Genomic DNA, 125,867 nt, shown 5'->3' with positions numbered 1-125,867 from the left:
CCCCTCCGTTATCAGCCTTGGAAGGCTTTGGGGCTCAGAAGAGATCCTCAAGCTCTTGTCCCCTTTGGGTAGAGCCGACAGCCTGGAAATCAGGGGATTCCCCTAAGTTCTCGGGGGCTTGCCCGCCCTTCTCCTTCCCCTCCCATCTCCTCGGGCCTCGAACCTCCAGGCTACAATGGGCTTCTCTGTGCTGCTTGGGGAAGGCGGGGGCGTGGGGGGAATTATGGAGCTGTAAAGGCTTGAGATGGGGGGTGGATAATGTGGCTTTGGGGGCAGGGTCCCGGGATCAGGATTTTTCTGTAGAATCGTGCAGAAGGGTGGATATTTTCGGCATTCTCTCTTAGCTGGCCCTTCCTCACCGCATTGCCTATCCCTCTTGGACTAGAGGAAGGAAGGCACCAACTCCGGGTTAGACACCCACGATTCGGTACTGGATGCCAGACCCGTCCTTCTTGTGCGGTGTTGGTAGTGACCCAGAGCTAGGGCTCGTGGCAATGGGGACCAGTATCTGACGCAGTAGACAAAGGGGGCTAGGCTAGTTTAAAAAGTTGTAGCCTCATCCACTCTACTTCACTACCAAACCCCAAGCATTCTCCATGGCCTCTAGATGAGAAATAATTGCCCTGGGGGTCTCCCAGGAGTACTGGCCTAGTCAGGCACAGCAGGGTGGTGTCCTGCCTCTTTAAGGCACAGGGGAGCCAAGGCAGAACTATGAGCTTTTCCAAAGGGTAGGCATTGGAGAGGAGAAAGGAAGGCCAAATAGTCCCCAGAGAGGGGTGTGCAGGTATGCCCACTGCAGTTGTGGGGGTGGGGTGTGGGGGGGACATAATTAGAAAACGCCCCGTCTTGAATGCAGTTCCTGAGGCTGGGAGGCTTGAGGGAAAAAAGCAAGGTCGTTGCCAAGGTGACAGGCTCTTCTCTCACCTCCTCAGGACGCTAAACTCCACCCCTTCTTTGCTGTCTTGTTCTGGAAAAGGAAGAGAAAAAATGGTTAATTCTCCCTGATGGTGAGAAGAAACCTCTGCTCCATAGTGTCTAAAAACAATCTAGGGTAGCAGACCCCTGGGACCATCTTCTCAGCAAAGGAGAACCACAGAGACAGAGCTCTTTCCAGTCAAAGGTTGTGAACCCTCCAGTCATCTAAGCTCTCCAGCTTCTTTGTAATTAGTGCCAGGGAGCTAAGAGAGTAAGATTTTGCTACCCCCTGGTGTCCACTGGGTAAATACTGCCCTGTGGCTGGTTGTAGGGTCCAGCACTTGGGAAACTTTCTCAGAGGATGTTTTATGAACCTTATCAATCACTTGTCTCAAACCCAGGGCACCCATGTCAGTATTGAGTGTGAACCTTCCCTTACTGGGTCTTACATCTCTTGTACTCAAGCAAATTGGGGAACTCTTGGTAAAGTCCAAGATTCCCACAACTAAGCAGTGAAATATATATTTTAAAAAGGATTGGATCACCCCACCCATGGGAAAAAGGAAGCATTTGAGAGCTTCTGAGTTGGTGGGATGAGGGAGTTTGGATGCAGAGTCTGGGATGCAGTTACCTATTCTTTTCAGGAATTTTAAAATCTGTGCTAAATTGCAAAGTTTTTTTTTTTTTTAAGCGAGTGATATATATATATATATATATATATATATATATATATATATGCTTAAAGTGGTTAAATACCACTTTGTCCAGAGAATGAACCTCTTACATGAAAGAATGTATGTGTGTGTACATGTGCATTTGTATACAATAATCCATTGTGTGTGCTTTTGGTAGGGATATGAAGGAGTAAGATTTATTTATTTTTTTATTTATTTATGGTGCTGAGGATTGAACCCAGTGCCTCACATGTGCTAGGCAAGTACTCTACTACAGAGCCACAACCCCAGTCCAGGAGTAAGTTTTATTTATTTATTTATTTATTTATTTATTGTTGGCCCGGGTACTGGGGATTGAACTCAGGGGCAGGCACTCTATCACTGAGCCACATCTCCAGCCCTATTTTGTATTTTATTTACAGACAGGGTCTCAATGAGTTGCTGAGTCTGGCTTTGAACTTGCAATCCTCCTGTCTCAGCCTCCCAAGCCGCTGGAATTAGAGGTCTGTGCCTTAGCTCCAGGCTCAGAAGTAAGGTTTAAATGGAGAAATTCGAGGCTGTGAAGAGACCAAGCTTAGAGGCCCTCTCCTGCATTCACAAATATTTCTCATCATATTTCACCAATTTCAGATTCTGTGGGACTTATCAACTCCTATTTTATGATGAAATCCTGGCTTATTTAAGTTAAATAACTTGCTCTAAATTACATAGTAAATGAAGAAGCAAGAACTTGAACCCAGGCAGTCTGACTCCAGAGCCTTCCCTCTCAACCACTAAGTGATAAACTTCACCTAAGCTGTCAAAGCTCATAAAAAGAGAGTTTGAACACTTATATCATCTTTTTTACCAATGAAACATCACATTTAAAAAATGTTAAACTTGTTTTTGTAATAGCCAGTGTTGAAAGAGTTTCTAAAAGTGTTCAATATGTTCTTGTGGGTCAGAGAAGAAAACCCATTTTTTCTTAGACTTGTTGTAGAATATGTAATAGTTAAAATAATTTCCAAAAAGTTTCCAGTATGGTTTTTAATGGAGAAGTAGTGGTATTCTAAAGTGGGGGAAAGCAGAAAAAAAAATCTGTATCTGTAAAGTTTATTGCCTGGTTAATGTGAACCAAGAGCTCTAATTGCCCTCTATATATAGTTGGGGCTTTAGACTGCTCACTATTTATCTACCTAGAGAGTAGCAGTGACTAGGGCTCTGCTTTAGTCCATACCTCAAGTTAAGGGGGAATTAAGGAAAGACCACTAGGGACATTTTAGGGATAGACTTGAGAGAACATGTTAATTGTGCCTTCCAAAGAAACAGGGGGTCAAATCTTAGTTATTTTCGCATAAGAAATCTGGAGAATATATAAATTTTATTTTTGGTTTAATTATTCATTGGTTTTGTTTTATTAGATTGGTAATTTTCCTTTAAAAAATTACAATTTAGCTGGATACGTTGGTGCACACCTGTAATCCTAATGACTGGGAAGGCTAAGGCAGGAGGATTGCAAATTTGAGGCCAGCCTCAGTAACTTAGGGAGAGTTTGTCTCAGAAACAAAAACCAAAACAAACAAAAAATTTACAATTTGTCTTCTCTGAAATAGGTATCTTCAAAACCCAAACTGTTAACATCTTGCCTCTGCCAATGTCTTAGTTTCCGTGCTAGTCTACCAGCTCCATTTCTGAAAAGCCAGTTTCTGCACCACAGTCACAGTAAAATTTCAAAAATGTAACTTGGGGGTGGGGGTGCAACTAACTGATAGAGCAAGGGCAAGGCTCTAGGTTTGATCAAGACACACACACACACACACACCACACACATATATACACACACACCCCGTAAATTAAAATATCCCCAAATGAGACCATCTTGTCAACCTTTTCTTCTAAGAGCTTCCCATTTGCATCATGACTCCTTTTCTGTGCCTCATTTATTTTTTTAAAAACATATCTTTATTTGTGTTTATTTTATTTATGATTATGTGGTGCTGCGGACTGAACCTAGGGCCTCATGCACAAGGGGCAAGCATTCTACCACTGAGCCACAACTCCAGCCCCCTCAGCCTCATTTCTTTCCACTCTTCTTATGTGGTAAGCTACCAGTGACCTTTAAACACACCTTGCTTACTCCTAATTCTGCACCTTTTTGTTCTCTTTTCTTTATACATGGAGCCTTTTTCCACAATTCATCCTCTGAGCCTGAACTAAAATGTTGCTGTCTCACAGCAACTCTGTTTTTATTTCTTCATCTCTGATTATGTATTTATTTGTTTTTCTGTCTCCCATGACAAACTACCTGTAAGCTAAAAAGAAACTTTTAATGAAGTCATGTCTCTTTTGTCACTGCTCTTCTCTAGCTAGGGTCTGACCAGGTCTTCAAAGGTATTATCAAAGGTAAAAACTGTAAGAGGAACAAAAAACCCCACAGAAACAGAAATGATGGTGGGAGAGAGAAGAGGGGGAAACCTGGCCTGAGTGGGAGGTAGAGAGAAGAAATCAGCTGCTTAACTTTGTCCACTGGAGGATATTTGCAAATGAATACACAGGATAGAATTAAAAACAAAGGGACCCCCGCCCCCCAGTAGCTGGAGTTGTGGCTCAGTGGTAGAGCACTCCCCTAGAATGGGTGAGGCACTGGGTTTGATCCTCAGCACCACCTAAAGATAAAGGTATTGTGTCCATCTACAACTAAAAACAACAACAACAACAAAACACACACGCAAAAACAAACAAAAAAACAAATGGGAACATCTGGATCAGATGCAAGTTCATTGTGCTATGAGAGTCTGGAAAATGCATGGCTTGGAAAATTCATTTTTATGGACTTGATTTAGGTACAAACTCAGAATCTCTTCTACAGTTTAACTCATTTGACTGAGGTTTTGTTTTTTGTTTTGCAGTGCCCAGGATTGAACCTAGATTTCTCACATGCTAGGCAGATGTGCTACCAATGAGCTACAACCCTAGCTCATAGCCCATTTTTATGTAATGTTTTCTTCATGTAGCTTTGCCTGTACACTTTTCTGTGCATCAAGGTAATTTTTATATACATTTTCTTCAATGAAAGCTTTGAGTAGTTATCCACTATTTGCTTAGTAGCTGTCAGTTTTAGGGCATTTGTATTATATTAAACTTTTCTTTGCTTTACAAAGAAAAGGTACAAACAAATCTGTGCAAATATACTCCACACTTTGCGTTATTCCCATTTGGTATATTTCACAAAGTGAAATTACTGAGTCAAACAGCAGGAGCCATTTTATAGTTCTTGTTATTGCCAGATGAGGCAATATTTGGAGGACAGAAGTCGTGAAATGCTCTTAAAATATTTAAAAGGTTAGTTGTGAAGAGGAGTTCAACCTATTCTGAGAGTCTCAGAGTGGTGGGGCATTAGTGAATTGTTGCAGTTATATAGAGTAGATTAGGTTTTATGTAAGGGAATTTTAATATTTAGAGCAGCCTGAAAATGGGACAGTTTTTCTCTATAGGTCACAAATCTCCACTTGCTGTAAAGTTTTAAGCAAAATGAATTTTTTTTTTAGTTGTCAGTGATCCTTTATTTTATTTATTGATATGTGGTGCTGAGGATTGAACCCAGTGCCTCATACATGCTAGGCAAGCGCTCTACCACTGAGCCACAACACCAGCCCTGCAAAATGAATTTTTGAAAAATATTGTATAAGCTTTCCAGATTTGTGATCTGTGAATTTTCCCATCTGTATATCTGCATTCATTTGCTCCCCAAATAAATTATGTTAAATGGACATTTGTTAAGAGGTAACATGTGCCAATTACATTAGCAGTAGCCTTGAGCCCTCATTGGCAGACTCTAGAGTCCCAGTCTCCTGGGGCAGGCAGTGTGGAAACTAGGACTGCATGAATCACCCTGGCCTCCCTAATCTTCAGAACTGCCAAGCAGATGGGTCAAAGTTTGTCTCCAGTTCCTTGACATCTTCATTGTCTACTTCCAGGTCTCTGCCTATATTGTACCTACTCAATGAGTCCTATATTACAAGACTATGTATGCTGTGTATACCATGCCTCCAAATTGTTCCCGAGCCAACCTGAGCACCTAAGTGACTGATTTCAAGGACAAGTCCTTGTAACAAATTATACTATTTTCTTTTCTTTTTGCCTGGGGATATTTGCACTTCAAATGAGGAATTTGGAACCCCAAAGAATCAGCAATTGGTAGAATATAGTGCTCCTAATTTTACTAACATAAATGCATGAATATTTAAATTACCATGAATGCATGTATATTTACACACACACGCGCACACACACACACATGCGCGCGCGCACACACACTTTCATGGATGCACTCTTGTTTATTGAAGGAGCTGTTGCTTAACAATTTTTTAAGCCACTTCACTTAGTAAAATGTAGTCGCAAATCTCCATGTTTGGCTAAGGAAGAAAAGTCCTTATTGAGGATGGAGACTCAATCAGTCTCTGAGTTTTAATTTTTCTTGGAGTATAATTTGGTGAATTCTTTTGACACTACTACACAGTCTCAGGGATGCATTGCTTCCCTTTCTTGGTTTTTCCAGAATGCAGTGTAAAAATCTCCCCAATTCAGAAGAATACCTACGGGGAGGCAGCACTGGGCAGAGGGAGAAGAGTGCCAAGGACAGATATAGGTCTGGGTTCAGTTCCAAGGGCACCACTATGAGCTCATGAGCCTGAGCCTTGGCTCCTCTACCACAGCAACTTCTTTCCCTTCTATAATCACCAATGAAACCAACAAGCATGGGAACACCAGAAAATACATCCTAAAGCCAACTGTGAAGTAAAGTGTAGAAAATGGACTCAAGGTTGGGGTTGTGGTTCAGTGGTGAAGTGCTTGCCTAGCACGTGTAAGGCACTGGGTTTGATCCTCAGCACCACATAAAAATAAATGAAATAAAGGTATTGTTTCCATCTACAACTAAAAAAATATTTTATTAAAAAATTATTAAAAAATGGACTCAACATGAGTTTTTTAAATGTCCCTTTTGGATGCCAGGGATGTACCTCAGTGATAGAGTACTTGCCTAACTCATGTGAGGCCCTGGGTTCAATCCCCAGTACCACACACACACACACACAAAAAAAAAAAAAATTTAAAAAAATATACACACACACACAGGTGTATGATATGTACACATATATATGTCCCTTTTGTGCTGAGTATTGAGAACCCCTGGCCTTTTTTTTTCCTTCCAGTGCTAGAGACCCAATCCAGGGCCATATGCTATGCAAATATTCTATCACTGAACTATATCCTTAGTCTTAGTTATTTGGCTTTTAAAAATTTATGTCCCTGGGCTGGGGTTGTGGCTCAGTGGTAGAGCATTTGCCTAGCATGTATGAGGCACTGGGTTTGATTTTCAGCACCACATAAAAATAAATCAATAAAAGAAACGTTCATCAACATCTAAAAAAATACTTAAAAAAATATGTCCCTGGCTGGGCATGCTGGCATTTGCCTGTAATCCCAGTGACTGGAAGATCACAGGTTCAAAGCCAGCATCAGCAACTTAGCAAGGCCCTAAGCACTTTAGTGATATTTTCTCAAAATAAAAAATAAAAAGGGCTGGGGATATGGCTCATTGGTTAAGTGCCCTTGAGTTAAATCCTCAGTATCAAAAAAGGGGAAAAAGAAAAATTATTTTCTTTATATTAAAGCTTTATATTAAAGTCCAGTTTTTAATCTTTTATATGTAACTTAAAAAGAAATAAATTATAATGATCACTTTAAAGAATTTAATGACTATTTGGGCCCCTTTAAAAATGTAGTTAATGGGCTGGGGATGTGGCTCAAGCGGTAATGGGTTCGCCTGGCATGCACGGGGCGCTGGGTTCAATCCTCAGCACCACATAAAAATAAAGATGTTGTGTCCACCGAAAACTGAAAAATAAATATTAAAAAATTCTCTCTCGGGGCTGGGGATGTGGCTCAAGCGGTAGCGCGCTCGCCTGGCATGCGTGCGGCCCGGGTTCGATCCTCAGCACCACATACAAACAAAGATGTTGTGTCTGCCGAAAACTAAAAAAGAAATATTAAAAAATTTAAAAAAAAAATCTCTCTCTCTCTCTCTCTCTCCTCTTTCTCTATCTTTAAAAAAAAATGTAGTTAATGCTGGGCTGGGATTGTAGCTCAGTGGTAGAGTGCTTGCCTTGCATGTGGGAGGCACTGGGTTCAATCCTCAGCACCACATAAAAATAAGCAAATGAAATAAAGTCATGCTGTTTACAGATTTTTAAAAAATGTAGTTAATGATTAAATACAAATTAAAATAGTTAAAATATATTTTATAAATTTAATATATTTCATGTCCTTATTAAGTAATTCAGTCATCTGAGCCAACCAGCAAAACATTCTTGAATACCTAAAACTTATAAATCTAATGATTTATAAATAGGGTGAATCAATTTTCTTGTGTTCTAACACCAATTTTTATTATTATTATCATTAGTATTAGTAGTTATAGTAGTAAGCAGTAGTATTGGGGAATGAACCCAATGGCTCTCTACCATTGAGCTACATCCCAACACTTTTTATTTATTTTTTTATTTTGAGACAGGTTTTTTTTTTTTTTTTTTTTTGAGACAGGTTCTTACCAAGTTACCTCAGGCTCCTAAGTAGCTGGGATTACAGGAGTGTGCCACCATGCCTGGCATTCCAACACTAGGGTTTTTTTTTTTTTGTGGCGGGGAGGTACCGGGATTGAACTCAAGAGCACTTGACCACTGAGCTACATTCCCCAGTCTTTTTTTTTTTTTTTAATATTTTATCTAGAGAGGATCTCACTGAATTGCTTAGCATCTTGCCCTTGCTGAGGCTGGCTTTGAACTCCTGTCTCAGCCTCCCAAGCTGCTGGGATTACAGGCATGCACCACTGTGCCCGGCCCAAAACTAGTTTTAAAGGAAAGTTTTATTTCAAATCATGCACATTTTAAATTAGAATTACAAGTCCATCTTGTTAGGGTAATAGACTAAATTCTCTCTGTCTCTCTGTCTCTCTCTAGTACTGGGAATCAAACCCAGGGACTCCTGTATGTGAGACTAGCATTCTACCACTGAGCTACATCCTCAACCCCTAAATTCTGTTAAACATTACAAATACCCACAATACCGAATATGTACAAATTCCTTAAACATGTTAATGCGATGTGTTTCATTCTTGTAAATATTTCTGTCTTTAATTCTAAATCTTCTGGAATTAAAACATACTTACCTATAAGAAAATAATGGTTGAGTCAAATGGCTGGGAGCCTCTTCCTAAGCAATGTTTCAGAAGCCTGTCACAGTCAGTAGAGTTTTGTCCCCAGATTTTGGGATAGCTCTTCTCAGGCCCCCAGCTGCCCCACTGAGCCCAGTTTCATGTATGCTGTGTCATTACTCTCCAAATGGGCCCGTTTTATAGCCCATGGTTCCTAGACTCAAATTACATTCCACCTAATTCTTTAGCCTACACACGGAAGTCAGAAACTCCTACCCGGGTTGCTACACCACTTGTTGGATATAATTAGTCTAGTTAAGGATTCATTCTATTCTGGAAGCTTCCCAGCTTCTGGGGCCACAACTCTTATAGATATTGAATGGTTGAATTTTTCCTGTGTTGCCTAACTGTGGTTCTAGACCTAATGTTAGCCAGAGATATACAACAGAAAGATTAACACTAAATAGAGAATTAACTTAAGGTCAAGAAAAATGAAAGCCTGGGGCAGTGGGAGAAAATGGTTACAGAAACCATTTTTGATTCTTTCTTCTCTTCTGTTTTACTTTTGAGAGTATTTCATGTGTATTTTTATTATTGCCTCTTCAACAAGATAATGAATCTGCCATCACAGTAACCTAGGTGTGTTTGCCTAGGTCCTTCCAAACTACAGCCCACTTGAAGACCATAATATGTAGGAACCCAATGCTATTTGGTAGAAAAGAGAGGAGAAAAGAAAAACTCAAGCTGCACTTGATGGTGCACATCTGAAATCCCAGTGATTTGGGAGGTTGAGGCAGGAAGATTGCAGATTTGAGGATAGTCTCAGCAATTTAGTAAGACCCTTCCTTAAAATAAAACAAGAACAACAACAAAAAAGCCTGTTGTGGTGGCACCCGCCTATAATCCCAGCAGCTCCTGAGGCTGAAGCAGAAGGATCACAAGTTCAAAGCCAACCTCAGCAAATTGAGGCACTAAGCAACTCAGTGAGACCCTGTATCTAAATAAAGTACAAAATAGGGTTGGGGACACAGCTCAGCTCAGTGGTCGAGTGCTCCCAAGTTCAATCCCTGGTACTCCACCCACCAAAAAACAAACATAAAAAGGTCTGGGGATGTGGCTCAGTGGTTAAGTGCCTCTGGGTTCTATCCCCAGTATCAAAAGAGAAAGCCCAAGAATTTTTGTGCTCTCTTGAGGCAGTACTGGGATAAATGGGTAATTATTTAGGAAACAAACAAACAAACAAAAAATGATGTGTCTTAGATTATAACCTTAAATGATTGAATATGATGATTCCACTAAGTAAGCCCAAGAGACAGCAGGAGGAGGATGCATTTAGTAGCCAGGTGATCACAAACTTTGTTCTGTTCTGTGTATAGATGCCTGCAGGACATTGAGGCCAGAAACAACAGGCACAGGGACATACATGCCTAGACCATGGGAGATCTGGGCTGGAGAAATGCCTTTAACAGTAGGTAAATGGCAGTTGAAGGCATGGACAAAATCAGTTCATTGAGCGCCATGTGAGAAGAAAACAGAGCTAAGAATAGGACCCTGAGAAACACTATCATTTAAGGTGCAGATGCAGGAAAGGGAGCTGCCTACAACCCTGGGAAGATGCCAGAGTGGTGGGAGAGTATTGCTTCTCTCTCACTTCCAGTGTGTCTTCTTCCCTAGTTCCAAGCACAGGAGTGATCAACATTAAGTGGTGGTGATGGGCAGAGCATGGTGTGGACGGGCTGTGCCTGCTGTGAGAGAAGCTGCAGTTGCGGGTGGGATGGTGTTGGTATTGGTAATGAGCTCGAATCCTAGAAAGCTTGGAAGGAGGCTGGGAGTTGGAATTTCTGAATTCTATGCTTTCTCTGCTACTTCATGTTTCAACAAACATCCTTTCCTTATTCTGAATCATAGCCTGTGTAGGAAAATCTCTACAAATATGGGAAGGGAGATGTGAAGAAAAAACAGAAATGGTAGAGGAAAGGAGAGGAGGTGCCTTGCTATTGAGTGTGTGTGCATGTGTATGTGTGTGTTGTTCATACTCATACATGTGTGTGAACATGTGTCCCTGTGTTCCCATATATGTATGAAAGTGTATTATATACGTCTTGTGTTGGTTTGTATGCATGTCAATGTGTATAATCTGTATGTTTTTCTCTGATTATCTATTAAGTACAGAAATTGAGAAGAAACAAACTTTTACAACAAGTTGACAGAGTAATTTTATGTTAATTGAATCTAGTAATAAAAATTTGAGGATTTTATTTTCTTTATCTATATGTTCTATTCATTTCCTAGAATTCATTTGATTGTATTTTATAAGAGTATTGGTCTAGGCAGATTACATATAAAACTGCTCCTTTACTATAGCTAGTAGACAAGCACTGATTAAGACTTTTGGTAAGTCTTGATTCTGAAATTCCCAAGGAAGGGAAATTCACTTTAGAAGGCTGAGGCTTCTGATCTGGGTTATATTAGTGAAGCATGAACTCAGGTATTGACCACAAACAAGGGTTCAGGCTTCAGCATCCTGGGCATAGCCTATTCTTTCTTTCCTTCCTCCCCTTTGCAAGAGATGGGACCTCTAAACAGCTTTAAAGGAAATGGATGACAATATCAAGGCCTCCCTGACTGTGTTTGATCAGGATGCTACCCTTCCTCCTACCTGGGGCAGATGAAGCTGATGTCCACAGAGATTAAGAAGGGCCTGGTGGCACACACCTGTAATCCCAGCAACTCGGGATACTGAGGTAGGAGGATCAAAGCCAGCAATTTAGGGAGGCACTTAGTAACTCAGTGAGACCCTGTCTCTGAGTAAAATATAAAAATGGGCTGAGGATGTAGTTCAGTGGTTAAGTGTCCTGGGTTCAATCCCTGGTACCAAAATAAATAGATAGATAGATAGATAGATAGATAGATAGACAATGGGCCTCTGAACAAGAGCTACATATCTTTCTTCTTCCCTCCAGACAGTAACATGAACTCAATCAGGAAAAGCATAGTCTTTTATTTCAGCAAAATCAGACACATTTCTTTGTCTGACACAGGGAACCCAGCACTGATTCTGCTGACCAATTCCTTAGATAATTGCCCCTGTCTGGGATTCCTCCAGGCTGTCCAACCAACCACAGCCCTTCCAAGGTCCTTAACTTATCTTGTACTTGTAATTTTAGATTCTTTTTCTTTAAGAAGAAGGTCTCCAAAATTACATAAGCCATTACTCCACAGAGCCTGGATCCAACCACGCTGAGATCCCCAGTGCTTGACTCTGGAAGAGCCACATAGTACCAAACACTGAGAAAGAAAAATAAGCAGCGGTGAAGGATAAAGAGAAGGACCCCTCTGTTCCTCCTTTGGAACATCCATAAAACCCTCTAAGGAATCAAGAGAATATGAGTTTGGGTCGGTAGGAGGGAAGTGGTATTTGCAAAGACAGTAAGGATTAGTAAAGAACTCAAGGGAGGAAAAGCTTAGCAATGAAAAGTGTTTGCAGAGCTTGGGAAGAGGATCCCAGACCTTAGACAATTTTATCCAAGTGCACCGGAACCAACTGAAATTTCTCAGAGTCCCCTTTCTGGGGAGGGTTACAGGCTATTATGTAAGGTGCATTCAGATGCTTCTCTTTGTACCTACAGTTCGGATACTTCCCTGAGGTGAGTGTACACATGGTGAGGGACACAGGTCCTGGGCTCTGGTGGCAGTTTTTATGGTTGTTCTTGCAGGTTATTTTGGGGGTCTGGCAGGTGGTGGCCACACTGGAGAAGGACTCATGCAGGAAGGTGTTGAGGTTCTTGCAGTGTTCTGTGAACTTGTTGACGTGACCCATGGCTGAGTTACATGCTTGCGGCTTGGGCTGCACGTGCTGAGTTTCAAACCACTGAGATGAGGTCATGTTCTTGGGCTTGGCATTGACTGGGGTCTCAAGCACCCACAGTCCCAGCAGCAGGAGCAGCATCAGTGGGTAGAATCCTGGTCTGGCTGGTGCCATTTCTCCTAAGGGGGAAGTGGAACAGAGGGGAGGGGTAGATGGGTGAGTAGGTAACCATGCGAGTCCTGCTAGTCCTTCCAAGAATTTCATACCCTAAGTCAGTTACTGCAGGGTTCCTGCAGCCCAAGATATTTGAGGAGACCATCTGCACTTTACTTTTTGATCCCAGCGGCTAATGTACTTTTTATGCCTTCAATAAATACTTTTATTGTCTACCCCTCGCAATAGTTGTATAAAGTGAATATAATTACCCTCTCTATATGCATGAGCAAACTGAGACTCCTAAAAAGTTAAGGAAATTCCCCATCACCACACTACTAGAGAATGTCAAATACAACATTTCAATCAAGCTTCCACTGCTTCTATTCTTTCCATACTCCCCTGTTTCCTTTTTGACTCTCTGAGAAGTAGTCATGAAGGGAAACCAGTCTTTGAGGAAAAACAGGCCAAAGATCTCCCAGTCTGGCTTAGGTGTCCCGGAAAAGGTGGATTAGGATTGTGGAGTTAGACTCGTTCCTCTCCACTCTGCAGTTCTGTTTCTCACTGAAGTTGCAGAAAAATGGTCACACTGAGTCAGGGAATCACTGCACCAGCTGGTAAAGCTGTACAGTGAGTGGGTTCTTTCCATGTCTGACATTTTGCCCTGCTGGGCAATGCCTTGGAATGATAGAGGGTCAGAACTGGAAGAGATCTTTGAGATCACCTCAATTGACGGCCTCATTTTAGAGAGAGAATGAGCTCAAGTTCCTGAAAGGGCAAGTGCCCTTCCCAAGGCCATTGAATGAGTGGCAGCACAGGGACTGGGAGCTTCCTGACTTTCAACCCTTCCCTTTGGTCCAGCGCCAGCTGCCTAGGGAAGGGGAAGGAGCTTCCCAGAGAAGCAGAGCATAGCGTGTCTCTGTTTGTGGTTTTAGGTGGTGTGTGAACATTACCTTAAATAACTTTCTCTTAACCTTTCTGATAACATTTGGGAGAAAGTTTCCTCTTAGAGCAAGAAGGAAACATTCTGTTATACTCACTAGGATTTGTTTTTCCTCCCTTTCAAGAGACAACAGGCCTCAGGCTGAGTCTTCAGCTGAAAATAATATTAGAAGAAGAGAGTTTTTTTAAAAAAAACAGATGACATTCATTATGTTTATTTTTATTTCTGTTTATTAAATAACACAAGTACTTTGTGAAAGATGGTCCTGCACAGTTTCATTTTCAAAGAATTATTTGAAATAAATGAATAAATATGTATCTGGTAAATTACAGTAATGAAGTAAGTAGATATTGCAAAAATTGTCAAGGAAAAAAGCAAATAACATCAGCTGGCAAGACTTGATCTGTGTTGGTGTCTTGAATTCCATCCAGCATCCCAACCACTGGCATTTGTGGGACTCCTCTGCCTTCGAGAAAATATGTTCTTCTCCATTTCTGAATGTGAAACTTCTGAGGGGTTGGTCTCTTTGTCCCAAGGTGGAGCCTGGTTCACCAACAGAACTCCCCCTTCCCATGGTAAGAATCTTTTCATGCAGTTCTTCCCACAAAGCAAACAAAATACTGATTTTTGGACCCAAGAAAAAATTACCCAGCAGGCACTTGGCTTGAGCACCACTGTGAATTTTTTTTTTTCCTCTTTATTTCTTTTTTTCCCCAGAATGTCATTTCTCTCTTGCAGGCCCTCATTTGAGCCTTTCCCATTGGGATGAAAAGATTATCAAGTGATTATTCATTAACAATTATAATCCAAGCCACCAGGCTTTGGAGTGATTGGGTGGGGATGGCAGCAGAAGCCGAGGGCTGGCCTAAACATTTCCTGCTGACCAAATGACTGGCCACAGACTCTGCAAGCTCCAAATCCAATTAAGTTGCAAACATGTGCTGGCCCTGCAGCTGACCAGCTTCACTCAGGCAGCCTGGGGAAGGGGTTCCTTTGATTGTGTATTTGATCCTAGTCATTCATCATGAGCCTTCTCAACTGCCACAGTCTTAGGGCTGTTTTATCCATTAAGCACTAGAGGCTTTGTGTTTAGGGACTGGGAGATTTCCAGGGACCTACAGTCTTTGAGACTGGGAAAAAATGTACTGGCTCCGATACAGGAAAAGGCAAATATAAAATCAAATATTTACTTAACTATTACAAAAGTAACAAAGTCAAATTTATTTATTTTGAAGTTTGGCATGCATGAAAAGTACATTACATTGGAAAATGATCTTATTTAGATTTTTCTCATTTTGGAGGAATTCCCAAACACTATGAATGAAGAAGGGCACAGCATTGATCACAAATTACTTGTAGTCATATAATTTCAATGTAAAACATATTTTATATACATTCCTGCAAAAGGATCTTAAATGAGAGTCTGGATTTTTACATATTCAATGTGGTGTGGTAAAATGTTGAAATCTGATAAATCCGTGATAAATCCGATGGTACACAGTGTAATGTTGACTACTGACAGCAACCAGGAAAATATACACCCCATTATAAGGTTTGAGTCAGTACAGGGATTTACAACAGCAATAGGAGGAAAGGGATACTACAGACTGCTGTTTAGTGAACATCTAATATGTTCTAGGTGCTTTGTTAAAAATAACAGCTATTGGTGGGGTGCAGTGGCACATGCCTGTAATCCCAGTGGCTCAGGAGGCTGAGACAAGAGGATTGCAAGTTCAGTGCCAGCCTCAGAAACTAAGTGAGGCCCTAAGCAACTCCACAAGACACTGGCTCTACATAAAATACAAAAAAAGGGCTGGGAATGTGGTTCAGTAACTAAGTGCCCCTGGGTTCAATCCCTGGTATATATATATATATATATATATATATATATATATATATATATATATATCCATCATCTTAAAAGATGTTTCATGGGTCAAGGCATTGTGCTTTATGTACAGCACATTATTATCGGTCCCATGGTATTATCCCCATTTTACAGAAAAAGAAACCAAGGCTCAGGAAGGTTAAGGTCACATGTTTAAATGGCAGGGCCAGAATTAAAGATTAGGGGGGTTGGGGTTGTAGCTTAGTGGTAGAGCACTCGCCTAGCACGTGTGAGGCACTGGATTCGATCCTCAGCACCACATAAAAATAAATAAAAGTAAAGATATTGTGTCCACCTACAACTAAAAAAAAAAAAAAAAAAAAAAAAGATTAGGCCTATCTGGCTCCACACTACTTTCCTGATTATTGATAATTGTCTTGTGAGTTTACAGTCACCTTGTTAGTTTCTGGTCTGGCAGATGAGCCAGAGTGGCTCTGAGTGACTGGTGCTGTGTCCACAAGGTCATAAGTAGATTGAACATCACCACTGTTGTGTACTGTGTTCTTGACAAAGAGTTAAGCAGAGCGTGTCTATCGATCTATTTGTTGATAGAAACAACATCTCCTCATTTATCTTGTAGCACCCACATGAGACAGAAATATTTACATTTATTTATTTTCTAACTGAGGAGACAATGTCTCTGTCTTTGAGTAACAAGCAAAGCAACGGAGTAGTGAGTGACAGAACCAGTTCACTCCGATTCCCCAATTCACACTCTATGCAGGCAGGGCCGCAAAAGGGTTAAATGCACTTAAGAACCAATTCTTACTGATTTTGTTTTTATATGGGTGTTTCTGGCCAGCCCCAGAGTGTAACTTAAATTCCTCCCTTGAGATGACTCAAGATGCAAATGTGAAATAGTGAAGTGGTAAGAATACTGAATCAGACATTAAAAACACTAAGTTCTAGTCAATTGCATGAGGTTGGGTCAGGCACGTTGCTGACTTTACATCCACCCAGCTTCGTGGGATACCCAAGCTCGGAGGCACTTCAGAGGTCTGTCTGTTACTGATTGGAGGTATATTCTGGTGTGCACCACCAGGGAAGCTCATAAGCATATTCTTTATAATGTTTCTCCAAATGGATTTGAGCCTGAATACCTCCACTGACATGGATCTTTACTACCTGTCATGCAGCCAGTTCTACTGTCTCAGAATTCACCTCCTCTAGTATTGCTGAGGGCAGTGTGGGGTATATGTTTTTCAAACCTCTGCTTAGGACCAGAATTAGCACTAGGTCCCGCATTGCCCCAGTAGAGGGCAATGATGGGATATATTTATAAAGATTATGTGTGAGAAAACTCTGTATGATAAATTGAAAGCTATATTGCTCCGATAGGATCTTATGATAGGGTGTGAGAAAAACCCTTGGGTTTTTTTTGACACTTTCAGTTGACTTTCCCTTCTTCATCCCTGTATCAATTAGGTAGCTAACTTACTGAATATCCAGCATGCTCAAAGCCTTGGGGCACATGAGGCCAATCTTATTGCTTCTCTTCTTTCCCTTTCTACCTCCTATCTGGATGACTGTCATCATCTCCTATGTGTCCCACTTTCTCCTGGGTCTAATTGAGCATATATAATATTGTTGGATGAGTCTTGGTAAAACACTCCTTTCCCTATATCTTTTCCCTCTTAAAGAAAATCCTCAGTGGTTCCCTTTCATACAGGGCAAAATTCAACCTCCTCCGCCTGGCATCAAAACCTTCTTCTACTCAGCCTATGTCCAGTCCACCCATCCCTTACCAGTACTCTCCTACTTCTCTAACAAAATACCAGTACTCTAACAAAATAGTATTCTAATGAGACTGGACTTCCTTTTATCTCCACGATAACTTGTCTTCAACTTGCTTTCTGTTTTTCCCTCTCCCTTGAGACCTGGCCTTTGGCTGGCTCACAGGGACACACAGGAATCAGGTGCTGGCCTCAGTCTCTATGCTGGTCCTCCGTCTCCTTGTCATTTGTAACACAAAGATTTTCAGTTGAATAATTTATTAAATGCCCCCTGGCTCCAAAACTCTATGGAACAAGGAAAAACAAAGTGTTAGCAGCCAGGCTGGCACATGCCTATAATCCCAGAGGCCCAGAAGGCTGAGGCAGGAGGATCTCAAGTTAAAAAACCAGTCTGGTCAACCTAGAAATGAAATAAAAAATAATAATAATAACCAATGGGCTGGGGATGTAGCTCAGTGGTAGAGCGAGCACCCGTGGGTTCAATGCCCAGTACAAAAAGGTGGGGGTCCCTAGAGTTGTGGCTCAGTGTTAGAGCATTTGCCCAGCACAGGTGAGGCATTGAATCAGATCCTCAGCATCACATAATAAATTAAATAAAGTTATTATTTAAAAAATTTAAAAAAAAGTCTTAGCAGCTACACTAGAATACAAGGAGAGGCCTAATAGAAGACTCTGAGGTAGCTTGAAAGAAGAGGAATGGAGATTAAGCAACTTCCTCCCCAAAGACCTTTTTTTTTTTTTTCAGGAAACCCCAGGAGGGATAGGCAAGGATATCAGAAAACTATCTGGGTACTGAAGTGAAGCAGACCAGCACCAATGCTGCTGCTAAAACGCAATCTTTGAACGACTAGAGCCACCCTAGTAGGGTTCTTCAGGCTTTACCCTCTAAAAAGCCTCGGGGGAGGGAGACACTGACCTCAGGAAGGAGGGTTCTAAAGGGGACTCCTCTGCTATTGCTGAGGGCCGTGGGGGGTATATGTTTTTCAAACCTCTGCTTAGGACCAGAATTAGCACTAGGTCCCGCGTTGCCCCAGTAGAGGGCAATGATGGGATATATTTATAAAGATTATGTGTGAGAAAACTCTTATGATAAATTGAAAGCTAAAGGTCCTGATGAGAGGGTGGGAGAAGCACCTTGCTCTTGCTGCTCTCTGGAGGCGCCAAGACTGAGACAAGCTGGGCTACAGAAGGCTGGAAATAAGATCCACACAGAGCCAAGCTGAACGAAGGGATCAAGGTGAACTTCGGAGGCCAATGTCCTGTTTCTCTGGACACAGCATAGGAGATCTTTTAGCCAAATTTATGCCAAACAATTTACACATTCATGCTGGACTGCTTGGGGTCGGGACAGGTGACTGCAAGAAGCATCTACTTCTATCAATGGTCCTGGCATTTAACTGGCCAGTTGCTCCCATCATTGTTTTCTGGCTAATTCATGAATGCAATGCTAATTCATAAGTGAGAACGAGTTGATATGTTTTAGTCAGCTTTTTCACCTCTATGACCAAAAGACCTGACAAGAACAATTTTAGAGGAGGAAAAGTTTATTTGGGGGTTCATGGTTTCAAAGATCCACAGATGGCTGACTCTTTTCCTTGGGACCTGAGGCGAGGCAGAACCTCATGGTGAAGAGTGTGGCAGAAGAAAGCAGCTGGGGACATGGCCACCAAGAAGCAGAGAGAGAGCTCTGCTCAGCAAGGACAAAATATATACCTCAGAGGCACGCCCCTAGGGACCCATCTCCTCCAGCTACACCTTCTCTGCCCATAGTTACCACTCAGTTAATCCCTATCAGGGAATTAATGCACTGATTAGGTTGAACTTCTTATAACCCAATCATTTCACCTCTAAACTTTCTTGCATTGTCTCACACATGAGCTTTGGAGAGACACCTAATATTGAAACCATAACAACTATATTTACATTCCCAATTACTTTGTGAGCATGTCTAGCAATATATTTGGGGAAAAGAAGACAGAATAGATAACGGTAATACAAACAGCATAGAAATCTGTGAAACTGTAGAGGCAAGCTTGGGTTGGAAAAGCCAAAAGAGAAACCAGAAGCATGTGAAGACTTGAGGTCAGTGTCCTGTCCCTGAGCAGCTCTGGAGAATAACAGGCTGATTTGTCTCTGTTTCTCTGGTCTGTTTGCCTGGGATCTGAGATCTTGGCAAAGAGGCAATAATCAGTGCAGGCAAGTTAGGTGAGTCTCAGATTGAGGCAGAAGCTTTGTCTGAAGCTTCCAGAAGTTATAACAAATTCCTTTAAGAGGGATTCTCTTCTAAGAGGGGGCTCCTGGCTCTAAAGATTCATGGGAATACCTTGGACCCTGGTTTATAAGCTCAGAGTCTTAGAGTTAACATCTCATGGAATCCAGTTGCCACACTCCTGGGAGCCCCACTCTCTTCCCAATGACTGTCCCTGTCCTGCTAGATCTATTTTTGTTACTTTGCAATGCTTTGGGTTTTTCTCAGGTACCCATCCCCACCATGATCTTGCCTCGATGTGTTGACTGTCTTCCTTTGTTCCACATTCCTGGATTTGTCCTCATGAGGGAGAGGACATAGTCTTCAACCTGACCAGAGCTGAAACATGTGGCTACCCTCACATTCCTGCTGCAGCCTTTAATTTACAAGCCTGCACACAACCTTCAGACCTCCCGGGGATGACCATGATGTCAATGATAAAAACATTCAGAGCTAATATTTCCTAAGGGCTTTCTTTGTCCCAGTCACTATTCCAAATTCTCTACGCCTATATCTCATTTTTTGGCATGCAAGGAACTTTCCTAATACACCATTCCCATGACTTAGCCTATCTTGTGTGTGGGTGTATGTGTGTGTGTGTATGTGTGTGTGTGTGTGTGTGTGTGTGTGTGTGTGTGTATGTGTGAATTTAACCCAGAGCCTGTGCATACTAGGCAAGTGCTCTACCACCGAGCTACATTCCCAGCCCTTTAAAAAAAATGCTTATTTTGAGGCAGGGTCTAACTAAGATGCTGAGGCTGGCCTCCAACTGGTGAATCTACTGCTTCAGCCTCCTGAGCAGCTGGGATTATAGCTGTGTACCTCTATGCCTGATGTGCCTGGCCTCACCTTATTTTTAAAGAGAAATATTGGTCAGAGATACAAACCCACAAAGATCATATGAAGGACCTCATTAAGGCCAGTGTACTCCTATCCCAGGCTCTAGAACACAGATAAACACAAAGTCACAAGATAAACGCCTTCTATATTTAATTAAACTATTTTTTTGAGGGCGGCAGTATGGAAAGTGACTTAAAATATTATATTCATAGAAAATAAAACTGTGTGCTTGGGAATATCAAAAATTCAAAGAAATTATATATTTTTTACAACTTTAAATATATTTATGTTGAAATAATTTCAAATTAAAAGTTTCAGAAATAGCACACAGAACTCCCCTACATGCATCATCTCAATTCCCCAATTGTTGACATTTATGAGCCATTTGAGAATGAGTTACCGACTCGATACCCATGACTCCTTAATACTTAAGGGACTATTCCTTAATTACAAACACCGTTGTCTACATAATCACAGTGCAGCTATGAAAACTAGGAAAGTAACATAAATCCATCATGATAACAAGTGAAAGTTTAAGACAACATCTATGATATCCGTGCATAAGCTTATTTTATAAATATTATTTAAGTGAAAGAAAGACTTCAAGGAAAGCTCATGCTTTGGGGGCATGACTTTGAATATTTTATTGAATTTTCCTTTGCCATTGCTAGCACTACAGGGGAAAGTCTGGGAACCATCGCTCTAATTTACCACGGAAACTGAATGCTGGATATGCCAACCTTGAGGATAGAGAATGGGGACCCTTACCTCAGATAAAATGCCTCAGGATGCGTCAGGCCCACCTTGAGCACTACCAGATGGGTTTTTCCTGTCCTTGAGCAGCAGACGGAGGTGAAGGCTATGACTCTTGCTGTATGTCCTTATTTAAAGCTCAAATAGCCAGGGTCATGCTTGACTAGTTTATCATTGTTAATGGTTTGGATATGAGATGTCTCGTGAAAAGCTCACAGGATAATGAAGAAATTTTTAGAGGGAAAGTGATTAGGTTATGAGCTGTAACCTAATCGACGTATAATCTGAATAGATTACTGGGTGGTAACTAAAGGCAGGTGGGGCATGACTGGAGGAAGTAGGTCTTGGGGATTATATTTTGTACCTGGCTCCACACTCCTCTCCCACTGCTGCCAGGCTGCCAAGAAGTGAGCAGCTTTCTTTCCTCCAGCATGCCCTTTCATCATTATGTTCTATCTCACCTCCAGCCCAGAGCAATGGATCTGGTCAATCATGGACTGGACCTCCAAAATAAACTTTTCCTCCTCTGAGCTGCTCTTGTCTGATATTTTGGTTACAGTGATGAAAACTGACCAACACTGTCCTCAAGTCCTTGAGTGCTGTTTTCTTTGCCTTCTGACTGATACAATAGGAGTATTCAGGTGAAGGGTGGAAGTGCAAATATGTCAGGATCATGGGCACTCAACACTCTTTTGGATGAGCAGGGTTTTTCCCTCAAATCTGGGAGTCTGCCCATTTGCAGATTGATTTGCTGTCTATGTATGGTGAATTTGACCTTGGAAAATGATCTATTTGGGATCATTAATTAGAGTTCCAGTTTGGAAACATCACTAGACTAATTTTTAAAATCTAAATTCTTGCCTAAACTAGTCATGCAATCTTGGGCACATGTTTAAGTTAACTGTGTCTTATTTTTCTCATTTTCTAAATGAGAAAGGCAGAATTAGATAATTTCTGAGTCACTAGACATCTTGCAACATTGTAATTTTATGACTATCTACTAAAAGAGTCTCAAGCCATGTAGATGTGATATTCCATTTTGTGACAAATGCCATGGCCCAAGCAAGAATTTGTACTAATTCATGCTAGGTTCAGTTCATGTTTTAAATGTGTAGGTTCAATTAAGTTTTCATGTAAAAGCTATAGAAAGTAATGACCATGATGTTTTCCTAAAGTTATTTATTGATTGGAAAGCAGTGGAGGATCATGAGCCATGAACATTGGTGGAGAGTTTTAGTAATAAAAGATGAACTAGAAAATGGAGCTGAATCAGAGGGAGAGAAAAATATAAATGGTCTTTCATGATGGAGGTGAGCGGATACTAAAGTCACTTAAGGCTTAAATATCTCAGGAGAGGAAGTTGTAAATGTCATCAGAGCCTGCTCTCCATCAATTGCTGTGATAATTGAACCCTTTGGATAGGAGTGGTCACAGATGGTACCATCAAAAATTAGTGGCCCTCAGTCTCCTGACTTCTTTTCATATCTTTGGATTCTTGGATTTATGGAGGGCAGAGCTAAGAAAAATTTCTCTTAAGTAAAGTTGTCTTAACAGAAATTCTATTTTTTTTTTTTTTTTAATGCTGGGGATTGAACCCAAGGCCTTGTGCATGTGAGGCAAGCACTCTACCAATTCAGTTATATCCCCAGGCCTTAACAGAAAAAAAATTTTTTAAGAGAGAGAGAGAATTTTTTAATATTTATTTTTTAGTTTTCGGTGGACACAACATCTTTATTTGTATGTGGTGCTGAGGATCGAACCCAGGCTGCATGCATGCCAGGCGAGCGCGCTACCGCTTAAGCCACATCCCCAGCCCAACAGAAATTCTTGATAGACATTTTTCACCTTTCCCATTGAATGCACCCTCTACCTCTGAAAATGATCTTACCTAGAAAAATTAACGCATATTGTCTTTTTGTATCTGATCTTGAAACTTACTTTTTTTTTTTTTTTTGAATAGGAGATTTTTGGGCAAGTGGATGATGAAGAGGTATTTGGCTTACTTTGTTTCAATCCTTTGTTCTGTCCTAGAAGTTGGGCCTACTCCTCTCATCACAGGTTTGACCTCTCCACATTTGACACCATGGTAATAAATACATTATTAAAAAAGTGCTAATGCTTCTCCAACTTTCCCTACAAGCCAGCCACTAAGTGCTTTATATGCCTCATTGCATTTAATCCATATAATACTCTTAGAAAGGTGGTATCTATGGATGAGGAAACTCCCATCTCCCTAAGTTAAGAGGCATTTCTGTCTTAGTGTATATATTTTTTAATTATGGTGATATCTTTTGTTACCTCTCCTTTGTAAACTGTGGGCTTTCTAGCCATGTGGGCTTTCTCATGCTTCTGTGGTTTCATGGATGCTACAAGATTACTGGCTTTGGAGTCTCCCAGAGGTAAACACCTAAGCAAAAGTTGTAATTGCTCTTCTTTCTGCCTCTTTTTTTTATTAAAAAATATATTTAGTTGTAGATGCATATGATACCTTTATTTTATTTATTTATTTTCATGTGGTGCTGAGGATGGAACCCAGTGCCTCACATATGCTAGGCCAGGGCTTTACCACTGAGCCACAAGCCCAGCCCTCTTTTTGCTTCTTGATGGTGGAATGGGGGAAGGAGGAGGACTTTAAAATGAGAATCTGAAGTCTTTGAGCACTTTGAAACCCAGTCATCCAGGAGCTCAGAAGAAATGTGGTGAAATGGGTCATGTTCTCCCAAAGAGAAACCCCTGGGTGTTGCTACTGTGTGCGCTTTTTGCTACCATAGCTCAAGTGTTCTCTCCTGGAGCCACTGACAACATAAAAAGGGCCAAAGAAATCAATGTGAAGAGAAGAGTCCCAATTTCAAGGGCATTTCCTCTTTCGACACCCTGCCCTTTCAGTCAGAAGCCTTCTCTTTACATTCATCCTGTTAGTTCTCTTCATAGTGTCAATGGCTCTTTTACTGCAGTATGTGGAGACTTTTGGGAATTAAGGAGCTGTAGAAGTCTCCTACCTAATCTGTCTCAGATAGTTAGTTGCTTTCCTAGGAAAGCCAGCTCACTTCTGCTCTACTTCTAGGGTTATGTTCTTTACTGGACTTCATTTATGCTCCTTGGATCCAGATTGAAGCAATTTTCTTTAAAATTATCTAGTCAAGGGTGGGTCTCAGTCCCCTGGATCCCCTGTCTTCCACCCACCTCCAGGATCCCACCCCTGAAACAGAAATCTTTCATAACTCATCAGTCTACTTTTTCATTTCTTTAACTTTCCCCTCCATTCTTTAACTTTCAAGTAAGAATGCTTCGAGGTTCAGCCAACCTGGGTTTTTGGCCCAAATTATTTTTATCTTGAACTTCACTAGCCAAATGTCTGTTTCAACATTATACCTGGCATAGCTAAACTTGACTTTGATCAAGATCATTTGAGGGAATGGGTAACTGTGAAATACAATGAGCTAAAACAGCAGTTTTGAGAACAAGGCAGGACATTTGGATTCACTGTTAACATCAAAGTGTCACTTTCAACTATTGGTGAAATATTGGTGAGATATTGCAGTGAAATTCCCCTTATGAACTTTTAAAAGTTTTAAAAATCTGTCATCAACTGGAAGTATAAATACATATTTATTATTATAAGAAAAAATATTTTGGCAGGGGTTGTGGCTTAGCAGTAGAGCGCTTATCTAGCACATGCGAGGCCCTGGGTTTGATCCTCAGCAACACATAAAAACAAATAAACAAAATAAAGGTATTGTGTACAACTAAAAAACTAATATTAAAAAAAGAAAAGAAAAATTATTTTAATAATTAATGGCTGTAAAAGCCTATAATAATATTATATATAAAATAATTCTTAAAATTTTCACATAATCAAAAAAGACAAAATTAGTTCACAGGTAATATAAATAATAGAGGAAAGTATGTTAGCTATATAACCTGAGGAAGAACTTTATGTACTTCTTGAGCCCAAAATATTTATAACAATTTAATAAATGATACAAGTGCTATTTAATTTAATGAAGAGCACATGGAAGAATAATAGAAATTATCTTGTAATTCTATCTATGATTTAATTATATGATAATATTTTATTTTATATTTTTAGTCCCTGGGATTGAACCCAGGGGAGCTTAACAACAGAGTCATATCCACAGCCCTTTTTATGTTTTATTTTGAGACAGAGTATTGCTAAGTTGCTTGGGAACTTGCTAAATTGCTGAGGCTGGCCTTGAACTTTTGATCTTCTTGCCTCAGACACCTGAGTCTCTAGGATTATAGGTGTGAGCACCCCATTGATAACCTTTTTAGAATACAATGGTGTATTAGCATTTATCATGTAAATAAATCAACCTTAAGAATCCTTAATAACTATGTATTTTGGAAGATTTTAATTCACTTTCATAAAGTAAGGCACACAGATCTTAAGTGTACAGTTCAATGAGTTTTCACACTGTAATCTCCATCTTTTCAGAAGACACCCCCATACCACTTCCCAGTTAGTACTTCCCCAAGGCTGTAATTATTCCAGCCTCTGTCACCACAGATTACCTTAGAACTTTTGTTTTTTGCATGTGTGCACACTTGTGTGCACCCATGTGTGTTCCTGGAGATCAAACCCAGGACCTTGTGCATGCTAGGTAAGTGCTCTACAGCTGAGGTATACTACAGCCCCACTTAGAATTCTTTTAAAGTGTTTAATAGTATTTAGGTAGTGAGTCAAGAAAGAAGTCCAATTGAATGTCTTTTTTTAGAGAGAGAGAGAGAAATTTTTAATATTTATTGTTTAGTTTTTGGTGGACACAACATCTTTATTTTATTTTTATGTGGTGCTGAGGATCGAACCCAGTGACTGGAGCATGCCAGGTGAGCGAGCTACTGCTTGAGCCACATCCCCAGCCCCAGTTGAATGTCTTTTCATTCTGTTAGGATGCACTGAAAGCATAATTTTAGCAAGTTCAAAATTTTGTAAGGAGGATGTCTATATACAAAACTATAATATCCATAAGAACAAGCATCAGTAAAGAATATAAAAAGAGATGTGAAAAAAGAATAAAACGAAGAGAAAAAATCAGGTGCCCACAAATATCTTGTCTTTTTATGCATTTTAGTTGCAAATTATCTATTTAGAATGATAAATGTATAGTATGGTGACTACAAGACTACAAAATAAGGATTTAAGATGAAACTTCAGATTTGTGTGAGTATTCCAGAAGCCCATTCTATGATGGCAATGCTCTGTTTCCAGGAAATATAGACTTTCACACTCAGTTGTGTGGCATTTGGCCACAATGTGCAGTTAGTGCTCCTCTACTTTCCAGCCTGTGAAGGCTAACTCCTCAACTTACTGGCCTCACATTCTGTCTGAATTGTTCAGTGTTCTGTTCCCCAAGGCTGTAATTATTCCAGCCTCTTTCTCTCTTTTTGGTACTAGGGCTTGAACCCAGGGGCACTTAACCAGTGAGCCACATCCCGAGCCCTTTTTAATATTTTTATTTAGAGACAGGGTCTCACTGAGTTGGTTAGGGTCTTGCCAAGTTGCTGAGGCTGGCTTTGAACTTGCTATCCTCCTGCCTCAGCCTTCCCAGCCACTGGGATTATTGGTATACACCACCTCGCCCAGCCTCTCCTTTCTTTTGATTATCCTCCTTCTACCTTCTCCCTGGTCTCTAGCAGGACCCTGCTTCAGGGCTCATCCTCTAACCCATGCATGGGCTTTACTTTAGTAGAATAAAGTCCTTGAGAAACTTGCATGGGGTATTTGCCCTGGTCTGCTATTTGTCAAAGCTGGATATTGCTACTATCACCACTATGACTCGTTGCCATTACCCATTTAAGAGTTTCTTAAATATCACTTCTAAATCTTCCTGCAATCCTGTTTGGTAGGTAAAACTATTTCCATTTTGCTTTGTGGACAGACCTGCAGAAATGTTCAGTAATTTGCTCAAGGTCACATAGCCAGGAACAACTGGGACAGGATTTACACCCACTTCTTTCAGGACACAAAGTTTTTTCGGGTTCTGGTTAGGAGTGATGGAGCAGGGCTGGGGAGGGATGAGTAGAACCCTCTACAGGGCTGGGAAGGTCTAGCAGTGTGATTGGGTCTGAAACAGGGTGGGCAGGGGACACAGTGCAGTTTGTTTGGGACTGTGATGAAGGAAGAGAGAAGGGGCTGGTGATGGTCAGGGATGCGGGCAATGCAGAAGGGGCTTTTAGGACTGAGCCAATATAAAGCCAGAGCATCTGTAGCTCTGTTCACTAGAAGCAGCAATGGTGGCTGCAGCCAAGGGGGACAAGGAGGCGGCATTTCCACATCTCAGCCCCTCAGTCTTGGGCAGGCTGCCAGCCCGGAGAGCCAGGGAAGCACTGAGGCAGGGAGATCATTATCACGAGGAAGGAAGCTCTGGCAGCTCCACCAGGCTGTTTGTGACAAGCAGGCTCTGGGCCACGGAAGTCCCTTAAGGTCAAGGGAAATGTGATCCCAGAACAGAGGGATGAAGCTGGGACACTCCCCTTACCCTATGCCTTCAGGCCAAAGGGATCTACCCAGAACCAGGCCCAGAGCCCAGGTCAGAATAGCAGTGGGCTTGAGAAGGGGGAGGGGCAGTTAGAGAGGGAGAGAGAGAATGAATCAAGATCCCCGGGCACCTTATAAAAAGATCTCTTGGCTGGAGAGGTAATGACCTTGATTGCAGCCAACACAGGGTAACTGGCTCTGTAGGACTCTCAGTACTCCTTTCGGCATGGGTGAACTCTAACCTACTTCTCCTCTTGTATCTGTTTTGGTCTGCTTTTATACCCAACTGGTTTAGTAGCACTGTGTTGAGATTTAGGGCATCAATTTTCAATTCCAGGTGCTGCTTCTAACCAATCAGACAAGCTCTTTAATTGATTAAGCCTTCTGAAATCTCAATTTCCTCGTCCATAAAGGAGGCAAGCAATCCCTGTCAGGATTCCTGTGGATATATTGTGAAAAGTGTGACGTGTTATATAAATATCATGTGGCATTTCTTTGTCTTCCTCTTTCCTTCTGACCCCCTCTCCCCATACAGGTGACCCCTACATCAGAGCTGGGAAGACTTCTGGTTTAGGAATGGAAACAGAGCTGTCTATAAATTCTATTCACCCCTTCTCCATTTATTTCCTCTCTTATCATGCTATCATGACAAGATGGGATGAGGGAGAGATGTTTAAAGGTATAGACCAGGGAACCTATGAACCTGAGTTTGCTCAGCCCCTCTCTTGGGGATAAGTTTCTGGGAAAACAGCAATTAAAAGATGAAAGACCATCTTCTCGGAGCTCAGCCCACCAACGTATCAGCCTCAGCTCCCTGTCAGCTTCTCCAAAGAGCCTGAACCAGGAAGAGCCCTCAGAGATGAAAGGAAGAGAACACTCTGGGTGGAGAAGGAGCCAAGGAGGATCGGTGCAGAGGCCTGGAGAAGGAATTAAGACCCAACCAAAGAGTCAGAAAGTCTGGAAACCTGAAGGACTTCATCCAAGTGCACTGGAACCAACTGAAATTTCTCAGAGTCCCCTTTCTGGGGAGGGTCACAGGCTACTATGTAAGGTGCATTCAGATGCTTCTCTTTGTACCTACAGTTCGGATACTTCCCTGAGGTGAGTGTACACATGGTGAGGGACACAGGTCCTGAGCTCTGGTGGCAGTTTTTATGGTTGTTCTTGCAGGTTATGTTGGCGGTCTGGCAGGTGGTGGCCACACTGGAGAAGGATTCATGCAGGAAGGTGTTGAGGTTTTTGCAGTGTTTTGTGAACTTGTTGACATGACCCATGGCTGAGTTGCATGCTTGCGGCTTGGGCTGCACGTGCTGAGTTTCAAACCACTGAGATGAGGTCATGTTCTTGGGCTTGGCACTGACTGGGGCCTCAGGTACCCACAGTCCCAGCAGCAGGAGCAGCAGCAGGGGGTAGAATCCTGGTCTGGCTGGTGTCATCTCTCCTGAGAGGACCTGTCAGGATGGAAGGCTGGGTTTGCTAGGAAGAGACAGCAGAGGTATTCAGAAGTATGCAGTTGAGAATACTGCCTTCCTTTATCTGCTTATTCTAGCTAGTCTCTCTACCATACCATGTCTCTCTTTTTCTTTATTTCTTTTTTTTTTGGTACCAGAGATTGAACCCAGGGATCCCTAACCACTGAACCACATCCCCAGTCCTTTTAATTTTTGAGACAGAGTCTCACTAAGTTGCTTAAGGCTTCACTAAATTGCTGAGGCTGGCTTTGAACTTGTGATTCTTTCTGCCTCAGGCTCCCAAGCCACTGAATTACAGGTGTGCACCACCAGACCCTGCTTACCATACTGTGTCTCCTTTCCTCACTCTGTCTCATCTCTTCTTCTCCCTCTGTGTGCCCACAGCTACTGTGACCCTGTCCCCTAAATCTATGGCCTCATTCCCCTTGTATCCCTACCTTCCAGCATTCTGTCCCTATTGCCTCTTTCTTTGTTCTGCCTTCTCTTCTTCAGGCCTCATCCTCCCTGTGTCCTCATGTTTCTGTGTCTGTGTCTCATCCCCTCCATATCTCCAACTCCAAATCCTCATGTCCCCATTGTTTTTCTATCTCATGCCTCCATCTTTAACATCACTGTCCCTCACTCTACTTCCCCCACCCCCGTGTATCCTCATCTCCCCTAACCTGAGTCCCTCCTTTGTCCATCTGCTCATTCTTCATCTGGTCAGAACCATCCTTCCTTCTCCATCCTTTCTTGTCACAGTATCTTGCTGCAGGTCTCACCTCCCTATTTAGTCCTTGCGTTGTGACTCCTGTTCAGGGGGCTGAGGCTGTATCCAACTCTTCTGGGCTGTCAGACCTCTGAGTGCCTCTGCTCACTGCTAACTCCTTAAGAGCCGATCTGAGCTATGCTGCTTCTGCTTGGGGGTGAACTGGAGAGCTTTCCTGGGGTGAGATCAGGAAATGAATCAGGTTCATGCCTCTCCACTTACATATCCTAAATAAGTGGATGCCTATAGAGCTGCTGAACCTGCCTAAACGTGTTCAGCAATGAGGAAGCTTGAATCCACAAATTCAAAGAGTATACAGTAATTGGACCCAGGCCACATGGTTTTAATGACTGTTTAATAAAGCACCTGATCAAGGTGTCAACCCAAATGAATTTCAGGGAGAGCTGTCATCTCTTCCTACATACACCACTGGTTCATGATTCAGGGGAGATTCAATCAGTGGTGTTAAGGATTGTTTTTGCTCTGACCCGAGGAACAGGTAGAATAGCTTAGAAGGTCAGTTTGTATGGTTTCGTGTCAGGCAGGTGTACGGCTTATCTTTTGGAGATGCTGGAGGAGACAAGGGAAGTGGATGACTCATCCCAGTCACAATGCTCAGCACCACCCCTGGAACTCAGCTGTGCTAAGATGATTCATTTCTCTGGGCCTCTCCAATTCCAGGTGCTGACCAAGGGCACCTGACTTTATGGGAGAAGGTGCCCAACACCTCTCATTCTTTCTCTTTCCCTCCCTATTTCATTGAAAGTTGCAAAACTTAATCATTACCCAAGTGATTACATTTGAAATGCTGCCCTGCCCCAGCCCTTTCTTCATGGAGTAATTCCTATTCCTCGTGATGGTTACAGCCTGGGTAGAGGCTGCTCCAGGGACTCCCATGACAGTATGACACTTCGACAGTCAGTCAGAAAAGCATCATCATCTGTGGAGGGGAAGGCCTGGGAAACCAAGATGAATAGTATTTTTGTTTTCAGAATTCACCTGTAAATAGGAGGTAATCTCAGCCAGGTGTGGTGGGACACGCCTGTAATCCCAGTGGCTCAGAAGGCTGAGGCAAGAGGATCGAAGGTTCAAAGCCACCAGTGAGACCTGTCTCAAAATTTAAAAAAAAAATATAAAAGGGTTTGGGATGTGGCTCAGTGACAGTGGCTAAGTACCCCTGGGTTCAGTCCCTCGTACAAAAAAAAAAAAAAAGGTAATTTCAGGTTCAGCTTTATTTGTATTGTCAACAGATATTAACTTCTATGTGGCAAGGTACTTGGGATACTTCTGTGAACAAAAAAAGATTAAAGTCCCTGCCTTTCTGGAGCTTACATTCCATTGAGGAAAGACATTAAAAAAATAAATATAGGTTGGGCGTGACGGCACACACTTGTAATCCCAGCGACTGGGGTGGTGAGATAGGAGGATTGCAAGTTCAAAGCCAGCTTCAGCAATGGTGAAGTGCTAAGCAACTCAGTGAGACCTTGTCTCTAAATAAAATAAAAATATGGCTGGGTATGTGGCTCAGTGATCCAATGCCCTGAGTTCAATCCTCAGTACCATAAATAAATAAATAAATAAAGCCAGGCATGGTGGCATATACCTGTAATTCCAGTGGCTGGGAAGGCCAAGGAAGGAGGATCACAAGTTCAAACCAGCCTCAGCAACTTAGCAAGACCCTAAGCAACTTAATGAGACCTTTTCTCTAAATTAAAAAAATAAAAATATAGGGACTGGAATTGTGGCTCAGTGGTAACATGCTTGCCTAGAATGCGTGAGGCACTGGGTTCGATTATCAGCATCACATACAAATAAATAAAATAAAGGTCCATTAACAACTTAAAAATATTTTTTTTAAATTAAATAAATAAAATATAAACAGGGCTGGGGGTGCTGGGGTTGTAAGTCAGGAGTGGAGCACGTGCTTCGTACTTGTGAGGCACTGGGTTCGATCCTCGGTGCCACATTAAAATAAATAAATAAATAAAGGTATTGTGTCCATTTAAAACTAAAGATATTTTTTAAAAAGGGGAGGCTGAGGATATGGTGCAGTGGTTAAAGTGCCCCTGGGTTCAATCTCCAGTATCAAAATAAGTAAATAAATAACTATACTTTGCTCAAAGTGATAATTACTAAGAAAAAAATATAGAACAGGATAGGGGTTGGTGGGCAGTGATTTTTGAGTAGGGTCATGGAAGTAGGTGACTCTGGGACAGAGACTTGAAGATGAAGAGTCAGTCACCCTCTGCTGGAGGAAAACTGTTCCAGAGAGAGACAGAGGGAGGGAGGGAGAGAGAAAGGAGTCCAATACCAGTGTTAAAGCACACAAGTGTCCCCCGGAGGGGTGGGGGCTGGAGGAATGGCAAGGTGACTAGTGTGGCCAGAGAAAGTGAATGAGGGGTTAAGAGAGGTGCCAGAGGCGGACTGTAGGAAGCCTTAGAGAACACTGGAAGGGCTGGGACTTCCACTCCGAGTACAATGTGGAGCCCCACAGGGTTGTAAGCAGAGGCAGGGAGGGCCTGTTTAAAGCACCACGTGGCTGCTGTGCAGATTATAACAGCAGAGAGGTTGCATGGGTGAGGACGAAGGATCTCTGGAAGAAAAAAATAGTGTTGGAGAGGTGAAATGCCACTAGGTGGCAAAAGAGAATCAAGAACAAGTTTACACAGGCCTTGGGCTCTTCGGGTTTGCCCTCAGCTAGGCCTTAGCTTCTTTGTAAAGGTGCTTGAATCTTTGCAGGCTGAACTTCTGGGTAGAGTATTAGCCCCTGCTGCTGTGGAAACACACATGCTTGGGGATAAAATCCATGTTTTAAAGCAGACTTTGGGCCAAATGCATATTAGCTCTGGCCAGTCCAGCCCTTGAAGTGGAGGCTGGGGTGGGAGGAGGGGGTAGAAGACTTCAAGCTAATTTGAATTCCTAGCCCAGTCTCCTTTCCACTTCCCATTCTCCTAAAGTGAGATGTTTCCAAACCACGATTTGAACTGCCCTCTGCTCTTATGTTTTCCTGTCATTATAATTATCCTAGCTTGCTCTTCAACTCCATTATGCTGGTCTCTCCAGAAGGCTGCTTTAGTGCTGTGTGCAGATGAAGTAAACAAGGTCCCACTGTCTCAGGTCAAAGGGAAACGGGAGTAAAGGTTTAAGTTTGCACATGAAAATCGAAGTAGAAGAGTTGAACCTACCATCTGTACAATTCGGGCTGAAACCTTTGCTTTGCTTCAGTTATTTGGTCAGAAAGAGAATTTTTGTTTGTTTACCTAAACTACCCAGCTTGCAAGATCTGCTTCACTTTGCACTTGGTGGAATAATTTTGCTGTTTTACCTTCACTGTATCCATGGGAGAAAGAAAAATATGAAGGAACAGATAGATATAAGACCAGCACTGGTCAGGGAGTCTTGCAGAGGGAGAAGGGACACTTAGAAGAAAAAAATGGTGGGAGAGAAGATGATGGGAAGAAAGTCCTTCATGAGAGCAACCTCTACTCCAGCTTCCTTCTCCCTCTGTTATCATGGTCACTGCTGTTGGCCTAACCTGTCCCTAGGCTTCTGTATATGTAAGTTGGGATGGGTGTTGTGAAAATCCTAATAGTGCCAGGTGGACCTCTGCCTGTGTCCCCCACAGGACAACAGCTGCTGTTTCCTCTGGCCTGCCCGGGGAAGGAGCCAGGAGGAGGGGAGAGAGGGCTGGGCCTGGACGGGTGCCCACCCTTCAGAGCCAGGCCTCTCTCTCTTCCGGAGTTCCACACAGCCTCTGGATACCAATAGAAAGCCCATGAGGGAGTTTCCCTCCACACAGGAGCAGATCCAAGTTCTGTTATCCTAATTTTGTTGATGCTTGGATAAATAAGGGTAATGGGATCATTTTCATATTTGGGGAAAGTGAAACATACAGCAAGTTGAGGTCAGATGCGGGACTCTGTTCGGGTCTTTGAATTCCCATGACCTTTCCTGGAACAGCTGTGGGTTTGAGGAGGCAGCATGACAGGAGGTTGCAATCCTTGGCTCCCAGACCTAGGCCTTTAGACAAGCCAGGGGGAAGGAGAGAGGGACCTGGTCTGGGAGTGAGCTGCTTCACCAGTTGGCTCAGTCTCATGAGTCCCGCCCCCCACTCCCCATTTATGTACAGAATAAAGTATAAATTCCTTAGCCTGAAACTCAGGCCTGCCATGATCTGGAAAACCTGTCTTACTTTTTCTCTGACTTTTCTCACACTTAGTGTGAGAAAATCAGACTGGTTTTCTCTCTTTTCTCAAACACAATTTCTCTCTCTCTCTCCCTCCTTCTCTCTCTCCCTCCTCCCTGCACCACTCTCCTCCTCCCTCCTGTCTCTCTCATTCTCATTCTCCCTCTGCCCCCACACATCCATGCAGGGAGGACTCTGGGTTCAATTTTCAAAGTTTGAGACAGGGTTTTGCTAAGTTGCCCAAGTTGGCCTCAAACCTGCAATCCTTCCGCCTCAGCCTCTGGAGTTTCTGGGATTGCCGGCATGTTCCACCACAGCTGGCTTTAAACATGCTTTTCATATCTTCTTTATCTCCACTTAACTCCTAACTACCTTGTGAGACCTGTCCCAAGGCCCTAGGATGATCACCCTCCTCTCCAGTAAAACTTTTTCTGACCTTCCCCAATTCAGGGAGATCTTTTTTATCTCTACATCCCTATAGCTCTTACTGTCTTCAAGAAGTATTATTTTCTGCTTTGAATCTTTGGTTATTTCTTCATATGTATTTATTATTTTCCTCCAACTTAGATCGTTGATTCTCAAAAGACTAGAACCACCTGTTATACCTCTTTTGCTCTTCCACAGGATGTACTGGAATGCCCTGCCTGAAAGTGACCCTAACTGATTCAACTTCTAGGTTAGAAGGCATCTACTTTTCCAGAATGATACCAGTCCTGGGTGGGATCACCACCAGGCCCCAGAGTTGGTGCATAGATTGGTGAACTGATAATGCAGTTCCTGAATTTCAGCCTCTGGAATTGAACAAAAAGGTTGAGATGGCTGAAGCAACCTTTTAGGTTCAAGGACTTTGAGCAACTTGAGTTGGACAGGGTGAAAGTAATGCCATTGAAATCATGGTGAGCCTCATCAGGGTGAAATCTCAGGGATCTCCTCAATCGCAGGGAAACACCCCCTAGCCTGTTGTTCTACAAAGGTTTACCATTGAAGAGGGGAGAAGAGGGTGTAGATGACTACATCAGAGGGTCATCTTTACCGGAAAAATAACTCAAGGTTATATTGTTTCAAGGGTGAACTGTCAGTACTTTTTGTGTGTGTGTGTTTGTGGCACTTAACCACTGAGCCACATCCCCAGCCCTTTTTTATGGTTTATGCAGAGACAGAGTCTCACTGAAATGCTTAGGGCCTTACTAAGTTGCTGAGGTTGGCTTTGAATTTGAGATCCGCCTACACAGCCTCTCAAGCCACTGGGATTATAGTTGTGTATCACAGCACCTGGCTGACCATCAGTACTTTTACTGATAGAAGAATTAGCACTGTTACAATCAAAATGGTTTAATAAAAGTAATTGTAAATTCCAGATGTTTACCAGTTTTAAAAAAATTTTTATTTTTTATTGCTGAGGATTGAACCAAGGGGGTGCTCCACCACTGAGCTACACCCCCAGTCCTTTTTATTTTTTATTTTGAGACAGTTGAGATTCTTCTGGGTTGGGGATATAGTTCAGTTGGTGGAGTGCTTGCCTCACTTGCACAAGGCCCTAGGTTCGATCCCCAGCACCACAAACAGCAACAACAACAAACTTGAGATTCTCCTGCCTTAGTCTTCTGAGTTGCTGGGATTATAGGAAGGTACCACTGTGTTTGGCTTAATCAACTCTTTTAAATATACAAGGTACAATTAAGTCTGCTCTTGTTAGGAAATTTGATTATGCCATTAACTAGATAAGAGCTTCTCAATCTCAGCATCATTTACATCTTGGTCTGGACAATTCTTTGTTGTGGCAGCTTTCCTGTGCAATGTGGGGTGTTTAGCAATATCCCTGGCCTCATTCCAGTAGCAACTCCCAGTTAGGACAAACAAAAGTATCTCCAGACTACCAAATTGCCCTGGTTGGGAACCAGTGAATTAGAATGTGATCTTGAACAGTCACATAATTAAGTTCTACTGTCTAGAACTTAGTTTCTTCATCTTTACGGTAATTATATGTAAAATCCAGTGTAATGGAGTAACAATCCCCAAAATCCCAGGCTTAGGGAACATAAAACCAGGAGAAGGATGTCAGAAAGGGTGAAGTAATAGTGTGGATTCATACTTCCAGGATAGAAGTTAATTTATTATACTGGGGATTGAACCCAGGGGCACTTGACCATTGAGCTATATTCTCAGGACTTTAATTTTGAGACAGGGTCTCACTAAACTCAGATGAGGATCTTGCTAAATTGCTGAGGCTGACCTCAAACTTGTGATCCTCCTGCCTCAACCTCCCAGTTCTCTTGAAATTACAGGCATGCACCATGTCATCCAGCTTAGGATAGAATTTTAGAGACCAGAACACCAGAAACCACAGTTGGGAATCGGAAGGCCCTTTGCTCTGTTCTCCAGCCAGGATTCCTCTGGCCCTGCGCACATGCTTTTGTAACATGTGTTTTTATGTGTGCCTTTCCCACTGAATTATAGATAAGTCCACAATATTTGTCAAAGTGCTTTCAGGCATCTGATTATTTAAAAAAATTGTCTCAAAGTAATTATCAAAAATTTCATGGTGATGAGTTCTAAGACACGACTTGGAAGGGGTTCTATGTGGGCAGATCAGGGGTTGGGAATGGTGGGAGTGCTTGTTTATGGAATAAACAAGACTTTGCAAATGTGGAAAGTGACTTCGTGTGTAAACTTTGGAGACCTGTATTCTGGTTTTCCATTTATGTATTGTTTAATGATTTAAAAGCCCTTTCATGTTTGCTGATTTTATTCTTGCAGCCTTCTGAGGTGAAAAAGGTATCCCACCTCCCAGCAGAGGAAACAAACTCTGTGGGTGGGTCATCAAGCATGAAGTCCTGAACTGAACCCGCTGCTCAGTTCTGCAGTTCTGCAGTCCTGTGTGCACAGGTAAGTGGAGGTGTGGGGAGGAGTAAGAGTGGTAATGGTGGGTGGGGAATGAAGGGAGAGAAGTCTAAGAGGCATAAAAAGCCCTGTCTTTTCTCAGGGAAGCTGCAGCCATGAGGGACTAGGGAAGAGGTAGCATGATTCAAGGTTGAGATCACAGCCTTTCTGGTCGGCTTCTTCAAAGCCAGGCTCAGGAACCACAGTTCATTGGCTCCCATTCAGTGTTGTCTTGAGTGGCCTGAAGGATCCAGATGAGCCACCTGTTCTGGTGGGCTTTATCCTCACTTTCTTGGATGTCACAATAAGGGAGGTCTTCCAAGCACAGACTTCTGGCTGGGGATGTAGTTCAGTGGTAGAGCATTTAACTAGCCTTGGTTCAATCCACAGTACTGCCAAAATAAATTAAGAAGAATCAGGGCATTTCCTTCATCACCAAGCAGAGACTTCTGAAATGAGACCTCAGGGCTGAGTATTGGTATGACCTAGCTCTCAAAGAGGGGGAGCAGGGGCAACATTCAGGGTTGAGAAGCACAAGCAAGGCCTGGGAGGTAGGAGGGAGCTGTTGCAGTGTGTCAGACTAAAGAGGAGACTAGATTTTTACTCTGACAGTTGTATGAAAAATACATTTGAATTGAGCCTCTTTTGTGTGGTATCCAGGAGAGGAAAAAATAGGAATGGGGGAGAAGGGCAAATATGGGGGGAGGTTAAGATTGTGAGGGCTGCATAACTGATGGATTTGCGCTCACACTGAGTATTCACCAGATGTCAGACACTGACCTGAAAGCTCTTGATGTACATTTTAATGAATATGAATGCTGCCATGAAGTATAACATGGTATCCTCAAGACCTGGAAGTGCATGGTGGTTGAGTAAGTCTGTAATCTGCAGAGCCAGAATTCAGTTCCTGGTCTGTTTTACTCAAAAGCCTTGATCTTAGCCATCACACAGTCCTGACCCCCCAGTAGGAAGGTTAGGGAGACAGATAAGCCTGGGATCACTCTCAGGTTTCTTGCACAGGTAATTGGGGAAACTGAGGCAAACACAGAAGTGAGTTGTGAGAAGGTTGAACTTATTTTGAACTCGAGTTTGTGCAATAGGAAGGGTAAGTCTGGGGAGCCGTGGATAAGGGGCATTAGAGAGAACAGCAACTTCTTTCTTTGGTCTCCCTTTGTCCCCCCCCCCACCCCCAGGCTGCAGAGTGGGCCTCAGAGTACTCAGTGTTCAGCCTTCTGACTCCCTCTCCTGCTGGTGAAAGTGAAAAGGTTTTCACTTTTATTTCTAAGAGAAATCTCAGAATGTTGACAACACCCTGCATAGACACAAGGCTGAGGGGCCTGTGGAAATCAAGGTCGAGGGCTGGCAGGCTCCGGGAAGCTTGCTTTTTGATGAAGGGGCAGATATTTGGTAAAAAGAGAAATAGGAAACCTGGCCCTTTCTCTAGCACAACAAACCACCCAAAGATCAACCGAGAGTGAGAATCTGATCAGACCAGGCTCAGTGGGTCCACAACCTTTTAAGTCCAGGTTATACTGTTAGAAACAATCTGTCAAGTTTTGGGTTTTAGAGTCATCGTGCATAGATTTCCAGGAGTGCTCTGACGGGGCCTGAATCACACATTAGGGGCATTGGTTGATGACAGGGACTGTGGGGAGTCCTTGAGGTAGTCCTTGATTCTCAGCCTGGCATTTTGGTGGGAGGTCCCTGTGCACATGGCCTTGGGGGCTCCTGTGAGCGGGACCAGGGAGTGCTGGACTCTCCGTTCTCTGAGGGTCAGGAATAAGAAGCACTTTATTTCTCAGAAACATGATGGTGCTTTCCTTTTCACCTTGCTGAGAGAGCAGGGCTGATGAGCCTGAGCAAACATCAAAGCAAGCCCAGGAACTTCAAAACTTCTGGCAAGGAGGCTGGAACTAAGTGTTCTGAGGACACCAATGAAGAGACGATCAGAGAGCAATGTTTCTTTCCTCCCACCCATCCAACCCCCTCAGCACAGGGGGTCCCCAAATTCAGGGCCCACTCATTCTTTCCAGGCTGGTCTTTACCCAGAGACTTTTTATTAGCCTCATCTTACCTCTAGCTTGTTCTTGGCCTCAGGCAAGAAGCATCCCTGCCCCGCCCAGCTGTCTTCAGTTCCTGTTCTTCCTCCAGAACTGTTAGACTCATCAGCCCAGTTTGTTCCTCTTAGTGCTCTGCATTTTTTTAGCAAAGGGTGTTGGGCCAGGGACCACTGGGAGCATTTCTCACTCACAAGCTGCTGAAGCTCATTCTACAAGTGTTGCAGCTCACAGACTGGTGAGACTGAGACCTGGTGGTGGACCAAGGGAGGGATGGTGGAGATGGCAGATTACCTGGGTGGACTTGGGCAAATGCCTCCCCTCTCTGGGTCATGAGGACTTGGGCTGAACGGCCACCTTTAAAAGAGCAGGGAAGGCATATGGGGAAGGTTGGGTAGTACTGGAGGCTCTGGGAAGGGGCATACAGACACGGTAGGCCCACCCTACTTCCAACCACCTTAACTCTGCCAGCAGGAGGAATGGCACCAGCTGTGGCCCAGCTTCTCTTCCTCCAGCTTGTTCTAGGGCCCACTCTGGTCATGGCTGTCCAGCTGGAGATTGCTGTCCAGAACTTCCGCACCTTAAACATGGACTATCCCAAGGCGAAATTCCCGGATGATTTCAAGGGCTACTGTAATGGTTTTATGTCCTACGTGCGGGGCAGAAAGGAACAATGGTATTGCCCTGAGACACATTACGTGTTGCACACCCCCTGGAAAACCATCTGGAAGTCCTGCAAGAATAGTGAGAGCTTCTGTGAGAACTACAATGAGTACTGCACACTCACCACGAAGCCCTTCCCCATCACAATCTGCAGAGTGAACAAGAGACAGCCGCCCACCAGCTGCCGCTACTCAAGCACTGAAACCAACCGACAGCTCTACCTGCTCTGCTCCAGCAAGTATGAAGGCCAACCGATAGGTATCCTTGGCCTCTACAAGAGAACTTAAAATTGACAATTTCTTCCCTTCCAAACCTACCTGGTGGGTATCTCTAGCTATAGAAACCTCCCTGAGACCTTTAGACCCACTTTAGCCTCATTTCCCTACAATCCTCCTCAGTCTCTGTTCTGCACCTCTCGGAAATCCTTGATATTTCCCTTTATATAACCTGCCCTTTCCTTTCTCCTCCTCATGAGTCCAGAGCTATCTCTCCCAGCACTCCCACTGCTGTCAACCTGCCTTTCTTCTCATCTAGGGCCACTGGGATTTCAAGTTATCTTCTCTCATCCATTCCTTTATTTTCAGTAGCTCCCAACATTGTCCAAACTCCAGGGTCTGCTGCTAATAAAGCATGAGGTGGATGAGGTGGGCCTGGTTCTGGCCATGTAAAGTTTTAAAACCACATTCTGAGTTAAGATAGAACCATTGGGGAAAACTGGGTGTAGGGTACATAAGACCTCATTATACCAATTTTTGCAACTTCTTGTGGATCTGTAATCATTTCAAAATAAAAAGTTAAAAACGCATCTGAATCAGTCCTGATTTAATTCTTTTTTTCTTGCTCTCCAAGTCCTAGTGACCACCCATCTCTGGCCAAATTGCCCAGCTACCCTTAGAAATCAAAAGATGTAGTTCAGTAGCAGAGCATATTTGCTCAGTATGTGCAAGGTCCTGGGTTTGATCCCTAGAACCTCCCAGCCCCTAATACACACAGAGGTCTTCCGTTCCATGGGTACCATGATGGAGTTGGGGTGGGTAAAATTCACTTCTAACCCGGGTGTTGAAAATGGGTTCTCCTCTCCCCCAGCTCTGGAACAAATTTGTAATAGGAGTCAGGCTGCCTTACCTGGTTTCTATTTCTCTCCCAACAAAACCTGGATTGCATTATATGTGGAAGGTTAGAGGGATAAGAAAGGATCAAATAATTAGCTGGCACAGGGGCTTAATAGGCTGAGGCAGGAGGATCCTGAGTTCAAAGCCAGCCTCAGCAACATAGCAAGGCCCTAAGCAGCGAGACCCTGTCTCTAAAATATAAAATATAAAAAGGGCTGGGGATGAAGCTAGGCTCAGTGGTTAAGCACCTCTGAGTTCAATCCCCGGTACCAAAAAAACAAAAAGGGGGGGGGGCTCCTATAATTGTCAGCTAGGTCACATTATGTCAAATAAGAAAATGCTATTCCCCTTGGGAGATAGAAGGGATGGATACTAGTGATATGTGAACACATAAATACTTATGCTTCCACATCTCGATCATCTCTTATCTCCAAGTGTATTCCTTGTCCTGTTGTTAGAAATTGAGGGGAGTGGGCTGGGGATCTGGCTCAAGCGGTAGCGCGCTCGCCTGGCATGCGTGCAGCCCGGGTTCGATCCTCAGCACCACATACCAACAAAGATGTTGTGTCCGCCGAGAACTAAAAAATAAATATTAAAAATTCTCTCTCTCTCTCTCCTCTCTCTCTCTCTCTTAAAAAAAAAAAAAAGAAATTGAGGGGAGTGCTAACTTACAGCTGATAGTCATGAAACTAGACAGGGTAAAAGGACATACGGCTATACCCTGACTCCTTGGGCTCTCTCTATTCCCCCTCTCCACCAGTGCAACAATTAGTCCCTCACCCTCATTAGACTGAGCTTATTTGCTGCTGCACACACAGATGTTTATTGCTTCTCAAGCTCCCTGGTGTTAAAGATGAAGGGTCAGGGCAGGCTAAGATGAGGCTCTTCTCTACTTCTTCTTATCATAGGTGCCAGCACCCTTGTAGCCACTCACATAGCCAGTGTTGTCAGTTACCTCTTCCCGTCCTGCAATCCCCTTGCCCTTGCCACTGTCATCAAAGCGCTCCTTGTGGGTACCGGTGTACTTGCTGGTGTCTGTCAGACGATCTACTCCACCCACTGTTGTTGCCTTCTGCAAGCCAGAGGAGGGGTTTGAGCCCTCTTCCTTCCCCTGCACTGTCACAGCCCTTCCCCAAAGATGGCTTTAGATCCTCAGAACAAGAGCGCACAGCTCTTGCTATGCCTCTGGCACAGTACTGCTTCCTCATGGACCAGAAGCAGCTGTGGGCAGGACCTCTGAGGCAGGAGGAATCTGGTGTAAGAGTGCGTGTGGTCTGTGAGGAGGGGGGGTGGATGCTTCTGTTTCCAGTGGAGTTTTTCTGACCAGACTGCTGCCAAAGAACTTCAGCCTCTGACCCAATGGACAGAGTAGAAATAGCTTTTCATATAGAGGGTACAATTAAGTAAAATGGTAGGTGACAGGTAAGAGGTCTCTCTTTCTCTGATTTTTTTTTTTTTTTTTTTTTTGGTACTAGGGATTGAACCCAGGAGCACTTTACAACTGAACTATATCCCACAGTCCTTTTTATTTTTTGAGATAGGGTCTCCTTAAATTTCTGAAGGTCTTGCTAAATTCCTGAGGCTGGCCTTGAATTTGTAATCTTGCCTGAACCTCCCTAGCGACTGGGATTACAGGCATACTCCACCAAACCTGGCAAGGGATCTCAGATTAAATCTTAAATAAGAAAAGGAGGAGGACTGAGGATCAAGTTCCAAACCCTCTATGTTAACGTCCCCCCAAAGCCCTAGATGCCTGGTTCAGATCCTGGAGACTTGGGAATGATTCTAAATTCTACTATTAAAATAGCTATATTGCAGCTAGGGGTGTGGCTCAGCTCCAACCCCCAATTGCCATGCACCTTGGGCAAGTTATTTCCCTTCTCTGGGTCACCTCTGGAATGACTACATGGTCTGTAAAGTCTATGCCAGTACCAACAGTGCACCACAGACTTAATGCTCTGTTTCCTATAGTTGCACTGGATTCAGGACATTAATGAATGGGAGGGGAGACTGTAGCAGTAGGGATTTAGGGAAGTAGAATAAAGGGCTAGGGATGAAGAACATCACTCACAGTAACTCCAGTGGTGGCAGGGTCCTTGCCTTCCATGAGTTTAAAAACAGCCTGCAGGGCTTCATCTGGGTTCTTCCCCTTGAACCGCTTCTGGCCCAGCTCCTTCATTGCCTCTTGAAACTCTGAAAATGTGATGGTTCGGGCATTCTTGGCCCTGGTGAGTCAGACAGAAATCCAGGGACTTTGAATATGAACTCATTACCTTTCCCTTACTCAGACTTGGCCTCTTTTGTCCTATCTATCACCAAATGTCTTGAAAGCAGGTCCCCTCCCCAACCTCACAGGCTGCTTGGTAAGCCCAGTACAAATGCTGGGCTACACCAACACCTCATGGCCAACTGCCTTGCTCTGGCTACTCCCCAACCCCCACCTTTGTCTTCTTACTTCACTTTACTGAACACGATGTCCACATCAGTGGAGGTGACTGCCTTGCCGTCCATGATGCCACAGTCTTTGCACAGTTTAGAGAAATTTTTGTTGTTCATTTCAGTGCCACTGCTTGATGATTCTCCAAAGACAGCAAATCGCTGGAACGTTTTCTCTGCTTCTGATGCCATGAGCAGCTGAAGGTGGGGGAGGGCAGTAGGGGGAACCTTGGGGGTAAGGGAAGAGGGGAAGGGAGGACTGAAGAATAATGAGGATGGGGGTTAATATACACCAGACACAGGAATAATTCCCCTCTTTCCTTCTCTTCTCTTTTCATCCCCTCTCCATTCCATCTGCTACAGCAACAGCAGGAGTCTATCCTTCTCAGCACTTGGGATACTCCACACGGAACACTCCCCCTTTCCCACCACTTCTGGGTACCTGAAAGTGCCTGGATGGTACACTGACCCTTCCTACCCTTTTAAGCAAGTGTGTGCAGATGTGTGGGAGTCAAAGGGCTAGGGAGACTGTGGCAACCAGGAGACAGGAAGGGGCGTGGAGGAAAGCTTCTATGATCTCAGTGGTTATGTGACATCACTGCTGGTTCCAGCTGTACCCCTGTCTTAGGAGAAGGGTTTTGGTCTTTTTACCTTGTACGCTGAATTGAGCAAATTGCCAACCTTCTGGCTTGCTCAGATTTTCATCATTTCAGCCTAGTTCTGGGTCCTGATCAAAGTGCCTGGTGCTCTGCCCCACTATAAAGAGCTGAGGAGAGCCCAGAGGAGGTGTCTTAGCTTGTTCTCACAGTTATAACAAAATATAATCTAGTTGTCACATAAATAACAGAAATTTATTTCTGGAGGCCAGAAAGTCTAAGATCAAGGCATCAGCAGATTTAGTGTCTGGTGAGGGCTGCTTTCTTGTTCATAGATGATACCTTCTTACTGTGTCCTCACACCATGGGGTAAAGGAGAAAACAGCTCCCTTGTTTATTAGGACTCTGCCCTTATGAAATTTAATCATGATACCGGAAGGTCCCACCTCCTAATTTATCACTTTAGGAGTTAGGATTTTAAAATATGAATTTTGAGGGTTCATAAACATTCAGACAATAGTGATAAATGAAAACAGGTTGACTTCAGTCCACTCTGTGCTTCTGTCTAGTCTGTGTAGTAACAAGCATGGAGAATCCCACCAGCTTTGGCCGATCAACCTCAATTTCGAAGGGCTCCGGGTGTTGGACCCAACAGGGAAAGAGTGGGGGTCTTGGTGTGTAATAGACAAGAATATGTCTCTAATCTACTTAAAAGAGTGGAAAACTACTCTCTAGTACCTATTCTCCAAAATGTTGATCATATATATATATATATATATATATATATATATACACATACACTTTTTCCTAAACTTCTTCGTGTTTACACCATCTGCTGACCACTGGATCAAATTTCTAGTGAGGGTGTGACCAGACTTCACACTTCTTCGAATTCCATGTATGCGGTAACTGCATATAGCAGATGCTTAAAAACGGTTGCTTAGTTGAATGTATAGTTGAATATATAGAATGTACTGTCTTTGTTAGGACAATTACCCCCAGATCTGTCTCTGAGCAGTCCAAATAGGAAAGAATCCTCTGAAAGCTCTTCCTTCTGCCTGCAGCAGGCTGAATGGGACCCCCTAGGCATGGGAAGCAAATAGATCTCAGTGGAAATTTCCCATCTCCTGCCTGGCCCAAGCCCCTGCCTAGGCCCCTTATCAGGTTCCCCCTGAGTCATCCTGACCCAGAGACGAATTTAGATGCTGGAACCTTCAGGTCTCTCCCTCCCCCACTCCAAGTAAGCTGACTTTAGATAAATCAAAGAAAATTGCAGGCAAAATTCTTGCTCTAAGTTCTCTTTCTACTGGAGTTCCATCATTGCAGCTGAGATCTTTATCTTCTGTCCTATGCCTCTGAAGCTATGACCCTAATTTCAGCAGACTCTTCCGTGTCTAGGGTAGTGTTAAACAGCATCCAGAGACTTGAGGGGGCTAGGCAGGGAGCCATGGTGCCAAGCTTTTGTGCCAGTTTCTACAGAAAAAGTTATGAAGGGAATGGGAGAAAGAAACAGGAAAACTAGGGTCTTCAAATCCGGGAACATAGGAGCCCCCTGGATATGGGGGTTTTGAAGCCTGGGTTTGAGCCCAACCAGTTCTCTTACTCTGGGTCCCCTCCTCCCTCTTGGCATCTCCTTCTTTCCAATAGACCTGCCAAGTGGGGATGAAAGGGGCATTGATGTTCCTTGGATGGGAGGGGGTTGCCAGTGGTGAGGGAAGTGGTGGGAGGGTGGTTCCCAAGCAGGAGGGGGAAAGCAGTTTGGGGGTCTGGGAGGGCAGTCTATGCTGGTGTTGCAGTTGGCAGCTCGGGTTCCATTGGCCATTGTTTCCAACTGGCTTGGTGCCCAGACCCCGAAATGGCAGCTCAGGAACCGGGCTGAAGGGGGATGGGGTGGGGATGATCCTAGGAAGGAGGGTAGATAGAAGAGGGGGCAGGTGGGGAGAAATTGAATCTGGTTTCCTTTTGTATAAGACAACTTTGAATTTCCTTGGCCACATCAACTATCCCATTCCAGGCGGCATTCCTCTGAGGGGCACAGGGAGGGTCCATCTATGGTGTGTGTATATGTGTGGAAGTATAGAGTGACAAACCCACCCAAGCACGGAGAGTCACAGCAGTCCCTCAGACACCATCTTGTAGGGATTGCGTTCAGCCAGTCTGAGCCGGTCTCGCCCTCCTTTCCTGGGCCGGACTGGGAGTGGTTAGCCACAGGGTCTCTTGGGTCCCAGCCCGGGACACTGCGTCCTCCCCAAGCCCCCACTCCACCCCCGCAGGGTTAACTCCACCTCCGCCCCTGTTTACCCAGGAGTCAGAGCCCTTGGGGGTCCCCGGCCCCTCCTTCAGCAACGCCCCCCCTCGTTGGGGCCTTGACCCGGGAGTCCCTGTTGGCCATCCTCTCTCCCCTCCAGCGAACACCCTCTATTTATAGCGGCCCCCAGCATTCCCCGCCCCCGCTCCTTGTTGTCCAACTTCTCACAGCGCAGCCGGAGAGCAGGCGTCGGACGCAGCAAAGAAAGGAGGTACTAGGACCCTGGGCACCCGGGAGTCGAAATTCCTGCGTCCTCGACGCCCCCAACCCTGCTCGGAGCTGGCACGTCGACCCCTCCCAGCCCGCGAGACCCCATCCTCTTCAGCGGCCGGCTTCGCCCTCCTCCTCTTTCCTTAACCTAGCTCTCTGTTTCCAGGGGGGCGGCAGTTGAAAATTTGGGGTGCCATACCTTGTAGGTCTCCCTCCACCCAACCCATAACTGAGTCTAGGGGCGAAGGGGGCTAGAGTACCACAGGCAGATACAGGCCACGGATAGAGGCGGTGTCGAGGGCGGGCGTAGGGATCCCTTGCAGGGTTACGGGGTCCCCACGCACGCCCCACACCGCTCCTGGCGGGGGATGTTGTGTGGAGCTCAAGTGGAGCCTGGAAGCATCCCCCAGTTTGCTTTCCTTGCACTCCCTTCTGCCCCAGCACAGCCCCTCCCTGAGCCGAGGACAGTCTGGAGCGGGGTAAAGGGGGGGTGTGTTTACTGGGGGTCTGGGGCGGATCTGCTGGGAGCTGTCGGCCCGTGGGCGGGCCGGGGCGGGCCGGGGGCGGGTCTGCGGGGAGTCCGAGCCGGGGCGGGCCCGAGTCAAAGGCAAGTGAAGGTGGAAGCAACCGCGGCGGCAGCAGGTAGGGGGAGGGGCAGGCGAGGGGCCGCCGGGCCTGGAAGGCGCCCGCCGGGCCGGTGGGCGGTTTGATCCCGATTTATTGAAGCTGGCGGCTCCGGGAAAGGGGCCCCGCAAGGAGGGGGCTGCTGCGCACAAAGGCGGAGGCTTTTGCGAGCCGACGGGCGTGTTTGGGTGTGCGAGAGATTGTGTCCACGGTGCACGACGCTTGGCGCCTGCAGCCCAAAGGTGTCGATCCTCACGCGGACTGGCAGCGTAGGGACAGGCTCTGGGTGCTGGGCCCGGCCAGTGCCGTAAATCCTACTCATCCCTTCCCAGCTGGCGCTTGCCCTGGCTCGCCGTCGGGGGAGGCTGGGAGATTATGGGACCGCCTTCCCCACCCTCCCCTTTCTCCACTCACAGGATTTACAGAGGACCGGGTGAAGGCTGGAGACTTTTTTGTTTTTAAATGGTGGAGAGAAACCCTCATCTTAAACGACAGCTGTCAAAAATTTTGGGGGTCCCCTACTCCCCCCTTTTAGTTTTCAGGAGGAGATCTGAGTAGTAACCCAGTGGGCCAAGGTCAACTGGTAGTGGCAGAGCCAGGGTTAGAATCCAGAGGTTTTGACAGATATGCTTTTTCCTCCTCCACATCAGCACTTCCTTCTCGCCAGCCCCCACCCCAGCCTGGGCAGAAGCCAGCTCCGTGTTGTCCTGCAGGTCCCTCCAACCTATATTGATTGAAGCCTAGAGAGGACGCGTTCTCTGGACTCGGGTAGAGATTGGGGAGGGTTAGTGACCCTGGGAGTCTGGGTCTTGGCTGATGCTTCCTGTCCCTAAAAGACCCAGGGTCTGTTTCCCATGTCATTCACCTCGTGTAACTGTGTTTTCTCAGACCCCAGAGTCAGGAGGAGTGAGAACCCTGACCCCTAATCCCACTGAATCCAGCCAATAGGAGCCCAGTAAGTGACCCCACCCACAAGCTGTAAACTCGTTCTTCTGCAGGTCTGCCCTGGTGCTCTGCCCCTCCTGGCCCCTGCTAATGTTGAATGTAATCCGGAGGGAGTCTTGAGTCTTGGGACAAAGGGAGGCATTGGTAGGGTTGGATACTCAGGTCCTTGTGCTGTAGTGTCCCTTTTCTCAATTGTTCATTGCTCTGACTACTTTTAGTCCCCTTTCCTTTGAGTTGCTGACCTTGGGCTTTAGTTGAAGGTTATAGTCCACCATGAACTCTCATCACCCTACTCCTTTGTATGTTTAGAGTACCCAGTCACTGAGCCACGAGTTTCACCCTCTACCTAACTGGGAGTGTGGGTGTCCCCTAAATATAGCCTGGGAAACCAGAGCCACAACTGCTGCTCTACTCTGGTATTTCCCTACAGGATAGGGGAGGGGTAGGGTCTGGAGGTGCCTATATTAAGGGGCAGCAGTGAGGTTGGCAGTCTGAAGAGGAGTGGTGTCCTGATTCCTGTTCTGCACCCCCTTCTCCCAGGTGGTCTGGAAATGGAGCTGAGGCAGGAAAGGTCCTATGGGTATCCTGGAGTAGTCTTCAACTCCTGGGTCCCTCTATACTTTGTATTGTCCAGTGCTGACAGGGGAAGCCCAGTGTTTGAGGAGGGGTAAGGTTGAGGAGGCAACCACTCTGTCTTGTTTCCTCACCCTGCCAGGCCACCATGGCAGAGCTTCAGGAGGTGCAGATCACAGAGGAGAAGCCGCTGTTACCAGGACAGACCCCTGAGGCGGCCAAGGTTACTGGAGACCCTCTGGCTTCCCTGCCCAAATCCTAGCCCCCTAAGCATTCCCTTTGCCTCCTGGCTTCCAAGCCTGTGGCTCTCATTCTAATGCGCACTCCTGCTTCTCCACCTCCACCCATCTCTCATCCCTTATGCTGCAGCTGGGACTCAGGTCCTTGTCTTATCACTGCACTAACCTTCATCCTCTCCTGTCTTTTTTGTCAATCTCTTTCTTTGGTCTTTGTTGGTCTCTCTACCTATGTGTGTCACTCCATCTGACTCTTCATGTTTGTGTTTATCTGTGTGTATCTGTCTGTATGTGTGTCTCTCCAGGAGGCTGAGTTAGCTGCCCGAATCCTCCTGGACCAGGGACAGGTAACAGCATGAGGGCAGTCCCAGGGTGGGAGGAGGGGCTGTCCTCTCCTCCAGGATCTAGAAAGGGCCCTTACCTGGTTTTCTCCTGTTTCCACTTAAGTTCCCTTCCCCAGCTCTCCTCTTTCCTTCCTTCTTCTTCCCTTCTCAGAGTTCCCTGATGCTCTCCAATCATTCTTTTCCATCCTCAAACCCATCTCCACCATCATGTTGCCCTAAATTCCTGCTGATCCTATTTTTAATTTTGTTTTCTTCTCTCTGCCACCCCCATCTTCCTGATTTTGTGTAGCTCCTTCTCTGGCCCCTGTTCCTCTTAGCCTAACTCCTCCCTGATGGTGCCCTGTTTTCCTACAGACTCACTCTGTGGAGACACCTTATGGCTCTGTCACTTTTACTGTCTATGGCACCCCTAAACCCAAACGCCCAGCGATATTCACGTACCATGATGTGGGACTCAACTGTAAGGACCTTTATTTTCTCCTGTTCCTCCTTTCTGGGAAGAGGCTGAGGGAAGGGTACAATTGTAGAGGGAAGAGAGAGTGTGGGCAGGCAGGGAGCCCAGGGGCTTGTCAAGGAGACGTTCTCTCCTAGCCTGATTGTGGCATCAAAGCAAGAGGGTGGGTGGGTTCTGATGTGGGGACACTTTGCCTGTCTGATTCTCTTGTTGGGGTGATGTGGGTTCTCTTTAGATAAATCTTGCTTCCAGCCGCTGTTTCAATTTGGGGATATGCAGGAAATCATTCAAAACTTCGTGCGGGTTCATGTGGATGCCCCTGGAATGGAAGAGGGGGCTCCTGTGTTCCCTTTGGGGTGAGAATTAACTCCTTACCCCTTTACCAGACTGTAAGGTATAGGGCAGGTGTGGGGAAGAATGGACCAGGGAGGAGGAAGGGAAGGCAGGGGTGATTCTGGCAGAGGATAAGGAGGGCACCTGAGATGGGAAGTGTGGGCACAGATTAGTATCTTAACATTCCTCTCTTCCCCAGATACCAGTACCCGTCTCTGGACCAGCTTGCAGACATGATCCCATGCATCCTGCAGTACTTAAAGTGAGAGGCCTGGGGACCCCTCTAAACCAGAGTTCTCTTTCCAGTACAAGGAGGCCCTTAGCAGTACTGTGCCCACCATAGTTCCTGGGCTAAGTTTTAATATCTGGTGTCAGTATATTCTTTCTCCCTCATACCCTACCTTAATTGTTGAGAGGAGTGTGGTGGGTTTGGAAAATTGACTACAGTTCACGGAATAGCCTTAGAGAATGGAGGAAAGTGGGGGTGGTCTGTACTTAGCCCTGCCTCTGGTTGTGGCAGGGCTTCTTAGATCTGGAAGCTAGAGAGGAAGAGGTAGGGGTGACCTAATCACTGAGGAACCAGATAGACCTGTCTCTTCCCCTCCCACTCTTCCCTCCTCCACACACACACCTGGTGAACTGCGGGTTCTCTGGGAGCCATGTGTGTGAGTGAGTGGGAGAAGGAAGAAAAGGCCACACAGGCTTCCTTCTTTGACATGCACAGGGAGATGCTGACTCCTGGGTTCTGTTCTTAGATTTTCCTGGGCACTATGGCTCTTGGCAACTCCAAGAACCTCCTTGCCTCTGTTTCCCCTATTCTGTTGTTCACTACAGTTGTGTCTGTTTTCACCTCTTGCTAAGTTCCATTCTAGAAAGCAGAACAAGTTGAACTAGCTCCTAAGAATATACAAAGAGCTATGCATATAGGAAAAGAGTGGTTGGAAGATTGGTAGATAGGTGTTTTGTCTCAAGATACTAGCTCTCTCAGAGGATGCTGGGGCTAGTCTTCAGAGATCTGCACTGGCTTCCAGTGCCAACCTTGTCACCAGCTTTTAGCTCCTTAGTACCTTCCTTTACATCATCCAAAGGAAGGTCCCTTGCTGTCCTCCTTTGTGCCTCTTAACTCAGAAAGGAGGGTGAAGAGTTTGAGGAGACTACTGGACTCTGACAGGTTTTAGACACCAGAGCCCATGAGACATACATTTCCTTTTTATAGTTTCTCTACAATAATTGGAGTTGGTGTTGGAGCTGGAGCCTACATCCTGTCGAGATACGCTGTAAGAAGTAAAAAATTTCTAGGTGGGGAGAAGGAGGGTCCTTACCGATTAGAAGAATATTGCTTATTAATATGTGTTCAGAGGAGGAAGTGGGGACAAGGGTGGGCAGTCAGGCCCACCTGAGGGAACCTTAGGATGGGTGGAGTTCAGTGGGAAAGGGATTAAGGCCATGCCCCGTTTCTGATTTCTTTCCTTCTACTGCCCCTCAGCTTAACCACCAGGACACGGTTGAAGGTCTTGTTCTCATCAACATTGATCCCAATGCCAAGGGTTGGATGGATTGGGCAGCCCACAAGGTTTGGAGGACTTCTGTTTGGATATCCAGGGTGGGGCTCCCCTTGTCTGGGCGTTGCTCTATGGAGCAACCATATGGACTCAAGCTTCACATAGAGGGTGATAGGAAGGGAAGTGAAGCTGTGTCACTTTGCCTGGTCTCTTTTCCCCATAAGGTCCTGAACTTGTTCCCCTGCCCTTTCCTCATAGTTAACGGGCCTCACCTCTTCCATTCCGGAGATGATCCTTGGGCATCTTTTCAGCCCGGTAGGTTGGTTGTGGAAGATGGAGGAAGTAGGGGGGACCAGCAGGGACTTGAATGCCTAGGATGACCTCCTTAAGCTAGTACATGATCTGGGGAAAGAAGAAGGCTTGCCTCTTATGCAGTGGTTGCTTGCTTCTCTTTTCAACCCTAAGTTATCTCCTGTCTGTCCTTCAGGAAGAGTTGTCTGGAAATTCAGAGTTGATACAAAAGTATAGAAATATCATTACACATGCACCCAACCTGGAGAACATTGAACTCTACTGGAACAGCTACAACAAGTGAGTGGGCTATGTGGGTGCATGTGAGAGAAATTAATAGTGGGAACTGGGGGGCATGGGAGGTACAGAGGAGACAGGGGAGTCTGAGAAGTATGTAGTGTGGGAGGAGGGCAGGGTTTGGTGTGCAGCTTGGGCAGCTCAGGACAGACCCAGAAGGAAGAATTGTGAGGCACTGTCCCCTTTCTCTTGTTTACCTCCCATGGATTTTTGGATTCTCAGAGATGATGATCTCTTGTTCTTGTGCCCTTCTTCCCTCTTTGCTGCCCTCTGATCAGGGATATAGGGCATAGTTTTGCTTGGGATCTGCTGGCTTTCTTCTCCTTTGGTTTCTACCTTAAATTATCAATATTTGATCATAAAGAAGGAAAATGGCTTTCTTACAGAGGGAGAGCTTATATCTGGATGGATCGCATTGCCTGTCTAAAATTTCTATTCTTTGAACCCCTCTCTAGCCGCCGAGATCTGAACTTTGAGCGTGGAGGTGAAATCACCCTCAAGTAAGACTTAAGAAATAAGGCTTTGCCTCTCTCCCTGGATCTTCCCTAGGTGTTTGTATTCCTTACAAGGAGAGTTTTTGTCAGGGAATTTCTCTGTCATCTCTTGTCCCATTATATTTGGTAAAGTCTTCCCTCTTTGAATCTTCTTGGTGGGGTTAGCAGAGGGAAAGAGGCTGGTTTCTCTTTGGAGTCAGACATTTTTCCTGCTGCTTTGCTAGGAAGAGGTGGGAGAGGGAGTGTCAGGGGCTTACTGACTTCTCCCCAACTATGCCTGTAGATGCCCTGTGATGTTGGTGGTAGGAGACCAAGCACCCCATGAAGATGCAGTGGTCAGTAGAAAATCTGGGGGTAGTGAGGGAGAGTTGGGGTCTGAGGGTGGTGATGAGAGGGGCAAACTACTCAATTTGGGACAGGGAGGTCAACTTTGGGGCAAATTAAGAATTTGATTCTTTGCTGGGGGGTGGAGGCACATACCTGTAATCCCAGTGACTCAGGAGCTGAGGCAGGAGGATCATAAGCTCGAGGCCAGCCTCAGCATCTTAGCAAGTCCTTGGCAACTTAAGACCTTGCCTCAAAATAAACTCAGTGGTAAAGTGCTCCTGGATTCAATCCCCAGTTTAAAAAAAAAAAAAAAAAGAAAGAAAGAAAGAAAGAAAGAAAGAAAGAAAGAAAGAAAGAAAATGTACGTTAGTAAAAAAAAAAATTTGATTTCTTTAATTCTTGGTAAGGAGGCACTGGGTAGGGGGCTGATAGAGAAAAGAACTGGGATTAGGGTCCTTGAGAGGGGAGGGGCCCCAGAGAGAGTGATCTCATTCATTCAGCCTTTTATTTACTCCAGGTGGAATGTAACTCAAAACTGGACCCCACCCAGACCTCGTTCCTCAAGGTAATTCTACTCCAAGCTCAGCCTGACTTCTGGCCCTCTGTCTGGAGCCATATAGCCTCTCTAAATTCAGCGTCTAAATCTATTTGATTCTTCTGCATGGGAGCAAGTAGGGTGAATGAAGACTAAAACAAAGGGACTGGAGTCAGGAAGCTAGGAAAGAGAGACCCTTTTCTACCTCTCTGTGTGGATCATTTGATTTATATGTATATCATTTTTTCTTGGTGGCTGTTTCCTGAGCAGATGGCGGACTCTGGAGGTCAGCCCCAGCTGACTCAGGTGAGTACCCTGCTGTCCATGAGATGGGGAAGAGGGCTAGGACATTAGTGGTTCTCACCCCACCATGGCCTTGGGCTCCTGCTGGGCCTCTAAGCTCACTGTCTGTCTCTCTCATCTTACTTCCACAGCCAGGCAAGCTGACTGAGGCCTTCAAGTACTTCCTGCAAGGCATGGGCTACAGTGAGTGTGGGGAGAGAAGCTATCATGAGGACAAGGGAGGGATGGGCACTGAGAGGGTGGAACCATGTTAATAAATTCCTGGACACTCCACCATCTGCCATCAGACTCGTTGACTCTCTGGCCCCAATTTGAACTCTGGTCTCCACATCAGCACCCCACACTGAGTTGCCAGTCTCCCTTCCCCACTACTTTCTGATTCCTTCTTATCCTTCTGTCTTCACAGTGGCCTCATCCTGCATGACTCGCCTCTCCCGGTCTCGCACAGCCTCTCTGACCAGTGCAGCATCCATTGATGGCAACCGGTCCCGCTCCCGTACCCTGTCCCAGAGCAGTGAATCTGGAACTCTTTCTTCAGGTCCCCCAGGGCATACCATGGAGGTCTCCTGTTGAATGACCCTTGTTGCCCTGGTGTGGGACCCAGCCCTCACCTCCCACAGTACTAACCTGGGAGGTGCATGAGGGCACTGGGCTAGCGTAAGCAAGGGAAATGGGCAGATCACTGTTGGGGAGATGACCTTGATCTTTGATTGCTACCCTAACCTTGACCTTTAACCTGTGATTCCCCTAGCTCCTGAGAGAGGTGCCTAATATCTCTTAGGGACCCAGACTCCTAAATTATCCCCTCTCCCATTTTGGTGTTATGGAGGAGAAGGCATGTATCCTCTCTCCTTGACCTAGTTGTCTGTAGATGAGGGATAAGAGGCTGTTGTGGTTGACATGGTGCCTGGATCAGTCTCCCTACTTATCCCATATTTGCAAGGGCAGGGGATTTGGGGCTGGGGCTCCATTCACCAAAGCTGATATGGCTTCTTATTAACTCCTCAGGGCCCTAAAGGGAATGGGCCTCAATGAATGTGTGTCAGAGGAGGCTAGCTGGTGGGTTAGTGGTCCTCAGAATGTGATAAAATGTCCAGCATATAAAGAGGAAGTTGGAATGGGAGATGGTGGCAATGAATGATATGATGGAAAGTCTGAAGCTGGGGGCAATGGGAAGGGGCCTGGGGCCATTTGGCTGCACTAACTTTGGTAGCTGTCAGTGTGTGTCTAGAGTGGGATGGGGGAGGAAGCCAAGCTTGAGCCAGGATGCTTGGGGCTTGGCAGAGGGGTGGGAAGGGCTATGCTGGGGCTCTGACCACACTGTGTTATTCGTGGAAGGTGGCCTCCTGTCTCCCACAACTTCTGCTGTGACAATAAACTGTAGAGAAATCTGAGCATCATTATTATTCTTGGTCTGACTACATCCGCCATCCTGCCTCTTTTCCTATCCTCTTCTTGCCCAACTCTTAAAATTCTCTTCTTAAAGTAACAAATCATGGGGGAGGGCTTATGTAACAAAAATACTTCACAAAATATGACTATATGGGAACTGGACCCAGTTACTGTAGAATGGTATTGTTTTTCCTATAATATTAAGTTTGTGAGAGAGGAATTACTTAGATCTCAGAAGACTGCCTTGTTAGTTGTGGATTATTACTAAAGGCAATAGAATTTCAGAGATGCCACCAAAATCATGATCTTTGAGAAAAAAAGCAAGCTGACTGTCTGAGAATGCCTTGCAATACACCTTCCTGCAGGATCCTTGTAGAGGTCACCCAGAGTCCATTACAGATGGTTCAATATAATCAGTAGAACAGGATTAATGAAGTTACTATAGGGCTTGGGCTGTTCATAGTTCATCCAATTCTGAAGACTTTCGGAATTGGGTCACAAGGGGATTCATTCCTCTTGGAAATTCCTCTACCTTTCTTTGAATACAAGGGATCTGGGAGCTAGTTAGACTACATTTGTGATTCTCTAAGAAGCTTTTTAACAAATGTGAATAACAACCATCAGGAATTTAAACATTTACTGCTATTGAAGGCTGATTCTTGAGCTCTTGAAGCACAAGTAAAACTGAGAAGGCACTTTATAGCATTTTTGGCTGGAGTATGTGGATGGAATATTACAAGATCATATGAGTTTGCTTTATAGAAACCCCATGGGCAATTATATACTTTCATCATTTGATTGATGCAACTTGGTTTAGTGATAACACACTGATAGGGACATGATATGTCCTTGATTTTTTTCTTTCAGTGCTGGTTTTGAACACAAGAGTCTTGCACATGTTAGGCAAATGCTCTACCTCTGAGCTAAACTCCCAGCCCTGAGTCCTTTTTGTTTGGTACCAGGGTTTGAGGCCAGGGGTGCCTGACCACTGAGCCACATCCCCAGCCCTTTTGGTATTTTATTTAGACACCACAGGTTCATACTGAGTTGCTTAGGGCCTCACTAGGCTGGCTTTGAACTTGTGATCCTCCTGCTTCAGCCTCCCAAACTGTTGGGATTACAGGTGTGCACCACTGTGCCTGGCGTTGAGTCCATTTTAAATATAGTAGGCCAGGGTTAGAAGTTGGGCAAGTTATGGAAATAACTATTGTTTGGACCATTTGAGCCCGGGGCAGGCAGCTAAGAGTGCTAAAATGCTACACTGAAGAAAAACAGCAGGGTTGGAATCATTAGGGTCAACTAACTCCTAGGCAAAACATGGAAAAGGCAAAGAACTGCAGCAGCATTGGCCTCTACTAGTAATTGGTGCTATTGGGCATCATAGAAGGAAAGCCAGATCTTTTCTGAATATTCATCTGCACAAGTAACAGTGTTAGCCGGATAATCTTCAGAAATGGGAGTATATTACGTTTATGTGTAGATATGTATGTGTGAAATGTATATATACTGTAGGTGTGTGTATGAAATGGGTGGTCACTGTTTATATCACTCTACTAGATGTCTCTGCACAAGAAATCTAAGAAGTAGAAGGAAAAATGTTTGCCAGCAGATACAAAGAGGGGGATTTGCTGTCCTTGACTGACCTCCCTGCTTTGTTGGTCCTAGACTTCTAGTCTAGCTCATGGAGACACAGTGCCCCCCTGTGTTTGGCATGGTTGTTTTTTTATTTTTTTATTTTGGCACTTAACCACTGAGCAACATATCCAACCCTTTTTATTTTTTATTTTGAGACAGGGTCTTACTAAGTTGCTTAGGGCATTGTGAAGTTGTTAAGGCTGGCTTTGAACTTGCGATCCTCCTGCCTCAGTTTCCAGAGTTGCTGGGATTACAGGCATGCACCACCATGCCTGGCTGGCATGGTTCTTAGTAATTTTTCCCAGTTGTCAAGTCCCTTCCTCAGTTGTCTTGTCCTACATCTCCACTGTTTCTTATAGTTCTGCCCAGTAGCTATATCAGGAGGTCCTGATACCAAATTCTGCTGCTTGTGTCTGTTCTCAAGATCAGGGCTGAGAGGTTGGGATTGTGATTCAGTGGCAGAGTACTTGTCTTGCAAGTATGAGGCACTGGGTTTGATCCTCAGCAACATATGAAAATAAATAAATAAGAAAAAGATATTGTGACAACTAAAAAAAATAAAGATCAGAGCTGAGAGGCTTGGTAGGTGTGTGTATGTGTATATATGTACACAGTTGCTTCTGTAACTTGATAGAAGCTGAACCACAAACACCCTATTTTCCCCTGTGCTTCAGGCTTAGAACTCCTGTTTATGTCTTTTTAATTCAAGGAATCTGAGTACTTCCTAGACTTTACAACTCAAGAGAGCTAAGAGAACATTCAATGGGAATGAGAATAAAACTAGAAGAATATAGTGAAAAGAGATTTATGGTCTTAGCCTGAAAATTCTGGATATCATAAAGAGAATCTCCAGGGTAAGTTTCTGAAGGTACAGCCATGAACTATATAATAATGGTTTGATAAAAAATGGACCATTTGAGCCCAGTGCAGTGGTGCATGCCTGTAATTCCAGCATCTTGGGAGGCTGAGACAGGAGGATCATAAATTCAAAGCCAGACTTAGAAACTTAGGCTCTAAGCAACTTAGCAAGACCCTGTCTCAAAATAAAGTATAAAAAATGGCTGGGGATGTGGCTCAGTGGTTAGGTTTCCCTGGATTCAATCTCTGGGACAACACCCCCCGGCCCCCCCCCCCAAAAAAAGGGAGCATATGTACTACAATGGTTCCAGAAGATTATATTGCCTAGTGACACTATATGGCTTTCTAAATTTGTGTAAGTATGCTCTATGATGTTCACACAATGACAAAATCACCTCATGAAACGTTTCCCAGAACCTGTCCCTGTCATTAAGCAATATAGGACTGTGCACTCAAAACAGTGAAGGGATAGATGTTGAACACTGGAGAGTACTCTAATGGTTAGGGAAAACATTGACTGGGAGACACCATTTTTCTAGAGAGATTTTAGGACTAACTGGAAAATGAGTGTCAGTTCTCACTGGAGGCCATGGGTGTGGCGAGAGTAAATGGTGTCCAGAGCCATGTAATTATTTGTACTCTCTTTCTTTACTAACCGCAGAATTTTCCCCATATTGAATAATTATATAGTAAAAATATAATGCATTCTGTATTTGACATCCAACACATCTAAAGACAGTAACTCAGAATACAATTAAAATTGTGAAAATTAATCTGTGACTGGCATGTTATAAGCATCCCCATAGACTAGTGCGTAGGGTGTAATCCCTCTTGTACCCCTCTTGCTTCACCTTTACTAGTGACAATGGGCTCCCTGCTCAGGTCCATGGGGGAAGGTGAAAGTGTCTGGATGGTTGCCACACTCACACACAGCAACCCACTCAAGTTTTGGCAGCTGTTCTTTATACTCCATCGGGCCAGAGCCAGGAGCAAGGGACTACTTCTTCCAGTGAGGGGGAGCAAGACACTCCAAAATTATCCTTCAGTGAGGGGGCCAAGTGGCACAAATTGTCTCATGAGAATTAGCTTGGAGCTGCTTTTTGTTTTTGAACGTATCTTGTCACTGTATATTGATTTCTGACTGACTTTCCACTCTGCTCCATCATATCCCCTAAACTTTGTTTTCTGTTGGAATCTATTCTGATCTCTCCTTTTTCATGAATTGTCACCTCATCATGGCAATATCCAAACCAAACCCTCAGTTTGAAGCAAAGAAAAGGTAGGGAGTTCCAAATGGATCCTTCAGAGAATAATGAACTGGTGACAGAATGGAAAGCTGAATGGAAGGGTAGTTGGATGCATCATTTTACTATTTTCTTCCTAAGTGTCTAAAAAATACACATGTGGGACTAGAGAATGAGGAGTGGGGAAGGGTGACACAGAGGAGGTGTGAACATTGTCCCACATAAATTCTCTCCTGATTATTCCAGCTAGCTTCCCTCATCCCTTTTTGCAGTCTGCATATTGTCCCTCATATATAAAAGATATTACATGTATTAAATATATATTTAAACATACACATCATATATGTTTTAACATACACACGTGTGTATATTGGTACTGGAGATTGAACCCAGGAGTGATATGCCACTGAGCAGTATAACCCCAGCCCTTTTATTTGACTTTGAGATAGGGTCTTGCAAAGTTGCCAGCATGAGCCTCTAACTTGTGTGCCTCCTGCCTCAGCCTCCTGAGTTGCTGGGATTACAGGCATGCGCTCAAGCACCTGGCCCCTCCTATTTTTATTTTTCAACTTCTATTATTATTCTGGTTATCTTCTGTTACAACCTGTCTCTTAACGGCTGAGTGAATCAAAGATTACTCCTGCGTCTGGCTTCTAGTCACCATAGCCCAGCTGTCTCAGCTATCCCCAGGTTCTTATGCCTGTTCTTATTTCAGCTTTCTTTATTTGGTCTCCTTCATCTTTGGCTCCCTGATAGCCCTCTTTGTATTCTTGCTGGAAATGCATGTCTTTTGAAAATGATCAAAAGATTGTTTTCTTTTCCTGGTACTCTCTATATGGAATCATACTCCAGCTTTTTTCCAGCTCCTGATACAATATAGTTTATACTAATGATGGCTCTGGTCCCGATTGAGGAGAATTTTGGGCAAAGGAAATAGATCTGAAGAGAAGAAAAAGTATTGAGGCTGGATGCAGAGGAAGCTAAAGGAGAATCCAAGGATCTTGGGATGGAAGATGGCAAAAAGGGTGTGACTCCCTTGTGCTTGAAATATCCTAAACTCTGTCTCATTTACATCAAACGCTGACAGCATCAGTGACCAGAAGCATGGAGAAGAGTCCTAACAGTTTAATGTCTGTAGGCATGCGAATACTCTTTCTTGGAAATAGCTTCCATAAAATCTTATCCCTTTCAATTCATCCCTGCTGAAGTCCATTCAAGACCACTTAATTGAACACAACAGAAAATCTTCCGTTTGAACCTCTGCATCTCTGTATTATGCTCTGTGCCCTATGAGGTTGACTTGTTTGCAAGGCACTATGGATGGTTTGGGTTTGCACAGTAAGATCCTGACACAGATCAAAGAATAGAAGGCTGGTGAGATTATTTCCTTGGCCTCTCCTGTTGGGTCCTATCAAGGTCACAGCTCTTACTGAGTTTTAGTTTCCTCTTTAGTTTCTGGTAACTCCTCCTTTTTCTTCAGCCTAGGTAATAGCATTGTCAATACCCAGCTACAGGGTATTACCACATCATTTCTCGCTTTGTTCAAATCCTGCCCACCCCTTACTCAATACTCCCTTTGTTAAACTTGAATAAACAATTATTCAGTGTGCAACTATCTGCTTTCTTCTAGAATCCTAACATATAGGATGGGAGGTTAGGTAAGGTAAAGTAGAAGAAGAGAATGTACATATTGAGTTTTTCTTGTTTTGTGGTGCTGGGGATTGAACCCAGGGCTTTGTGGTGCTGGGGATTGAACCCAGGGCTTTGTGCATGCAAGGCAAGCACTCTACCAACTGAGCTATAACCCCAGTCTGAGATTTTCTTAGAATTATAGAAACAAAGCTTTGAAGCCCAGAGAGCTAAGTGATTAAACTATTCAACTTTTCTGAATGTCAGTTTTCCTAGACTTCCTACAGAGATAATATCTACCTGTCAGGTTTGTGAAAGTGAAATAATGTATGTGAAGACAATAGCGCAGGGCCTGGCATGCAGCAGGTGTTCAATGTAGAAACTATATCATTATTATTATGCACTAGTCACTGTTCTAAATATATTACATGTTCTTGAATTTAATACTGAAGAGAAGACATAACAGAATGATGCTTCAGGGAATTTTTTTCCTGTATTAGACATATCTATGTATCATCTTTCTTCCACTCTCTTTATATATCTATCAGTCCATTCACCCATCTATCATTTATTATGCTTTGTTTTGTTCTGGGGATTGAACCCCGGGGCCCTCTACCACTGAGCCACATCCCCTTCCTGCTTTTTTTAAAACATATTTTTAGTTCTAGATGGACACAATACCTTTATTTTCTCTATTTAGTTTTTTTATTTTATGTGATGCTGGGGATTATACCCAGCGCCTCACACATGCTAGGCAAACATTCTACCCTTGAGCTACAACCACAGTCTCCCTGTTCTTTTTATTTTGAGAAAGGGTCTTGCTGAATTGCTGAGACTGGCTTCCAATTTGTGATCGTCCTGCCTCAGTCTCCTAAATTGCTGGGGCTACAGGCATGTGCCACCAGGCCTGGCAATTATGTATCTATTTTTGCCTGGAGCTTGTCTTATCAGTGATGCCTGGGTGTATAAACTAGGGTCAAAATAATTGTATTTCTTACTTTGAGGGGAGCAGAAGATGAAAAGGATGCAAAGAGTGAGTCCGTGTCATGTTAAGGCTATTTGAACTTCCACACTGAAAATCAGAGAAATGGCAAATTGGTGAGGGTGAGTTAGTTCCCAAAGTCATAGCAAGTGTCTACTGGGGTAGAGAGGTCCTCCTAGGTAGGTCCATTACAGATCTCTCAGGCCCATAAAGCAATAAAGACCATGAAGGTAAAACCAGCAACTCTTCTCTTTCCTCATTTCTCCAGTAAGCCTCCTCCTTATCATTGGTAAGAGGCTGGGCAACAGTCATCCTTCTCAGTATCAGGTAACCTGCTTTTATTTGTGTCCTTAGCAGTTGTTAAGGAAAGCAACACATTGTAGGTATTACTCAAACTGAAGGACAAATGATAGGGCAGGTAGAAGGAAAGCCACTAAGTCATGCAGGAGCCAATTAATCATTGTAGGTATTTTTATCTGGTGTCTTTTTACCTCTCCAAACACACTGCTTTTTAATCCCTCAGCTTGAAGCAGCCAGAAGGGAATAGGCTCAAAGAACACCACTAGTGTTCCTGAAGCCTTACAGGGCTGTGTGAAAAATAGGGACTTGGAGGAAACAAGCTCCATTTAGCCTGATGATCTCATGAGTCTGCTGGGCACATAGTGGCTGATAGTAGGTACTGGGAGTGGGGTGAGGTAGGTAGTGTAGAAAAATAATCAATCCCCCTGGCTTCTATTTTTAAACCTCTTTCCTTCTAAATGCTGGGAGTGCTGGCTCATTTTCTGGACTCCTGTGGGTAAGGTGGGAGGGGACAGTTGGAATCTCAGCAATGCTACCCTGTGTGGGGTCATGGCTTGCAACTTACAGAATGGCTAGAGGCTCTGATTCCAGAAGAAAACACTGCATCTAACACAAATCCCTCCCATTCCCCATTCTACCACTACCTGTTCCAGGCAGCTTCTAGGCAATTGGGAGAAATGAAATACAATATGGCTGAAGGGGAAGGGTCAAATAAGACATTTTATTGCACACAGTAGCATAAGTGTGACAAGAATCAAAATTGGAGTAATGATCTTTGTACCAATTCTCCAATCAACAAGCACTCAACTTAAAGAATAAAATTGTAATGACAGGGGAAAAACAAACAAACAAACATAGGCACTCAACCTAAACCTCCTTTTCTCAGTTCTGAGTGCGAAATGGGATCTTATGTAGGTAAAAGCTGAGGTCCAGCGCATACGAATGCATAGTGAATATAATTTAGTCTCAGTAAAAAAAAGTCCGAGGGTCAGTCATAGCAAGTATCTACTGGGGGTAGAGAGGTCCTTCTAGGTAGGTCCATTAGAGATCTCTCAGGCCCATAAAGCAATAAAGGCCATGAAGGCAAAACCAACAGCTACACAGCTCCACTTGGTCAAAGGGGCCTCAGGACCAGCTAGCTCCCGGGGCAGAATTTCCAGGAAGGTAACATATAGGAATGTGCCAGCTGCCACACCCTCTAATACAGCCTGGGCTAAGCCTTGTCCCCCTTCAGGATCCCCTCCAGCCACAGTCAGCCCTAGGGCTAGTCCCAAAGGGGACATGAGAGCTAATAATAATATGGAGAACAGGGCCCATCGTGATCCAGTGCCTATCTTCACCAGACGCAGTCCTATGCCAAAAACTACAAGCCCCTTATGAGCCAAGACAGCAAGACAGAGCTGTATGGTAGCTGCAATTGTTGGCTGTAGTCCCACAGCTAGACCTTCAAACACGGAATGAAAGGAGAGTGAAAGCAAGAGGACAAGGGCTCGAAGGGGACCCCGTGAGGGTGAGGGCAGAGGTTCATGGCTGTGGAATCCAAAGATGTGAGTCCCACCCCATTCCTCTTTCTGAACTGTTGATCCTTCAGCAGCCCCAGGACAGCACTGCAATGCCAGCGACTCCAAAAGGAAGACAGAGAAAAAACCCAGGGAGATGATGAGCTCTCCATAGGGATACTCCACCTAGGGACATAAAGAGGGCTGTGAGACAGGAAGGGAAGGGAAGGGAAGGGAAGACACTTCATTGGATGGACATGGATTCAGAGATTGAAGAGAATGGGAAAATTCTATAATGTAAAATAAGGGTATGGAGATGAAGTCATGGGTTGACATGCAACAGTGAGAATATCAGAGGGGCTCAGGGACACAATAGCAAGAGAGTTAGAAATATGGGAAGATAATATGAAGTATGTTGGAGGGTCCTGGAAAGGCAGTAAATAGTAAAGCAAGAGGAGCTTTTCCTGGTGTTCTGTAAGCACAAGAAGACTGTGGTGGTTCCTCCTTTCCTCTACACTGAGCTGGGGAGAAGGGATTCCTGGTATTCCTCATATATTCTTCTCTAAAGGGTCTGGGTGTAAAGGACTCTCTGGGTCTCCTCAGTCTCCAGATAGGGGCTGGTGGGAGATTACTTACAAGAGCTGAATCAGTAGCATCAGAGGAATTTCCCTTAATTTCTGTCCTGTTCTAGGGGGAAAGAAACAGAAATTAGATGGGAGACAGAGCAGTTCAGTGTCCTGTCCTGTCCCTTCAGCAATATCTCTTTCCTTAAAGCCCAGTCTGAGGGACTCTCATCATGCCCCACATTGAGCTATCTTCCCTGCTGTCCCACTCATGCCTGTGGCTCCATCACTCTCCCTGCTTTCTTCTCTTGGTGCTAGTTGTCATTCTTGCCTTGCAGCTCTGCAGTTTGGCATTCAGCTGCTCACCTGCACCTCAAACTTCTGGATTTCGGATTCAATTCCCTCCAGGGCTTCGGCAGTCATATGCATCAACCCCGCTCCCAGGAAGACACCAGCTGAAATGCAGCCCAGGAGGCTGAGGACCCGGCGGTGACAACCTAATAACCAAGAAGTGACAATGCAGTTGGCAATGAGGGGGTAAACAAAGATGACTAAGGAGCAACAGGCAGCACCCAAAGACCTGAGCTTGGGCATGGTGAAACAATCAAGAGCAAGGAATAGGACAGGGTTGAGGTGAGAGGTAAAGGGATGAAGATGGGGTGGGGTTATACCTGTAGCTTCAGTAATCTGGAACCACTTGAAGCAGATGGGAATAAGGCCACAGGTCAGAGTGATAGCCAACAGGGCGAACAGGCAGCCAATTTTTACTCCCAGGAGTGACTCCATCTCTGGGGTGCAGGATAAGCAGAGGCCTCCGAATGGCAAATGGAGCAAGAGTGGTATCTTAGTGGTCAAAGTTGGAGAGTGACCACTTGCTAGAGTTTCAGGAGCCTGTTGCTTTCTTTCCGTTCTGGGTTGACTCTGCTTACGCAGCTCTGCCTAGCTAGCTAGGGCCCTGCCCCAGATACCTGCCCTCCCACTATGTGGAGGCCCCTCCCCTGGCTCATGCTTTCCTGAGCTTCAAAACCAGAAACTCCGGACTCCCTGCCTGCATAGCTCAGTGCTGTCTTCTCCTCCTCTTCAATGCCATGACTAATCCAAGAACTCTGGATAGCCTTAGTTCATCCCTTGGGTTGCTCTAACCCCAAACAGGGCAATCTATGGTACTTACTTCCTAGCTATTTTGTGTTGGGGACATTCAGCTCCTGCCTAACTCAGTATATTTGATCTAAGCCTTCCATACCCTCTGCACCTCAACTCAAATTTTCTAAGTTGCTAGGTTGATATCTGAACCAGAACCCTTTCAGAGGGGATTTGGGGCCACAGGGGCAAAGAGGTGGGGCTGAGGGGTAGTGCTGTTATGCATTCTGTGGGAACTGGTAGGAGAGGGGACTCCCCTTTCCTGTAACTCCAGAAAAATAGCTTCAGGCATGGAAATGTCTAGTGGGGAGTGGACATTTCTAGTTTTACAACACTGATACTGCCCTGACTTCTGACTGTGCCTGTTTCTGTAACTAAGTCTGCATAACAAAATTAACTTATTTTTCTCACTAAGAAAGTAAACCACTTATCCTCCCTAAAGTTAAGAAAAACAGAACCAAACAAACAAAAAAACTAGGCAGAGCACATTTTTGCTTTCCTCTGGTCAAGGTGACCCATGTCCCTGTTGCCATTTCTATAAGCACTTTTATTATTTTTTTCAGAGGGCAATTTACAAGTTTGATTTGCAGACCCCTTGATAGATCAATGATCAGATGTCTACTACAGTATCAAGTCTGAAAAACCTGTCTTTTAATCAGTTTCCTCCACTGGACTCCTGCTTATATAATTATGCTTCCTGGGGTAGGGAGATTTGAGGTATATCCCTGCCTTTTTGGTTAGTCCTTCTATTAAATTTTCTCTATTCCAAGCATTAGTGTTCAGTGATTGGTTGGCTTCTGTGCATAGGGCACACAAATCTTATTTTGGGTTTGGTAATGTTTCTTTATATGAACTGTGGGAGAGGGACTTTCAAGTTTTAAGGTGAATAAAGTTGTTCTAGCTACAAAAACCCTAAGGCCTAGGACAAAACAGAAATGAATCAAACAAGGATGATGCCTGGGTACACAGGGGTGGAAATGCAAGACTTAGTACTGACAGGGATCAATCTTGAGGATAATGTGTGGGGCAAACTCTGGGATAGTTGATGGACCCTGGGAAAGATGGAAGGGAAAGAGATATATTAAAAAATGAAGTTAGGTAGCTGTTGATTCCCCTATTCAGGTGGCCCACATAACCATCCTGAGACCTGTTGAGCCAGTTCTCAAGAGAGCTGAGGGTGGTTTTCCCCACTATTTCAGATAATCTTCCTGGGAATTCCTGGTTTTCAGCAGAAGCAGCAATATTCTTACAGGGGATGGTGAGCTTAAGATTTGTGTGCTAAGCTTGGCATGGAAAAATCTCAGGATTCTCTTCACTACAGGATAGGTCAGGACAATAGACCCCTATTCTTTTAAGAATCACAAAACCCACTACCATTCTTTAAAATTTATTATTATTAAAACTTCAAACAAATGCAGAAACGCAGGCGTACTGGCATTCTCTTACTGGATACCAGGTAGCTTCAGCCTTGGCAGGTATGATGGAAGAAAGTAATTGTTACATATCCTTGTCAACTCTTATGGAATTCTCAGGGGGATCTTGAGCAGGGGAGAGAGGAAATTCAGATGGAGTGATCACAGGTAAAAGATCTCCCCAGGAGCTGACACGGGCACAACGATACAAATCCCTATTGAATAAAAAGAGATGTCAATGTACGCTGCAGGTTTTGCCACATTTTACTAATTTTGGTCACATCTTTTATACCTGCCATGCCGGCGGGCTGTGATGACAGCATGCTGCATATGCCCATCTGAACAGCACAGGTGACAATGCACATGGCGAGGCCGTTTAAGGACAGGTTGAGTAATTCGTGGCCAACGATTAACCTCCTCTGGAGACCCCCGGGCAAGAATCACCATGGAGAACTTTTCCTCCTTTGGCTTCTTGTTCTAAGATAAGAATATATAGACTGTTTGGAGGAAAAAGATAAGAGGAAAAACTTTTAGTCCTCCCTCCCCCTACATTCCTGAAGTCCCTATAATGCAGGCTCTAATATCTCCAGGCTATTCTATGGATTCTCAAACTTCCCACCTCTGACTCTTTTTTCTGTTTTCCCAGGCTATCTTCTCCCTGTTGCAATATTCTCAGAGTACATACCCAGCTGAAGGGGATTGGATGGTAAGCCTGAGAGAAGCTACAGGCCAGGGGCTGAGAGGCTGTCAATTGAGGACAAGGAAGTTCATGGGGACACTGTGATCATAAAGACATAAGACAAAAAAGAAAAAAGAGCTATTAATTGTAAAATTTAAGAATGATAAAGTCGAGACAGGTCAGGTGTTGGAAGCTGCATATGAATTATGGGTTTGTTTGAGCCATCACAAGGCAGGGGTGGCTTTTCTGAGAACTCCTGGTGTGAATCCATTGGCTGCAGATTATTCAGATTAAAGCTGACACCCTACCTTAGCTCATAGCCCCAAACAAATTGTTGTTCCCATCTTTATCCTGTTTTCCCAAGAAGCCTGCCACACTGAAACCGTTTGCTTTATTTCCCCTTAAACAATTTGGGCCTTTTTTCTTGTTCCCAGTTCTAGTTCCTATCAGGGCTGGAAGACCCACCAGACACCCAGCTTTTAAAACTATTTTCTATCTGCTGTCTTCTGTTCCTTATTGATTACTTTCAGACTTTCCATTTTCCCAGTTGGTTCACAACTTCAAGCAGGCATCCACTCTGCTAGGGTTGCCAACAAGGGAGAATGCAGCACAAGAGAAGGGGGTAGAGAGAATCAAGGGAATCAGTTGGCAGAAAATGGATAGAGCCAGGCACAGTGGTGCATGCCTATAATCCCATAGACTTTGGAGGTTGAGGAAAAGGGATCACAAGTTCAACACCGACTTCGGCAATTTAGTGAGGCCCTAAGCAACTTAGCCAAACCCTGTCTCAAAATGAAAAATAAAAAGGGCTGGGGATGTGGGTTGGTGGTTAAGTGTCCCTGGGTTCAATTCCTGGTACCAAAAAAAAAAGAAAGTGGATATGGACACAAAATAATGGGGACAGTGGCTTGGCTTGGCTTTAGCCTCTTATTCTTCTTGGTTACTCTAAGTTCATTTCTATGCTCTGCAACAGGTAGAAGTAATATACTCACGGGGGCAAAGACAAAGCCAGGCCGAGGATCTGAAGGTAACTTCTCTTTTCCCTGAAATCAAAGAAATAAAGCTAGGATTGCAGGGCCTATTTTCATGTTTCAATTTCTACACTTGGTGAACTGAGGACTCTTCAACATTCAATTCTAATCACGCCAACTAAGTTCTTGAGTTAAGCTGGCTATATCACTAATGTGCCAAAGAACTCTCTCTCTGCAGCAGTAGAAAGGCATGAACTTGGCACATATTATGGTGCTCTCCCTTGTCAGCAACCTCCACTCTTCAAAAAAATCTTACTTCAGGACAATTAAATTTATGATTACACAGAGGCTCATACTCTCCCACATAGAGACAAGGTTCTTGACTCAGCAATGCTCTAGATTAGGGTGGGGAAATTTTATTTAAAGGGCCAGAGTAGGCAAAATCTATCTCTGTCCCAACTACTCAACTCTGCAATTTGTAGTGTGAGCAGCCACAGATAATACAGACATGAATATGTATGGGCCATAAAAAATAGGCCTTCATCTGCCAACCACTGTCCTATATCATGATGATTTTTTATGTCTAATTTCCTGAGAGTTACCCTTATCAACAGGCGACAGAGTCTCTCTCTTTGTTTTAAAGGTTTCCATTGGCTTTTTTTTTTTTTAATATCTTTATTTTTATGTGGTGCCGAGGATCGAACCCAGTGCCTCGAATGTGCAAGGCGAGTGCTCTCACTCTGAGCCACAATCCCAGCCCCCAACAGAGTCTCTTTAGTTTTCAAGGAAGTAACAATAATTGGTGACAGCTGGGAACGCGTTAAAGGAAGGGCAAAGAACTTTACCTTAAGGACCAGGTCCCTGGCATCCATAAGAAGGCGGTGCCCAGCTTTTGTTCCATTCTCCAACAATACCTGTTCACCAAATGAGAAAATAAGCAGAAGCCCTGAATCACATGAAAGCATAAATAAATATCAATAGCACTCAAGAGGGCGTAAGGGTCTAAAAGGAACGGGGCATTATACAAAAGATGGGGATGAGACCCTAAAAGAGGGACACATAAATCTATAAAGGGAAGAAATGTTCAAGAATAAAGACAATGAGAGAAGGAAGGCATGAAATCAGGAGAAAGAGGATTTCAACTTACCAGAAAATGGCTTGTCTTACGCCACAAAGTTTGAACCACCTCAGTTCGGTCAGCTTTGCTAGGCAGTTCACTTAGGGCAAAGGCTGATACGACCACGTCAAATTGCACCTGAGGACCAAGACAAGGAACACGACAGACCTGACATTTCCCAATTCTAAGAATACAAGAAGTTCTAGCCCCTATATTTCTTCTACTCCTTCTTTTGTATTCTAATATTCAATTCTGGATGGCAAGACTGAGGCCACAATTTTCTATCTGCCACATTCCATATTTAGAATACCCTAAACACTGCTACTTGCCTTGGGTGACACAGGTAGAAACTGTCTGAAAAAGACACCTGGAACATAAGGCTCTCCTGTTTGTGAACCACCTGTGAAAAAAACAGGAGATGTGGAACTAAGAATGTATATGAATTTACAGCCACAGGTATAAACTGAAGAGATATCCAGAAGAAACACAGCCCCGAGGATAAAGAAAAACACTGAGACTGAGATGCAATATGCTAAGTAAATATTAAAAAGGGTAGGGAAATCATGAGCTCCTTTCACCTGCTAACTTTACCACCCAACCACAATCCTGCAAAGTTCTCTGATACCTTCTGCTTGACTATAATATTGGAAAGAGACCAGATTCATATTAACTCTTAGCCCTCCTCTCTACTTCCCAGTAAAATACTCTTTCTACTAGTCCTTTGCTTCCTTAACTGCCCTGCCCCAACTGTGGAAAAGTCCTACCTTAAAGCTTATTCTCACCTTTCAGTAGCTTTTCTGCCAAATCCAACATGGCAGCTGAACTGTCCACACACATATACTCTCGAAGGCTCTGGCCCCAAGTACTGTGAGCAGCCCTGAGATGGTAAAACAAAACTCAACAATTTTCATGACAAAGAGTCATCCCCTCAAGAGATCCATCTACTTCCAATCCCACCCTTGGGTAAACAGGGTTATGTTAAAGTAGTTAGAAAAACTGTAAGTTATTTTCTTATTTAATGTATAAATCCCGAAAAGAAGGGCAGATTCAAGGGGAGGGAGCAGAGAAGTGCTGGAAGTGATACTGGGTCAAATAATACTGTTATATTATGTGTGTAAAAATATGTAATAAATCCCACCATTATGTATAGCTATAAAGCACCATAAGAAAAGAAAATGGGAGAGTAAAGGGCAAATTTAAATATTTATTTGTTGGCAAAAAATAAAAAATTTTTTGACTAATATGTAAAACCTATTTCCTATACTAATACCTTTCCTTTTAAAACCTCCTAAATATTGTCTTTTTTCACTTCACATTTAAGTTCTATCCCCAATCTATATACCTTCTTCTGCTTGACCTACTCTGAGGGAAGAAACATTCTAGTTTTGCAAATTTCCTGTTCTCTCTTTGGTTTCCCAGTCTCTTAATAATGAAGCATACAAATATGGCTATCATACATAAAACTGACAAAGACAGGGCTAAAGAAAGTTACTTACCAGGTGACAGAACCAGTACCAGAACCAAAGTCCATCAAGGTTTGTGGCTTGAACTCTGGAATTCGAATCCTGATCTGAAGGAATATATAAGCCCACAGAAGAGTAGTAGAGACTCAAAAGAGTTTTAGAAAATACACATTAAGAGACTATGACAGAGATGTGAGTGTGTTTTAAATTCAATATAAAAATTTTAGAGAATAGCAAGCTCCTAAAACAATGATGCTAAATTTTTCTTGGGTCACAGAATTCTTCCAGAGGATAAATAAGACCTCTTTTAAAAAATGTATATATAAGTCGGGCATGGTGACACATGCCTGTAATCATAGTGGCTTGGGAGGCTGAGGCAGGAGTATTGCAAGTTCAAAGCCAGCCTCAGCAAAAGTAAAGTGATAAGCAACTCAGTGAGACCCTCTCTCTAATAAATATATTTTTAAAAAGGGCTGGGGATGTGGCTCAGTGGTCGAGTGCCATAGTTCAATTCCTGGTCCCTCCCCCGTAACAAAAGCATATATAATGTCCCAAGAATCTCTACTCTACAAGACTACTTTATGAATGTGGGAGCTGATAGTAAAAGGGTTCAGTTTGGAAGTTGAGGGACTTTCACCTCATGGAACGCCCTGGAGACTGCTGCAAAGCCACCATCCAGTCTTGCTGCCATATACACCAGACTCAGTTCCTCATTGTAGCTGTCACAAAAATCAGAGTCAGGGCTGGGGACATAGCTCAGTTGGTAGAGTGCTTGTCTCTCATGCACAAATCCCTGGGTTCAATCCCCAATACCACAAAAAACAAAACAAAACAAAAACCAGAGTCACACTTACTGGGAAATGACCTCAATTCTCTGGTTACCTATTACATTTTAAGGAAATAAAATCTCTGGAATGGGCCCTTCAAGTTCAGTCCTTTTACTTCCAAATATAGAAAGGTCCAGGTAGCTTTCTCAAACACCAATTGACTGTATAAATGCAGTCCTCCACCTCTTTTCAAGTTCATTTCTTTCTTTTGCACTCTTTTTGGCCCTTCCTTACCTCAGTTCTTGCCAGTGGTAAGTAGTTTTGCGTAGGACATGTAGCACTGCTTCACGAAGTTTCTCCTCTGTCTGAGGTAAGTCTGCGGTGAGAACAAGGACTGGAAGTGAGGACCTAGGGAGAATAGGGATCAGATCCAATATTTGAATAAAATGCCCACTCAATCCTCCTTTATTCCCAACCTGACAAAAGCTTTCAAAGCTCACGAGAGAAGTTAACACCTAGAGAGAAACTCCAGGTAACAGTAACAATAAAGACTACCACCATCAGTGTGTATTAGATAGTATTCTGCCTCTAACAGCAGTTTATTCAACTGAACCAATCCTATCCAACAAGTTTTATTTTACATTAAAGAAAAGTGTATTAAAAACTTAAAGAGGGGCTGGGATTGTAGCTCAGTGATAGAGCGCCTGCCTAGCACATGTGAGGTACTGGGTTTGATCCGTAGCACCACATAAAAATAAATAGAGTAAGCTAGGTGTGGTGGCACATGCCTGTAGTCCCAGACTCTTGGGAGGCTGAAAGAGGAGGATTACGAGTTCAAAGCCAGCCTCAGCAATGGTGAGGTGCTGAGCAGCTCAGTGAGACCCTGTCTCTAAATAAAATAATATAAAATAGGGTTGGGGATGTGGCTCAGTGGTTGAGTACCTCTGAGATCAATCCCTGGTACCTACCCCTGAAAAAGGTAAAGGCATTTGTCTCTCTACAACTAAAACAAACAAAAAAGGATAGGATAAGGATGATATTTTGTGGATTTCCTCATTTTCTGAAAACTTAAGATTGTGATATCTCCAATGTTCCTGTAGGGAGGAAAAGTGCTTGAAAAAATCTAAGTCTCATGACTGTTGTCAGTTTATGATTTAGCAAGTATCTATTGAATGCCTACTCTAAACCAGGTACAAGATTAAAAAAAAAAAGGCAGGTCTGTAATACCAAAAAAGCTCACAATCATGAAAATAACTTGAATTATACTTATTCTTCTTATTCCTGAAGGTTTCAGTATTGAACAAGGAGCCATACAGGGACTTTATTTCAACTGAATAAAAAAAGTTGAAGATCCTAATCCACTGCATGACAAAACCCCAAATCCCAAAGATCTGGATTTTTTAACTTTTATCCAAACTCCCCGGGTAAACACTGGACTAATCTACCTTCTAGTAAGGCATCATCATAAAGAATGGGTTGCCAAAAAGAAAGCATGTAAGCCAGGGGCAGTGGCATACTCCTGTAATCTCAGCGACTCAGGAGACTGAGGCAGGAGGATCATCAAGCCTGAGGCCAGTTTTAGCAGTTCAGGACAACACTCAGCAATTTGGCGAGAAACAAAAAATAAAAGGGCTGGGGATGTAGCTTAGCAGTAAAGCGCCCCTGGATAAAGGAAAAATCGAAACAAACTTCAGCGTCTTTTTGAAAAGCTGTGAAATTATTCCTTGCTCTTCATTTTTCCACTGACATTTCAATCTGGCTTAATTATTAATCGTTAATTATTCTTAAACCCTACCTTGGTTTTCCGAGAATTTTTTCTCAAGATGTATTGCCCGTCTTTGCAACTCCTCTGGCTCTACAGGCAAATGTCGGCTCCAGAGATAACTGGTCAGTGCATGCACCTCCTTCTCTACATTGGACATTGAGCTCTCTATGGGCCAAATATGAAAAGCGGAATCACACACGTGCAGACCTAGTGGCTTTTCTCTTCAGGCTTTCATTCACGCAGATACTCACCAGCCAGTAGTACCCGGGCGGCGTTAGTCAGCGCCTGCGGCAGCCGCACAGACGGAAGCTGTAGGATGCCGGGGTGCTTACGATGGGGCTTTTTCCCCAGAAAATCGGACTTGTTATCTATCTGGGTCACACCGGGCACGAGGACGGCGAGCGTCTGCAGGCAGGGAAAGAAAAGCTGATTGTCAGAAATGATATTGGCAAGCGCTTACACGCTTACTAAAAGGAAGGGACTGCCGAGAGCTTTCCTTCTCCAACCGGAGCTGTCTCTGGAAACCCAGTCTCTCCAAGAACAAAAGAAGTAGGTACTTACTCGGAACTGAAAAATTACTCCACGGCTGCGGCGCCATCTGCCTACTGTCAATAGGAACCTCAGTGTGGTTAAGGTAGCCATGGCTCTGGAGGAAAACCGGAAACGGAACTGTAGGTACCGGTGACCCTCACGCCCAACGTCGCGGTGAGCAAGCTCCGCGGACTTCGCGCGAGACAGTATCAACCAATGAGAAGGGCGACTACTTACTAGTAGCCAATGAGAAGTCTATATGTAAATCTCCTCCAGGAGGAACCCTACGTAGGCGGGACCTGGGCTGCAGTTCAGACATAATCAGCTGGAGGACCGGAAATCAAGGGGGCGGAGAGGGGGCAGGCCTTAGACTGCTGAAGACTGTTTCTGGGTGTATTTCTTGTTTTCCTGCCTGGAGACTTCTGCGTTTGAGTTGTTTCCTGGTGTGGAAAGGGGAAAATGCGAAATAAAAAGACATAATGAGAAAAATCAGACTTAGGCCGCCAAGGATGATCAAAATTAATAATTATTAGATAATTAATAGTTGAGCTGGGTGCGGCAGGGCACGCATGTGATGCCCGCTACTTGAGAGGTGGAGTCAGGAGGATCACAAGTTCGAGGCCAGCCTTAGCAACTTAGTGAGACCCTGTCTCAAAATAAAAATAAAAAGTCCTCGTGATGTAGGTCAGTGGTAAAGTACCCCTACCATACCCAGGATCCAATACCCAGTATCCACCCCTCAACCGCCCCCCCCCAAAAGTTAACAGTTGAATAAATATGAAGTCTAGTTAGTAAGCTGCCCCCCCCACATTTGTTAGGTTTTGTTCGAATTAAACTGATCCTTTTACTAAGCTAACATTGAGAATATCCATGTGACAAGACACCGTGCCAAGAACTTTCATATTTCTACCTCATTTAGTTTCCCAAATCGTATAAAGCACGATTGAAGAAATTCAGACTGCAAATGGTTAAATGGGCTTAAGATGACAGAACTTGTTAGGTGAACGCTAGGTTTAAACCTAGGCTGGGGGCCGGATTGTAGCTCAGTGCACTTCCCTAGCATGTGATAAATCCTGGGTTACATTTGCTGCACCAAACGCAAAAACCCTGTGGAGGGTAAGTGTGAGCCTTACTTTTAAACTACAGTGTAATTGCAAGAAACCAAATATGATAATTATCAGATAAAATATAGGAAACTATATCAGCTGGAGAGTTAAATGTCCTGTTTGTATTGGAGTAATTTAAAATTGATTCTAATAAAGCAAACTTCTTTATAATTTGAATCTTGCGAAGGAGACTTGAGGAGGTATGTATGACAGCTGTGTAGATGTGTTCCTCACTACTCTCCTTTTCAGGTTCACCTTCCCTTTGGTTCATATTTTCCCCTTTCATTTTGACTTACACTGCCACACTTAAGTTTCATCTTTTGTGGTACTCTGCTTTTATTATTTAAATTGTTGACTTAAATGTTGACCCAATAAAATATCCCTGTCACTTATAGGTCAGCTGTAATATAATATTATGTAGCAAAATATAGGGGTAAAGTGTTGGCCTCTGAAGTCTGGTATTCTGTGGTTGAATTCTAGAGCAGCCTTATAAAATAGTTGCTGCCTCACAGAGTTGTTGCATTGAAGAGTAAATAAATCTGGCTCAAAATTCATGCTCAATAAGTTTATGCCACTATCATTGTCACATGTGTTTTTGGAATTTGCAGGGACATAATTGAATTTTAATTTTTGTTTTGACCTCATGTCATTTTCAAAAAAAAGATAAGCAAGTGGGGGGATAGTTTGGGGCCAAGTAAGACTGAGCACTGGAGAATGAGAAGTAAGGAACAGGAGTACCTGGTGGAGTCTGTGAACATCCTTCCTGTTTTTCTGGAGAAATTACCAATATACATGTGGCTTCCTTATTCTGATAATGGCCTAGTTGGACTTATTTCTTTTCTTCTATAATGTAACATCTCAAAACTGACTTAAAGTTACATGTCTTTGTTCTTAACCCAAAGGATTATTCTCCAAAACAAAACAAAAACTTCCATAATACCCTTTTCATGTATCAAAGATATGTAAAGGTATCTAAAACTGAATGCAATTCTTGAAATGTTAAGAATGCTTAACCAGTATTTGTTGACATTGATAAAGTGACAAATCTTTATTTCCATGATTGGAAAAGCTCAGCAGGATAGATTAGGCTGAAGATCTAGGTTTAATAAATTTGACCAGGACTCAATTCCCCCAAAAGCATTGTTGAGTCCATTTTATACATAGTCTATGAATTCTGCCATATTACATGGGTCATACCTTGACCTGGGTGGTATTTCCAACTAGTGGCCCTGCACTTTAGCAAACAGATGTAAATGTGGAGAGACAAGGCAATGTTAAAGAGAAATATCCCCAATGCCCAGAGTAAGTAAAAGAAAATAAAAAAGACCTATGAGGAAGGTTTGGATTACTTGTTTGAAGATGGGTAAATGACCAACTGGTCTTTTCCATTAAATTTGTGAAAAAGGAAAATAATTAATAATTTGATTATATTTAGAGAAACTTTCAATAGTGAAAGTGTGAAGAAACGAAAACAAGGTTCTTAGGAAACAAAAGAAATTCTGCCTCCAAAGATCCCCACAAGTATTGACCTGTAGTGAGAGAGAGGCAACTTTGTGAGGAAGCAGAAATCAAAGGTAGTGGATCTCTGGAGAGTTCTGTCAGCTCCACAGTCTCAAGAGTATTTATGAGTTCTAACATCCTAAAGAGATCCCCTGACTCCATCCAGACTTAATCCTAGTCAAGATAGTAGAAGTGGCCGTTGTCCTGATATGATAAATATCCACTGCTTTTTCTTTCATATTGTTCTAAACAGGAAATCTCTTGTATCTTCCCAGAATCAATTAGACCCATGAAAATCTTGAAGCCAGCCACACCTTCTTTTTTGCTGTTGTAACTCATATCCAAGCCAATGACAAATCATATTGGTTTTAAAAGTATGCCAGCAGAATCTATCCAGAAAGTAATTGTTTCTCACTACCTTTAGTGTTATCACTCTGATCCAAGCAACCACAATCTTTTATAGTGAGCCTCTTAACTAGTCTATTTCTGTCTTTGCCCCTGGCATCCAGTTTTCCACAGAGCAGTTGTATGGTTTTTTTTTTTTTTAATATTGGGAATTGAACTGAGGGGCATTCGACTACTGAGCCACATCCCCAGCCCCATTTTGTATTTTATTTAGAGACAGGGTCTCACTGAGTTGCTTAGCACCTCGCTTTTTGCTGAGGCTGTTTTTGAACTTCGGATCCTCTTGTCTCAGATTCCCAAGATGCTGGGATTACAGGCATGCACCACTGTGCTTGGTTCAGTGATCCTTTTAACCTTTAAATAGTGATCTAAAACCTTTAAATAGTGATATGAAGATATCACTCTGGGTAAAATCTAGAATCTTCAGAGTGATCTCCAAAGCCCTACATGATCTGGCCCTTTTGACTTTTTCTACGATCTCTTTTCCCTGGGTCCTCACAGCTACAAGGTCAATGATTTTGCTCTTCCTTAAACATTGCAAACTTGCTCCCACTTTAGGCCTTTGTATCTGCTATTTGGAATGTTTTCCCCTCTGCTATCTTCATGGCAAACTTCTAATTTTCTTCAAGCATCTGCTCAAGTCACTCAGTTATTTTTATACATATATAATAATATGTTTTTATATTATATATTCTTTATTTTATTCATTGTTCTATCTTCAGGACTTACAAGTGCCTGACATGTCGTAGTCATGTAAATATTTCTTAAATGAGAGAATGAGCAAGTATAGAAAAGGTACCTAAAGCACTTTTAACACTAGATTAAAGTCTTCTGTTCTATCTTCCCAAGTGCTTGGTACTTTCTGTTTTAGAATGTGGATATAAACCACATTATATAAACTCAGATATATAAGAAATATTATTTATTTTTTTTCTATAAATTAATCTGTATCCTTTATGAAAAGCTGGGTCTCAGTTATTTTTGCTGCCCCAATCCCTTGCCAAGATTCTAGGGTCTAGGAATGAGAAAGCAGTTCCATTCATCTGAGGCCTGATAACCTTGATGGCCACAGAGATGCCTACTGTTCTCCCATGCTGCTCTTGGGACATGGGGATTATTTGCAAGCCAGGACAACAGGAAAACCATTGTCTTGCAGGTGACTATTGCTTTCCATCCTGAAATTAACTTTAAGGAAAGGAAACAGAGCCTGCACCATCACTGATGAAGGGAAATAAAAAGAGAGAAAAAAATAATGGCTCAAAAAATTATCTTGCTATTTATACATTCAGCTTGAAATTACTTGTTAAATGTTCTTTCTTTCTTTCTGGTACTGGAGATCGAACCCAAGAGAGCCTTATCCCAGTCCTTTTTATTTATTTATTTATTTATTATTCTAATTTCTAATATGACAGCAGAATGCATTACAATTCATATTACACATATAGAGTACAATTTTTCATATCTCTGGTTATATACAAAGTATATTCACACCATTCATGTCTTCATACATGTACTTAGAGTAATGATATCCATCTCATTCCATCTTTTTTACTCCATACCCACTCTCTTCCCCTCCCACCCCTTTGCCCTATCTAGAGTTTGTCTAATCTTCCCATACTCCCTCTCCCAACCCCACTATGGATCAGCCTCCTTATATCAGAGAAAACATTCGGCATTTGCTTTTTTGGGATTGGCTAACTTCACTTAGCATTATATTCTCCAACTCCATCTATTTACCTGCAATGCCATGATTTTATTCTCTCTTATTGCTGAGTAATATTCCATTGTGTATATATACTACAGTTTCTTTTTTATTTTTTTTAAACCACAGTTTCTTTATCCATCCATCTACTGAAGGGAATCTAGGTTGGTTTCACAGTTTAGCTATTGTAAATTGTGCTGCTATAAATATTGATGTGGCCGAATCACTGTATATTGCTGTTTTTAAGTCCTTTGGGTATACACCAAGGAGTGGGATAGCTGGGTCAAATGGTGGTTCCATTCCCAGCTTTCCAAGGAATCTCCATACTGCTTTCCATATTGGCTGCACCAATTTCCACCAGCAATGTGTGAGTGTGCCTTTTTTCTCACATCCTCGCCAACAATCATTGTTGTTTGTGTTCTTTTTAAAAAAAAAATATTTATTTTTTAGTTGTAGTTGGACACAATACCTTTATTTCACTTATTTATTTTTATGTGGTACTGGGGATTGAACCCAGGGTCTTGCATGTGTGAGGTGAGCACTCTACCGCTGAGTCATAACCCCAGCCCTATTTTATTTATTTTTATGTGGTGCTGAGGATGGAACCAAGGGCCTTACACATGCTAGGTAAATGCTCTACCACTGAACCACAACCCCAGGCCCGTTTGTGTTCTTAATAGCTGCCATTCTGACTGGAGTGAGATGAAATATTAGAGTAGTTTTAATTTGCATTTTTGTATTTGCTAGAGGTGTTGAACATTTTTTCATGTATTGATTGTACATCATCTTCTGAGAAGTGTCTCTTCAGGTCCTTGGCACATTTATTGATTGGGTTATTTGTTTTTTTTTTGGTGTTTAGCTTTTTGAGTACTTTATATACCCTAGAGATTATTGCTCTATCTGATGTGCAAGCAGTAAAAATCTGCTCCCAAGATGTAGGTTCTCTGTTCACCTTACTAATTGTTTCTTTTGCTGAGAAGAAGCTTTTTAGTTTGAATCCATCCCATTTATTGATTCTTGATTTTAATTCTTATGCTATAGGAGTCTCATTAAGGAAGTTGGGGCCTAATACAACATGATGGAGATTTGGGCCTACTTTTTCCTCAAATAGGTGCAGGGCCTCTGGTTTAATTCCTAGGTCCTTGATCCATTTTCAGTTGAGTTTGGTGCATAGTGAGAGATAGGGGTTTAATATTATTTTGTTGCATATGGATTTCCAGTTTTCCCAGTACCATTTGTTGAAGACTATCTTTTCTCCATTGTAGGTTTTTGGCCCCTTTGTCTAATGTAAGATAACTGTAATTATGTGGATTAGTCTCTGTGTCCTTTATTCTGTACCACTGGTCTACTAGTCTATTTTGGTGCCAATATCATGCTGTTTTTGTTACTATTGCTCTGTAGAATAGTTTAAGGTCTGGCATAGTGATGCCACCTGCTTCAATCTTCTTGTTGAGGATTGCTTTAGCTATTTTGTGTTTCTTATTTTTCCAGATGAATTTCATGACTGCTTTTTCTATTTTTATGAGGAATGTCATTGGATTTTTGATTGGAATTGCATTAAATCTGTATAGTGCTTTTGGTAGTATGGTAGTATTTTGAGAATATTAATTCTGCTTACCCAAGAACAAGGGAGATCTTTCCATCTTCTAAGGTCTTCTTCTTCTTCTTCTTCTTCTTCTTTTTTTATAGTGTTCTATAGGGTTCTTTCACCCTTTCGTTAAGTTGATTCTCAAGTATTTTTTGTTATTTTGAGGCTATTGTAAATGGGGTAGTTTTCCTCATTTTGCATTCAGATGATTTGTCACTGATATACAGAAATTCCTTTGATTTGTGGGTGTTGATTTTGTATCCTGCTGCTTTTCTTAATTCCTTTACTAGTTCTAGAAGTTTTCTGGTGGAATTTTTTGGGTCTTTTAGGTATAGAATCATATCATTGGCAAATAGTGCTACTTTGAATTCTTCTTTTCCTATCCATATCCCTTTAATTTCTTTCATCTGTCTAATTGCTTTATTTATTTATTTGTAGTTGTAGATAGACATAATGTTTTTATTTTATTTATTTATTTTGTGGTGCTAAGGCTTGAACCCAGTGCCTCACACATGCTAGGCAAGCACTCTGCCACTGAGCTACAGCCCCAGCTTCTCCTTTTTTATTTTTTGAGACAGTGTCTTGCTAAGATGCTGAAGGGAGTGTATAACTATGCATGGCTTTTCATTCCCTTTTGGCTGTAGACCCCTGGAGATCAGGAGCCATTTCCCTATTGATTTGTGTGGGTAGATTTGCCTCTACTATTTGCTGGGTTCAGGGAAATAGTATAAATGGAAGCCTTTATGCCCCATATATGAATATTGAACAGTTACAAACCAAGCTAATAATTTGTTAAATTTGTTCCATGCTAATATCTTGACAGATATATCTTCAAAATGACAAAATAAAAGATGTTCTGAGTTATTTTTTATGTGATTAAAAGTTGGCAAAGTTTCAAAGATGACTGAATTTGTTATTATGTATGTCAATTACCTGCTGGCAGACTGTCATTATTTGAAAAAACCCATAATTTATAAATTATGCGTTTTTCAGAAAATGTATTTCCTTGCCTTTATTTAATGAAAGTCATTGTGTTGTTACAATCTAGATGTTCACATAATTATGCCCTCGTTGACAGTAAAGAATGTTAAATTAGGCAACCTTTCTTGAATCATTAGAGTTACTAGAAAATAAATACTTTGTACCAATAATATATCATAATATGAAATCTGTTGCAGTCATACTATCTGAGAAAACTCTAACAAGTCAGTTTTTTTTTCTTTTATCTAAATGCTTGTGCTGCCCAAATCCTTCTAGTACTTGGAATCAGTGTCTGTTTCTTTCACTGATAGAGGCACAGCCTGCAACTGTCATGTCACTTGAATGCAGTCATCTTTGGAAGACCTAGGGTGAAAAATATGGAGAAATGTTTCCTTTGGACTAGAGCCATGTTATTCATAAAAGCAGAAGTTTAGGATTATGGGTTACACTGAATCTCAAGTGACAAAAACACCTTTGTGTGTGTGTGTGTGTGTGGTATTTTTTTTTTTTTTTGTACCAGGAATTGAACACAGGGGCCCTCATCCCCAGTCCTTTTTATTTTTTATTTTAAAACAGGGTCTCACTAAGTTACTTAGGGCCTCGCTCAGTTGCTGAGGCTAGCTTTGAACTTGCAATCCTCCTGCCTGAGGCACCCAAGTATCTGGGATTACAGGCATGGCCACCACACCTGGTGCACCTTTGTGCTCTTAAGTGAAGGTATTATTTTATATGATTGTCTTAGTTGTATGTAGGGCCTTCTTAAATGTGAAGGCCAGAGAAGGAGCCCCATTTATCTGGTTATAGGGTAGTTCTGGCTGTATCTTCAGCATTTAGGCAAGAAATCTTATAGGTTTCTTCTATTTCCTTTCTTTCTTTTCTTATTTTGCAGAATTAGAGATTGAATCCAGGAACTCAATCATGATAGGCAAGTGCTCTACCACTGAGCCACATCCCCAGTCTCTAATTATAGTAGATTTATAATAAATTGTCTGATGAAATATTTTGAGTACATGAGATGTATGCCTGGAAGAGATGTGCTTCTGGCTCTCTGGATGCCAGAGGTTGGTGAATTATAAGAAAACAGGAGTCTCAAAGCAAAAATCCAACAAAGATATATATCTGGAGTATGCAAAAAAGATTTTTTAACAGTCATTTATTAGAGTACAAATGTTCCAATAAAAAAGTGAGAAAAAAGAAAAAAAAGCAAGAGTATTTCTGGGCACAGTGGTACATGCCTTTAATCCCAGCACTTGGGAAGCTGAGGCAGGAGGATCACAAGTTCAAAACCAGCCTCAGCAACTTAGCGAGGCCCTAAGCAACTCAGCAACACCCTGTCACTAAATAAAATATTAAAATATGGCTAGGGATATGGCTCAGTGGTTAAGCACCCCTGGGTTCAATCCCTGGTACCAAAAGAAAAGAAAAAAATCTCTTTGGAGTCCTAAAGTTCAGTGCAGAAGTTAGCAGTGGTTGGTTATGAAAAAAACTATTTTAGAAATGTTCTCTGAACAGGGATTGGGGATATAGTTCAGTAGTAAAGTGCTTTCTTAGCATGTGTGAAGCCCTGGGTTTAATCCTCAGCAACACACACACACACACACATACACACACACACACACACACACACTGAAATCTTTAATGTGGAGAGTTTTAACTGCCTAGGTTCTGTAGTGAATTTAAGTTGTAACCTGCTTTTTCATGAACGCTGATATGGATTTACATAGATTAGGAACAAATCCTCTTCCAACTACAAGTTTGTTTCTGTGGATCCTTGCTTAGGGGAGAAAGAAATTTGGTGCAGCCTAAATAGATTGTCAGAGAATGATTAGTGCAATATAAAGAAAAATTCACAGAAAAGAATTGCAGTTAGTGAAATGAACATTTGGGAAACTATTCAACTTCACTAACAAGGAAATACATGTTAAAACATTAGGTACAATTTCTCCTAATAAAATAGTAAGGTTGCAAAGAAATTCATATTCTCTGCACAGCAGATGGCATTGTAAGTAAGTACAAACATTTTGGAGGAAAGTTTGTATTATACCAACGATGAAAGGAATGTTCATGTGCTTTGATCCATCAATTCCAATTTTGTTATTCTGTAAACATCTATAGCATCCCTTCCATATGATAGACAACATTTCAGGGAGAGACAACCAGGACTGATGTTGTACCTTGTGTCCTTTAGGAACTATCAATTTCCTAAAGGACTATCAAGGGGAAATGTACCTACTCAGATAATTATGAATAAGATGATCAGGGAAGATGGAGGCCTAATTGCAGTTATGGGGAGTGTGAAGGAAAGAACAGGGAAGGTTTCCTGCAAGAGGTGATACCAAACTGAATCTAGAAGGATAAACAATAAATAATTTCCCTAGAAGACTAAGTAGGGAAAGATGCTCCAAGAAAAGCGAGAGCAAGGACTGGAGGTGGCTTTCCATGATTCAACATGTCTAGAGGAGAGCCTTGAAGGAATTTCAGGAAATTACTTAACTACTCTCCAGAGTGGCTTCAGAGAAAGTTTTCATAATATTGGGTAGCTTTCCCTTGACTTTAGTTTTAATTTTCTTCATAGAGACGTATATTCATTCCCTCACTCTCTGGGGATAGGCATAGGCATATCTGTCACCTTGGCCACAAAATTCTCCATGGCAATGACTGACAAGCTTGAGTTATGCTCCCTGGGTCCCTTTAACACCACATAGAATCTCAGTGCTCTTTAAGCCCTTCAAGCAGAAGCAGAGACGGCTTCTTGGGCAGCAACAACAGCACAAAACAGGTGGTGCCTGCATGATTCCCCTTGCTTTTCTATGGCATCTCCACCAGCAAGGGCACCTAGTTGAGGTGGGAGGACCTTTTAGAAAAGCCAGAGAAGTCAGCAGACATGACTGATAGTTTGGGAATTATACAGATCTTCTTTTTATTATTATTATTATTTTTTGTGGTGATGGAGTGAACCCAGGGCCTTGTGCATGGGAGGCAAGAACTCTACCAACTGAGATATATATCCCCAGCTTGTATATAATTCATTTTTATATCCCATTTTCTTTGAAAATGGAGCAAGTGAAATAGGGTCACAATTGTCTTACTGGTCTCAGACATTCAGGTAAGAATAGCATGTGAAAAAACACTTTCTGGTAGTGAAAAGCCAGATAGATGCTAAGCAGGGATCTGGGAGACTCTGGAGAGCTCCACAATAGAAGGCTTGCCATCATTCATTTAGCTGTAAAAGGCTAAATAAATGAGATGTCTGATTTAGGGACTGGGCAGCCTTCTTCACTAGGACATCTCTGTTTCATTCAGAAAAGATTTACTTAGCTTGAACTATGATGGGCTATGCATGATAAGTGCCTATGAATTTTTAAAATAATTTTTTTTCAGATTGAGAATGATTCCTGTGTATGGGCCTGTGTCAGATCAGGGTGAGGTCTTAAGCACAGAAGAAGCTCTGAATCCTGGAGGAAGGATGGCGGACAGGGATGGGTGGACAGGCTAAGAATTGATTAACAGGAAAACAAAGATTGGCCTGGCCTAGGAGGATGAGTGGTTGCAGGGCCTAAGGGTGGTAAGATTTTGGGGGAGTCATTCCTGAGTGTGGACCACACCCAAAGACCTTGAGACAAATCTCTGGCTCTGGGAATAGAGGGAGTGGATGGGCTTGGGGGTTAGGATTTTTCTTTCTTTCTTGGTAGGGATAGAACCCAGGGCCTTGTGCATGCTAGGCAAGCACTCTGCTACTGAATTGCACCCCCAAGCCTTAGGTGTTTTCTCTGCAGAAGCTGGGAGGGCATTAAGAGATTCAGGGAGTGCCCACATAATCAGCACAGATTCTTCTCTGAGATCTCAGCTCCTGTTCTTCTTCCCCTGACCCAAGGGAACTTCAGGCTCTCTTCCTCTTCTTCTAGCTGAACTTTGTGGTGCCCTTCCTCACTTATAAACTGTGATTATTATTTTTCCCAGTGCTATAGTTTGTATGTGATCTGTCCCCCTCAAACTCATGTTGGAGTTTAATCCTAATTGTGAAGTACTAAGAAAGTGGAAACTTAAGGTGTTTAGAGGTGGGGCCTTTGGGAAGTAAATAGGATTAGATAAGTTCATCAGGCAGAGTCCTTATGATTGAATTCTGGTGGCTTCATAAAAAGAGTAAGAGAGTCCATAATGCATGCACACTTCCTGTATCTTACAGTGGGATTCTCTGTGCCACCCTGGAACTCTGCCAGCAAGAAGGCCATCACCAGATGTGGGCCAGAAATCTTTGACCTCCAGAATTATCAGATAAAATAAACTTCTTTTCTTTAAAACTTACCCAGATTGTGGTATTGCGTTATCAGCCACAGAACATAGACTAATAGACCCAGGCCCTTTGATTTCTGGGCTTTAGGTGAGAAAGCCCCAGGAAGGCTTGGAGAGGCAGGGCTTGGGGAGAGAAGAAGCCAGATGGAACTCTCTTATTGCTCAGGCTGGGTTGCATTTGGTCAAAGGATTTATGCTTTCTATTTATGTTCCTCCTTTATGACTGCTCTTCTGGATAAAAGGCAACAATATCACCCCTTTCCCATTTGACCTGTGGGGGAAAAATAGGCCTGGGGAGCAGATACAGGTAGCACAGGAGCCAGGCTACCTTCCGTTTGCTTCTTCTCCCCTGCCAGGCCACATGTGAGTCTAATTCCCCCAACGACTTCTGGGTTTCTGCTGTGCCATCTCCCTACATATTACACAAGGTCCTATGTAAGTGTCAGGATGGCAAGTATCAACTTTTCTTCCTGAAAGAAAATGTTACTCAACCTATCCGTCCTGACCCTGTACAGATGGACACTATAAGAATACATATTGCGGGCTGGGGATGTGGCTCAAGCGGTAGCGTGCTTGCCTGGCATGCGTGCGGCCCGGGTTCGATCCTCAGCACCACATACCAACAAAAGATGTTGTGTCCGCCGAGAACTAAACAATAAATATTAAAAATTCTCTCTCTCTCTCTCTCTTTCTCTCTCCTCTCACTCTATCTTTAAAAAAAAAAAAAAAAAAAAAAAAAGAATACATATTGGGGGGCCTGGGGTTGTGGCTCAGTGGTAGAGCGCTCACCTGGCCTGCATGAAGCACTGGGTTCGATCCTCAGCACCACATAAAAATAAAAAAATTAATATATTGTGTCCACCTAAAACTAAAAAATAAATATTAAAAAAAAGAATACATATTGGGAGGAGAGAGGTTCAACACCACTGCAACTGCGTAATCCCTGACTAATTCTGTGAGATTCTCACCCAGGGTTGAGTGGAGGAGGGCACATGCATGAAATCAAGATTGTGAATGTGATGATTCTCACTGGAGGTAAAGTAGTAATGGTGATTCTCTTTTGTTTATGGGGAGAACAGGAAGGCGGAAATGGGCAAAGGACTGAGTGAAGTAGTTACAAATAAAGAGGAGTGAGTGTGAGAGGAAGAGGAGGCTGTGGATTTCTTAGTTTGCAGAATGAAGCAGGTATGGTAGAGGACTTCATTTTTATGGGCACTTTGAAGGGCTCACCATCCTTTTAAGCTGCTTCTCAATGATTAGCTGTCAGACTCTGACAACTCTTTCCCTTGTGGTTCTACATAACAAGGCTGAGAGTTTTATCTTATCGAAACAGACATTGTACTTCATAAGTATATACAAATTTATGTGTCAGTAAAAAGAATTTGAAGTTGGATGTGGTGGTGCATGCCTATAATCCCAGCAGTTTGGGAGGCTGAGGCAGGAGGATCACGAGTTCAAAGCCAGCCTAGCGAGGCCCTAAGCAACTCAGTGAGACCCTGTCTTTAAATAAAATACAAAAAGGGCTGGGGATGTGGTTCAGTAGTTAAGTGCCCCTGAGTTCAATCCCAGATCCCCCCCCCCAAAAAAAAATGAGCTTGAACAGTGGAGCAACAGGATTTAAATACATATCTCTAGATACGTTTCAAAACACAAGGTATTTTAACTTAGGGTCTCTTTCCTCTGAACTACAAGCTCAGCCTGATTTTTTTTTTTTTTTAAATTTTGAGGTAGAGCCTTGTTACATTGCTGAGGCTGACCTCAAACTTGTAGTCCTCCTGCCTCAGGCTGCTAAGTTGCTAGGATTGTCAAATGCAACATTTCAACTGTCCTCAAAACAGGATTCTTAACCCTTACATCCCCACCCCAAACTCATTCTACTTATTGCCCTGGGATGTTCATAGTCTTCTTGAGACGACAGATAGATCTAAGGGGCATCTGCTTTGTTCCCTGAGTCCTGACCACCACAGTGGAGTGGAGATGAAGAAGGAAGAGGGAGAAGTGAGACAATATCTCTTTACCAGTAAAGAAAAAATGAGGGCTCCCGTCTGCACCTCTGATGTCAAAGCTGTGCTATACCATTTTGACAGTTTCCGGCTGCATTTCACTAGTTCTTTAAAGGGACAAATTGTCCCTTTGTCCATTTACAGAAAACCAAGGACCTTTTATTTTAACAGGCTGAGAAAAGGGTAGTGTGAAAAAGTCTGTGTTTGAATGTTTGATTATACACACATATATAAAATCATATAAATATAAAATCCTTAATGGAAGTGTTTACATTGAAAAGGGTAGGTGATATTATATAAATATTATGAATATACATATATATTTTGTTCTTTATGTATGGTTCTTGGCTCAAAAATTACTTTCCAAGGCAAGCCATAGAAAATAGAATTTCTCTTTTCCAAGGTAGGTCATTGAAACTCAAATCTTCACTCACCTTCTTGTCTTAGAACTGGCCATAAAAAATTTCTCTGACCTATCTTGTCTGATGGTAGATAAGAGCTTCCATTTCAGAAGAGATCCCTCCACATTCCTGGGAGGCGGCAGGAATGCTACATAGGAAAACCAAGAAGAAACGGAACAGAGAGTCCTTGTTAGATTCCCCCACCAGGCTATTAGCATTAGATCATACCCTTTTTGCCTAATCACATCTCCATACAGTTGTCCATGCTTCAATCATGCCTATGCAATGAAGTCTCCATAAAAACTCACTGAAAAGGACAGGGTTCAGAGAGCTTCTGGATAGCTCATGTTCATGTGGCTGTTCCTGGAGGGTGGTATGTGGAGAGGGTGTGGAAACTACATACTCCTTCCCGTCACTCCGCCATGCCTTACCCTTGCATCTCTTCTTCTGTATCCTTTATAATAAATGAGTAAATATGTTTCTCTGAATTCTGTGAGTCATTTGAACAAATTCAGTGAACCTGAGCAGGTGTTAAATTTATAGGCAGAAGCACAGGTAAAACAATTTGGTGCTTGTAAGTCGCATCAGAAATGAATGGGGGCAGTCAGGGATAGTTGGGGACTTCACTTTCAACCTGTGGAATCTGATGCTATTTGCAGATAGATAGTGTCAGGATTCAGTTGAATTAGAATTCATTCAATTTTATTTTCAATTCTAATGCCATGGTGTTTACTGCAGAACTTGTTGCTCACTTGTTGCTGGGGAGAAATCACTACATATTTTGGGATTACAGAAGTAATCTTCAGTGTTCCTAGGACCTGATATATTGAAGCTTTCGTTCTTGTGTGGGGTGGTGGGGGCTGCAGATTGGCAGTATCAAATCTTCCAGATGCACGTGTCAATGGTTCCAGGGAATCCTAAGAGGATAATATTTTTCAGAATTTGTTAGTCATTGCTTATCCATAGCTTTATTTTCTGTTTCAATTACCCATGGGTAATATTTGGTCTAAAAATATTAAGTGGAAAATTTCAGAAATTAGCAATTTATGGAGTTTAAATTGCACAGCATATTTAGTAGTGTGATAAAATCTTGCACCATCTCAGTTGGTCTTTCCTGGTCCCACTGGGACATAGATTGTCCCTTTGTCTAATTATCCACACTATATATACACTACTTTCCTGTTAGTCACTTTGTAGTCTTCTTTATTATCAGATGGACTACTGTGTCATTGTGGTACTTGAATTAAAGTAAGCTTTATTTTATTTTACTTAATAATGGTCCCAAAAGGCAATTGTTGTGACATTGGCCATTTGCATATGTCAAAGAGAAGTAAAAAAGTACCTCCTTTAAGTAACATGATGGAAGTTATTGGCTTAATAAGGAAAGAAAACAATTTATGTTGATGTTGCTAAGACCTATGGTAAGAACAAATTTGTCTGTAAATTGTTAAGAAAGAAAAAGAAATTCTTGCTAGTTTTGCCATTGCACCTTGAAGTGAAAAAGTTAGAGCTAGAATGTGTGATAAGTGCTCAGCTCAGATTGAAAAGTCAGTAGATGCTGGGTTTGGTGTTACATCCCTATATTCCTAGCAACTTGGGAGGCTGAGGCAGAAGAATTCCAAGTTTAAGGCCACCGTTGGCAATTTAGGGTGATACCTTGTCTCAAAATAAGAAATAAAAAGAACACGGAATGTAGCTCAGTGGTGGAGTCCCCCAGGTTTAATCCCCTCTACAAAAACCAAACAAACAAAAATAGAAAGAATGGAAGAGAGAGAGAGAGAGAGAGAGAGAGAGAGAGAGAGAGAGAGAGAGAGAAGATAAAAGGATCAAATCATAAGGTTTGATACTATCCATAGTTTCAGGCATGCTCTGAGAGTCTGGGAATGTATACCCTAAAGGAAATGAGAAGTGACTATAATGACATGACCTACAGAAGAATCCCTTGGTAGTTTTTTCTTGCAATAAGAGTCTAATAACAGTGTGGTATGTAAAATTCAGCCTTATTCTCTCAAAGTCCTGGCTTTTTAATACTGGAGAGTATAAAAAACATACCTGTTTATATGTATTGGATAAACTTATATACCAGTAAGGACAACTGGTTTTATTTCTAGTCATATACGGAAAGATTTTCAGCAAGTGACTTCTAGAGGATTAGCACTTTACTTAAATTGATTCACTTAACCTTCACAAAACTCCACAATGTAAATATCATTATCCTTATTTTAAAGATGAGTAAACAGAAACCCAGATGGCACATAATAGTGGTAGAATCAGGAGCATCTCCTTCAAGCTGGAGGGTTCCCATTTATTCAGGGCTGCCTCTTTGAGAGATCTGACATTGTATGTTTAGGGTAAAAATCTATCCTTACTTCTGTTTCTTCCTCTCTAAACTAGGTATAGTTATTCAGGATGACCTCACAGTATCACCAAGTTTTTGTTCTAGGTAATAATGTTGTTTCCACAAGAAAACATGGATTATAGAATGTTCGAGATGGAAAGGAGTCTCCACTCTGATGGTTTTTATCCTTCCCATGTCCCAGGACCCCTGTCATTATCCCTGCCTGTAAAACACATATTTTAGAACACAGTAAATGAACTAGTGAAAGGAAAGTGAGGAACCGGGAAACAGGCTACAGAGAAGTGAAAGACAGAGACAAGGCAGAGATACACACTAGAGTTTATTTGTCAGAGCTGACAAAGGCACATCTCTCCATAGACAGAGGAAAAACAGGCTTGGGGCTCGGATTTTTATGCAGCAGGCTCAGGGATTAGAGCCAGGTGGGTCCTAATGCAGGCAGTTAAGGTTGGGGTTGGTATGAGGGAGTGGTGAGCCTTTCTCAGAGAGAAATGCTCCAGAAAGTGAAATTTTTCTTAAAATGGCGGCTGTCACTTAAGATGGTCATCCAGATGCTAAGCAAGGACCTTAAAACTAGTATGTAATCTTTTTTCTAACAAGAGCAGCTACCATTTTTCCTTAAAGTTAAGTAAGTGTCAACTTTTAGAAGTCTGATTCTAACATTTAGAAAGATCGCTTTTACTTCAAAACAAAGTATAGTTAACCTTTGAAAAACATTTTCTATTTACTCTTGGCCTTCGCCTGTTCCATGCTCTTTTTTGAGGTAAAGCGTGCTGTTAGAGGAGGTGTGTGGGTCTGTAAAACAACCAATTAGGGTGGGATGGGAACTCTGTGACTTGTCAGCACAGACACTTGAGAAACTGATGTGACTCCATTTTTGAGAAACCAGCCTCTACCTCAGAGCAAAGCCTGTCCAAGGAAGGGGGCATGGCCCTTGTCCTTGTTAAAACCCACAGAACACTCCTAGACACATACCCACCCTGCTGAGTTGTTTGTCTGTAAATAACAGAGATCTGTGGCGCCAGGTGTGCCTGACTCAGTTAGACTAGGTGAGGACCCATAGCAACCCCTAGCAACCACCAATCAGCATAAGACAGGGAAAATACCTGGAAGGCCATATGACCTCCCAGTAGTTTATGGTGGTTGATAACATGTTGGGAAACCATGTGGTTCAGCACATACACCCCTCGTGGCTTAAACCAATCAGTTCAAACGAATCCCCCTCTTGTACTAACCAATCACCCCTACTCAACTTGTTCCCGCCAGTGAATGTGCTAATCATGTTTTAAAGTTGTTTTATGATTTTCCCGCAGTGTGTGATGATTTGCTAAGAGATGCTATGATGTATGTAAAGTCCCTGCCTTTCCCAAAGAGTGTATAAAACTGCTGCAAACCCTGGGCTCGGGACCTCTCAGCATCAGTAGTTGCTGTGTGTGCGGAGGACTGAGCTAGCTTGCAATAAACACCTCTTTGCTGCTTACATCGAACTTGGTCTCTGGTGGTCTTTTGGGGGTCCCGAACTCGAGCATAACACACTCAGACAAGATACCATACCTCTTGAAGGTACCAGGGACTCCTGGGTGCAGTCAATAACAGAGACAGAGAATCAAAATCATGGTAGCTAGTCATTCTGGATCTTGAGCACACGGGAGCTTTTGTGTCATCTCTGTGATCATTGGCATGATGGTATTTATAAGTCAGCATAGCTTCGATGCTTAAAGAAAAAATTAAAATAACTAATACAAAAATAAATATTTAAGCCAGGCACAATGGTGCACAAATATAATCTTAGTGGTTCAGAAGGCTGAGGCAGGAGGATTAAAGTTCAAAGTTAGCCTAAGCAACTTAGTGAGGCCCTAGGTAACTTAGGGAGACCCTGTCTCAAAATAAAAATTAATAAAGGGCTGGGGATGTGATTTAGTGGTTATGTGCCTCTGGGTTCAATCCCTGGTACCAAAAAACAAAACCAAACCAAACCACAAAAATAACAATACTTGGCTGGCCAATAAACAACAGAAATTCATTTCTCCTAGTTGTGGAGGCTGAGGCCCAAGATTGGGTTGCTGGCATGGCCAGGCTCTGGTGAGGCCTCTTGAGAGTTGCAAAGGACCAACTTCTGACTGCATCTGAACATGAGAGCAATAAAGGGCTCCTTTATAAGGGCAATAATGCCATTCACAAGAGCTTTATACTCATGATTAATGGCCTCCTAAAGGTCCCTGTTCCTAATACCATTACATTAGCGTTTAGGATTTCAGCATAAGAATTTTAAGGGACACAAGCATTCAGTCCAATAAAAGATGTTGAGGGGGTTCAAGACATGTATTGCCACTCACTCAAGACATCCTCTTCAGTGCTAAAGACAAGGGCTAAGGATATAGTTCAGTGGTAAGGCACTTGCAGAGCTAATACAAGGCTTAGTTCAATCCCCAGCACCAAAACCCAAAACCTAACCAACCAACAAACAAAACCAAAAACAAACCCAGACAAAAACAGAAAACAAACAAAGGAACAAAACAAAGGAGAGAGAGAGAGAGAGAGAGAGAGAGAGAGAGAGAGAGAGAGAGAGAACAAAATATTTCCTGTCCTAGAGATACCTGAGGCATGAAACTATTACATTTATGCTCAGTGATGAACTGACCTCTCTAGGCTATTATCAAGTCCATTAACATAGATGGCATCCAAAGTTCTCACGTCTCAATTCACCCCTTATTCTTTTGTGTCAATCTTTTATCATGCCCAAATTGCAAAGATAGTTTTGAAGATTAGAATGTTTTACATGTAGAGACTTATTAAGGCCCCATGAATATAAACTTATTTTATTTCATGTATATCCCTCTGCCCAGGGATCATTTTGTCCAAACCCTATATCTTATAGATGAAGAAAGGAATCTGCCAAGATTCTGTAGTCAGCAAGTCAAAGATCTGGACTAAATCCCATAGCTTCTTGTCCTCGGAATTCTATTCATGTAGCTGAAATCATGTGATGGCATCAGATCCACTATCCAAATTATGGCACACATGTGCTTTGTGTAGTGATTCCTTATAGGCCATTTGTCCAAGGAAATCACCAGATCTGATGTACTTTCATCAGGGCTCACTGTATGAAGGCCTATGGGTATAGGGGCCAGGTGTGCAGGCGTGTGGGGTTCACACTATGTTTGTGCTCCAGGATGGGAGAAAGTAAGAAAGGACTCAAGTTTTACCTCAACTGGGAGTGCATAAATTACCTCTTTGAATATGCGTTTTCTGGGCTATTTTTTAGTGTCCTTGCCACAGTAGGAGCCACCTTGACTTCACCTCTGTATTCTTAGCACCTTGCTGTCTGCTCAAGCTGTGGTAAGTGCTGAATGTTGGTGGCACTGTCCCTGTCTGATTCAGGCCAGTGAGATTCAGTGCACACTCCTCTCCATTTGGGTTCCTGGGAGGACAGATGATCCTGAAGTATCTCTTTTTTCTTTTTGGTCTTATGTTTCTTACTGCTCTCATCTTTCTTTTTTCTATTTTAGCTTTTCTTTTCCTCCCCCCTTCTTTCATACCTTTTTATTTTCTTCACAACAATGTGCCCCCAGACCAGTTTGCCTTCTAATGCAAAATTTATAATTTCGTAATAACTGATTTTAAAAGGCAAACTGGTCTGGGGGTCTGTAGGAGTGGTTAGTTGCACAAGACTCTGGGATCAATCCTCAGCATGCGTGCACACACACACACACACACACACACACACACACAGGCAAACCAAGAAGCTAATCAGACAGAATCAACTGGACATTTGTTTTCTCCTTACTCCCTGGGATTCATTTTTTTTCTTGGGTGGGAAAGAGGGAGATCCCAGATGAGGCCTCAGGCTCTCAGTCTAAGGGTATTTGAGGCTCAATCAGGAAGAAATTCTGAGGCTCAACCAGGAAGAAACCCACGGGGTTGAATGTGATCCTTTAGTGCCACAGGCTTACTTGTTTTGTGATTTGACTGATACACTCATACACAAAGCCAGCTCTGCTGCTGCTGCTATTGAAACCACTACAGTCAAAAAGCATTCTGCTGCAGGACAGAGATTTGCCAATGGGATCAGGTGTCCTTTGCCAAAAATCTGTGTTGAAGAGAGCAAGCTGGTTCTGGAGAAATTACAGACTTTTAAAAAACTCTGGCTGGGGTAGTTTCAGGCAGAGCTTCCCACAGATACAAGACAGGGAACAGAGCAGTGCTGGCCTTGGCTTGGAATGACATCCTTAGAATATGAGTCCTACTCACATAGGAGCTTCACTGGAGGTGCAGTGTGGACACTATTGTGTGGACAGGTCTTAAAAAAAAAAGAGCCAAGGATTGGACACCCACTGGGGAGTCTCCCATCTCTCTCCTGAGGGATTGAGACTCTGACATGGGGACCAGAAAGGCTTTGGCAGTGAGAAGATTTAGAAGTCATCCTACTCTCACTTTATGACTCTGAGAAAAATCTTAAAATTATTCCATTACAGTGGTCTGAGCCAGGACCTTCCATTGTCTAACAATTATTTCAGCAGTTTCTAGTCTAGACTCAGGAAAGGAATCCCAAAAATAAACTTGGATTCATCATCAGCTTCTCTAAGCTATCTAGAAATGCCATTTCTAATGTACTGCCCTGAAACAGGGACTGACTCAAGAGAGAACTTTCTGGTAGGATCTGTCAGTGTTTTTGAGAAGCACTGGAAATGGTAGCACATTCATCTAGCTCAGAAGGCCGTCTAGGAAATGAAGAAGTATGAGAGGAAAGAGTGGTATATAATGGGAAAAGATATATATTAGTGATGTGGAAATTGTTTTTCATTCCTGAGTTAGTGGAATTCTTTGCCAGTTGTATTATATAGGCCAAGCTCTGTGTTAAGGGCTAAAAGCCAGGAGAGGAGGGAAAAAAATGTGTTATGGGAGGTGATATATATTTTCCTTGTAAAAGTCTGGTTCCACATTTACATTTTGAACTCAGTGGGGATTCCTCTATCCAGGCTTTGTGGGCGTCAGACATCAATAAAAGCTCCTAAAACTCTGCAGGCCAAGCCTATCTTCCCTTTCCCCTTTCTCCTTTTTAATCGGGCTTCAGTACACCAAAGGATTGTTATGCCAGATTTGTGGGACCCCAATAGACCTCCAGGAGCTGAATCCGATGCAATCACACAAGAGTCTTTATTGCAAGCTCAAGCCTGGACTCACAATCGGTTCCGAGGCAGTGGTCCCAGGGAGTGAGTCCCCGTCCTTTGTTCAGTGAGATTTTATAGGTTTTGGGGAGATACTCTATGCGTCACAACATCACACAGCAAATCATTCCATACTGCGGGAAAATCAAACAACAACTCTTAACATTGATTAGCATATTCAATGGCGGGAACAAGTTGGGTAGGGTGATTGGCTAGTACAAGAAGGGGGTTGGTTTGAACTAATTGGTTTAGGCCACGCGAGGGGTGTAGGGGTGTGCGTGCTAAACTACATGGTTTCCCAACGTGTTATCAGCCACCATAAACTACTTGGGGATCATCTGGCATTCCAGGTATTTTCCCTGTCTTATGCTGATTGGAGGTTGCTAGGGGGGTTGCCATGGGTCCTCACCTAGCCTAACTGTGTCAGGGACATCTGGCGCTGCAGACCTCTCCTGTTATTTACAGACAAACAACTCAGCAGGGTGGGTAGTACTTAGGAGTGCTCTGTGGGTTTTTCCAAGGACAAGGATCACAACTCCTTCCTTAGGACAGGCTTTCAGGTAGAAGCTGCTGTTATTTATTTATTTTTTAAAAATGGAGTCACATTAGTTTCTCAGGATCTTGTGACATAAAGTGAGATTTATGTTATCTTTCCAAAGATTTTCACATTGAAAATTTGAATTCCGATTTGCCTTAAAATAGCAAAACCTGAAGCCACTTGAGTCACCATTTACTCCATGTAAGATCAACCAGAGCTGAGTAGCAGCCTCCTCTTCTTAAGCTGCTTCTTTTTTCTTTTTCTTTCTTTCTTTTTTTTTTTTCCAGCACCAGGGATTGAACCCAGGGGCACTTAAGCATTGAGCCACATCCCCAGCATCTTTCATTTCTAAGTTGCATTAGGGTTTCACTAAGTTGCTGAGGCTGGCTTTGAACCTGTGATCCTCTTGCCTCAGTCTCCCGAGATAACAGGCATGGGATAACAGGCATGAGCCACCATACCTGGCAAGCCACTTCTTCTTAAGGAGCACCTGTCTCTTTAAAGAAAAGCTCCAGGGTCTTCAATGACTTCACTTCTGCCTCCTGGTGGCCATCCTGTCTGTGCACTCATAGTGATACCTACCTTGTTCCTGGAGACATTTCTGTTTATGACCATCAGATTGTTATGGTGTCCTAAGAAATGACTCAGGTCATGCCTGCCCAATCCTTGACCATTCTTTCAATTGTGTTCAGAGTATAACCCCAAACCAATTTTCTGGTTGTTTCTTGTTTTCCCTCTGCACATACTTAACTGCCTCCATTATCTCCAAATTAAATCCAAATGACCTAGTCTACAAAAAAAGATCTTGAGTTGAGGACCTGTTTATTTGAAAAAGGAATCAGTACAAATATGTTAAGGGAGGTACACTGGATTCTCAGTGTGATTTTGTCTTTAGTATCAAAAGACTGCTCAATGTAGGCTTGTTCTATTATTTTATTGACTTGAGTAGCCTATTTCATGTCAAAGCAGCACTGAATTATTGGCTAATATCATTATGCCGTTATTTGTAATTAAGGGATGTTGTCAGATAATAGTCCCTGGAGGTCTTCTGCATTGAGATAAAAAGAAGCGTTGAGGACATTGACCATAGAGTTGCTCAAAGCCACCTCAATTTCCAGCACTTGACATTTCTTCAATGCCTTTGCAATATCTGCCCTCGCAATATCTGTTCTTAAGCTGATATAGAAATACCCTCCATCAATACCTTCTGTGTACAGCTTCCCCTAACACAGTGGCTATCTGTGGGGTGACACACACACTATTGTTATATCAAGTGTAGGATTCATGTACAACATAGTGCAGGCTAACTTAATTCCAATGAATGGAGGAAACTATGCTCTGCTTAAAAGAGATTCGGTGTACTGACCCCTCCTTGGGCTCCACAAGGTGGTTCCAGGCCTGCCTTCTGTTTTTATGAGGCCTCCTACATCTCTCTCCTAAGGCTTTTGAATGACAGCATATCCAGGTTTCAGGAGTGAGATAGATAAGTTCAGAAGTTTTCATACTCTCTTTACTGATAACAACTCTAGATAGTTTGGCAAAGGATGCTCTGATGGAATTATAGAGGGGTGTGTCAGAAAAGGATGGGAACAAAGGAGTTTTACTCCTCAAATTGGAAGATTGGTTCTATGTGAAATGAACCTTTCACAAATTCAGCATAAGGAAGGTGTTTATTAAGACCTCAGGGTTCATGGGAAATGGATTCATCATTTCTGATCTCTGCATCTCAGTAATTATAGGAGCTGTATAACCATGATAAGGAGTTTAGATTATGGATGGTTTAGTCCTGATGACACTGTTCATTTGCTCATCCTCTCTAAGCCCCTGTCTTCTCATCTGTATATTGCTAATAATAATACATACATACTTAATAAGGTTAAGGAGATTTAATTAAGTAATGTATGTAAAATATTTCGCATAAAGAATTCCACAAAGTAAAATGTGCTCATAATCAGAAATAGCAGCTGTACTCAGCAAGGTACTGGTGAACTGACACTCAGTGTTCCAGAACATGCTTTTTGTTTCCATTAATCCCACAGGTGAGAATGGAAGTCCAGGAACATTATGAACCAGAGTTCAGAGCCTGCTTACAGGGTTGGATAGAGGTCATGAGGCTGTACAGTAAAGGTCAGCTCAGGGACTCAGAACAGTAAGTACAGAAACTACATTAACACCAGGGGGTGGCTCTGAGGGCAAAGAACCAGCCAATGAAGAGCAGCATGAGCGGAGGCTGAAGCGGATGTTAGGACCTTTGTACCACTCCAGGAAGGGCAGGGCAGAGCAAGTGACTGAAGAGCTCACTATGCGCAGCTAATCAGTTTCATGGCACAGAGGACAACCTTGGGGTGCCAAGGCCCGGGAATAGCAACAGAGGAGCTTGGACATGATTCACACACCTGGGCCATGGCCATCAGGAAGAGTCCAATGTGATCTGGCATAGCTAAGCCAAGACAGGTTTAGTGTTCCAGGATAGAACTGGAGTAAAATCAGGATGTGGATGTAAAAGAGCAACTTTATGGATTATAGAGAAGTCTGAATACAGGGATGCAGGCCAGTCCTTATGGGGCAGGAGATGGGTGGTTTTCCTGACAAAAAATATTGTTTTCATATGTTTTATCATCTTACGGACTACTTGAGTGGATGTGGCAGACAAGGGAAGAGTTGTTGTAAGTTTTCTTCCATTCTTTCAAAAATGTTTCAGGGACATAAGCCATCATGACCAGGTTAGGCACTCCTCTGGATTCTCTGAACTTACACCTAGGTTGTGATGCCATGGATAAATGCACCAAGAATGTCAAAATCTCCCTGTGGAAAATGGTGAGGAAAATGAAATCAGCCAGCACACCAAGTACACTTACTTTGTGGCAAAATCAAGATGGAGAGGTGAGGGTTGGTTCCTGCAGGAGAACAGCAGTCGTGGCACCTGGACCCACGGCACTCCATGGCCATGGTCGAGTTCACTAACAGAAGGCTGCAGGGATCCAAAGGCTGGTAGAAGCTCTTCCATTCCAGACGTCCCAAGCCTGTGACAAATTATTTAGTTTATGTAACAATAACAGCAACAACAATGACAAAATTCCCTTTGACCTGGTAAAATTGAGCATGTAAGAGTTAGCCTTTGCTTTCTTCTGATAGTGAATAATTACATGGAGCTCACGGGCTAATTGGTGTGGTCAGGTGGAAGTACATTTTGGAAGGAGGCAGATTTTGGAAGGAGGAGGGTGTGAGAAATTTTACACATCAAAGCTGTGTAACTGGGTATCTGAAAAGATGAGGGAAAGAATTCCTGAGTCCAGGACATCTCGGGGAAGGCCAGGATGTGTGGGTGTGGCTAATATGCAATTGGAGCTACTCCTGTTTGATCACATGGGAAATGTAATTTTACACACATTTTTCTCATACTTCTGGACCATTTTCTTTTAGTGATATTTTTGGCAGCTATAATGACCAGTACTGGCATTTAATGAGTAGGCCTCAAGTATGCAGGGCATAGAGAAACGTGCAGCAAAATCCTAAAAGGGGAAGGGTTACTGCCTCACATAAACAGCTTATAACTGTCTTCTTGGATATTGAAGTGGGAAGGAAAACAGCTTATAAACTTCTGTGCCTCCATCATAACTCCTTTTATTTTTTTTGGTGGGGTACTGGGGATTGAACTCATGGGCTCTTGACCACTGAGTCACATCCCCAGCCCTATTTTGTATTTTATTTAGAGACAGGGTCTCACTGAGTTGCTTAGCGCCTTGCTTTTGCCAAGGCTGGCTTTGAACTGGAGAACCTCCTGCCTCAGCTGCTGGGATTCCAGGTATGTGCCACTGCACCTAGAAATTCCTTTTAATTTTGTATGGTTTTAAAATTTGAATTTGCTGGAAATGTAACTACCATATAAATTGAAGAACTGTACTTCTAGGTCTTTGCAAGCTCTCTCATAGATTGGGGGAGAGCAGGCTAGGGGGTTTATCTCTTTCCTTTTCACAAGGTCCTCCTAAAGTTGACTTGAGATGGGTCATTGATTGGTCATTATTTCTTGGGAACCCTTGCTAAATCTGAGACTGAGAGAATCACGTTTTAGCATTCCACTTTACTCATGGAATCAGAGCAAAGAGAAACAAATGTTTATAAGAATTACTTCTTTTGATAACTCCATGAAAAACATGAGGAACTGTCTCAGTAAGCAATTAGGAACATTTCTACCATGATGAGAAAATAGCCTGCCTATTTTCTAACCCTTTTAAAAAACAGAATTGGATAAATATAACCAAATCTTTGACCTTAGTCTTCATTTTCTTTTTACTATCTTTAAGTCCTTTATTCTTTTGTAAAAGCATTTTTTTAAAAAAAGTAGAACCTTTCTTTTCTTGGTAGTGGGGATTAAAGTGTGCTCAACCACTAAGCTATATCCCCAGTTTCCCTGCTTTTCTTTAAATATAATTTTTAGTTGTAGGTGAACACGATATCCCCTTTTTATTTCATGTGGTGCTGAGGATCAAACCCAGTGCCTCACATGTGTTAAGCAAGTGCTCCACCACTGAGCCATAGCCCCCCCCCCCCCCCCCGACCTTTTTATTTTGAGACATTGTTTCACTAAATTTCGGAGGCTGGCCTCAAACTTACCATTTCCCTGCCTCAGTCTCCTACATTTCCAGGATTATAGGTGTGTACCACTGTACCCAGCTCCAGGTAGAACTTTTCATGTTGAAGTCTGAGATAAGCTGAAGAAGAAGAAAATGTATAGAATTGGTGGGAAGTGAGATGACTGATGCTAAGGATTCACAGGTACACATTTAAAGTGTTCATTGCCATGGATTTTTTTTTTTGTACCAGGGATTAAAATGGGGGCTCTTCTACAGAATGGGAGAAAAACTTTACCACATGCAGCTCAGGTAGAGCACTAATCTGCAAGATATATAAAGATTTAAAAAAACATAGCAACAAACAAACAAAAACAACAACAACAAAACCAACCCAATCAATAAATGGGCTAAGGAACAGAACAGACACTTCACAGAAGTAAATATACAATTCATCAACAAATATATGAAAAATTGTTCAACATCTCTAGCAATTAGAGAAATGTAAACCAAAACTACTCTAAGATTTTATCCCTTCACTCAGAATGGCAGTTATCAAGAATACAAACAACAACAAGTGTTAGCGAGAATGTGGGGAAAAAGGCACACTCATACATTGCTGGTGGGACTGCAAATTGGTGAAAACATTCTGAAAAGCAGTAAGGAGATTCCTTAGAAAACTTGGAATGGAACCACTATTTGACCCAGCTATCCAGCTCCTCAGTCTATACTCAAGGTACTTAAAATCAGCATACTACAGTGACATAGCCACATCAATGTTTATAGTAGCTCAATTCACAATAGCTAAACTGTGGAGCCAACCTAGATGCCCTTGAACAGATAAATGGATAAAGAAAATGTGGTATATATACACAGTGGACTATTACTCAGGCTTAAAGAAGAATGAAATTATGGCATTTGCTGGTACATGGATAAAGTTGGAGAATATCATGCTAAGTGAAATAAGTCAATCCTGAAAAACCAGTCCACATGTTTTCTCTGATATGTGGATGCAGATCCATAATGGGGTTGAGGTGGGGCAAGGGAAGAATGGAGGAACTTTGGATTGGGCAGAGGGGAGGAAGGGGAGGGGAGGGAGTATGGGGGTGGGAAGGATGGTGCAATGTGATGGTAATTATTACCTTATGTATATTTATGATTGCACGAGTGGTATGACTCTGCATTGTGTACAACCAGAGAAATAAAAAGTTGTGCTCCATTTGTGTACAATGAGTCAAAATGCATTCTGTTGTCATGTATCACTAATTGGAACAACAACAAAAAGAAATGAGGGGCTCTTAAGCATTGAACCGCATCCCCAGCCCTTTTTATATTTTATTTTGAGATAGGGTCTTGCTAATCGCTTAGGTCCTCCCTAAGTTTTGATGCTGGCTTTGAACTTTCTACTGCTTCAGCCTCCTGAGCCTCTGGGATTACAGGTGTGTGCCACTGTGCCCAGCTCATGAATTTATTTTAATGTGCACAAATAAATACTGTACTCTGTATTTTCTTCTGCTTTCAACAAAACTGTGTGAAAAAGTGAGTTGATAAAAGGGAAATATTAACTAGTAGTTCAGATGGAAGGGAGCTGTGGAGCAGGATGCCTGATGTCTAGAAAATTTGAGATAACAGTCAAGCTTAAATGGGCCTTAAATGCATTTCTCAATTTGAGTAATTTCACTGTTTCCCAACGATAGTAATGATTGGAGCTGGATGGATGCCCAAGAAGGAGGAGATGGTGAAGTGAATTCCTCAGTGAGCGTTTTTGATGAGATGGAGATTCACAAAAGTGTCTTTCCACCAGCAGAGGGCAGGAGCAGCTATGAAATCTTGTGTGGGAGAGAATGAAGTACTGAGGGTCTGGGGAAGGAAGGACTGGTGCATCAGGGTTAGGTGAGATGCTGGTGCCTTACTCTCCATGTCTTCATTCTCTCCTCTAGCACAGAAAACACAGCTCAGATGAGTACCCTTCCTAATCACCTCCTTGGACAACCTCTAGGTCAAGAACTTTTGTGACAGAAACAGGGATGAAAAGCATCATGAAATAGTCCTGGTGCCATCTGCAATCGATCATGTTGAGGCAGTGTGTTGATCTCTGGACACTTATCTTCTGTCTCTTCCCTTACCTGACAGGGCTTTTGTTCTCACTCTCCTCCACAACTACACTGTGGTATCAGTTGATGTTGTAGAACCCAAGGGTCAGCTGTTTTTCCTCTCCTCTCTCTACCATACTCCCTTGGTGTGCACTGATTCTAAAACAACTCCCTGATTTTACACTCTGCTCAGATCTCTCTCTTTTGACTAGTACATCCAACTGTCTACTTGACATCTTCACTTGAAGGTCTAATAGACAATTCAAACTTAACCTGTCTCAAGTGGAAATAATCATCTCTCCCGCTACTCTCCTAAAACTGCTCTTACATCAACATCTCCCATCTGGGATGAAGGTAATGTCATCTTTTCCATTCTGAGGGCAACAACTTTGATGTTATTCTTGAGTCTTTGTTTTTTCTTTTGTCTCACTTCCAACCTGTCAGTAAATTCATTTGTTTCTGCCTTCAAAACACCTTCAGTGTTTGTTCACTTCTCACCATCTTTGCTGCGATCACCTAGAAATGAGAGATCATTTCTTTCTACCAGGTTTATTATCAGAGCCTTGGACCTGAACCCCCTGCTTCTACCCTTGACCCCACTCTCAGCAGCCGGAAAACCTTCTTGAAACAACTCAGATCATGTAACTCTGCTCAAAACCCTCTACTGTGCCTTCTTTTCACACTAAGTTAAAAACTACAAAAGTCCATGTGCTCTTCAGTGATCTGTCCTCCTACTCTTAACTTCCAAACAAATCTACTGCTCTCCCTCTCACTCACTCTAACATCTGACCTCCCTGCTGATCCTGAAATGTATCCTAGGCACATTCTTCCTTTAAAACCTTTCTGCCAAGATATGTACCTGGCTAACTACCATCCTATCTTTGAGTCTCTGCTTCAGTGTCACCTCATGCTACATTTTGGATCTAATTTGAGTATCCTCCAAAACTTCATATGTTAAAATTTAATCTCCATTGTGAGGTATTATGAAGATGGAAACTTAATCCATCTTAATCCACTATGGTGCTTAAAAGTGGAGCTTTTAAAGTGTGATTAGCATTAGATAAATTCGCCAGACTCCAAGATTATTAGATTCTGATAGCTTCATAAAAAGAGTGAAAGAGACCAGAAAGACAACATATGCAGGCACACACCCTATCTTGCCATGTGGTGCCTGGTGCCACCTTGGGACTCTGCCAGAAAGAAGGCTATCACCAGCTGCAGCCTTCTGACCTTTGACTAGGACTGTGAACCCCAAACAGAACGCAGTTCTTTAAAATTTATCCGGTCTGTGGTATTTTATTATTAGCAACAGAAAACAGACTGATAACAGCTTATCAAGGAGGCTTGCCTTGACTTCCCTATTTTAAGTTGTTAGCCATATCTTTCCCCATTCTCTTTCTTGTACTTATCTCCTTAACAGTCTGTATAATTTACATATGCATTATATTTAATGTCTGTAGGTATTCAATGGAAAACGACCTTTGTAAAAGCAGGAATATCTTTTGCCTTTTTCTCCTTACCTACCCACCTATTTTCTTTATTTCCTTCCTTCCTTCTTTTTTTCTCTTTCTCTCTTCCTTCCTTCCTTAATCTTCCTTTCCCTTCCCTTCCCTTTCTCCTCCTATATTCTTTGACACCTCTTTCTAACAGTGCCTGGCTACTTAAGAAATTATTTTCTAAACCACAAATGCAGAAGTGCTTTCCCTGTGACTGAGAATAGAACCCAGTGCCTCACACATGCTAGGCAAGCACTCTACCACTGAGCGCCAATCTCACCCCCACACTCTGTGTTCTTAATGGGATTTGCAGAGTCGTGGGAGAGACATGTTTTTTACATAACCACGGATTACTGTCTGCGTGGGCTCTCTCTTGTCCAGTGAGGAGGTCCATGGAACAGGGTAGAGGAGAGTGTGGCTGTGGAGTCACGAATCAAGACCTCCAGAGACCAAGCTGGAAGCAGGTCTGATTTTATTGCACAGTTACCATGGATATATATCTTGGGCAATAGCTAAGCAGATTATAGGCAGCCACCAATACAATTTCTGGCCAACTGTCCTTGCGGCAACCAATCGAGGAGCAGACTGCGGAGCAAGTGCTGAGACTGCAAATGTGGCCTCACGCTGGGGCGCTGCGCCTATCGGTGAGCAGCCTGCCACTCATATGCCTAGCATGAGGGGAGTAACCTGCTACTCAGGCACCCTTAATGTGTGGCACGTAGGCAGTACTCCATGCACTTGTCCCCACAAGTGTCAGTCTCACAGGTGACAACATAACATTATATGACAGAAAAAAAAAAAAACCAACAAGAGGATCTGCCCTACTTTAAGGCATCAGAGAAGTCTCCACAGAGTTCAAGTAAGGGGCTCCCACTACCAAGCTTAGACTGGACAGCAGGTCTGCCTGGCTTGAAAGCCCAGTCCCATCCCTGAGGAACACATGGCAGCCAAAGTCCTTCCTGATGCTTCAGTTTTCCCCAGGAACTCCTGAGCAATGGACATTGAGTCATTACTCAATCACTGACATCCTTTAACCACAAATGCAGAAGTGCTTTTCCTGTGTCTGAGTTTCATAAATCTGCTCAGCGACTGTTAATACCAACTCATCATCCCAGTGTCCCTGGGGTCACAGGATCAATCTTCAGAGTTCTAAGGCATTGAATATGTCTGGTGTGCCTCTGATAGGGTGTACAGGTGACTGAAGTGACTGGAGCAGCCTGCCCAGAGGGCAACTTCATGCTGAGGATCTAGTGGAATTTGGCTAAGATTGATTTGTAGCTGATCTCTGCTTCACTCACAGGAATGCTCAGCCTCAGGCCTCTCATGTCAGACTAGATCATTTGGACTTTCTTTCCTAGGCAATGGAAAGCAGTTAAAAAATTGTTGAGAGAAGTTACTGAGAGAATGATTGGGAAATTCTCTTAGCAGTGTGTGCAGAACCCCACTCAGTGGCAAGAAGGGTGTTGGGAATTGGGTATGGCATGTTCTAGACCCCTTGGAGGGGATGTTCCACATTCCACAAAATCACATGTCTACAGGATGCAGGTAGGAGTGGGAAGGAATGAGTAGGTAGGCAGGAGACAATGTGCAGTGCTTAAGATGTTTTTGCTATCACCATATTGTCTTCCCTGCTCCACAGTTGTTGTAAGATTCCAGAGACAATAGTCTATAGCTAGGCGCTGAATAGATAAACCCTTTTAAGATAAAACAAAATGTGACCAGACATTTACACAAAAGTTTGTCAAAGCACTTTAGGTGGAATTTTGTTAAGCATTCTAAAACATTGCAATGAGCAAAAATTCTTTGAAGAAGTTCCCCAAATAGGTGATTAAAGGAAAAGCAGACAAGTAGTATTATAAAAAATTAAACAGCTTCTCCACAGCAAAGGAAATAGTTGACGGGTGAAGAGACAACCTACAGAGTGAGAGAAAATATTTGCAAATTATGTATCTGACAAAGGATTAATGTGCAGAATATACAAGAAACTCACAAAACTGAACAGCAGAAGAACTCACCATCAGATTAAAAAATAGGCTGATGATCTAAATAGACTTTCTCAAAAGAATATGTACAAATTGCTGGAAAGCAAGCCTATTAAAAATAAGCTCAACTTCAATGTGAAACAAAACCAAAACAAGATGTCATCTAATCCTGGTTAAAATGGCTATCATCAAAAAGACAAAAGAAGCAGATGCCAGGAAGGAAGTGGTGAAAAGGGAACCCTTGCCCACTATTAGTGGGAGTTCAAGTTAGTGCAATTAGTAGAAAACAGCAAAGAGTTTTCTCAAAAAGTGAAAAATAGAACTTTCAGGTGGTTCATGTTGGTAATCCCAGCAACTCTGAAGTCTGAGGCAGGAGGATTGAAAATTTGAGCCCAGCCTGGGTAACGTAGTGAAACCCTAACGTAATGGTTAATTTGGATTGTCAACTTGATTGGATTAAGAGATGCTGATGATTAAGAGGCTTCTGGGTGTGGCAATGAGGGTGTTTCTAGGAATGATTGGCATGTGGGATAGCCAAGTATGGGCAGCACTGTCCAATAGGATGGTGACTTGGATAGAATAAAAGTTGGAAGAACAAGAAAGCAGTAGCAGAAGCAAGCTCAATTCTTCTTGACCAGGCTCATGATTGTTGCTTTGATTGTCTGAGGATATCAAACTCTTCTTCTCTCTTCCAAAGCGGACTTTGCCAGTAGTTCTCCAAGGAGTTTCCAGAAGCCTTTGGTCTCAGACTAGGTAGCACTGTCAATCCCTCTTGCTCTGGGGCTTCCATCTCTGGGGTTGCACAGCTACTGGTTCTTCTAGCTCTCCAGCCTGCAGGCGGCCATTGTGGACTATCCAGTTTCTGGTCTCATAGGCAACCTAATAAGTTCCCTTTTTATAGTCATACTTCCTGTTGATTCTGTTCCTCTAGATAACCCTAATACAATAGATACATAAATAAGTTATTAAACTAAAAATAAATTAAACTAAAATAAAAAGGACTGGGGTGGTATCTCTGAAGTGAAGCACCATTGGGTTCAATCACCAGTACCACATGTACTCAAACAAAAACTCAAAACAAAATAACAACAAAAAATCTTCCATGTGACCCAGCAATGCCACCTCTGGGTATATATCTAAAGCAAGGAAATCGGTATATAACAGTGACATCTGTAGTCCTACCTTCATTGCAGGATTATTCACAAGGACCATAAAATGGAAACTCCCCAAGTGTCCATTACCTGATGATTGGATAAAGGTGTGGTGCATATGCACAATGGAATACTAGTTAGCCACAAAATGCAATGAAATTCTGTCATTTGCAACAACATGGATGGAACTGGATGTTGTTATGTTATGTGGAGTATACCAGGCAGAGAAAGACAAATATGTCATGATCTCTCTCCTGATTGTTATCTAAAAAGTTGATCTCATAGAAGTAGAGAGTAGGACAGAGTCCCTAGAGGCTAGAGAGAATGGGGATACAGACAGGTTGGATCACTGTTACCTAAAGGTAGATAGGAGGAACATGTTCAAGTGTTCTATAGCACAGCAGGATGACCATAGTTAACCAAAATGTACCATATGTTTCAAAGTAGCTGGCAGAGAAGATTTTGAATGCTCCCCCCAGAAGGTAATGATAAAGTGCTTGAGGTTCTGGGAATGCCAATTACCCCGACTGATCATTACACTTTTTATATATGTCTGGAAAAATCTCACTGTACCCTTTAATACATGCAATTATTATGTCAATTAAAAACATAATAAAAAAATCCAACAAATCCCTTGAACTGTACAATGAATGCCTGTACAGGTCAAGGTTAGGGCCCAGTCTGCAGAGGGTTCAGAGCAGGCTGAGAAAACTTTGCTCTTGAGGAGGGCCTTTGTCAGTTGGCAGATTCAGTAGACACCCCAGTTTCCCAGCCTGAGGCAGTGAGGGGGCCAAGTCTCTGCAGCTTCTTGATAAGGAGTCTCTGCCTAACATCTCTCTATAAAATCTCAGGAAGAGAAAGGAACATGTCTGTAGGACAGATTGTGAGTAAATGACAGCAGAGGAGCAGAAACAGATACACAGAGATCTAGATTGTCTGCAAAGAGGTTTATTGCACAGCTCACAGGGTGCTTCAGCTCAGCAAAGCTTGAAGGGGGCTGGGGACTGGTTGCATGAGGACGGGAGCTGATATCCAGGGTGGACAGAGGGCTTGGGAGCTGGTAGATGAGCCATGCCACAAAGTGATGATCCAGGAGCTAATATGTCCCATCCAAGTGAACTGGAACCACTGGATATGTGGTATTGTCCCGTGGAGATCTCTTGTCACAAGCAACTATGTAGAACTCCCTTGCTGATACACCTGTGTATTTGCAGTTTCCATAACTCAATTTACTTTTTGTGATGCTACAGATGGTTAAAGGCACCTGAACTGAACTTTTATGACAATTTGTACTGGGGCTTGTAAGACAGGTTACATTTGGGGTTCCACAAACTTGAACAACATCAGCAAAAGTTGCTTTTAGAAAAGTATTTTTGGCTTTGCATTGCCCAATGTAACTGTTAACTATCTTCATTGCATCATCACATTTGGGGCCAGCCATATTTATGTGTTGAATTTCAAACCACTGAGCAGGGGTTAAATCACCTGGTGGGTCTTCAAATGAGACACTCATTCTCACAAATCCCAGCAGCAGCAGAAACCAAAGTCGTGATCCCAGCAGCTTTGGAACCATGTTTCCTGTGAGCAAAAAAGAGAGGTAACTAGTTCTGCATCCTGGCCCAGTTACCACACACTCTTTCTGTCTCAACCAGCAGCCCCCTCTGCAGTCACTGGGGTCATATTTCCATTTGCTTCCCGTCCCCACAGTGTGCCAAGTCTCCTGGACACTAACTTCAGCTCATCCTCCCTCAGGTGCTATCCCACCGTGGGCCCTGCTGTCCCAGTTTGAGGGCTCAATGTCTTACCTAGTCTTTGTGCTGCAGCTCCTGTGAGAGCAGAACCAGCTGGTTGAACTGAGGCTCAGGGGCTGTAGGTGCTCTTATTTGGATGGTAAATATATAGCAGCCCATATGGGTGAGGCTGCAGGAGCCAGGAGGGTTCTGACGTCTTGGCCCTGCAGAAATCCAACACACTGGTACACATCACACTTGAGCAACCACTCTCTGTTTTGATCACTTGGTCTATTAATGGATACCCAAGGATAGTAGTGCTTCTGCTTCTGCTATATGGAATCTAATTCCATGTCATCCATGAAAGACTTTTGCTGGCTGGATCTGGTCCTGTGTTTGACAATTACACTGCCTTCTGAATAACCACAGATTTTGTCACTGTGCTTCAGCAGAGTACTGAAAGACCAAGTTCCACAAAGACAGGGCTAGTACTCAACAAGTAGAGCTAGGTAGAGTCCATTTTACAGGAGGAATTTGCATTCTTGTCTCATCTTAAAAACTCCTGGCTGGTGCAGGGAGTTTTCTCTACTGCAATGTGTCAGCTAGAGCTGGGTTACAGCTGCCTGTGTTGAAAGGGCTCAGGGGTCTTCCTGAATCCATCTTTCCTTCCTGACTCTCCTTCTCTTGTTTAGCCAATGATGTCACTCTTCTGGTTCCTGGAGACATTTGTGTGTTTGACAATGAAAATCATTATAGTTTCCTGAAAAAACAAAACAAAACAAAACAAAAAACAATGACTCAGAGCATGGCCTTCTTAGTTTACACTCTGTGTTAGTTTTTGTTTGTTTGTTTGTTTGTTTGTTTGTTTTTCCCCCACTGTGACAAATACCTGAGATAAACAACTTAGGGAGGAAAGATTTGCTTTGGCTCATGGTTTCAGAGATTTCAGTTCATGGCTGACTTCATTGGTTCAGGTCTTTGTGTGGCAGAACGTCATGGCAGAATGGCATGATGGAGGAAAGTTGCTCAGCCCATACCAGCCAGGAAGAGGGTGGGGGGAGAGATAAAGAGAGAAACACTGAGGACAAGAAATACCTATCCAGGGCATGCCCCTAGTGACTTACATCCTCCGACTTTACTCTGTGTTTCTTCCTCATGCCAGCAGTTCTTTCTGCTAACAATGGATTAATCCCCTGATGATGTCAGAACCCCTCATGATCCAATTACTTACCAAAAGCCCCACCTTTGAACATTGATGCATTGGGGACCAAGCCTTCAACACATGAGATTTTGGGGACATTCCAGATCCAAATCATTATATACCCAAACTTTAAAATTATATTCAAAACATGCCTCATAATATATTTATAATTGTTCCATGTATAAATTTGCTCTGCACTTTTCCTACTACCCTCGTTTTGCTCCAGTTTTATGTTGAAGATTTTCTAAATAGGACCTCTTTACCTATGAAGTCTGAATAAATAGGTGTTATGGTTTGATTTGGCATATCCCCCTCAAAGCCCATGTGTTAAAAGCATGTTCCCTAATGGATTACATTACATTCACAGATGGAATTTTTATGCAATGGTAAGATCACGAAAGCTCAGCCTCACAATTGAAAGCTGAAGGGAATACTGGTGGGACCTAGTTGGAGGAATTAGGGGTATAAAGGTATGATCTGAAAGCATCTCTCTCTCTCTCTCTCTCTCTCTCTCTCTCTCTCTCTGCTTCCTGGTTACCCGGTGAGCTGAACAGCTTTTCTCTACTATGTCCTTCTATCACAATGCTTCTGCCTTGGAGCCTGTGGACCATGGACAGAATCCTATGAAACTGTGAGCTGAAACAAACTTTTCTTCTCCAAGTTGTTCTTGTCAGGTATTTTGGTCACAGAAACCAAAAGCTAACATAGTGAGCCTACATTAGTCAAACACCATAACTCCAGTGTGTGTGTGTGTGTGTGTGTGTGTGTGTATGTGTGTGTGTGTGTGTGTGTGTGTGTGTGTGTCTGTGTGTGTGTGTGTGTTTTGCTATGGATGAAATCCAAGTCCTTATTCATGAGAGGCAAATGCTCTGTCAATGAGCAACACTCTCACTTCAATGTAATTTTTGCTCTTTTAAATTTTGTTAGCAAACCCTTAGCTGTGAGTCTCTGCAAAAATAAAAGAATAAATTACTCAAGTCCAAGATACAATGGCACAGGGTGAACATTCCCATCTCCAAAAGGAAGAAAATATCAAGAAGGAATTGGACCAAAGCAAGACCAAAACCCAGCAGGGCTTTGAATTCTGTGGCTCCATGCCTGCCTTTTGGGTCACAAGGAGTGGTGTTGTGAGCTCTGCAGGGCATGGGCAGCTCAGCCCCTATGGTCTCACTGATTACAGCCCACATGGGCTCTCTCAGCTGGCTTTGCTGACTGCTTCCATTTTCCCTTGGCTTGTGTTCCTGGCATCTCCATAGTCCTGGGGTGTCTGCGGAGACTTTGGCTTTACTCTCAAAGCTTCAGGCACTGCCTTGTTGGGAACTGTTTGCAGGATTCCAATCCTGCCGCACCTTTCCAGGCCTCTTAGGCTTTCCTTTAAAATTTCAGCAGAAGCCTCTGGAACCCCTAACTTTTGCCTACACAAACTCTGTATCCTGGTCCTCCAGTTTGACTGCCCCCAAACCACCACTATTACCAGTTCCTTTGGATCTTTTCATAGAAGATATAGGTATGACTATACAACTCGTACACATTCCTTTATGCTGATACATTGATTCTACAGCCCTAATGCCTGACCCACAGAGCAGGTGGGCCACAACATCAAGTTTTAGGAAGACTTGGATGTTTGTTCTTGGCCCCCCAAAAGTGTACAGGTTTTCCAGCAGAAACCGTCAAAACCAGTAGAACAAAGCAGCATTTTCCCAGTAATGCAAGTTCATATATAACCTTGTATATGGACATTAGCATCATCCTTATTATCAAGTTTTGGTCCTGGAACACCAAGGAGGGTGAAAAGCAATTTTTTTCTGCAGATCTTAGAAAACACTTAGTCATTCGGAAGGACAGCACTGAGAAAAATTCTAAACAAGTTGCAAGTTACCACTTGAAAAGAGTCTGTCATGAATGACCCCCTGTGTTTTCCCTCCACCTGTGACTCTGGGATGACGAGTTGCTTGTAGAACTTCAGGATATGTCTCATAGGTATTCATTCTGTATTGTTAGGTCTAGAATTCTGGGAGGAAAAGAAGCTTTGGAATAACCCTACATTGTGTTCACTCAACATCTCAGCACCGCCCACCCCCTTTTTTGGTACCAGAGACTGAATCACTGAACCACATCCCCAGACTTTTTAAATATTTTATTTAGAGATAGGGTCTTGCTGAATTGCTTAGGCCCTGTTAAGTTACTGAGGCTGGATTTGGACTTGTGATCCTCCTGCCTCAGCCTCCTGAGCTGCTGGGATTACAGGCCTGTGCCACTGAGCCTGGCCCAGTTCCCTTCTTATTGTTCTTAAACACTGTGGTCTTAAGAATTTCAGCTGGAGACCAATACAAGGAATTCTTAAATTGGGAATAGATACTCGATCACACTTGAATATTTCTCTATACCCCAATTCCATGAGCAGCTAGAAGAATAATTTCCACGGAGAGAAAGAAGGGTATGGGATAGGGAATGAATAACTGCTGAAAGAGAAGCCAGGATAGGAAGGAAGAGGGGGACAGATAGCTATGGAGAGTATGGAGATAAAGGTGTATAAAATGATATTTGGACTCTAAACGTTCTATGTAGACTCATTCATTTAAATAATGTTAATTAAATGAACATGATGTGTCCAGTTTCCTAAACCCAAAGCTTTCAAGAAGAGGGCAAAAATAAGTGGACGTTTTGCCCCCTCCCCACACCCAGAGAAGTCTTCCTTGACCTCTCAAGCCCCAGGAACAAGATTCTAGAAGCACTTTCCTGATGGCAGATTAGAGGAAGGCTGCACTTTCAGTTACTCCATGACTCAGGATTCAAGCAGCAGGAGTATGATTCCTAACAAGGAGGGTGAAAGATGAAATTGAGTGAAATTCAATATTGAATAGTCAGAATCTCCTAGAGACTCAGGAATTCAGGTGCACTGAACTAAGAACAAGAAAGAAAACATTGGAGCCAAGCTAGTTATGGCAGTGGCAGTGATAGTGGCACTGGTTATCCAGGGAAGGGAGGGCTAACACAAAGAGAGAGACACAATGGACCAATTTGGCATAGAAAAAGTCTGTAGATCAGAAAAGCAGCCTGAACTTAGCTGGTCCAGAGAGTGCACAGCAAACTGGTGTTTAAGTGCTCTGCTTTTCTCAACTGGCAAGTGGAGAGCTGAGGCACAGAGCCATGTTAAGGAGGCCACATTGTAGTTTGCTGCTGTGGGAACACAAGAAATTATAGCAAACATTGCCATACTGTCCTGGAAAGCTCCTACCTTGTGGTGGAGGATGTACCTAGCAGAACATGAGTGAAACAGGCACAGGGAAGTGTACTAAGGGGAATTCAAATCCGAAATACGGAGGGGAGTGTAACTCCCTTTGAGTGGAGGCTCATATGATCAGCTGAAGGGGGTTGGAAAACTGAACAGATGGGTGTGAATGTGTGAATATACACTCAGGAACCAAGCCTAGGAGGCCATATCTGTGGGCAGCAGAGTGTGTGGGTTGGCTCCCTTGCCCTGCAAGTATAATTCTTGGGAGGCTGCTGAGATTCAGACTCCTAACAGAGATCAGCAACTGCTGGGTCCTGCGGTGATGTCGATCTAATATCTCCAGAGCAGATATCACCCAACAAAGCCCTTAAATCCAGATACACTAAGCCCCAGCTGCTGGAACTCCACTCTGTAGCAGCCCCACCCTGGTGGTGTATAGATCTGGTCTGTCTGGACAAAACTCCAATCAACAATATTTCCTATTCCATTCTGCCTTATACCGGTGAGAAGGGACTCTGAGCTATTTCACCTGCTTCAGTTTTAGACCACACCAGATGGCAGCTCAGTGAGTAACACAAAAAGAGGAAGAGATTAACAACCTCCAGCCCTTGCACACCCTCTCTTTCTCTCAGTACATAGACTAAGAATAAATTGAAAGAATGACTGTTGGGCATTGATCCTTGTCAACGCTTTTCAAGAGGAGAAAAATACTTTTAGTGGAGACAGTATTTTTTAGTAAGAAAATTCCCCCCCACCCCTTTTTTCCTTTGGCGTTATTGCTGTGCTGATTGGCTTATGGCTACATATACTGAGCCACATCCCCACCCCTTGTTTGTATTTTATTTAAGACAGGGTCTCACTGAGTTGCTTAGGGCCTCGATAAATTGCTGAGGCTGGCTTTGAACTCACCATCCTCCTGCCTCAGCCTCCCGAGTCATTGGGATTACAGGCCTATACCACTAGGCCCAGATAATTTTAAAAACAAGTTATTTTTCCTTGTTTTTTGGAAGTTAAGATTTTTGTTTTTTTTTATTACTTTTGTTTTTTGTTTCCCTCATTTCTCTTTCTCTTCTTTCTTCTCCCACTAATAGCAAAATTCTCTTTTTCTCTCTTCCTGTCTCGCTTTACTTCATCTTTTCTATTTTTCTCCTTCTTATAACTATCATTTGCTACATTTCGTCTGCATTCTCTGTTCACACTTTGAACATTTGAAACTTTACCTTTCTATCACATTTTTTTTTCTCTTGGGACTGTATTTTGACTATTTTTTATAACTATTTGGCTTATAAAACTCCTGCCCTCACCATTTATGCTGTTGCAGTAATCAGTACTGCAAACTGCCAAAACAGGTTCTTTACTTTCATGCCAGATCTGATTCACAGCTATTTATTGTTTTTACTGTTGGCAATTGCTGACCCCTCCGTTTGTGTTTCTGCGGCAATCAGTGTTGTAGATGTCATAGTAGGCACTGTGTACTTATTTTAATGCTGTATACTGTTTGCTTTGGTTGTTGCTATTGTTTCTTTCTCCGTTTGCTGTAAGGTGCTGAAAAATCTACCGGGAAACTAGAAAGAATAGAAGAGAAAAAAGTCGAAACTACTGACAAAAACTTAGGTAGGAATGACTGGAAGGACCTCGTCCATTCTCATGGACATTCATTCCTACAGCAAAAACAGCTAACACAAAGGCTATAGTGAAGAAGACTGCATACACTCTGTGCTCTTAATGGAATTTGAGATTAGTAGGAGAGACCCACGCTACGGGCTTAACCACAGATTATTGTCAATCTCACAGGTGACAACATAACATTATATGACAGAATAAAACAAGAGGAGCTGCCTACTTTAGGGCATCAGAGAAGTCTCCACAGAACTCAAGTAAGTGGCTCTCACTACCAAGCTTAGACTGGTCTGCCTGGCTTGAAAGCCCAGTCCCATCCCTGAAGAACACAAGGCTACCTCATGGCAACCAAAGTCCTTCCTGATGCTTCAGTTTTCCCCAGGAACTCCTGAGCAATGGACATTGAGTCATTACTCAATCACTGACATCCTTTCAAACAGTTTTTCTTTTCTAAACCACAAATGCAGAAGTGCTTTCCCTGTGTCTGAGTTTCATAAAGCTGCTCAGAGACTGTTAATACCAACTCATCATCCCAGTTTCCGATCTTCAGAGTTCTAAGGCATTGAATATGTCTGGTGTGCCTCTGATAGGGTGTGGGGGTGACTGAAGTGACTGGAGCAGCCTGCCCAGAGGGCAACTTCATGCTGAGGATCTAGTGGAATTTGGCTAAGATTGATTTGTAGCTGATCTCTGCTTCACTCACAGGAATGCTCAGCCTCAGACCTCTCATGTCAGACTAGATCATTTGGACTTTCTTTCCTAGGCAATGGAAAGCAGTTTTAAAAAGTACAATTATTATGTATCAGTTAAAAAATAAAAAGAAAAATCGGAGTGAAAAACAACAAAAGATTGGAGTGTATAATGAGTAACTCCTCAGGCCAAGGTTAGGGCTTAGTAAGCTGACGGTTCAGAGCAGCTTGAGAGAAATTTACTATGGAAGAGGGTGTTTGTCAGTAGGCAGATTCAGTGAAGATCCTAGTTTCCCAGCTTGAGGTAGTGAGGGGCCAAGTCTCTGTAGCTTCCAGATACAGTGTCTTTGCCTCACATCTCTCTTCCCCAAAATCTCAGGAAGAGGAAGGAGCACATATGTAAGAGATAGATACACAGAGATCTAGATTTGTTTTCAAAGAGGTTTATTGCACAGCTCACAGGGTGCTTCAGCTGAGCTAAGCTTGCACGGGGCTGGGGACTGGTTCCTTGAGGACAGGTGATGACATCCAGGGTGGACAGAGGGCTTGGGAGCTGGCGGATGAGCCACATCACAAAGTGATGATCCAGGAGCTAATATGTCCCATCCAAGTGAACTGGAACTAGTGGATACGTGGTATTGTCTTGCACAGATCTATTGGCACAAGCAACTACGTAGAACTTGGTTGCTGGTACATTTTGATATCTGCAGTTCATATAATCCTTTGTTCTTCTGGTGATGTTACAGTCAACCAAAGGCACCTGAACTGAACTGTTATGACAATTTGTACTGGGGCTTGTAAGGCAGGTTATATTTGGGGTTTCACAAACTTGAGCAACAGCGGCAAAACTTGTGTGTAGAAATGTATTTTTGGCTTTGCATCGCCTTCTGTATCCGTTAACTACCCGCATTGCATCATCACATTGGGGGTGGGCCATAATTAAGTGCTGGATTTCAAACCACTGAGCCCAGGTTAAATGACCTGGTGGGGCCTGAAATGAGATAACTATTCCCATGAACCCCAGCAGCAGCAGGAGCCAAAGTTTTGGAGCCATGTTTCCTGTGAGCAAAGAAAAGAAATAACTAGTCCTGCATCTTAACTCAGTGACCATATTCTTTTCCTGTCTTAGCTTATAGGATCTCTCTGAGGTCCTCTAGGTCTTATAGGACTCTCATTGTGGGGTCCTATTTCCATTTGCTCCCATCATTAATGTGTTCAAGTTCCTGGGTACTAATTTTATTTCAGCTTCCCTTAGGTTCCACTGCTGGCCCTTGGTCCCAGCTCTAGGGCTCAATGTCTTACCCACTCTCTGTACTGTGGCTCCTGTGTAACAAACCCAGCTGATTGACTGTTCTTGGGTTCGGAAACTGTGGGTGCTCCTGTATGGGCCTGTAGATACATAGCAGCTCCTGTGTGGGGCCGCCAGAGCCAGGAAGTTTCTAATGTCTTAGCCATGTAGACACTCACACATTGGTACTAGGCCCACCTGGGCATCCAGCCTCTTGACTGACCAATGGGTACTGAAGGACAGCACTACAGCTGCTTCTGCTATAAGAAATTTAATTCCACATTATCCATGAAGGACTTTTGCAGGCTGGATCTGGTGTCAGTGAATAAAAACTATACACTTCCTGCTAAATGTCCATGGGTTTGGTCACTGTGTTTTAGTAGGGTACCGAAAGACCAAGTTCCACCAAGGCAGGGCTAGTACTCAACAAGTAGAGCTGGGAGGGCCCATTTCACAGGAGGAATTTGCATTCCTGTCTCATCTTAAAAACTCCCATAATGTTGGCTGGTGTAGGGAGTCTCCTCTACTGCAATGGGTCAGCTGGAGCTGGGCAGCAGCTGCCTGTGTTGAAAAGGGCACTAGGCTCAGGGGTCTTCCTGAGTCCACCTCTCCTTCCTGACTCACCTTCTCTCTTCAGCCAATGATGTCACTCTCCTGCCTACTGGAGACATTTGTGTTCATTACCATCAGACTTATTACAGTTTCCTGAAAAATGACTCAGATCACACCGTCCCAGTTACTGGGCACTTAACTTCCGTTCAGCCCTCCCTCAGGTGCTGTCCCACCACAGCCCCTTCTATCCCAGGTCTGGGGCTTAATGCCTTACCTAATCTCTGTGCTGTGGCTCCTGTGAGAACAGACCCAGGGATTGTGGGTGCTCCTATTTGGGTTTGTAGATATATAGTAGCCCCTATGGGTGGGGCTGCCAGAGTCAGGTGGGTTCTGATGTCTTGACTATGCAGAAACCCACAGAGGGGTTCATGGCCCCCTTGTGCAAGCAGCCTTCCTCTTTCATTACTTGGTGGACAATTGGTAGTCAAGGATACAGCTTTAGTTGCTACTATTGTAATAGATCTAAGGCATCATGTACCACCAGAGCTTTCCCTGTTGATCTGGGATGTGCTGTTCAGGAATATTTCCTGGGTGAAGAATGACCAGAGATTTGATAACTCTGCATAAAGCTAGGCCAAGAACCAAATCACAGAAACATGCCAGGAAAAGCTGTTTGCACAAAAGAATCCCAAGTTCCCCTTTCATTTTTAGTCTTCTTGGCAGTTTGTTAACACCCTTGTTCTCCATCTTCTCATCTCCCTCTGGAGTAAACTGGTTTTTTTTTTCTTTTAAATTTAATTTTGTGGATAATGGAAAGAATTTGTTATATATATTTGAAGTCCTCTCCTGCATTCTTCTTTTGTAGGATTCCCTCTTTGTGGTGTGAAGTCTTGCCCTGAATATTATTTTTACTTTTTGAAAAATTGAATTACCTTAAAATAGAAGAAAACCATTCTGTTCAATTTGCCCCAGAATGAACTTGGTGTGATAAAGGATTCCAATGCAGCACTTAGTATTCCTGCATTCTTTTCAGTCTGTGCTGTTTCCTACTGCCGACAGCCATCCGTGAACTGTGGATGAACCAAAATAACGTGGAAGCCATTAGTAAAAGTCGAGTATCCTGGGGACTCCCAGCAGCAATGCTGCTGGTTTGAGATGCCTGATTCACATGACTTCCTTCCTAGATCCATCACAAGTTCAGCACAGCTCAGAGACAGGGGGGGGGGGGGGCGGGGGACGGACTGGGGGGGGGGACGGACCCACGGGAGCCACACCACATCAAGCTGTTTGCTGCGAGACCCCTGTCATGGGGAGAAGTGAGACCCTTCCCGCTGAAACCTTATCCCTGCCTTTGATGTACTACCCCTTAAATAAAGAATGGGAGCCGTTTTTTAGTTCCATCTCCTATCAGGACCGGAAGACCTATCAGGCACTCCCCTTTTATCTAATTTCTGGCGCTGTCTCTTATTTCTTACTAATTATTTCAGACTTTTTATTTTCTCAGGCAGCTCACACCTTCCGAACAGAAAACTACCCTGGCAGGGCGCTGATAACAGTACAATAGTCTACAAAATGGTGAGCTCTCAATTGTCAGTTAACCATTTCATCTTTTGGTATTAAGAAGAAGATTATATATATATATATATATATATATATATATATATATATATATATCTGAAAGTATAGATGTCACGGTGCATAATTTTATAAGTGAAACACAGTTTTTCTTGGTGCTCTGAGAAGCACTGGAGAATAAACAAACACTGAATTTTATTACAATGTGATAGAGGTGACAACCCTGGTCTGAGCATGGTTTTTGGGCACTGGGGATGAGGTCATCCCCTCATGGACAAGGAAGGGTGCCAACAGAAAGTGCCACCCTTGAAGTGCTATAAAGGTTAGGTAGGGGTTTGCAGGGACTCTTGGGACTTTAGGGAGAAAGATGAGTGTTTTGGGGAAAGGTGTGGGAAATTGCTCAGGGTGGAGACAGTTAAATCTCTGCTCCAGCTTCCAGGTTAGAAAACTGGACTTAGACCCTTAGATGGAATCAAACACTGTTCTAGCCAGATTAGTCCACCTAATGCTTTAGTGCCTTTCTACCTTCCTGTCATCTGGAAATGCAATCATTTTATTATTGATGTCCTTATGTAAATTGGGACATAATGGTGACCTGATAGGAGCTGTTACAGCCAAATTAAAATACACACCAGGCCTGAAAAATCCTTGAGCAGACAAAATGTATTTTCAAAGAGGCCTTAAAAATAGTCTTATCCAATGCAAATTAAAACTACACTGAGATTCCTGCTCACTCTGTCAGAATGGAAATTATCATGAATAAAAGCAAAAATAAATGTTGGTGAGGATGTGGGGGGAGGGAGGCACATTCATACATTGCTGGTGGGACTGAAAATTGGTGAAACCATTCTGGAAAGCAGTATGGAGGTTCCTCAGAAAACCTGGAATGGAACCACCATTTGACCCTATTATCCCACTCTTTGGTATATCCCAAAGGACTTAAATTCAACAAACTACAGTGTACAGCCCCATCAATATTTAAACCACAATATCTAAACCATGGAACAAACTTAGGTGCCTTTCAACAGATGAATGGATAAAGAAATGTTGTATATATGCACATGGAATATTACTTAGCCATAAAGAACAATGAAATTATGACATTTGCCAGTAAATGGATGGAGCTGGAGAATATCATGTTAAGCAAAATAAGCCAGTTCCAAAAAACCAAAGGCTGAATGTTTTCTCTGATATGTAGATGCTAACTCACAATAAGGGTGGGGGCTAGGGAAGAACAGAAGTACTTTGGATTAGACAAAGGGGAATTAAAGGAAGGGAGAGAGAATGAGAATAGGAGAGGTAGTAGAATGAATTGGATATTACTATCCTATGTGCATATATGATCACTCTACCAATGTAATATAGCATCATATACAACCAGAAGAATGAGAAGTTATATTCCGTATGTGTATAATATGTAAAAATACATTCTTCTATCATGTATAAATAATAAGAACAAATAAAGAATATAAATAAATAGTGTTATCCTTGCTTAAACTGACAACATAAGTGAAACTTAACTTGGGTCAATTCTGCTAAATATTGACATTAGAAATAAAGCATTTGGCAATCCTAAACAGTCATGTATTATGTGACAAGGGATTTTTCACCAAGGTAAATCTAAAATGGCATTTTTGTAACTGTTTCAGTAGCTTTTTATTGATGTGACAAAAGACCTGACAAGGACAACATCGATGAGGAAAAGTTTATTTGGGTCTTCCGGTTTCAGAGTCCAAGATGGCATACCTCATAGCTCTAGGCCAGAAGTTGGTAAGAACGTCCTGGCAGGAGATTCAAGGTGGTGGATTAGAGGAAGGCTGCATTCCTAGGTGCTCTGTGGCTCAAGATTCAAGCATTGGGAGTACTGCTTCTCAGTGAGGTGGTTGAAGAGGAATTTCACTAAAAATTCAATGTTGAATAGTCAGAATGTCTTAGAGACTCAGAAATTGGGGTACGTTGAACAAAGAAGGAAGAGTACACATGATCCAAGCTGGCTGCGGCAGGGGAGGTGGTAGTGGTGCAAGTTCACCACAGAGGGGAGGGATAACACAGAGAGGAACGCAGCAGACAGATTTGATCAGGAAAAACCTGAGACCAGAATATGGTGCAGAAAAATATCAGAAAATCAGCCTGGACTTAGCTGATCCAGAGGCTGTACTGCGGAATGGAAAGGGCTTCTCAACTGACCAGCAGAGAGCAGAGGCAGGAGCCATCCGGAGGAGGCCATGTTTTGGCTGCTGCTGCAGAGCCAGGAGATCATAGCAAACATTGCCATACTACCCTGGCAAGCATTTACCATGTAGCCTAGGGAATACCTAGCCGAACGTAAAGAAAACATGCACAGAGAAGTACCCAGGAGATTCCAGTCAGAAATATGGAGGGAGTGTAACTCAGTTTCCCTTTGAGTGTGGTGGCTCGTGTGTCCAGCGGAAGTGGGTGGGAATCTGAACATGGGTGTGAGTACGTGGGAAGGCTGTGTCCATGCGCAACATTCAGAGTGTGTGGAGGATGGTCTTCTGCCCCCTGAAGTAGAATTCTTGGGAAGCTCCTTGGTGGCAGACTCCTGATAGAGATCAGTAACTGCCAGGCCCTAGGGGTCTGTTGAGCTAATCTCACCAGAGCAGATACAACCCAATAAAGCCCCTCAGGCCTGATTAGATTTAAGCCTCAATTATTGAAATTCCCTTCATAAAACTCTGCAGCAGTCCCACCCTGAGAGAGCATTGATCTGGTCTGTCCAGGCAAAACTCCACTGAGGTACTTCCTATTCCATCCCACCTTACACTGGTGAAAAGGAACTCAGAGATATTTCAACCAGCTTCAGTCTTAGGTCACTCCAACTGGAAGCTTAATGAATAACACAAAAAGAAGGGATTAAGAGCTTTCAGCCCAGGACCTAAAAAGACATGGAAAAAAAAAAAAAAAAAGGAAAGTTGGGCCTAGGCAGTGACCATCCATTCTCTTCAACTATGTTGACCACCTTGGTGGAGACAATGCCTTCATTAAGAATCTTTTTTTCCTTTTTTATTTTTCTTGGGTATTCTCGCTGTATGGATTGGTTCATGAACATATATACATATAAATATCTCCCCCCTCATTTTCAGTACTTTCTTTAATGTAGTTATTTTTCTTTGCCTTGTCTTTTCAGGGTTAGGGTCTTTGTTGGTTTATTTTGGTTTTGTTTTCATCTGTTTGGTTCTCTTGTTTGTATTTCCCTCTTTTTTCCCATGATAACAGCCATTTCTCAATTTACATTGTTTTTCCTGTTTTCCCCTCCTTCCTTATAACCATCACCTGCTACATCTCTTCTGCATTCCCTCTGTTCACTTTTTGAAATTGTAAACTCTTCTCTAACTTCCTGACATTATCTTCTCTTAATAAACTGCATTTTTACCATCTTTTAGTACTAAGTGGTTAATAACCTCTGCCAGAACCATTAATGCTGTTGCTATTATTATTAATTATTACTGTGGATGACAGTCAGTACCTGTGGTTTGTTTTAAGGCCAGATCTAGTTTATAGTTACTTACTGTTTTTGCTGTTGGCAATTTCTGTCCCAAATCGTTCTTTTTTTTTTCTTTTCTTTCTTTCTTTCTTTTTTTTTTTTTGCATAAACATTGTAGATGTCATTGTAGGAATCAGGTATCTAAATTTAATGCTATATATTGTTTGCATTGGTTGTTGCTATTGTTTATTTCCCTCTATTCTGTGAGGGACTGAAAATCTACAGGAATACTGCACATTCACAGGGCAGAAATTATGTTGCTGAACTAAACTCAGAAAACTGACCTAAAGACAGCAGACACACAAATCAATGGCACTCAAATTTCAGATATAGTTTAGTACAAATAATAGAAGAGACAAAAATCCCAAACTACTGGGCTGGGGTTGAGGGCTCAGTGGCAGAGTGCCTGCCTCGCACGTGTGAGGAACTGGGTTCAATCCCCAGAATCACATAAAATGAATAAATAAAATAAAGGTATTGGGTCCATCTACAACTAAAAAAAAATTAAAAAACCCAGAACCTTAAAAAAAAATCCCAAACTATTAACCAGGCCCTGGGTAGAAAAGTTAGGGGTGGACACTCAGGTTCCATTCATAGACATTCCACTGCTAAGGCAAAGACTGAGAATTAACACAGAGTGTGGATACTGCACATATGAGGGTTCTCAATCTAGCTTACTCTAGGAAAATTTGGCAAGAGAAGGCTGTGCCTCCCCCAAATGCCCACACATTGGAGTGCAAAAGAAATCTATCTTAATAGATGCATAAAGGCCAACACAGGAATATAAGAAATATAAAAGACAAGGTAATACAACACCTCCTAGAGTTCACAATTTACCAAAAACTGACATAAAAAATACTGAAGAGGGTGAAATATCTGTTATAGAACTAAAAAAAAAGGATTATAAAAGCGATCAATGGATTCCAAGAGAACACGAAAAAAAAAAAAAACTGGATGAATTAAGGAAGTCACTACAGAAAATGAATGAGAAATTCAATAAGAAGATAAATATATTGAAAAATATTCCTAAATTGCTGAGGGCCTGGTGAAGTTGATGAGGCTGGCTTTGAACTTGCTATACTCCTCAGCCTCCCAGCTTGCTGAGGTTACAGGTGTACACCATCATGCCTGGCTGGCATGGTTCTTAGTAACTTTTCCCAGTTCCCAAGTCCCTTCCTCAGTTGTCTTGTCCTACATCTCCACTGTTTTTTTTTTTTGTTGTTGTTGTTGTTGTTGTTCTGCCCAGTAACCACATCAGGAGGTCCTGATACCACGTCCTGCTGCTTGTGTCTATTCTCAAGATCAGAGCTGAGAGGCTTGACAGGTGTGTGTATGTGTGTGTGTGTGTCTGTGCGCATGTGTGCGCACACTTGCTTCTGTGACTTGATAGAAGCTAGACCAGAAACACCCTATTTTCCCCTGTGCTTCAGGCTTAGAACTCCTATTTATCTCTTTTTTATTCAAGGAATCTGAGTACTTCCTAGACTTTACAACTCAAGAGAGCTAAGAGAACATTCAACGGGAATGAGAATAAAACTAGAAGAATAGAGTAAAAAGAGATTTATGGTCTTAGCCTGAAAATTCTGGATGTCATAAAGAGAATTTTCAGGGTAAGTCTCTGAAGGTACAGCTGTGAACTGTATAGCAATGGTTTGGTCAAAAATGGGCCATATGAACTGAGTGAGTGGTGCACACCTGTAACAATAAAGAATATGAAGAGGCCATCTACAGAATGGGAGAAAATCTTTGTTAGCTTCTCTTTTGACAGAGGATTATTATCCATATATAAAAAACAAAGAAAACTTAACACCAAACAACCAATTATGGGCAAATGAACTAAAAAGACACTTTTCAAAGAAGAAATACAAACAGTCAACAAACATGAAAAAATATTCAACATCTTTAGCAATCAGGGAAATTCAAATCAAACCTCCATTGAGGTTTCATGTCACTCCAGTTAGAATGGCAGCCATCAAGACAAAAAAAAAAAAATGCTGGAGAAAAAGGAACACTTTTACATCATTGATGAGTTATACATTAGCACAACCACTAAAGAAATCAGTATGGGGATTCCTGAAAAGATATGACCATATGACCCTATGAATCAGCTATGTCTAAATATTCCTTAGTATTTATCTTCAAGAATTGGGAGCCAGGTGTGGTGGTGCATGTCTGTAATCCCAGCAGCTTGTGAGACTGAGGCAGGAGGATCCGAGTTCAAAGCCAGCCTCAGTAATATAGCGAGTGGCTAAGCAACTCATTGAGACCCTATCTCTAAATAAAATATAAAAAAGGGCTGAGGATGTGGCTTAGTGCTTGAGTGCTCCTGAGTTCAATTCCTGGAACAACAACAACAACAACAAAAAATGGAGTCAGCATACAATAGCAATACGTATATACTCAAGTTTATAGCAGCACAGTTAAATAGCCAAACTATGCAATCAGTCTAGGTGTCTACCAATAGATGAATGAATAAAGAAAATGTGGTGTATATACACAATGAAGTTGTATTCAGGCATAAAGAAAAATACAATTATATTATTTGCAGGAAAATAGATGAAACTTGAGAATATTATGTGAAATAAGCCAAAGTCAGAAGGTCACAGATCATATGTTTTCTCAGATGTGGAAGCTAGAGAGGAAAAAAAGTTGGGGTTGGGGGCTCTAATGAAAATTGAAGGGTGATCCACAGAGACAAGAAAAGGGACCAGTGGGAGGGAGGAGAGAAGGAAAAGGGGAAATACTTGGGAATGGTATTGGCCAAATTACATTGTAATATTGTGTGCATGTACAAATACATAACAACAAATCCCACCCTTATGTATGACTATAACGCCCCTATAAAAATATGATAAAAAATTCAATCCCATTCAGTTGTAGGTGCAGGAAAAAAAAAACACTTTCATTCCCTGTATTGTCCTTATCCTGTGTGTATTTGGTTTCTTATTCTATGATTAATTTATGAATGTATGTGTTCTCTGAAGGACTATGAGCTTCATGAAAACAGATGTTGCATGTGTATTGGATTAGTGCTGCTCGTAGAGTTTGCATATATTAAGTGCTTAAAAATACGTTTCTAACTTAACGGGCGAATGACATACTTGCCATGTGATTATCTGGTGCCTATTATATGTGTAAGTTGTATGTAATTGAATGTTTTCACAGAATGTTAGAGAAAGCCAAAGTTATCTTTTTTTTTTTTTTTTTTTTTTTTGTAACAGGAATTGAACTTAGGGGTGAGTTCAAACACTGAGCCACATCCTCTGCCCTGTTTTGTATTTTATTTAGAAATAGGGTCTCACTGAGTTGCTTAGTGCCTCCCTTGTGCTAAGGCTGGCTTTGAACTCGCTATCCTCTTGCCTCAGCCCCTGAGCCACTGGGATTAAAGACGTGTGCCACCATGCCTGGTAAAGTTATCTTCTTTTTAAAACATAAAAACCATGTCTGAAAGATTGAGTTATTTGTCCTAGCTCATGTGATTTAAATGGCAAACTTGGCATTCCAACGTTGTTTCTTCCTGACCCTTTATAGTGATACCCAGGGACTTAGCAAACATACTGAAAAGTAGGTTTTAAACTCCATTTATTCTCTAGTTTACCTTTGTTAATTTTCAATTTTA

The 125,867-nt window shown here is 42.8% G+C and overlaps 9 protein-coding genes across 18 annotated transcripts; 2 read left to right on the top strand and 7 right to left on the bottom strand.

Moving 5' to 3' along the window:
* Positions 1 to 12,292: 12,292 nt before the first annotated feature.
* On the bottom strand, positions 12,293 to 12,853 carry LOC113200688 (ribonuclease 8-like). The gene has a single exon (XM_026414188.2). It carries the CDS (start codon positions 12,851 to 12,853, stop codon positions 12,293 to 12,295), a length of 561 nt encoding a protein of 186 aa, XP_026269973.2.
* A 15,252-nt stretch (positions 12,854 to 28,105) lies between these two features.
* Positions 28,106 to 29,963, bottom strand: LOC113200710 (ribonuclease 8-like). Its single transcript, XM_026414234.2, has 2 exons — positions 29,880 to 29,963; positions 28,106 to 29,122 (listed from the first exon to the last, which is right to left on the bottom strand). Exon 2 carries the CDS (start codon positions 29,080 to 29,082, stop codon positions 28,576 to 28,578), a length of 507 nt encoding a protein of 168 aa, XP_026270019.1. The 5' UTR covers positions 29,083 to 29,122; positions 29,880 to 29,963; the 3' UTR covers positions 28,106 to 28,575.
* Positions 29,964 to 36,850: 6,887 nt separating this feature from the next.
* On the top strand, positions 36,851 to 40,421 carry Rnase13 (ribonuclease A family member 13 (inactive)). 2 transcript variants are annotated; one of them, XM_026414235.2, is made up of 2 exons: positions 36,851 to 36,938; positions 39,461 to 40,419. In XM_026414235.2, exon 2 carries the CDS (start codon positions 39,469 to 39,471, stop codon positions 39,937 to 39,939), a length of 471 nt encoding a protein of 156 aa, XP_026270020.2. In that variant the 5' UTR covers positions 36,851 to 36,938; positions 39,461 to 39,468; the 3' UTR covers positions 39,940 to 40,419. The 2 variants fall into 2 exon arrangements, with proteins under 2 accessions (XP_026270020.2, XP_077655743.1); XM_077799617.1 differs by lacking the exon at positions 36,851 to 36,938 and adding an exon at positions 39,012 to 39,227 and having other exon boundaries at positions 39,461 to 40,421.
* Positions 36,932 to 43,899, bottom strand: Tppp2 (tubulin polymerization promoting protein family member 2). Its single transcript, XM_026414233.2, has 5 exons — positions 43,852 to 43,899; positions 43,220 to 43,459; positions 42,836 to 42,989; positions 41,720 to 41,836; positions 36,932 to 37,324 (listed from the first exon to the last, which is right to left on the bottom strand). The coding sequence occupies exons 2-5, from the start codon at positions 43,390 to 43,392 to the stop codon at positions 37,301 to 37,303; spliced, it is 468 nt and encodes a 155-aa protein (XP_026270018.1). The 5' UTR covers positions 43,393 to 43,459; positions 43,852 to 43,899; the 3' UTR covers positions 36,932 to 37,300.
* A 2,326-nt stretch (positions 43,900 to 46,225) lies between these two features.
* Ndrg2 (NDRG family member 2) lies at positions 46,226 to 54,966 on the top strand. Of its 8 annotated transcripts, none has more exons than XM_026414212.2 (18): positions 46,229 to 46,315; positions 47,589 to 47,706; positions 47,827 to 47,893; positions 48,599 to 48,679; positions 48,998 to 49,039; positions 49,391 to 49,496; positions 49,726 to 49,846; positions 50,023 to 50,085; positions 51,040 to 51,100; positions 51,310 to 51,396; positions 51,584 to 51,640; positions 51,813 to 51,916; positions 52,369 to 52,413; positions 52,691 to 52,742; positions 53,252 to 53,299; positions 53,540 to 53,575; positions 53,704 to 53,755; positions 53,979 to 54,966. In XM_026414212.2, exons 4-18 carry the CDS (start codon positions 48,605 to 48,607, stop codon positions 54,143 to 54,145), a joined length of 1,116 nt encoding a protein of 371 aa, XP_026269997.2. In that variant the 5' UTR covers positions 46,229 to 46,315; positions 47,589 to 47,706; positions 47,827 to 47,893; positions 48,599 to 48,604; the 3' UTR covers positions 54,146 to 54,966. The 8 variants fall into 8 exon arrangements, with proteins under 8 accessions (XP_026269996.2, XP_026269997.2, XP_026270001.2 ...); XM_026414216.2 differs by having other exon boundaries at positions 47,589 to 47,722; XM_026414213.2 differs by lacking the exon at positions 46,229 to 46,315 and adding an exon at positions 46,894 to 46,956.
* Positions 54,967 to 62,452: 7,486 nt separating this feature from the next.
* Slc39a2 (solute carrier family 39 member 2) lies at positions 62,453 to 66,315 on the bottom strand. Of its 2 annotated transcripts, none has more exons than XM_026414227.2 (5): positions 66,247 to 66,315; positions 64,346 to 64,370; positions 64,041 to 64,171; positions 63,748 to 63,798; positions 62,453 to 63,297 (listed from the first exon to the last, which is right to left on the bottom strand). In XM_026414227.2, exons 1-5 carry the CDS (start codon positions 66,250 to 66,252, stop codon positions 62,665 to 62,667), a joined length of 846 nt encoding a protein of 281 aa, XP_026270012.2. In that variant the 5' UTR covers positions 66,253 to 66,315; the 3' UTR covers positions 62,453 to 62,664. The 2 variants fall into 2 exon arrangements, with proteins under 2 accessions (XP_026270012.2, XP_026270011.2); XM_026414226.2 differs by having other exon boundaries at positions 64,346 to 64,462; positions 66,247 to 66,309.
* Mettl17 (methyltransferase like 17) lies at positions 66,186 to 73,644 on the bottom strand. Its single transcript, XM_026414224.2, has 14 exons — positions 73,550 to 73,644; positions 73,240 to 73,393; positions 73,019 to 73,153; positions 71,518 to 71,599; positions 71,094 to 71,175; positions 70,490 to 70,563; positions 69,776 to 69,870; positions 69,323 to 69,393; positions 69,024 to 69,131; positions 68,722 to 68,790; positions 67,898 to 67,948; positions 66,912 to 67,004; positions 66,519 to 66,703; positions 66,186 to 66,441 (listed from the first exon to the last, which is right to left on the bottom strand). The coding sequence occupies exons 1-14, from the start codon at positions 73,628 to 73,630 to the stop codon at positions 66,312 to 66,314; spliced, it is 1,410 nt and encodes a 469-aa protein (XP_026270009.1). The 5' UTR covers positions 73,631 to 73,644; the 3' UTR covers positions 66,186 to 66,311.
* A 34,305-nt stretch (positions 73,645 to 107,949) lies between these two features.
* On the bottom strand, positions 107,950 to 108,477 carry LOC113200686 (non-secretory ribonuclease-like). The gene has a single exon (XM_026414186.2). The coding sequence runs from the start codon at positions 108,424 to 108,426 to the stop codon at positions 107,950 to 107,952; it is 477 nt and encodes a 158-aa protein (XP_026269971.1). The 5' UTR covers positions 108,427 to 108,477.
* Positions 108,478 to 115,806: 7,329 nt separating this feature from the next.
* On the bottom strand, positions 115,807 to 117,475 carry LOC113200714 (non-secretory ribonuclease-like). Its single transcript, XM_026414242.2, has 2 exons — positions 117,443 to 117,475; positions 115,807 to 116,387 (listed from the first exon to the last, which is right to left on the bottom strand). Exon 2 carries the CDS (start codon positions 116,380 to 116,382, stop codon positions 115,921 to 115,923), a length of 462 nt encoding a protein of 153 aa, XP_026270027.2. The 5' UTR covers positions 116,383 to 116,387; positions 117,443 to 117,475; the 3' UTR covers positions 115,807 to 115,920.
* Between the last annotated feature and the right edge of the window lie 8,392 nt (positions 117,476 to 125,867).

The sequence above is a fragment of the Urocitellus parryii genome, chromosome 6, assembly GCF_045843805.1.
Source record: "Urocitellus parryii isolate mUroPar1 chromosome 6, mUroPar1.hap1, whole genome shotgun sequence".
In the NCBI taxonomy this organism is placed as follows: domain Eukaryota; kingdom Metazoa; phylum Chordata; class Mammalia; order Rodentia; family Sciuridae; genus Urocitellus; species Urocitellus parryii.
This window is presented reverse-complemented; position numbering and strand designations above follow the sequence as displayed.

Coding starts and splice junctions, on each gene's coding strand:
- LOC113200688 (XM_026414188.2), bottom strand. CDS start 12,853: ATGAAATTCTTGGAAGGACTAGCAGGACTCGCATGGTTACCTACTCAC.
- LOC113200710 (XM_026414234.2), bottom strand. CDS start 29,082: ATGACACCAGCCAGACCAGGATTCTACCCCCTGCTGCTGCTCCTGCTG.
- Rnase13 (XM_077799617.1), top strand. CDS start 39,469: ATGGCACCAGCTGTGGCCCAGCTTCTCTTCCTCCAGCTTGTTCTAGGG.
- Tppp2 (XM_026414233.2), bottom strand. CDS start 43,392: ATGGCATCAGAAGCAGAGAAAACGTTCCAGCGATTTGCTGTCTTTGGA. Junction 41,837..42,835: donor CTGCCACCACTGGAGTTACT/GTGAGTGATGTT, acceptor TCTGGCTTGCAG/AAGGCAACAACAGTGGGTGG. Junction 37,325..41,719: donor GGATTGCAGGACGGGAAGAG/GTAACTGACAAC, acceptor TTATTTTGGCAG/TACTGTGGATTGAACCAAGG.
- Ndrg2 (XM_026414211.2), top strand. CDS start 48,605: ATGGCAGAGCTTCAGGAGGTGCAGATCACAGAGGAGAAGCCGCTGTTA. Junction 50,086..51,039: donor TGCATCCTGCAGTACTTAAA/GTGAGAGGCCTG, acceptor TCCTTTTTATAG/TTTCTCTACAATAATTGGAG. Junction 53,756..53,978: donor CCTGCAAGGCATGGGCTACA/GTGAGTGTGGGG, acceptor CTGTCTTCACAG/TGGCCTCATCCTGCATGACT.
- Slc39a2 (XM_026414226.2), bottom strand. CDS start 64,460: ATGGAGTCACTCCTGGGAGTAAAAATTGGCTGCCTGTTCGCCCTGTTG. Junction 64,172..64,345: donor CCAGATTACTGAAGCTACAG/GTATAACCCCAC, acceptor CTTGGTTATTAG/GTTGTCACCGCCGGGTCCTC. Junction 63,799..64,040: donor TCCAGAAGTTTGAGGTGCAG/GTGAGCAGCTGA, acceptor CTTTCCCCCTAG/AACAGGACAGAAATTAAGGG.
- Mettl17 (XM_026414224.2), bottom strand. CDS start 73,630: ATGGCTACCTTAACCACACTGAGGTTCCTATTGACAGTAGGCAGATGG. Junction 73,394..73,549: donor GAGTAATTTTTCAGTTCCGA/GTAAGTACCTAC, acceptor CCCTGCCTGCAG/ACGCTCGCCGTCCTCGTGCC. Junction 67,949..68,721: donor CCAGGGACCTGGTCCTTAAG/GTAAAGTTCTTT, acceptor CTTTGATTTCAG/GGAAAAGAGAAGTTACCTTC.
- LOC113200686 (XM_026414186.2), bottom strand. CDS start 108,426: ATGGTTCCAAAGCTGCTGGGATCACGACTTTGGTTTCTGCTGCTGCTG.
- LOC113200714 (XM_026414242.2), bottom strand. CDS start 116,382: ATGGCTCCAAAACTTTGGCTCCTGCTGCTGCTGGGGTTCATGGGAATA.